The sequence below is a fragment of the Desmodus rotundus genome, chromosome 9, assembly GCF_022682495.2.
Source record: "Desmodus rotundus isolate HL8 chromosome 9, HLdesRot8A.1, whole genome shotgun sequence".
In the NCBI taxonomy this organism is placed as follows: domain Eukaryota; kingdom Metazoa; phylum Chordata; class Mammalia; order Chiroptera; family Phyllostomidae; genus Desmodus; species Desmodus rotundus.
Window position 1 is genome coordinate 87,283,050 of NC_071395.1, and position 142,646 is coordinate 87,425,695.

At 49.3% G+C, this 142,646-nt stretch overlaps 1 protein-coding gene and 3 long non-coding RNA genes across 8 annotated transcripts; 2 read left to right on the top strand and 2 right to left on the bottom strand.

The window, feature by feature from the left end:
* The first annotated feature begins 10,911 nt into the window (after window positions 1-10,911).
* Window positions 10,912-16,269, top strand: LOC123477945 (uncharacterized). 2 transcript variants are annotated; one of them, XR_008425192.1, is made up of 5 exons: window positions 10,912-11,156; window positions 11,462-11,612; window positions 13,151-13,261; window positions 14,762-14,888; window positions 15,155-16,269. It is a non-coding gene; the product is annotated as an uncharacterized lncRNA (long non-coding RNA). The 2 variants fall into 2 exon arrangements; XR_006653001.2 differs by having other exon boundaries at window positions 14,762-16,269.
* Window positions 16,270-29,062: 12,793 nt separating this feature from the next.
* On the top strand, window positions 29,063-81,983 carry RGS9 (regulator of G protein signaling 9). 4 transcript variants are annotated; one of them, XM_024573204.4, is made up of 19 exons: window positions 29,063-29,288; window positions 37,480-37,576; window positions 41,162-41,212; window positions 42,546-42,652; window positions 42,855-42,906; window positions 43,166-43,224; window positions 44,204-44,280; window positions 47,493-47,574; window positions 53,667-53,738; window positions 61,872-61,901; window positions 62,538-62,599; window positions 63,372-63,485; window positions 63,873-63,988; window positions 67,250-67,337; window positions 69,106-69,244; window positions 71,654-71,739; window positions 74,897-75,014; window positions 80,678-81,162; window positions 81,438-81,980. In XM_024573204.4, exons 1-19 carry the CDS (start codon window positions 29,232-29,234, stop codon window positions 81,571-81,573), a joined length of 2,028 nt encoding a protein of 675 aa, XP_024428972.1. In that variant the 5' UTR covers window positions 29,063-29,231; the 3' UTR covers window positions 81,574-81,980. The 4 variants fall into 4 exon arrangements, with proteins under 4 accessions (XP_024428972.1, XP_024428974.1, XP_053767351.1 ...); XM_024573206.4 differs by having other exon boundaries at window positions 53,667-53,729; XM_045182326.3 differs by lacking the exon at window positions 29,063-29,288 and adding an exon at window positions 30,251-30,426 and having other exon boundaries at window positions 81,438-81,983.
* On the bottom strand, window positions 78,900-89,534 carry LOC123477944 (uncharacterized). Its single transcript, XR_006653000.2, has 4 exons — window positions 89,418-89,534; window positions 83,809-84,016; window positions 83,220-83,431; window positions 78,900-79,083 (listed from the first exon to the last, which is right to left on the bottom strand). It is a non-coding gene; the product is annotated as an uncharacterized lncRNA (long non-coding RNA).
* A 9,056-nt stretch (window positions 89,535-98,590) lies between these two features.
* On the bottom strand, window positions 98,591-107,862 carry LOC123477964 (uncharacterized). The gene is made up of 3 exons (XR_006653041.2): window positions 107,777-107,862; window positions 101,833-102,060; window positions 98,591-98,687 (listed from the first exon to the last, which is right to left on the bottom strand). It is a non-coding gene; the product is annotated as an uncharacterized lncRNA (long non-coding RNA).
* Window positions 107,863-142,646: the final 34,784 nt, after the last annotated feature.

Sequence of the window (142,646 nt, forward strand, 5' to 3'; positions counted from 1 at the left end):
AAGCAGACCCTAGTCGAGCCCCAGGCATCAGCTAGTCTGCAACCTTTTGAGAAATCCTGAGCTAGAACCATGCAGTTGTAAGTTGCTGCCAAATTCCTGACCCACAAAAAGTATATGAGACAATAAATGTTTATTGTTGGATTAAGCTGCTAAATTTTGAGGTAATTTAATACACAGCAATAGATAACTAATTCAGAACTTAAAAATAAAATGGTAATGGTAATAGTTAATATTACGGACTGCTCGGTAAGTACCAGGCACTGCTTAGCGCTTTGTGCGTTCTATCTCACTTAACAGCATAGCCAGCACTAATAATAACGACAGCCATTAACACTGACAACGTGCCAGAAACTGTTCCAAGTGCTTCACGCATAGTCCATTCAACCCTCAGAAGTGGCCTTACGCAGTAGGTACTATGATTAGTACATTTAAGGAAACTGAGACAGGAAGAAGAAGTTGTGTAACCTCTTCAGTCCAGGGCACACAGCTTAGATGGGGCAGAGCGGGATTGGAACCCAGCCCGGCTCTCAAGCCTGAGCCCCTGGCCCCCCTTTTTGATGCTGTGCTGTTCTGTGTGACTCCTGGCTCCCCAACAGAGGCAGACTCTCCTTCTCTAGTGACTGGGTCTCTGCCTCTGATTCTCCACCACGATGCACACGTACTAAAGGGCCCCATAAATGCTGGCAGGTCTGCGGCATTCCTCAGCTCAGCACCTCATCGTTCAACCAATTGATTGTGGCACTGATCATGTGTAAATACAGTAAAGCTTTTCCAGGCACAAGCGTGTCCTCCAGAGCCACCAAGACAACGGCACTGCCTGAAGGAATGCATTCTTTCTGATAGACCCATGAAGAGTCTCACTCAACTGGTTTATCCAAACAGGCTGCTGGAAATGTGAGATTGGAATTGTGCCTCGGGATTTGACCTGTGGGCACTCATGTTCCTTGATCCTCCAGGCTCCTAGTCTGCCCATTCTGGGGTACTTAGCTCCCACCACAGACCCTGGGGACATTGAAAGTTCTTTCCGTTTATCAATCAGACACTCAGAGGAACCTCTGGTATCTATTTCACTTGAAAGCACAGTCATTCAAATTCCACCTAAACACCAGTCTGCTTTGGCTCCTGGCTACTGGTCTAGGAATCGGGGCTGTGAGCGCCAGGGAGGAAAGAGGGTGTGGACTCGGCAGACCCGTGGAGTGCTGGTTTAAGAGGGTCACTGGCAGCGGGTGCTACTAGGAACCCGATAGAACGGGTGGCTGACAAACCTCCGCTGAGTTAGGTTCCTCTGTGTCACTTTGCTTCAGCATTGACCTGACGACTCAAGAACTGCTTTAAAAATTCATTTTATTGAACATTTGTTGAGCTCCTACTAGGAGCTGAGCCCCAGTCTATAAAGAGTATTAATATGTCAGGGGTCGCGTCTAGTGGGGAAGACTGATGAAAGTGGAAGGTGATATTCAGACCACTTGAAAGGCCTGGATGGGGGAGGGGGAGGGCACTTGCTGGGCTCCAGGCTTCAAATGGGAAAATTGTGGTCACAGCCACTTAAATGTTATATGATGGCCTGCTCATTCTCTTGCAGCTGGAAGCAGATGCTAGGTTGGATGGAAAGAGCTGCTTTTGCATTCTGTTCCCAGGGCTTCCTGGAAAGGCAGCAGAAAGAATGAGAGAGCCTTACTTCTCTCTGCAGAGCTGTGAGTCACCCTTGGGAAACTGTCAGCAGACGCCACCGGAGCATCTCGGAACTTTACTTGGTTGTCTTGACCATGGTGTGAGATTGACTGTGTCCCAGGGACTGACCTGTGTGAATGGGCACTAAAGCTATTCTAGGCTTGGAGACGCTTCTGGAAACCCCAAACTCTCCCTGGACTTCTGCGACCTTAGGTGACCAGACTCACTGACTCAGTCCATAGCACTGGAAGCCTGTAGGGTACCAGGCCCAGTGCCAGGAGCTGGGGACTTGAATGTACTTAGGATATGTCCGTGGGGTGCCTCGGGTTTACAGATTACCACATGTCCCAGACCTCTGGATTCACTTTTAAAGTAAATTCTATATTGGTGACTGCCAGAACATACTCAGTGTTCCCAGCAGAGGCCCAGGAGGAGTCCCCATCCAGCTGTCATTCCAGGATGCCAGCCTCACAGCGAGGAGGGGTCAGAGCTGCTCTCAGGGTCAGCCTCCCCAACTGTAGGCGTTTCCCAGGGCTGCCGTCACAAAGTGCCCCGACTTCAAACAACAGGAAGGCATTGTCTCAGTTCTGGATGCTACATGTCCTAAAACAGGGTGTAGGCGGGGCCATGCTCTCGGTGACAGCTGTAGGGAAGAATCCTTCTTGAATTCTCCAGGCAGACTCTTCCAGCTTCTGGTGTTTGCCAGTATTCCTTTGCCAGGGGCTTGTACCTCACAGGACCATCCTCCCGTCGTGTGTCTTCATATTGTCTTCCCTCTGTCCAAATTTTCCCTTTTTATAAGGACACTAATCATATCAGATTAGGGCGCGACTAACCTCATTTTTAACTTGATTTTCTCTGTACAGACCCTATTTCCAAATAAGGTCACATTCTGAAGTGCTAGGTGTCAAGACTTGGACATATCTTTTGGGGGATGCAATTCAATGCATGTCACTAGTCTCACCAGCCTATTTTTGGCAAGGCCTATATCAAAGGGAGAGAGAGGGAGAGGGAGAGGGAGAGGGAGAGAGAAGAGTAGCAGAATGGAAGAAGGTCAAGGAGGAGATAGTAGGAAACAGGAGCACACACAGCTGGAGGTGGTGGCCTTGAACAGGAGAAAGGACTCCTATCCTCTGACAGGAGTGAATAGGGATGAGCTGGAGGGGGAGGTAGGAGTCAAGGCCACTGACTGTTCCGCTGAGCAAATGCCCTGTCGCCTGCGGAGAATGAGAGGGGTGGAGGTTTGATGGGGACTTGAGAAGAAGGCCAATGTGTGGGAGAGCTGCAGAGGGAGCTGGTAGCCTTGGCATTGCACTGCTGGCCTTCTCTCATTCACTTGCATGTGGAATTGCCCCAGTGCCTGGGAGATCTGAGGGTGAGTCTGTGGGTGGGAGGGCCCAAAGAGGCTATTAAGAAATTAGCTGGACTGACTGACCTGCAGCCCAGGCTGAGTAGGGTGGGATGTGGGACTAGAGAGGGCCTGATGGCTGGAGGGTCTGAAGGGGTGGGCCCTGGCAGTGACAGGCATTGGAGGGGGGAGTGAGGGAGAAAGCTGGGGGTGCTAGAAGCCGCTCACAGGGCCAGGAGCTGAAATCCAGGTTTTGACGGTGGCATAGTTCTGGGTGAGGACAAGGTACAGGGTGTGGCTTTGGACTTGGGAGGGGTGGCTGAAGTGAAGGAGGAGCAGAGGTCCTTGGGGAGCTATGAGAACGGGAAGTCCATTGGGTAACCAAAGGGAGCCCTGAAGTCACCCAAGATGAGGACAAGAGACTGAATATAGGGAGAAAAGCTGGAGCCATGCCTGGATGGGTGAAAGGAGGCAAAGTCGGGTAGCATAGACCCCCAGAGGAGGCTGACTTTTAGCATCTGAGTTGGGGAGTGTCCAAGGAAGCAAAGAGAAGTCAGCTTACTGCTGGCTCCGGTGTGGGGGTGGGGCTGGGGGAGAGACTAGGGCTGCTGAGTTTCAGGGTGGGGTTCTGGGAGGACTGAGGGCAGTTTGCTCCGGAAGGGGGCTCCTGGGGCATGGCAGGTAAGATGGGAGGGGGTGGGTGGCAAAGCATGCAGTGCAGGGTGAGGGGTGTGAGGAGGTTAGCTGAGCCCCTGGCTGTGCCCTTGGGGATCCCTGCAGTCCAAAGGGGACACGGAGCCCCTGGGAGCTTGTCACAAGCAAGCACAGAACTAGGACCAACGAAGAGGAAGGAAGCTTGGCTCTGACTGGGGCCTAGGGTCCGGAAGGGGGCTTGGGCTGCAGCAACTGTCAACCACGTAGAGGAGGGGAATGGGACAGAGGGAGATGCCAGAGCCCTAAGCCGGTCCATGTGTCCAGGAAAAAGCAAGTTGCCTGAAATGACTACAGAAGTGGGTGTTGGGGGTGGGCAGTAGAGGAGAGGGGAGGGAGGCAGTATTTAGAACCACGTGGGAGCACAGAGATATACTAGTGACGGAGATGGAACCCACAACTGTCTAAATAAAGAAAGTGAAACGAGTGGATGTTAAATCCTTGCAGGTGCCTGTGTTTTCATTTCCTTTGCGTATCCTGGATCAGTCATCTTCCTGTACCCTTTAAGACATCTTCGTCAGCGTTCCCAGGAAAATCAGAGGCAGCAAGCAGCAGAGTGGGAACTTCGGAAAGTCCCTCGCTTTGGAAAGTCTCGGTTGGACAGATGCACACACTCCTGCTTCCCCATCTGCTCGTTAGGGAAGAAGGTGTCTGCTGGCAGCTGGAGGAGGGGCTCAGGTCTTGGACGGTGGCTGAGCCTGCCGCAGGAACCCCAGGGATGCCAAAACCCGGAGGGAGGTCGTGGTGGCTGGCGGCCCTCAGAGTCATCAGCTGGTGTCCACTTGTGTGAAAGCAGCCCGGGGCAGAGTGTGGACTCCATAGAACAGCCTGTCCGGGGTGGCACCCCAGCTCTGCCACTTACCATTCAAGGCTACATGATCTGGGGTGCTAATTTAAAGCCTATTTGACTCAGTTGCCCCATCTGTAAAGTGGGGATCATAAATGTAGCTTCTCCCTGGAGATGCTGTGAGGATTAAATGAGTTGAAAGGTGTAAGGACTCAGCATCCTATAGTCTCCCAGTAAAGGTGGCTTTTCTCCTTCAGCATCATCTGTGGTAGCGCAAGGAACTCTGACAAAGCAGAGGCTTCAAGGACAAGGTGGAGGTAGCTAGAGCAGGCCTGGGTTCCACTGTGTGGAATGAGGGCACCTTTGACCTCCCATCCCTGAGCGGAGCCCTCCGCTCTCACCACTCACGGGCAGGTGACGCAGGGGCAGTGTGTCAGCAGGGGTGGAGGCACCTGTCTCAGATGCCTGCCACTGGGAGTTCGGGTTGTGGTGCCTGAACTCAGAGGGGCCTCGAACTAGAAGCCACTCTTCTGCCAAGGCCACTCAGGATGCCCTTTAGACCCTACTGAGTGTGGGGTCTCTGGTGGGACATCCGATAGAGCCCCCTTCCTCTGCCTGAATTGCATAGATTGAGCATGGAAATAGCACTTTTTTTTTTTCTGATAAAGGATAAGTTGGAGACCTGCGCTTAGTCTGAGAGTCGCACGGGCCTGCGGAAGGTGGAACGGGGCAGGGTCTGGTCGATGCCCAGGTCTGCGGCCTGAGCAGGTGGGTGGGTGCTGCTACTTGCTGGGAGAGGGAGCAGTGAAGGAGGCCTTGTAGGAGCATGGGCTGTAGTCCCTCAGTTTTGGACGTCATGGAGTTGAGACCCCAGATGCCACGTGAGGTCACGGTGATGCTGCCTAGACAATGCTGGACTCACGGCTCCCGGGAAAGAGGTCTGTGTGAAGTGAGATGTGGCTGGACAGGCAGGCTGGACCGTGTTAAAGATACTAATAGTGGCCGACATTCGCCAAATCTTCAACAGTGAGAAATAGTACCACTGTCTCCACTTAGAGATGCGAGTACGGAGACAGGACAGGCTATGAAACTGCGGCTCAAGTAACCCACGAATGACAGACAGTGCTAGGAACACAAACGCAGGCAGTGAGCCCACAGCATCTGTCTGTCTGACTACCCCGCAACCTGGAGCCCTCGCTACAAGAGTGGGTGTGCCTGGCCCAACCTTTAACAAGTGAAAAAGGATAAATCACTCGCCCAAGGTCACGCCAGCTAGTTACAGCAAGCTCAGCTGGGGCCAGAATCCAAGCCCCCTGACTCCCAGCACTTCCCTTTGCCTCACCCACTTCAGGGGATGCAAGCTTCATTTCCCAGATTAGATATTATTAAATTTTTTAAAGTGCTTTTCTCTATTTCTAAATTTTTAGTAGTGAGCATGTGTATTTAGAATGGAGAAGAGAGATCTGTAAAGGTAAACACATCAATATCATTAAACAGAAACCACCTGACTCCCACTTAAGGGAGGCATATTGTGGTGTCTCTTGAGGTACAGAGGATGGGACATAGTGTCATGTTTGCCTTTGATAATTTCTAGCAGGTGTTTCTGGGAAACTTCTGGACTCCTTGCAGGAACTCCACTCCCTAGGATGGGAAGGATGGAGGGAAAACATTTCCCATTACAGGCTGACACACTGGGGGTGACTGGGAGCTCTTTCTTAGGTCAGATTGTGCTACATGGAATCCTTCAAGTCATGGCACCCATCTGCTTCCTCCCTCCCTCAGTTCCTCACTTACCCACCTCACCTGGAAATTAAGGCGGTGCAGGGGAGAGGGAGGAGATCTAGGCCTGCAGGATGAGACATCCGTTTACTTCTGAGCTGAACTGATCAATTTAGATGAACAGGCCTGCTCTAATCAATTGTTTTATAAGAAGAGTAAGAAGTTTATCAAACTTGAATATATTTTTACCAGACTGTTCTTTCTCTAATAGGCATCTTGGACTGAAATAAAACAGTACAGGGTCAACAAATCATTTGGATAAATATAGTTGTTTTTCTTGAAGACGGTTAAGATTGCTCGTTTCTTCCTTTCTTCCCCATCTTGTCCGATTCATCAAGCCATCTCCCACTCATCATTCAAATATAATTTATTTAATATATTTATGTCCCAAGTCATTCCAAAAATGAGTTGTTGTGGCTTACCAAAAGAAAGAAGCTCAGACAATAGAGACAATGATATGTGAAACTCGAATAGGAAAATAGATTAGAGAAGAAAATTAGAAATCAAGTGTTCACTTCCGATGTTCCAAGGGAGCCTACTGCCGCATATTTGAAGAGTTCTGCTGGGCAAGATGAAGAAGGAAACAAGAAGTGCACATCTCTCTTGATCGGGGAAACGGGCAGAGTGTGGGCTGTTACAGGGAGGACTAAGTTTTCCTTGGTACTAAACTTGGCAAGAAATTTCTCCTGTGGCAGATGGTAGAGAGATAGACTGGACAATATCTTGACAACAGTTTTGGCTCAAACCAGAATTTTTTCACAAAGAAATTCCCATGGCTCATTCCTGTAATAATTTTTGGTAACAGTTAGAAATCCTAACACCGCATTTTGGCCCAGAGATGCTGATTCAGGGTGGGCATGTGATCAGTGCTTCATCAAAGCGCACTGGATTAAGCTGTCACGGGCAAGAACTTTTGGATCCGAGTGCTGTTCCTAATGTATTAGCTATTCTTTTATTGTGTCTTCGTTTGAAAAATGTAAACACTGTGTCATCATCCAAATCTTATGATTTTAAACAGGACTCGACTTGGGGTGAATCCTGTGACGTGCAGCTAGAGACCTATCTCTATGCCCACACTGATGGTTAAGGAGGGTTTGGGGATGTGGTCATTCAGACACGATTCCAGTTAAATTAGTTCTCATCTGATCTATTTATTTACCTATACCATGCTTCTTTTTATAGTTCAGTCAGTGAGGCATACAGGAGATACAAAATATAAAATAGTGAAGTATAAATTAAATATCAGGACAAGGAAAACAAATTAAATACGGTGTCAAGGCCCAGGGTGGGTATAGGGTGAGGTTGGATGGAATGAAGATCTGATGACAATAAAGTTCAACTGTTGTTGCAAATTGCTGACTTGCTTTGGGCTTCCTGGAACACCACAATATCACGTTTCCATCATTCCCTAGTCTGTAGCCTATTACCTGCTGGGAAGACTAACTAAAGATGATACAATTTGCTCTTGTTACTTAACAATAGCCCCCGGTGGCCTTCACTTCCATTTGGAAGCGCTCCTGGTTATCTCTGCCTGGTTCTATATGGCTCTCCCATTCATGTTTCCACTCCAGGCTTCCACTGCCTGCTCAGAGCTTGTCTCTCTTACAACTTTAGCTCAGCTATGACTTTGCTTCATCATGGGTCTGATTCTACCTGGGGGCTGCTTTTTCAGATTTGGCCACCTCTACTAGCCAGCTCAAAGGACTATTTGCAAGAGTGACAATCTGGTTGGTCCAGGTCACCATTTTCTATCTGGCCATGTTACAGTTGGCCAGTCCATGGAGTGGTGGCCTGGGTCAGGTACTCCAATGTCCCTGGTCCAGTTGCTCGTGTGTCAAGTTACATGGTCCAAAATATGAGCCAGGGGTTGGAGTGGGGATGTGGAGGGAGCTGTGGGTGAAACCATTTTCTTTGCACAGAGGTTTAAGTGTGGCAAGCAATCAAAGATTTCATCTCTTCACCTGGGTGAGGGATTGAGCGTGGGTATGGAAAACCAGCTGCCTTTTTGCCTCTGTTGCATCAGTTGATAAAATAAAGACCTTTGTCCTTCTGGGAATCTTTTCTTCTTAGTTGCTCAAGTCATCCTCTGTGGAAGTATGCTTAGAGGGCACGGGAAGCCCTGCAGTAAGCACTCCCTTTTAAGTGTGTGAGGCATATGGATTTCTGAGTGTATTTCACTATAACCCTCTCCCCACTTTTTTTTTGGTTAAATGTCATATTGATTTATAGTCTGTGGAACAAGTCTTTGTAGACCTTTGCTACTCAGATTGAGGTCAGCCTGGGGCCACCTGGGAGCCTGCTGGAAATGCGGAATCTCAGCCACCCCTGGACCTCCAGAATCAGAACCTCTGTTGTAACAAGTTCTCCAGTGTGTGCATTAACGTTTGAGAAACACGACTTGTATTGCAAACTTTGGAAAGTGCTGAATGACTTTGGCCAGGGACTGAGTCTTCAAGAGGTGATGTGACTTGCCTGAATCCCCCAATGGGTCATTAATAGATCTGGAATCAGAATCCAGTGTCCTGAGTCCTGGTCATATTCTTTTCCCACCACCCCATGATGTCTCCCTCATCTAGGAAATGAGGAGGTCGATTAGACCATTGTTAGACCACGTGATCAGGGGATCATGATTTATCATCCATAGTCACTGTTGAGAGTGCAAGAGGGCACCGTGAATTACCTTAGGGCAATAGATGCAAAGTGCCGCAGGTGGCCACTCTATACACCTAAAGTATTTTTCTGTTTTACAGAGCCCTCTCACATCAGTTAGCTACTTTAAACAACATAAATATCCAATGACTAGATGATCTTAAAGTGTTAACTATGCAATAACATCTGGTTCTCAAGTTACACACACACACACACACACTCACACACAGTCACACTTTCTCATTTTAGTAGACAAATCACTATGTAACCTGACCAGGAAAAAAAGGTAGAAAGCCCAAAGCAAAAAAAATGTGAGAATGAGGAAATGATTGCAGGTACACACACATGTAAAATGATTCTGAGATTACTTTGCTTTAGCCCATCCACCAAGTCTGAAAACCGGGATGAAGCTAGCAGTTCCCCTGCGCCCCCATCACACGCCATTGCAGCGGCCCAGCTGGGGCTGGAAGCTACATGTCAAGTAAGCTTTCTGTCAAGTCATTTCCCTATGAGTCAGCCAGACTTCAGAGTTTGGTTTCTGAAATGGTTATTCCAGTGCTTTAACTCAAAGCTAAAATGTCTGGGTAGCCTGGCAGAAACTCGGCTCTTCCGTTGGGGTAGGAACCAGATTATGGGAAGAGTTGTTAGCTGATTATGGCAAATCAGCTCTTATGGCGAATGGCCACCCACTTCCTTCTGATATCCATTGTATCTGCCACCCTCCATTGCCCTGCTCTAGAAATGAAAAACAGGTGTGTCCCTGATCCTGAGAATGCTGAGTGTTAGACCTGAGAGGTCTCATTTTGTCAGAGATTGGTTAGTTCTAGTCCCTCTTTTACAGATGAAGAAATTGAGAATAAGAAGGAAGTAATCGTCAACTTGAGAATTTTCATTCCAAGTCGTGTGCTCTATTACACTATCTTTAATAATACTAACATTAATAATATTAACAGCTGATATCTATTGATTGGTTTACTCCATCACCTCTTCACAACCCTATGAGGAAGGCAGTCATTGCCCCATTTTACAGAAACTGAAGCACAGAAGGGTTAAGTAACTTGCCCCAAAACACACAGCTAGTTAGTAAGAAGCAGAGTTGAGATCCAACCCCAGGTAATATGCTTGCACGCAGAGCCTATACTCTCACCTCTATTCACTACTCCAACAATTCTCTTATGATTCTGACAGGACAGATCTCAGATTATCTATATAACAGAGCCAGTAGGCTTGGTGATCTCTAAGAAAGAGTCTCAAGACAAGAGAAACTATGGTTTACCTAACATTCAGTACATGTCAGTTACTGTTCTAAGTGTTTTTACAAGCATTAGCTCAGTAATCTCAAAACCAAAACCAGAACAATCACCCCCAAAACCCCAAAACAAATTGCACACGAAGAGGGCACAGTATCCTCATTGGTCAAATGGGAAAATGAAGGTCACAGAGTTTGCCTACCTCCCTTGAGTTCCTTGAGTTTGCCAAGTGGCAAATCTGGTGTTTAGAGCCAGCCCATCTGGCAGGTGAGCACCATTCTTCACCGCCAACTACACTCCACTACCAACTGACTCGGTTATTCACTTAGTCCTCACAGCACCTGACAGGCAGGTGTCATTTCCCACCCACTCATTTCCTTTCCTCTGTTTAGATGAGGAAACTGACCTGCTTGGAAAGTTTTAAGTAATTTGTTAACCGCCATCCAGTGACTTGGTGGCAGGCCAGCCAGGGATCCAAACCCCGTGGTAGACTGTTTTCACTTCTCCAGGCTTTAGTGGTGGGGGTCAAGGTTGGATCTCTGCAACAGATCCTCCCACTCGCGGGTCTCAGACACGCAGGTCTCACCTGACGCTCTGCTGGGTCCGGGCAGAGCCACACACGGCCCCCTGGCGGCAGGGGGGCGCAAGGGCAGCGGATGCTATTGAGCCCGCAACGTTGCTCGCTGATTGGCTGGCGCTGAATCCAGCTGCTTTCCCTGGGGCGTGAGCGCTGCAAGAATAAAGGGACGCCGCAGGCAGCTGCCGCCCCCACCCCGCGCCCTCCGGTCCCCCCATCTCCCCTTAGACTTAAGGGCATGTGGGAAGCACGCGGGCTCTTTCACTTGCGAGATTGTCCTCTTCTCTCCCTTTTGCGTTCTGGTTCTGAATTCATCCAGGATCCAGGACGACACTCCAACACCAAGGTCAGCAGTACAGGCCGAGGATGGCATTTCTCCCGAAGGTAAGCGTGGTCCGGCCACCTGGGCCCTAGGAGGTGGGCAGGGACCCAACTCTGGGAGGTGTCCACGGAGATGCTGGGAGGCTCGGAGCGTGTGGGCTGGAGTGGAGAGCACTTCTTGTGGTCTTAAATGACTCGTATGTAGTGGAATGACAACAGTATCTGTTTAGATTTCTGTGCTGGCCTGTTGATCCGGAAGAATCAGCACGGCTTGTGCGGAATGCTGGAGGGTGCAGAGCCTGTTACCAGGAACTTCCTCTCCTGTCGGGTGGGACTGTTCTGAAGGTGTTCTACACTGTTTCTCCCAGAGGCTCCACTCGCCCAGGACTCCGGTGGTCTACAGAATGAACCTGCATTGTCCTCCTTTCTTTCCCTGGCTCACTTCCCCAGACCTCTGCTGCCACTTCTCAGGATCAGTCCTTCCACCAACACTAGGAGATTATTATTCACATTTTACAGGTAAGGAAACTGAGGACCAACACCGGAGGGTTGTGAGACGGTGACACTGGTCTCACTACAATGGGAGAGATATAAAGTATGGTGGGCAGTGGGAAGGAGCTTCTACAATTCCCCGTGAAGAGTAGGGGGAGAGAACCTTGAAGCTGAGACGGAAGGATGACTGGCTTCTGCAGAGAAAGGGCAGAAGGAAGACCCAGGCAGCTGGGGGCAGAGGTGTGGGCCAGAGTGGAGGTGTGTGCCAGTCTGTTGTGTTTGAAGCAAGTTGTTCACTGTTGCGTAACAGAGGTGGATCATGAAGATCTCCTCAGACCTGTGCCTTTCAAAGGTTATCCAATTTTTCCCAGAGGAAGCCAATTCAAGACTTTGGAGCAGGTAAGTGATGTAGTCAGATTCAAGTTCAAAAGACCACTCTGATGTGAACAAGAGGAATGGCTGGGGTGTTTTCTTTTCCTTGAACTAAAAGAATTCACTCAGGGTCCTCCTGTGTCCACTATATTCCAGCTGCCTAAGAAATGAAGAGGTTGGGGAAGAGGTGCTGGGCCGAAGGGCCCTTCTTTCTCCTGAGGCTCCTATGCCACTGAAACACCGGGTAGACAGGCCCACCAGCCACACTGCCACTCCCTCTGAGTTGCAAGAATGACCAGCACCCCACCAGGGAGGGTTCCTGGGCTTAAGATGTGGTAGAAAGAGGCGGAGCACCCACAGCTCGGGAGCTTTGCCTGGCGGAGTTAGCTGACAATGCGCAGTGGACCTGAGAGCATGTCTAGGCAGCCGGCTGTGGCCTCTGTGGCCTCCACAGGGCTCTGTTCTGGCTGCTGCCTTTCACCTCCTATGTCCAGGCAGCTCTCTAAAATGCTTTCCTTTTCTCCCAGGGAAAGAGTAGGGCTTGGGCAAGGACGACAAGGAGCAGGGATCTAATGAGGCTTGAGTGGATTTAGCGTTCTTGTATCATGTATATATTCCTCCCTTTAACAAGCATGCATTGAGCACTTACTATGTGTCAGACATTGATAGACGCTGGGATAACAAAGACATTTGAGACATGGCCCCTGTCTTCAAGGGGCTTCTAGTCCAGTCGTGGGACAGCCACATACACTAACCCAATGGCACATCACAGGTGCCGCAATAGAAACCTGGAGGGTAGAGGAAGTGTCCAAGTGTAGGCATTCAATGTCTCCTGGGTGGAATATCACAAAAGGATTCTGGAAGATTTGGTGGTGATTTAGTTGCACCTTGAAAGATGTGAGAAGGTTTTTAAGGCCATGGGGTGCTAGAAGAGGGCATGGACACAGGAGGCGTGCGTTCAGCTGTGGATCTGTTGTGCTGATCAGAGCCAGAGAATGATGGCCAATGGGCAATTCTGTTTCCAGAAGGAGGTTCTGGAAGAATGATTCTCAGTGGTTATTGAGAATGTAACAAAAATGAGGATTAACAGCATACGGCACTTGGGCATTTGGACTTTGAATGGCAGCGCTGCAGTTGGGCCAGGAGCCCCTACTAGGAAAGATGGTGCAGTGTGTTTTATTTTACATTTCCAGTACATCTTTGCACAGCAAGGACACGATTCCCATTGTCCCTCGGGAACTAGAACACTCCACGCCCTGAGATCTCTTACGGAGAGTGACAGCCACTTTATGTGAAACGTAACTGTGAGTACGGATAGATAGCATATCAAAGCCATCAATTTCTGATACTTTTAGTGACTGTCTGGATTCTTTGATATGCCTGATGTCATACCTCACTCACATGCAATCTGAGAGGGGAAAAGCTAGGCCTGTGGTGGGTCAGACAGGCCAGCGATGGCCTTTTTCTTGCAGGATTTGTCTGTGACCTTAGGAAATAGTGGTAGAGGTGTCCGGATTCTTGAGAGCCCAGGAGCTGGCTACCGCGTGCGTGTCGGGGGAGGGGCAGTGACAGTCTGGGGAAGGGCTGGGGGTCTTCACTGTGTCTGAGGAGAGGAGGTAGCTCAGGAGAGATGCACACAGAACGCAGAGATGAGGGCAACCTGGAGCAAGGCCACAGCAGTACCTTTTCTGGCAAGCTTTAAAATCAAGGTAATTTTCTGTCGTTGGTGGGCAGGGTTTCTGTTGGCCGAGATCAGACCCTAGGACTCAGTCATATTTTTTGCACTTTAGATTTATTATAATTTTTAAAAAGATGTTATTTACTTATTTTTAGAGGGGAAGGGAGAGAGAAAGAGAGGGAGGGAAACATCAATGTGTGGTTGCCTCTCGCACACCCCTCACCGGGGACCCGGCCTATAAGCCAGGCATGTGCCCTGACCAGGAATTGAACTGGCGACCTTTTGCTTTGCAGGCCAGCATTCAATTCACTGAGCCACACCAGCCAGGGCTATAACTCTTTTTAAGGGAACCACTTAAGTGAATTTACATGGGAAAAGGTCAGAGGAAAATTATCCTATACCCTAATGGGAAGACTCCTGTCTTAGTCAGTCTGGGTGGCTATAAGCAAAATAACAGAGACTGGGTGGCTTATAAACAACAGAAATTTATTGTTCACAGTTCTGGAGGCTGAGATCAGAGTGCCCGCACGGCTGGGTGCTGATGCAAACTGTCTTCCCAGTCACAGACCTCTGGTTGTGTTCTCATGTGGTAGAAGGGACAAGGGGTCTCTTGGGGTCTCTTTTATCAGGACACTAATCCCATTCACGAGGGCTCCACCCTCCTGACCTCCCAACGGCCCCACCCCCTAATGCCATCACTGTGGGGGTTAGGTCTCGGCATATGAATTTGGGGGGAGATACAAACATTCAGGCTGTAGCAACTCCCTAAAAACACACATGGAACATACGTGTTTCACTTTTCCCAGCAAAAGCTTACTTCGTACACAGTGGGACTTCCCTGCTGTAAAGAAACCTGCTTCTCTTTATTGTGACTTTAAAACTAGTTCTTGGGATGGAAGTGGCCTAATATATGGTGACGCAAGATGGTGTGACTTTGGGTGGTGGGTATACGGTGCAATATACAGATCTTGTACCTAGAAATGTACACTTTAAACCTATACGATCCTGTTGACCAATGCCACCCCAATAAACTTAATAAAAATTAAAAAAATAAAAAGTTCTTATTGGTCTCTTTGAAGATTAGTTTAAAATTCCTTATAGATTAATACTTTCTTTTTTAACACAGAGGGAAAGGAATGAAGCTGCTGATATTTTTATCAGAGAAGTTTCCATTTCAAACTAGCAGAGCAGGTGAAACTGCTCCATCCACTGATCAGCTCCCTGACTCCCTAAGAAGATGGTCATTTCACCCAGTGAGTAACAGTATTTTCAGTACAAAGTTATTATAACCCGAAAAGTTATGAGTGAAAGGAAGAGACAGTTTTAAGCCCTGTTGTTAGAAACTAAAATAACAGTGTGTGAGTCGGGGAAGAAGAGACAGCTGGCTGCTACCAAAAGGAGTGACTCCTGCAGCCCATGGCTCCTTGGTCCCCTGGCCATGTCCAGGAGGAGTGGGGTCACCTCCCAGCAACCCCCACACCATGTTGGGGGCACCTCTTTGCTCCCCTCGCTGCCGCAGGCCGCTCTGATAACCCAGTGGGACACTGCCAGGCCTTAACATTGTGAAGACCAAGGTCTGCAGCTCTGCATGGAGCTGTGATGAAGTTTCCATTCCAGAACGATTCTGTGAGCCAAGAAAGTGTCCGTGCAGATGACGCCAGCCTACAGTCAGTCTTGCTTGCTGGCACAGTGCTCGCGCTGTGCCCTGAGTGACCTTGACCATGCTCCTGATGGTGGCTGTTTCTTGAGATGGTGATTCAGCTGCAAACTCTGGTTCAGCAACAGATTGAAAGAGGAACTCCCTGCTCTCAGGGTGACTCAGGACATTGTCCCACACTCCTTCCCTCCTTGGGGAGGTGGGAGCCTTCCAGCTTCAGGAGCTGGCTGGCTGAGGGGGAGGTGGCAGGAAGAATTTTAACAACTTAGGGCTCCCCTGCATGGTTCTTTCCCTCCAATGCAGCCAGTCTCTCAACCTGGTCACATCATGGGTTCTCGTCAAAGTCCACTTCCTCCAGGAAGCATTCCTTGACCATCTCAATGATCCTGCACTTGGGGCACAACTTATCCTGTGCTGGGTGTTCATCCTTATCTATTTGTCACCCCAACCCCTAAAGGACAGAGATTATGCTTTTTGTAACAATCATAAAATTGGATCCATAAGAAGCATTCAATTAACTTAAATCTGTGTTCCCAGAAAGAGAGGGAGACAGCACATTTTCTAGCCTCTTCTCATAAGCACGGATCCTCTCAGACCAAGTCTCCATCCTTATGACCTCATGTAACCTTAACAACTTCCTAACGGCCCCACCACCAAATATAGTCACATAGGGGTCAGGGCTTCAGCATATGGACTTGGGGGCAGGGGTGACACAAACATTCAGTCTGTAACACATATAAAACCTTTAAGAAGGTGATTAAGCTAAAATTAGGCTATTAGGGTGGATACTAATCCAATTTGACTGTGTCCTTGTAAGAAAAGGTGATTAAGACAGAGAGGCACAAGGGGCGTGTGCCCAGAGAGACGACCGCCTGCAAGGCAAGCAGAGAGGCCTGGGAAGAAACCAACCTGCTGGCGCCGAGATCTCAGACTTTCTGGCCCCCAGAACTGTGTGAAAATAAATTTCTGACGTTTAAGTTTCCCAGTCTGTGGAATTTTGTTATGACAGCGTGAACAAACTAATATGCCTATGAAATGACGTCCCAGGCTTGCTGGGTCCTAGATCTGTTTGTTCTTCCCATTGCCCGTCGTGCATTTTCATTCTTTCCTGTCTTTGCACCTGCTAGCTCCTCATCCCGGAATGCCCCTTTTCTCAGCGCCCAAGGCAGTAAATCCTCATCACCAAAGAGCCCATGTGCTGTCTTAGTGAGAACCACTGGGCCATGAACAGAAGTGATGAGTGTGGCTTCCAGGCTGAAAGCATTTAAGGGCAGCTGCGAATTCTCCGCATTTTTGTCCCTTCCCCTGCTTGGTGATAGTGAAAGCATGTGACGGAATGAGGGCCCACAGGTGGTAGCAGCCTGGCTCGCTGAGTCATGACATTGAGGGAGTGCCCTGGACATTGCCAACTTGAATTAGCATTTGGGTGAGAAAGCAGCCTTTGTTATATTAAACCTTGGGTACTGCGGTATAACCCAGCCTGTCCTGACTCACACACTCTCATTTTCTGTCAGTTCAAATCCTCATCTTCTAAGTACCAGTTTAAATGCTTTCTTTAAGAGCCTTCCAGAATCAACCTACCCCCACCTCCACCCCCGTCAGAATTAATCTCTTTCCTTTGTGCTTTCATAGCACATGTACCTTATGTCTATTGGGTGCTAAATGCTTAGTACTATGGTTAGGTACACATAGACTTAGTGATGCAGAATGAGTAGGAGTACAAATTCTGGAACCAGCCTGACTGGGTTCAAATCTCAGGGCTGCCATTTATCAACAGTGGGACCGTTGATGAGCTACTTAATCTTCGAGGACCTTGGTTTCTCTCTGTTTCTCTAGTACCTGCCAGAGCATTTGGTACAATAATTAATTGCTTAATAGTACATGCTTGCAGCCTCTTTCTGTTTGCCTCACAGATGGAAGCATCAGAAGACAGACAGAAGCAGAGATGGGGATCAAAATGCAAAGCCTGAGGGTCCTGTTATCAGGGCCTTTGCGACATAACAGGCCTGGCCTGTAGCTCAGGCCAGGTCTGGAACACACTCTAGTTTTTTCCTACAAATTAGTTCAAATTGGACAGAGAGAATTTAGTGGGAGGAAGGAAAGATGAATTTGATGTTACTTCTCAAAGCCTCTTTCCCTGAGGTCATCATTTTTATGCATCTATCGTGATTTTGTTTTTTCTGCTAATGACTTACCTCGATGGATTTTTAAATATTGAGTCACCCTTGCATTTTGGGATAAACCCTGACCCTGGCCCTGCCCCTGGCCAGGTGGCTCAGTTGGTTGGAGTGTCGTCCTGTACACCAAAAGGTTGTGGGTTCAATTGTGGGTTCCTGATCAGAGCACAGACCTGGGCTGCAGGTTCAATCCTTTGTCAGGGTGCGTATGGGAGGCAACCGGTTGATGTTTTTCTCTCGTCCGATGTTTCTCTCTCTCTCCCCACCCACTTGCTCTCTAAACATATTCTTGGGTGAAAATTTTTAAGAAAGCTGTGGTACATTTATACAATGGAATACTACTTGGCCATAAAAAAGAAGGGAAGCTTACCTTTTTGAGACAGCATGGATGGACCTGGAGAGTATTATGCTAAGTGAAATGAGCCAGTCAGAGAAAGACAAATACCATATGATCTCACTTATATGTAGAATCTAATGAACAAAAATAAACTAACAAAATAGAAACTCATAGATACAGAGAACAGAGTGACAGTTGTCAGAGGGGAGGAGAGCTGGGGGGGTTGGGTAGAAAAGTGAAGGGATTAAGAAAAAAACTCATAGACACAGACAACAGTATGGTGATTACCAGAGAGAAAGGGGGGCAGGGGGATGCAGAATAGTGTAAAAGGGGATAAATGGTGATGGAAGGTGACTTGGGATGGTGAATACACAAAACAATATACAGATGATGTATTACAGAATTGTACACTTGAAACCTATATAATTAACCAACATCACCCCAAAAAATTCAATGACATTTTAAAAAATCAGTTAAAAATGAGACAAATTAGCCTCATCCAGCACCCTGACTATTCTGCCTCATTCTCCTTCGTAAATCCAATCCCTTAATCACCAGGCCCTCAGGACAATGAGGCCCCGGTCAGCACTAAACAATCCTGGGAACAAAGCCTCAGGTCCGCTGACCGCAGAGAGAGTTTCAGTCAAACTAAAGATAACATCTAGGCTGCAGTTGTGTTTCAGTTTCAGACCCAGAAAAGTGAACCAGTTCCACTGACCACATCCTTGCAAAACCAGATGAAGTGACTCCACCGCTGACGTTAGGACCAGATGCACTGATCAACTCCCCCTCCCCTGGCACCCATCAGTCAGTAGAGACCACGATCCAACCTGCCTTAGTCACCATGACTAAGGAGTTTCCCTCTACATAACCCATTCCTGGAAGCCATCACAGAGCCAGGCTTTGGGCATGGGCTCACCTGTGACTCTGGGCCTGGCGCCATTTCCTTGAAAATAAACCTTTACTTTCTTGGCCACAAACTCCTGTCTGCGTTGATTGGGCTTTGATGTGTGCGGGCACACAAATCCCTTTCGTTTAGTAGCACTGCCCACAATCTGGAGTGGACTGCTTTTTTCTTCAGTCTCTCCTTGCCCACCATGTATGGGGGCCACTTTCAGATTTCACCCAGGATGCTCCCAAGGGTTTGAAACAATGGGGCCACAGACACTTAAATTTTAGAAAGAGAACAAATATATACAATGAAATCAGTCATCACTAGAAAGGACCTGAGACTCTTTATGAAGACCCCAAATCCAAACTTGGTGACTTCGGTGCAGCTTCAGGGAGGCACAGCTAGACAGGGGCTATACACAGAAAAGCTTAAACCAAGTCAATCACATTGTACGCTAGCTCGACAAAGACCATGGGGAGGGCATCTCTGCAAGGGATGAACAGAGGCTTTGCCCCTGAAAATGAATACCTGGCCAATCTGACAGGTCTATCTGTGAAGACACCTGATGCCATTAAACTTGGATATCAGTCTCATTGCTTTGATTCTCCGCTGTGTCTCCAGTATAGTATGCTGTAGTATAAAGAATCTGGACTCCCAAGTAGCTCCTCCTTCAGGATGGAACACACTGTTGGCAAATAAAAGTATCCAGCTGACTGGTAACTGTTTTTCACTAGAAAGGAATAAACTCACACTCTCACTTTATACATCAGTCCCATTTGCATTTGGCTTGCAGTAGTGTATCTTCTGAAAGCTGCTTACCTCTGTGAACTACTGAAGCTGTTTCTGGCCCTACAGGTAGAGGACCAGTCGATGGAATATGGGCACTCAAACGTATTGTTACCTGTCATCCTTAGGCAGGACTTGCTTGAAATCGCAAGTTTAGCAACATACTTTTAAGTCACTTCAAAGTTCTCCTGGACATTTGTGTCAAACGTGTCATACTACCTCATTGAGAACTTCTATTGTTACTTCAGTAACTGAGTGACTTTAAATGAAGTTCAGGACTTTTGTACTAAATTTTATTCTATATTATTAGGGCAAATTTACAGTGAACGTGACATAATGCACACATACAACATACATCAATGGTTTTAAATTACATTCTATTTGTAGGAGGAAAAGAATGAATTTCCTAAGAAATTTGTTTATGAAACCCTCAATTGTAGAATTTCCGCTTGGAACAATTTATTTTTTCAAATAACTACTCCCCCTGTTTTGTTAGTAATTATGTTGCTAATATTTGTCCAGTGATACTGAGACGCTGTCTACTGTGCGTGATGCATGTAGGACGGAGGGCAGGAAGGGTTCACTTCCGTTCCCAAATGTTACGGGGCTTGTAGTACTTCATTAATTATGGGCCATTTTCTGCCACGTTTGTAACTTGGAAACTACCCTTGCTGAAATCCAGTCAGATGACTTTCACAAAGTAGTTTTGAAATGCCTTTTGAGAAGCGAGAGTGTCTTCTGAGCAGATCCGAGCCAACCTCAGGTAAAGGATTTCTTTGTGTCAGCATGTCCCACAATAAGCTCTGGGGAAAATCACTTGGGAGATATATTAATAGGGTGTTACTCAAATTCTTATAGACGAAATACTTGAGAAAACACCAGGCTAATCAAAGATGAGTTCAGGTACTGCAGGACTGCTCAGAACAAATTCTATTATTAACTGGGCTCAGACCCCATAGTTCAAATGCCAAACTTATTTGTCTGTCTTTTCTTTTTCCCTCAGGAACACATTATGGCAAAATCTTCCTTATATAAAATACTCCCCAACACAATCTTTTTAAAAATTTTTATTTATTTATTTTTAGAGAGGGAGATGGAGAGAGAAACATCTATGAATTGCATGCCCCCAACCCAGACATGTGCCCTGACTGGGACTTGAACCAGCGACCTTTCCGTTCGCAGGCCTGCACTCAATCCACTGAACCACATCAGCTTGGGCCCCAACACGATCTTCAAAATAGTGTCAGAGAAAGTAAATCCGTTTCACAAACGAACAGACACCACTGCACAATCACACACACTAGGATGGAATGGCAGACACCCTCATTTCATTCCTGGGAAAACTGCAGTTCAGAAAGTCTAGGCAGTTGGCGCCTGGGGCAAGCGGCTGCCCTGGAAGAGAAGTAACCCAGGCCAGGATTCCGCAAGTCGTCTAAAACCGCGCGAGCCCCGTTTCTCCCGGATTCTGAGCCTCCACCCTCCCCTCCCGCAGCGAGGGCAGCCCGAGCCTCCGCCCCGCCCCGTATGTCCCGCCTCCCTCCAGACCGCACTCCACGCGTCCCCTCGTCCCGCTTCTCCTCCCAGGGCCACAGTTCCCCATCCTTTAACCTAACCCCTCTCTCCCTTATCTGCCCACAATTCAACACTAAGGTACATTTTTTAGTTACCTGACTTTTTAAAATGGGCAAGTGGGTCGTTCTCTCAGGTACACCAAAACAGACCCCAAAACCGCCTATTTTCAAAGTGGGGAATCATCATTATGTTCTATGAGCCAGTTGGCCTCGCGCAGTTATAAAAAGGAAACAAGTCCACGGCTCTGGGTGTTCGAGGGGCCGACTCCGGGGCACCACGGTTTCAAGGTGGCCTCGCCATGACCCCTTCCTCCCCGCCCCCCAAACCCGCGGCAGGTGGGTCCGCGGAGCAGGCACCTCCCAGGACTCCAGGCCCGACCTCGGGGGTCCCCGCCCCGCGACATCCAGGAGCCCAGAGCGTGTGCGCAGAGAGAACCGGCAGACCCGCTTGCCCTTACCTGTGAAATTAAAGAACAGGGGCGCGCGGGGCGGAGCCGGAAGTGGGCCACCGGCGGAAGTCGGCCCCCAGGGAGCCTGCGTTTCCTCTCTAGGAGTTTGGAGGGATCCGCACCTCGATGTTCTAGACCTCCCCTGACCCCACGGCGGGAGGAAAAGGAGGCTGTTGGGCCTGTAGGGTTGAGCGCGTATAAATGTCCTGGGGACACTTTCTTACCCTTCCATACCTCCGTGCACGTAGCAGCGTCACTAACGGAGAGTCAGAAACTGACCTTATGAAGATTAAAAAAAAATGAAGATACAAGAACGCGATAGGGCACCCCAAAACCCCTCAGCAGTTTTCTAGCAGTTTTTTGTTAGTGATGTGCACATGCATTTTTTTAACGGACATGAGGTCTAACTTGTATGCAGTAACACTGCTCAAGTGGCTCTCAATTTAAAAACAGGTTTTACACTTGAAGTATCTTTTGAACTTGAACCCCAGCCTGGGGTTGGCCCTGCCGCTCTTGTGTCTTCACACCCAGTTCTGCAATGATGACTGGGCACACTTGTCCTCCCTCTCACCTGCAGGGCCCCAAGTCGCTCATCTGTTAATTCAGAGGTTCAGGTTAACCATGATATACTCTTATTGTGATCTTCCACTCTAAAAAGAAAAAGAAAATTATGCAAATATAAATACAGAATCTAGTAAAATTAGAATTGTTTAGGCTTAAAAAAACATAACAGCATCCAACACAGATAAGGGTGTGGAGAAGTTAGTTCATTCTGGGCAAATGCATGTAAATATGCAATGCTGTTGAAAAACTACTTGACGTTGTACATCAAAAACCACTGAATATGTTTAGGCTCTGACCCATGAGAAACCGTCTGTGGAAAATGTGTCCCAAGCAAATAATCCAAGAGAAAGGACAAGCTGCGTTTCTGAAATGATGGTACAATGGACAACGGTTAAATTTCCAACATTCAGTTTTCTTTTTCTTCTGATTTGTAACACTAAGAGTTTTCTGTAGGAAGCCAGCTAGCTCTCACATGACATGGCCTGGCCCATCAGAATATCCCAGCACAGCCAGGAAGTAAGGTATGCAGCCTGGTCCCAGCCCTGGCTCTGCTGCTTCACAAATGCATGAACTTCAGCTTGCTATTTATCCTTTCTGAGTCTCTATGTACTCATTTGTCGAATGGGTATATTAATAACAGACATCTACCTCATAGGGTTATAGTGAGAACTAAATGAACGGAACAGGAATATAATGCCTGATAGGTATGTGTTACCATTTCCTCCCCCCTTGCTTCTGAGCAGGATCTTAACACCTTTCCTTTCTTCACTTTCCCGGTTGCCTTCCACACACTCCAGTATCATCACCTACATTAATCCCAGAAATATATTTTATATCTTTTTTCCTTCCTGGAAATGCCCTCATAGCTGAAGCCCTGACTTTTTTTCTTCTTTTAGTAATGCAACTGCCCTACTTAAGCTTTGATTGCCAAAGCATCCGCTTCGAAGACAGCTATCCCAATAAACACTTTGTCAGCCAGGCCATCCATCCAGAAAGGGCCAGGCAGCCTCCAGCACTGAGCTCCTTTGTTTGAGAGATCTTGGTTAATTTCAATAACTGACCAATTGGGCTACTTGTTTGTTTTCTCTTCCTGTCCTTTAAATTCTGGCCCTTATGTTTTAAATTCACCAAAAAAGAGTGATTCCTAGGAAACCCTAGGCCCCACAACCCTCGACACCAGTGAAAACAGAACCCCAGACCCCTCTCTCCCTTCTCCTGCTCACCCCCCAAACCTTGCTGTGTAGCCCCAGTTGTACTGTGTAATTTCCAGGTCCTGTAAGTAATAAGCCTGCACATTTTCAGGGTTCTGATGGTTATTGCTGAAGGGCATCTTGCAATAAGACCCACAAGGGCTGGTCCAGCACAACATTGGCCCTTAATAGGCTGAGACCAGTTCAACACATGCCTACAGGCACCTTTGTTTCATGGTTGCTTCCTTTAGTTTCCACCCCAGAAACGGTGCTTGATAAAGGCTTATTGAACAAAACTCAATACTTTCTAACACATAGCAGAGAAAGCTGGGACAGTGAATGAAAATGTAATAGATCCTAGAGGCTAAACAAAAAGGAAATAGAAGCTAGAACAATTTTCTTACCAGATCACCGCATGATTCCCACTGCATGAATGGGGATTACAGCCTCCATTTCTTCCCAGCCCTGGACTTGCTCTCAATACTCTGGGCAGTTGAGTTCCAGCAACAGAATAGTACCTAAGGCAACTTTCTGAATTACTGCTTCCTTTTTCTTCATTAGAACCCATCTCTTCCCTTGGGGATCGGCAGGAGAAATGACTGACTATTGCCTTCAGAGTGACTGGGGGCCACTGAAGATGTTTGAGAAAGGGAGGGGGATTATAACAGCCATACCTTGGAAAAATTAATTCTCTGAGTTTGCACTCAGAAAACTTAAGATATAATTCACATGTCACAAAATTCACCCTTTTATAGTGTACAATTCAGTGGTTTTAATATATCCACCAGGTTGCGCAGCCACCACCACGATCTAATTTCAGATCATTTTCATTGCCTCAGGAAGAAATTCCATTCTCTTTAGCAGTCACTCCACATTCCTCCTTCCCTAAAGGTGTGTGCTTTTTACACAACACTACATTTGGTATCTGTAAAGTGGCTTGAACTTTGGACTCAGAAGGGATGTCTTCCAAAGATAAAGAGAGAAAGGAAGGGGCAGAACGAGCAGATCAGCGGTTGGTTGGCTGGGACAGCAGGGGAAGGGATCACAAAGGACAAAGGAAGCTTTTGGGGGAAATGGATACGCTCCCTGTCTTGGCCACGAGTGTAGTTTCACAAGTGCATACATATAGCAGACCTCACCAAATTGCACACATTAAATACATGCTGTTGAGTGTATGTCAAGGACACCTCAATAAAGCTGTTTTCAAAAGCCACACAACCAATCAGAGACAGGGCAGGGACTAGAACATACATCTTGTGCCTTGAGGCGTTCGCACTTCCCCTTAACCCCAGCGCTGTCTTAAAACCTAAGCCTATTTGAAGTTGTCCTGGCCGGTTTGACTCAGGGGGTGGAGCAGGCCCTGCAAAACAGAAGGTCACCTTTTCAATTCTTGGTCAGGTCACATGCCCGGGTTGCAGGCCAGGTCTCAGGTTAGGGGCTTGCAAGAGGCAGCCAATCTGCAATGTTTCTCTTCCTCCCTTTCTCCCTCTCTCCTCCTCTCTCTAAAAAAATAAATAAAATCTGTCCTGGCTGGTGTGACTCAGTGGATTGAGTGCTGGTCTGCAAAGCAAAGGGTTGCTGGTTCAATTCCCAGTCAGGGCGTATGCCTGGGTTGCAGGCCAGGTAGGTACCCAGTACGGGGTGTGCAAGAGGCAACCACACATTGATGTTTCTCTCCCTCTCTTTCTCCCTTCCTCTCTCTTTAAGAATAATTAAATAAAATCTTTAATAAATAAATAAATTCTTAAATAAAACAGCAAGTACCAAACTATATTCAAGTTGTGGAAATGCCTAATGTCATTTTAAAAAACTGCACTATTCAAAATTTTCTATAATGAAAAATAAGAACATTCTTGACAAAAGACTGGCAGATACAGGTGGAGAGAGGTGAACCCCACTGAGGTGGGGCGGAGGAACAGAGTGGTGTTTATCTCTGACAACGCTTGCAAAACGCATCTCTGCATGGAGAGTAAAAAAAGATAAGGATGAGGTTTTTATAAGACTATACTTTGTGATGCAGTTGGTGGCCCCCATGGGGTAAAATAGTCTTTGAACAATTCCTGGACGAGGAAGAGGCAGAAAACCTCCCAGAAAATTTCCACCTATTCTTTTTTTTTTTTTTTTTTCCCTCTCTCTCCCTGATCACACAGGCAGGCCACGAGGTGTGGCCAGCTTCCAGAGGTGTAAAATAGCTTCTTTGTGGAGGTAAAAGTACAAGGTCAAGGGCAGCTGTGCTCCACCCCTACTTGCTTTGCTGCTCCTCTGGGGCCGACCAGCACGTGCACAGGCGCATGCTGTCCAGCTGGCCCTGTGTGCTCCCTGGGTAGCAAATAGGGCCTCTGGTTTTCCTACCAGAATATGTTTTTATAAGATATTGCCTCACTAGCAGGAGCGAGGGAGCAACATGCATGCATCTAAGGTGTTATTTTTCTTTTATATGATTTTTTTTTTAGAAATGCAAATGTAACACACAAATGTAACAAATTCAAACAAGACAGAGTTATGTCAAATGCAAACAGGGTAGAGAAGGGGCAGTTGGCTCCGGGAGACAGATGATTCAACGCGATTTCTGTCCCAGTCTGGGAGACATCATGCAAGGGCAGGAGGAGCAGTTACCGAGGTGCCCAAAGTGCTTGGGACACAGGGTCCACTCTGAGAACTCTCCTCCAGGCATCTAGCCTATCAAAGACATTTAACCCACTGTACTGTTTCTGCACAGTTCCTACGCCCTCCCCGCCACCGCGTCCCTCTCACTCAGAATCCTTTGCCCTCCTCTGCCCTGCTCTGTGTTCCAGGGAGCTGACCCTAACAGACTGCGTCGCCCAGCTGCACTGCCCGCTGGCTTCGGGTCAGGACTGAACAATGGGAGGCAGCGGGAGAAGAGAGAGTTAGGGTGTTTATCCCCCTCTCCCATGTCTTTTTAAGCTTTATCTCCTCAGCACTTAGCACAGCGAACGGAACTAAATTGCTGAGTTCACCGGGGATGTTAAGACATTTTCCTGTGGAGGTGACTTTAGACGTGGGTTTTAAAGGGCACTGCTGTGTGGATGAGCACATAATTGTGCCTGGATGACGTTTATCCTACAAGTGACAAGGTCCATGTAGATCACATTATATAGTGTCCAGGGCAGCATGGACCCAATTTAGGCCCTGGATCATACCCTTCTGTTGGTGAGGAGGACACTGGTGACTAGAGTGACAATGGTAATGATGAGGGAATGTCCACTTACCTGACTGAGTCACAAGAGGGTTTCATTCTAGTACTATGCCCCTCTGTCATATTGCAAGATAATACTGCTTTTTGGGTCAGTCTTTTTGGGGGGTATAGTTCACCTGCAATGTTTTAAGAATACAATGAGTTTTGACAAACGTACACACTTACCTCTGTAACTAACACTCCCATCAAAATATAGAATGTTTGTCACTTCAGACGGTTCTCTGTGCCCCTTCAATTTAATCCCTGACCCAACTCCACATCCTCCACTCCTACCAAAGCCAAAGTCACTGTTTGACCCCTGTCCACCTATCTCTCCCCAACTTCATGGGAAGTTGTGTCTAATGAATTCCTTGTCACCACCCTAAAAGCATGCTGATCCTTGTCTCCAGGTCCATTTTTGCACTGTTCTCTGTGATGTACCTGCATTTATCCCTTTTCACCTCATTAACCTGCTTTCTTCCTTTAAGACTCCTCCTCCAGGAAGTCTTCCTGATGGTCTCTTCTATGGAGCAGGGATAAGGTGTCCTGCTATAAAGTCCAGTAGTGTGTTGACTGGATCACCGTTTCAAATAGATTTCATCTTATAACTTTTTTTGTTAAAGTATTCTTCTCCCCATTAACCTATGAGCTTCTTGAGACAGGGACTGGGTCATAGTCTGCTTTGAATTCCTGACTCCAGCACAATGCCTGACATGCAATATGTTAGCTGTTTAAATGAATAGGCAAATTAAATCCTTTTTTTTCAAGACATGGTCACTAAACTTTTACCCTTTTACATGTTTGACCCTTTTGGTTGCGAGAAGCAAAGACTCAAAATATGTAGGAGGCTTTGTAAAGAGCATGTGGCCTTGGAAAGGCACAGAGCCAGGGGAGACCCAGGGATCTCTCTGTAGCCCATGGCCACACTGCTGCTGCTGGCCGCTTCATTTGCTTCTCTTTTCTGCTTGGCTTCTACTCACCTTTCATTTCTGCTTCCTCTTAACTGTAGCTTGTATTTGGCCTCCACTTCCTCTGGCCCCGACTTTTCCTATGTCTGGCTCAAGTTGACCTCTATGAAGGTAATAATCTAACAGGTTCGTCTAAGCATTTCAGATCCACATCATGGCCACATCATTAGCTGGGGACAGGCCATTGAGTCCCACATCCTGCATCTCTAGTCCAGTGAACCAAAGGGTGGGTGTCACACAATGTGGTTGCTTAGAGAGCAGGGTCTGATAGAAGAGAAAGTGGTAGGCATTCTGAGGCCTCTCCTATCCTATTGCAGAAGGAAGTCCCTGGTATTTTTGCCCCTTGTTGCTCCTGAGTAGTTTTAGTCTTCTCATCCTTGATGTCAGGAAAGCCAGTTATCTGCTCTCTACTTAGGGTTTACAGAGTAAGGAATGTTGAAGCTGGAAGGAACCTCACAGTTCATCTCCTCCAGCACATTCTAATGTGTGTCCTACATAACACTAGGCCCCAAAGATGCTAAATAAAACAAACAAATGAACAAACAAACAAAACCAAAACAAAACATTCAGGATATTCCAGCACTTTCCTTGGGTCTCAGCTCACACCAGGAACATAGTTCTCAGTGATGGACCCCTGTAGAGTCCAGGATCCTTTAGAAGTAGGTGGTCTGCTCTGAATCAGAAGTCCATGGAAAGCTCCAAAGGAAACCAGCCATAAATCCCTTAAACATGTTTGCAAACCTGAGTCAGTGATGCGTGAGTATGCATGTACATGCACACACGGCCATGGTTCCTGAGAGAGTGTTCGTGGCTTTCGTCAGATTCTTACAGGTATGTACCTCCAACACTATAGATAGGAGCCGCTGCTTAAAAGGACACAGGGTGACTGTGCCTTCCTGAGGCAAATCCCTCTTTCTTCTCTTTCAGCTTAAACATTTTATCTGCTTCAATCAACAACCTTCCAACTTGTATACATAGGAAAAGGTGCCTTATATGATAAAACATGAAGAGTTCTGATGATTGCTCAGGAGGGTCACCCTTTCATTTTCTAGATATAAAGACACTAAGGACCAGAGAAATAAAATAGAATGTGCCTAGATCAGACTACAATTGGTTTCTTTCTTCTTCTTCACTCTTTCTTTTACTAAGTAACATCTCACCAATTCCACTTTATCACTTTTCCTTCTAAACATTTCAAAACACTTGTTGAGGGCCATGCACCGTATCACACATTTCCTCATTCAATAATATAGCAATCCTTCTACTGCATATTATCTCACTTTTTTACTTTTCAGATAAGGAAATTGAGACCTAGGGACTTTAAGGAACTTGCCTAAGGTTGTCCAGCTGGCTAGTAGCAGAGTTGGGAGAAGTGTTTTCAACCGTGCTTGTTAGTGAGGCTGCCTTGTCTCATTTCTGAACATAACTAGGTCCCAGGTTTAAAGGCTCGTTCTCTGCGACAGATCCTCCCGCTCGCAGATCTCACCTGAGGCTCTTGCGGGGTCCCGGTGGGGGGGGTCACACACCGCCCCCTAGTGGCAGGTAGGCTCAAGCACAGCGCATGCTAATGAGTCTGCGGCACCGCTCGCTGATTGGCTGGCGCGGATTCCAGCTGCTTTCCCAGGGGCGTGAGCTGAGCGCTAGTAAAGGGGAGCTGCAGGCAGCTGCCGCCCCCACCCCGCGCCCTCCGGTCCCCCCATCTCCCCTTAGACTTAAAGGCGTGTAGGAAGCACGCCGGCTCTTTCGCTTGCGGGATTGTCCTTTTCTCTCCCTTTTGCGTTCTGGTTCTGAATTCATCCAGTATCGAGGATGACAATCCGACACCAAGGCCAGCAGTACAGGCCGAGGATGGCATTTCTCCCGAAGGTAAGCGTGGTCCGGTCACCTGGGCCCTGGGAGGTGGGCAGGGACCCAACTCTGGGAAGTGTCCGCGGAGATGCTGGGAGGCTCGGAGCGTGTGGGCAAGAGTGGAGAGCATCCCTTGCGGTCCGTCAGTGCTGCTGCTGGTGCTATTTAATGACTTATTTGCAGTATGTGTGTTTTTTAAAGATTATAATAATTAGATTTTCATGTCACCTGTTTATAGTGGAAAATCGAAGCCAGGGGCGATGGTCTGCTGGAGGCTCAAAACAACCTGTTACTCGGGAGAGGGGGTGGCAGAAAGCAGTTCTGCGGAGCCTGTCAGATAGGAGACTGCCTCCTGATATTGTTATAAGGCACTCAATGTTAAAATAACGGTTTTTGTTATTCCTCAGATCCCAAACTGCTATATTTTAAATTTGTGTGTTGTGTGTGTGTGTGTGTGTGTGTGTGTGTGTGTGGTGAGCGTGTACACATCGATCATGAAAATAATGTGATTTGTAGGATGAAGGGAGCACCACACTCCAGCACCTTCATATCACTCATTGGAGAGCGTAAGGCTGCTCATCAGGTCTCTCTGTGCTGCTGTCTTCTCTCTTCCCTCACAAAGACTTTCTCAGACCAAGTGGCCGGGCACAAGGTGCTCTGTGGTCACGGGGGAGGTAAAATGCATCTTGTGGGGTAATGTGTTTGGGAACAAAGAGGCTCATTTTGTTCTGAACTCTTAAGATAATCAGTGTCTGGAGAGATCGTCAGAGGATTAGGTCCCAGGTCACTTGTCCTCCCTTCCTTCCCGCCACAGCCACTTCTCCTGGTGCGAGTCCACCATCTTAGGCTTATCTTGTTGAGCAGAATTAGCTGAATGCTTTGTGACAAGCAGAGAGCCCTGCCCCAAGCCCCTGGAGCTCAGCACATTGGAGCAGCCAGTGCAACAGCCCTGATTTGCCCAGGACCTTCAGTGCTGAAACTGGGACAGGGCCGGGCACCCTGGGACGGTTGGTCATCCTCGTTCCCCTACTTCAAGAAGCCTGCGCTCATGTCCAGGTAGTAGAGGTGTGATGCTCATCCATAAAACAGAGGCAGGTACTGCAGACACCGCTTCCTTAACGCAGCAGAAACCACCTAAACCTGATATCCGAAAGCTGTAAGTCATCTTCCAGGATCTCCCCAAGTCTGCCTTCTTCTTTTTCCCAGACAGGGCAGGCGTGGAGGATCAGACAGTAATGGTCTGGAGACATTCTGTTTGTTTTCTGAATCTCAGACATGCTTTCCATCATGACTGTTAGGTAGAAGAGTTTCCTCTCTTTACCTTGGCCTTCTGACCGGAATCTTGGTCGCCAGCCTCCCCTCCTCCACCCCAGCCACCCTCCCACCCAGCCTCCCCTCCTCCACCCCAGCCACCTTCCCACCCAGCCTCCCCTCCTCCACCCCAGCCTCTCTCCTCCACAATACCCTTCATAAACACACGGTTTTCTTTGACAAATCAACATTGATTTCCTCGACCTGAAACGCCCCTCTGACTCCCCTTGTTCACAGGATAAAGTCCAGACTTCTCAGCCTGGACAGTCGGGATCCCACTCTGACCCATCTCTCTAGCTTTACCCGCCACCTGCCTTCCACGCTTGCTCTCCAGGGAAACAAAATGAAGCAGCCATGAGCACTCAGTGGGGCTCTCACCTCGAGGCCTTGCTCACCTTTCTAGAAAGCCCAGCCGTTTCATGCCTCAGCTTTATCTACTGGGAAGGCCTTTCTCCCTTCTCACGAGCCAAATTGCCATTCCTCCCCTTTCAGGCCCAGCTCGATATCCTCTCCTCTGGGAAGATGGGTTCTCTGGACCCACCTGAGCAAAGACTTCCTTCTCTGCTCCACAGGGTCTTGCCCACACCTCCAGTACTGCCCTTTCCCTTTGTCTTGAAGGGAGGGACCTCATTACTGAGGTCTTCGCCAGGTCACACAGCTCCTTGGAGCAGGGGGTTGGAGAGAATAAATGTGCGCAGAGTGGGTCTCAAGAGCCCATGCCAGGGGACCCTTAATGACGAACCTGCTGAACTAGATGTCCAGCTTTCTGAAGAAGGACCCAGACTGAAGGAACGTGGACCTGATGTAACTGTCATTCACCACTCAATGAATATTCAGTGAAATATTCAGTGAAGATTTATGAAGTCTGTTGTATTTTCCAGTGGAGGCCTTACACGCATCATTTCGTTTATTCCATAAGACAGTGGTTATAATCACCATTTTACAGAGAAGAAACTGAAGCTCAGAGAGGTTGAGTGGCTTACTCTAGTAATATAACCACTAAGTCATGGAACCAGGAAAAATACAGGACTGACCACCTTTTGTTGCCAAATTGATATAATGCCATGCGTATGTAATACTATGTCGGCCGTCATGCAACGTAGGGCAGAGTGGAGGCAGGGGGAAGGCCTGGCTAAATGCTTTCAGGAGACATGGAGCTGAGAACTGGAGGGCAAATGGAGGTTCTAGGCAGGAAGAAAGAGAAGGATGTTCCAGGCAGAAGGAACAGCATGTGCTAAGGTGGAGAGACATAGAAAATTTGGATATGTTGTTCAGTATGGATGGAATTTGAAGTATTGGGAAAATGGGGTCCTGGAGAGGTAGGCCAGGGAAGGGGGCCACCATTGGCCTTTTAAAAAAATGTATTTATTGATTTTAGAGAGAGAAGAAAGGGGGAGAGAGAGAGAGAGACATCAATTTGTTGTTCCACTTATTTATGCATTCATCTGTTGATTCTTATTTGTGCCTTGACCAGGGATTGAACCCACAACCTTGGCATATTGGGACGATGCTCTAACCAACTGAGCTGCCTGGCCATGGCCATCATGGGCCTTTTGAACCGTTTGAAGGTGCTTTGATTTTATCCCATAGGGAGCCATTGAGGAATTTGGAGTAGGCAAGTAACATGGGCAGGTTTGCAAATTAAAAAGCCCACTGATGTGAGTGAGAGGAATAGGTGGATATCTTCTTTTCCCTGAGTTCAGAGGGTTCACTTGGGATCCTCATGTGCCCCCTACAACTCCAGCTGTAGGGGGCACATGAAGTGGTGGGCTTGTCACAGGGCCAGGGAGAGAGGTGCTGGATCGGGGACCCTTCTTTTCCCTGTGGTTTCTGTGGCCCTCATACCTAGTACTCTGCCTCAGGCAGATGCAGCCCCCAAACAGAGATGCCCACCAGCCGAGCTGATGTGAACCTTTGATTCCTGGCTTTGCTATGATGTGAAGGAAAGCAGTGGAGAGCCCACCCATCCAAAGCTTTGTTAGCCAATGACACGCAGAGAACTGCCTCCTGTGGCCTCAGCGCTGGCCCAGCCCCCGCTGTGATTCCAGGTCGTCATCCTAGCCAGTTCAGGTGCCACCGCCCATGCGATGCACCACGGGTTGACTTTCTTGGTGCGATGTAGAGAAGTCCTGTTAACACTGCATTGCTTTTCTGTGTGGCTTCTGGCCCCCGCTTTTGCATGGGAAGGGAGTGCAGAAACAGGAGACCTGGCAGAGTATGGTATTTTTGGCTGGTATCATTCCTTCATCCAACATGCATAAAAAATGGTGCACTGGTGCTAGGCAAGTGCCAGCCGATGGGGACACCATAGGGGTTAAGACGTGTCTCCTGTCCTCCCGGCGCTTAGAGTCCGACAGAGGAAGACAGATGTATAAGTGAGAACGGTGTTCCCTAGGTTCTGGCACGCACGGTTAGAGGGAATATGTCTATATCTGTAGCCACATCCGTATCTGGCTCTATCTACATTCCTCCCTCCCTATCACAAATGAATCAGGGAATGGTCAGTTCTCTGTGGATGCGGGAATCAGGGCAGGCTTCACAAGAAGGTTTATTACTGACTTGAGGTATGAAAAATAAGTAGTTTTTTTTAATGCCAGCAGGATGGGAAGCCGAGTGACATTTTAGGCAAGTATAAACCGTGGACGCGTGACACAGCTCGGTGGTTTCGGAGACTCCCCAGGGGCTGGGATGGCTGGCCCAGGGTGGGCAGCAGGTTGGTAGACAGAAAGGGGGGCCCAGAGCTGGGGGCTTCGTATGTTGTGCTGGAGAATTGGATGCTTTTTGTGTTCAATGAGAAGCTATTTGATGTTTTAAAAACAGAGAGGAATAAAATGAGTTGGTTAACAGGTTAGAAAGATGATTCCGATGAGAGAATGTGAGTTCTTCTCCACTCTAGCTGCACTTTAAGAAATATTGCTATCAAGGTACCATCCTTAGAGTTTCTGATTTACTTAAGAGGTAAGTAAGTAAGTGGGGTGGAGCCGGAACATTAGTGCTTTTTTAAAATTGATTTTTGTTTTTAAGAGAGAGAGGAAAGGAAACAGAAACATGGATTTGTTGCTCCACTCATTTATGCATTTCATTGGCTGATTCTTGTATGTGCTCTGACTGGGGATCGAACCCACAACCTGGACGTATTAGGACGAAGTTCTAACCAACTGAGCTATCCAGCCAGGGCGAACATTGGTGTTTTAAATAAAGCTCCCCAAGTGATTTGAATGCACAACTAAGATGAAAGCCCTGGAGACATTTGGCAAACTCTGGAGACATTTTGGGTTGTCACAGCTGGGGAGGGGGATGCTATTGGCATCTAGTGGTTAAAAGTGGGAAGCTGCTAGACATCATAGAGTGCACAGGACAGCCAGCCCCACAAGCAAGAGTGATCTGGTCCCAAATGTCAACAGTGCCACGGCTGGAGGATGCATTGGAACCTAGAGATATGAAGCCAGCCCGCAGCTGCCAGGGGGGCAGAACCTGGAAGTACAGGGTGGGCATTAGATGTCCCACTGAGGCAGGATTTAGTGGCCAGAGAGGAGGCACATCAAAAACAAAAGTAGTGTCAACAGATGTTGACCACTATTGTCTGGGGTCATCTAGGTTGCTCCCGGGCTTTTGATCAGGGTGTAAAGAGCAGCCTTTGGGGAAAGACTATTAGCACTGATTAGGATATGGCACTTGTGAGGGTCTGCAAGACGTTGGGGTCAGGTGTCTGGGAGGTCAGCTGGCCTCCGTGTGGTCAGACATATTAGCAGGAGCCCCTTCTGCTTTGTTAGCAAAGGCCCATGCTTCTGGGTCACTTCTCCATCTTTGTACAGAAAAGTACTGATTATTATCACCCTCCTGGGAGCCTTCTCCTGCTTAAAGGAAAATTCCAGCCCCACAGATCTTCCACAGTGAGTGACAGCTCCTTAATGCGAGGAGCGGGTGTAGGCGTGGAGGGTGGGATGTGGAGGCCGTCAAAGCCATCATTTCTACCCCTTTGCAATGTGGGGGTTCCCTGTCACGCCCGCAGTCACATCGCTGCACGTTGACATCTGAGAGAAGAAACGTGAGGCTCACAGCCCGCCACCCCTGCCCCCAACACGGGGTCAGACAGGGTCCAGCACAGCCTGGATACGAGACATTTATTCGTTGTCTAGGAAGGAGGTGCGGCTCCTTGGAGCGCCTGGGAGCCGAGTCTGGTCAGGAGCGGGCATTGACATTTGGGGTGGGGATGGCTGTCCTCTCCCTCGCCTTCAGAGGGAGGCCCGCTGGATAGAAGTGTGTGGCAGTTTGCAGCAGAAAGGCACGGGCTTCTCGCTCCCTGGAGAACTTGGGGAACAATTCAGACTCTCTCCTGTCTACGATGGGCATAGGGGTTTTCTGATGGAGGCGAAGAACCCAGTGTCGACATTCATTTGCCTGGGCTGCCATGACAAAGGGCCTCAGGCTGGGTGGCTTAAACAACAGAAATGCATTTGCTTGCAGTTCTGGAGTCTGGGAAGGCTGAGATCACGGTGTTGGCAGCTCTGGTTTTGCCTGCAGCGTGGCCTCTCTCCTTGGCCTGCAGATGGCTGCTTTCTCCCTGTCCTCACGTGGTCTTCCCCCTGTGTGTGTCTGTGTCCTCACTTCCTCTTCTTAAAAGGACACTAGTCAGGTTGGATTAGGAGCCATGCTAATGGCCTCATTTTAACTTTATTACCTCTTGAAAGACCCTGTCTCCAACCATAGTCACCTTCTGAGGTCCGGGGGCATTAGGACTTCAACATATGAATTTGAAGGGGACACAGGTCAGCCCGTACGAGAGTTTCTCAGAGACAGCACCTCCAGCCAGCCCTGTCGTTTCCCTGTTGGGTGACTGGGGAGACCCCTCCAAGGAATTTATATGAGGAAAGTCCCAAGGAAAATTGATTGGCATCCTGATGGGCCCAACTCCCACAGAATGTTCTCGAGATCCATGTGATGTGCCCTCCTTTCTGGAAAGGACGATGCACCTGCTGGAAAGAAATCTGACTCCCTCATCGTGCTTTTAAAATAACTCTCATTATTCTTCCTCTGAAGGTTATTTTCAAACTCTTTATAACTAGATTATTTTTAATACAAAGAGAAAGGACCAGCCCCTGACTTTCCATCAGAGAAACCCAGGTTTCTAATTTGTAAGATGGCTTTCTATTCCTTCCCGAATCTCTGGGCTGTCTGTTTGCAGGAAGTGCTGCTGTTTCATCTAAAAAGTATTTTAAAATGAATATGGGATTTCATCTGTAGGTAATGTGGGAAAGTGGAGGCCTGGGCCCTCACGTCCGGAAATCAGGCACTTCTTGGAGTCACATATAAATCCACGGCTTGTGGTTAGTTGAGAACTCTGGAAGGAGTGACTCCGTAGCCCATGGCTCCTCGGTCCCCTGACCATGTCCAGGAAGAGTGGGGTCACCTCCCAGCACCCCCACCTCCCCGCTGAGGGCACCTCTCTGCTCCCCTCGCTGCTGCCAGCTGCTCTGCTGACCCAGTGGCCTGACACACTGCCAGGCCTTGAGGTCACGAAGACCAAGGTCTGAAGCTCCTCCTGGAGCTGAAGTGAATAGTTTCTGTTCCAGAACAAGTCTGTGAGCCAAGAAAGGGTCCGTGCAGATGAAGCCAGCCCACACGCAGTCTTGCACGAGGAGCCCCAGGCTCTGCCCCGTCAGTTGTCAGTCTTGCTGGCTGAGCTGCTGGCGCTGTGCCCAGAGGGACCTTGGAGAACTTGGGAAACCTGTTCGTGGTTGTTTCTTGAGATTGTGGTTCAACTGCAAACTCTGGTTCAGCAAACAATTGAAAGACGAATCTCCACACTCAGTGTCACCTCAGGACATTGTCCCACACTCCTTCCCTCCTTGGGGAGGTGGGAGCCTTCCCGCTTCAGGAGTGGGCTGGCTGAGGGGGAGGTAGCCTGTCTAATTTGCCCAACTCGGGGCTCCTGTTCTTTGGACCACAAGCACGTGCAAACTGTAAAAGGACTTTGTGGCTGTAAAGGGCGGTACAGCATTAGAGTGTTATTTTATTAAATAGCAGGAGAGTGATGATGATGTAACCGCGTTAGTTAAATGGAGGGGAAGCAGGCAGACCGGTGAGCCCTTGTAGTCTGGGGGTTGGACAGGCTGGTGTTCAGGTGTGACCCTCCCTGAGGACACGTCCAGCTGCCCGCAGCCGCCCTGACTTCCAGAGAGGGAAACTTTGCCGTTGACTCTGAGTGGAATGGCCTTTGCAGAGTTTTGAGTGGAGAGGTGACATGTTCTAGAATAATTAAAAGCCTCACTCTGCCTGCTCTGAGAACAGACCGAGCGGTCGACGTGGCAAGGGTTAAACCCCCACATTTCTTGCCCAGACCAGTGAATTTGAACGAATCTCCCCGCTTTCCTCTGCCGTAGCAACCTGCTTCATACTTCAGCATTCTTTCTCTGTACGAGACCACACTTCCAAAACGCAGGCCGGCGTATGCTGCTCTTTAGAAACAGCTGCTGGAACAACCCACATCTGGGAGTGGCACTCGAGGGCCGCTGTGATCTGGCCTCCACCTGTCCTTCCAGCTCTGTCTCCCACTGTCTTCTGTCCCTCTCACACCCTGGGCGCAGTCACCCTCCCATGCCTTTGCTCTCACTTTCTGTCCAGAAAAATCCTTTTTTGTCAAGTCCTGTCTTCTCTTGAAAGCCTCTGCAGGACCTCCAAGCCAGAATGACTCTCTCCGAGCACTCCCACTCAGGCAGGGCCTTTGTGCCTGTGGAGCACATGGTTCTGGTGGCATTGTAGTTGCTCAGGGCCACCTAGGTGGTGAGCTCCGTGCCTTCACCTTTGTGTCTTTGATCCCTCGGTGCTGTGTGAAAAGAGCCTTGCTCGGCCTTCCGAATGGCTCTGCTCAGCCAGCTGTGTTGCTTCTGCCTTGCAGATTGAAGCGTTAGTGAAGGACATGCAGGACCCAGAGACTGGGGTCAGAGTGCAGAACCAGAAGATCCTGGTCACCAGTGTCCCTCACGCCATGACAGGTAACGTCTCTGGTGATACAGCCTTGTCCTGGCGACCACGCACAGGGACTGGCAAACTAGAGCTTGTGGGCCAAATTCAGCCTGCAGCCTATATTTGTAAATAAAGTTTTATTGGAACACGTCCACGTCCACATGTATGTGTTGTCTCTGGCAGTGGAATAGCTGTGCAGAGACAGCGTCATGCCCACATAACCGAACACACTTACTCTCCGGCCCTGTACAGAATCAGTTTGCTGATTGCTGGACCGCAGCCTCCTCCCGAAGAAGGGGTCAGAAGGGCAGGAGCGAAAAATTCAACAGGTCACTTTTGTGAAGCTATTCTTCCCAGGAGGTCATTTGAAACACTTTTACTGTCATTTTTTTGTTCACTTGTTTTTGTGATTAATAAAATCAGGTAGCAGGAAGTAAAAACTATTTGGCAGAAAAAAAATTGGCCTTTGTCCCACCCTCCACCCTCCCCGCTTCTAATTCTTATTCAGACCATTCTTAACTACCCCATGGGGATGACACCCTGTGTCCTTTCTCCAGGTGGGGGATAAAGGGGTGCAGAGCATCCTTAGAGGATATGGGCAGGAAGGGCTGGACCCCGAAATAAGAACTTATTTTGCTAAACGTGTGGCACATTCTGTGATTCTGGGTTTGCAGTAAAGGGTATGTTTCCCTCTGAGGCACGTTGGCTACAGAAGCAGACAGCTCCTTGAAGCACCAGCTGGGGCCCTGCCCTGTGCTGAGCTCCTGGTGAGCCCTCACTCTCTGCCCCACCCACAGCCTGACCATTCCTTTTTCACCCAGGGTGCCCTCGTCTTTGCAGAGGCAAGCTGGCCACAGTCTCTTGATTCCCTCTCTGACTGCTTGGAAGAAGGGTTTCCCCACCAGCCATGTGTCACTCAGGGTCCCCTGAGTGCCAGCCACAGAAGACCAATTCCAGCGAGTTGGAACAAAAGAGGAATTGATTGGAATGCAGCAGGGTAGCTCCCACAAAACAAGGCAACCGATGAGCCAGACTTGGGAAAGGCTAGGAACCGGGTAGCCTGGGCACCCCAGAGCAGGGGCTGCGGGCAGGCTTTTCAGGATGCCTCTGCTCTCCCCCAGCATTTAAGATGCATCTGTGGCAATTCTTCCTGAAGGTATCCCTGCCCCCACCCCCTCTCTGACCCTGGTTGTCATTAATTCTGGCCTGAATTCTCCACTAGATTTGGAAGCCCTCAAGGGGAGAAATCTCTTGCTCATCTGGGTAACCCCAGGGTTTAGCATAGCTGTGGGCCGGGGTAGAGATTTAACAAAAGTTTACTAAATGTGTGAACCAGTCCTGGTCGAGCTGCGGACGTGGTGCCAGGCTCCCTGGGATTAACTCCTCCAGGTGCCTTTCTCTACTGTGTAGCCCTGACCCCAATGCTCTCATTTTAGACGCAGGAATAGCAATCCCTGTCTGACGCATGACTGCAGGAATTAAACGACAGAATACCGGGCACGCGGTCACACACAGCTGACACTCCAAGGGTGGCAACAGCTCACAGTTTCCCACACTGTCTCAGTTAATACCCGCACTAAAAGTTAGCCCCCCCCCCCCTTTTGCAGATGGGGCCATGGAGACACAAAGAGCTTCAGCGACTTGTTCTCATGCCACTAAACTCGTACATGACCGAGCTTGGACTGGAGCCCAGTTATGGGACTTCAGCGGCTATGCTCTTACTCCCAGTCAGTGTGCACAAACTGCTTTCCTTCCCCGCACACGGGGTGCCCTTGCTCCCCGGGCAAGGCTGCCCACCCTGCCGTGTGTTCCCTTGTTCCTCCCCCTGGGGAGTCCCAGCCTTGTCTTGCAGCTGCGGGCCAGCACTCATACAAACAAGCAGGTATTGGCATCCGTCTCCTCAGATGGCAGGTGACCCAGGACTTCAGGGCACGAAGGTGGCTGATGTAGGAGGCTGCATAGGCCACGTGGTACAGGTGCCCGAGGCCCCGTAATCTCATTTGACTGATTTCAGGAAGCAGTCAAGTAGATGGGAAAACCCTCGGCTCCTCGGGGGACAGCGCTAATCAGTCTACTGTCTGCCTGGGCCCCTCTCTCTCGGCCTGCACACCCTGTGTAGGAGTCAGTGAGACTGAGGCTGGAAAGTCTAAAACATCCCGCCCTGGGATTCTAGCTAGGATTTTAGATGAAGTTTGCTTTTGAACAGCCAACCAGGGGTGGATAAAGCTAAGAATAACAGAGGAGAACCCAGGGAAAGCATGAATGATGGGCACGTGGGCACTGACAGAGATAATGTCTGGACACTGTGCCCAGCGTGTGGACAGGAAGGGAAGGTTCCAGGTGCCCCCACAGCCATGCTGTGGGCAGGTAATGAAGCCCAGAGAGTGTGTGAGTGGACCATGAAGGCCCTTCCTGGAGGGCACTGAAGGACATGCCCCTTCACCATCTCTGAGGAGGGAATCCTCATTTGCGACAGTGCAGCCACAGGGACAGAGGCAGTAGGGCCTCAGGCCCTGATCGTCCTTCCTGGAGGATTTTGTGGGCTGGTTGCCACATGGGCAGGGGACCAGCATGGCCTTTGGAAAGCAGGCTGAAGTTGCTGGGAGGTCTTTGGCGTTTGCAGGATGGCGTCCACAGTGGGGTGCTTGGTAACCAGATGTCTTGTTGTTTTTCTGAGAGGATGCTGTCCTCCTCCTACGAGGAGCATGTTCCATGTATGGGGCCAGAGACTCCAGGCTGCGTAGGGGACACACAGCGTCCCTGCGGCCCTGCAGCACCTCTGGGCCTGTTGGTGGGACGTGGCTTGTCTCGGCCCTTAGATAAATCTGAATCCTTGGCAGGTAGGTGGGAGGGATACCCATTCTTTCCTGACCTCATCTCTCTCTGCCTCTCCTGATTTTCTCACACCAGCCTTCACTCTGCATGTTCCCAGGCGAGCCCGTAAGACTTGTAGGACTCGGGGCAAGAGTAACAATGGAGCCCACATTCTATGGTCCAAGGTTATAAATCATCCTGCAAAGAGTAACTAAAATATGTCCGATCCTCTTGCTTTGACAAAGGTACCTTCACGATGACCTGGAAGGCCAGATTTGAATTTTCTGGCTCTCTCAGAGTCTTCCCTGGGAACTTGGGGGTATAAGAGAACCAGCCCCCACTCTCAAACTACCCCCAGTTTTCTTCTCATCCCTGCCTCTGATTTATCCCAGGTGTCCAGGCTCCACCTAGAGCTTCAAAGACAGCTCGCCTTGGGTCTGTTCTTTTTTATTTTTTTTTCAGTGTTAAGACTTAGTCTATTTACTTTCTACTTGAGTCTGTGCACAAATTATTGTAAAGTAAGAAAATAAGTAGCACAAGAGAGGTAAAGTTGGAAATTTGATGTCAGAAATGGATGTCAGAGTCAGATCACGGATGGCCCTGAATTACGGGCTGCAGGGTCGGGACTGGACTTAGTGGGGCTGGTGGTGGAGGGCAGTACAGTCCCTGAACGTTTTGAGCAGACGAGGAACGAGATCACAGCTGAGCAGGGAAGAGGTCCATTGGGCAAAACACACGCAGCGTGGGGGTCAGCGGGTGTGTTAGGAGGCTCTGATGGTGGCCACACTTCTGTTTTGCAGGAAGTGATGTTCTGCAATGGATCGTCCAGCGGCTTTGGATCTCCAACCTGGGTGAGGGCGCCTCGGGCACTCAGTCAGCAAGGACCGCATGCGGGCAGCAGGCAGGCACCTCCAGCAGGCAGGCCCGAGAGGGAGGCTTAGGCGGGGCCTCTGGGAAATTGACATTTTAATGGAAGAGACAAGGCCTTCATGTGTAAAACAACCAGAGCATGTAAATAGTAGGAGTGGTTGGGGAGGAGCCAGTCAAGAAAGACTTCTTGGAGGGGGTGATGTGTGCCCATGCCTGGTCTTAAAAGAAGTGATGCTTGTGAATTGTGGGGGGAGCTTGGAGGGTCTGGCTTCCCAGAAGGGAAAACTAGCTAAGGCAATGGCAGAGAAGTGGGATGAACAAGGAGTGGACTGGTCCCGAGGGGAAATTGGATATGAGGGCAGTGGAGGGAGGGCAGTGCCTATTTGCAGACTCCACGTTTTATCTGGGAGCTAGGCAATAGGGAGCCATGGGGGAGTTTTGAGCATGGCAGTATGTATGAGAGTCCCATTCAAGCTAGGATGATTGGCAGGAATTTGAAGAGTGGAATGGAGCAGAAAGAATCTGGGGACCCAAATTCCCACTAGAAAAGGCTGGTGGTACCAGACATAAGAAATGAGGATGTGTGATGGAGGGAGGGTTGGGGAGAACCTCTTCCCAAGGCTTGGAGGCTGAGCTGTGGGTGGCACGTGGGTTGGGTTCTTGGGCGGGGCGGGCCTGGAGGACTGGAGAGCTCTCTCCATGATGGAAAGACACCTGCTTTCATTGGTGCCTCTAAGAAAGAGCCAGGATACTTCCCCTTCAATCGATGCAAATTCAGTAACAAGATTATGTTTCCAAGCAAACTGGAGGGGGTACGTGGGGAGGAGCTGGAGTGTCTGGACCTGGGATACAGGCAGAGGTGGGCTGGGGAGAGAAGTTGACAGTAAACGCAGCCCCCTTTCCCACGGAGTGAGGAAGTGCTGGTCAAATAGAAACATTCTCTCCCTTCTCCTGGGCACTTCGTCAGACCCAAAGAGCCCAGAGAAGCTTCTCTAGGATGTCTCCAACTGTCACCCCTAAACACCTGCAGTGCACCACCTGTGGTACCTGTTAACATTTGGGGTTCACTGGCTCCCCTCCAGCTACTGAGTCTTCATTCCCAGGGGGCTGCCTAGGGAATCCTCCTATTCCTATGCTCTCCAGCTGACACTTGTCCACAGCCAAGTTCAGAAACCACTGTCCTCACTCTCTATGGAAGTGCTGTTAGGGTGGGGACATCTCTTCTGGAGTTTGGGGTGCTGTGTGTGGGCTGGGTAATGAGCTTTGCCTTGGGCCCCTGCTCTTAACTTCCATGCTTCAACTGCTTCTCCCCAGAGGCCCAGAACTTGGGCAACTTTATTGTCAAGTATGGTTATATCTACCCCCTGCAAGACCCCAAGAATCTCATTCTCAAGCCCGATGGCAGCCTCTACCGATTTCAGGTGAGTCTTGACCTGGACTTTGGCTATTAATATGGGACCAATCTTATCTGAAAAGAGAGTTGTTTGGCTTTATATCCTCACAGATCAAGATTTTAGGAATAGTGGAGGGGGCTAAGGAAGTTTCATCTCTTAAGCCATGTGGCCAGGGGCTTATTGGGTCACAGCCTGCTGTCTAAGCAAGGTTTCTTGGTTTCTTTCCTAGACACCGTATTTCTGGCCGACCCAACAGTGGCCAGCTGAAGATACAGACTATGGTAACCACCCTCCCCCTCGTGCCTTTGGTAGTGCTTAACATGCTGCTTGTTTACTTACTGCATTTTGGTGGCATTTGTCTTGCCGTCATCGTGACCTTTCTGATAGTTCACATCTGTGTTGGGAGTGGTCCTGAGGGAAGAGAGCGGGTCTGCTGAGTGTTCTCTCCACCAGGCTGAGCGCAGCAGCCTCTCTCCCACAGAGGCTGCGGACGCAGTTTTGAAATATGATAATGGAAAATGTCGTTGTTTTCTTCTCTAGCCATCTATCTAACCAAGCGAAATATCAAGAAGAAAGGGATTTTAGAAGAACATGAAAAGGTACAGAGATGCTTTTAAGTAAAGGTTATTATAATTGAGTAGAATATAATCTTGAGCTTTTTCCCATGTTCCTCCACTGCTACATTGTGCATTCACATCCTCACTTATCCATTTATCCATCCATCCATCCATCCATCCGTCACTCATCCATTATCTGTCCATCATCCATCCATCCATCCATTTACCCATCATTCATCTACCATCCATCCATCATGCATGCATGCATACCAGCATCCTTCCATCTATCATCCACCTGTCTATCCATTTGTCCATCCATTATCCATCCATCCATCCATCTGGTATCCATCTGTCTATCCATCCATCTATCCATCCATCATCTGTCCATTATCCAACCATACATTCAGAAGCAGCTCCCTGCAGTAAATTCTTCCCGATGCTGAGCTTCAGTTTCTCCTGCTGTGATGTAAGCCCTTGCTGTCCCCAAACAATATGACTTAATTAATATATGTGATAATGTATATTATTTGGTGAACAGATTTGAATTTGAGCTTGTGATGGGAAAACAATAGTATGGACTTTTATTTTAGTCTAGATGAGTTAGATTTCTCAAAGGACACCCTGTGACGCTCAAAAGGCTAGATTTCTGGGCAGATGGCAACAATTCTGCTGGGTGTTATTCTTTACAAACCTGTTTTTAGAAGAGCCAGCATCACGGCCATGTTAGCTCTCATCTGTGTGGGTCTGTGAGGCTGTTGTTGAATATTGAGTTTCCACGTTCCTCCCCACACTATTCTCCTCCTCCTAGTCAGATGTGGGGCATGTGTATTTACCAAGGGCTTTTTGAGGGTTTGGTGCTCCCGCTTGAATATACCCCTTGGCACGGCTGGGGTGAAGGCCCTTCAGCGGGGCCTCCTCGCTGCAGAGCCAGGGTCATGCCCTCCTTGACTCAGGGCTTTCTGACCACAGCACATGGCCTACGTCATGGACTCAGTGTTCTCACTTTGTTTTCCTTCCCTAGGAAAATTACAATTTCTTGAACAAAAAAATTAACTACAAGTGGGACTTTGTCATTATGCAGGCCAAAGAGCAGTACAGGTGAGTAAAAGGTCATCTTCATCCTCCGGCTGTCCTCTTTCCCTCCCTCCCTTGTTTCTCTTTCCTCAAACAACCCTGTGTTGGGCATTTATGTGTCAAACACTGGGCTGGGCACAGGGCACATAGAGACCCAGTCCGGTAGTGAGATGAGAGCCACAGGCAGGCGCCTGCGGAAGCAGCTGTAGAAACGACATTGAACTTGGAGATTGCATAGGAGGTACCCAGGCGAAGGACCGTGATGGTGGGTGGGGCAGTGAGGTGGGAGAAACCGTGTTCTCAGGCAGAACTAGAGTCTGGAGGCTGGGGAGTGCCCCTTGAAGCAGTTTCTTGTAATAGCGGGAGTGGAGAATGCAAAGCTCGGAACTGGTGGAAGTGAGGCTGGAGATGCAGATCAGGAGAACGTTTTGTACTAAGGGCCGTGGGAGCCATAGAAAGGTGTTCAGCAGGGGAGGAATACAACCAGATTCACACGTTTGCACAACCCACTGCTGCTCTCGTTGCCCTGCTGTCCACATCAGAAATGGCGCTGACACCCTGGAGGGCTCTGTTTTGTCCAGGAGAGCCAGATGCTGGGGACGGTATGTTGTCAGTCAGGTTAGGCTCTCGTAACAAACAGCGTCCCCCTCTCAGCCGCAGGAAACCACAGCATTCACTTCTTACTTGTGTTACACGTCCACTGCGGGCCAGATGGGGCCAGACATGCTCTGTGCCCACTCCAGGGCGTGTGTTAAAGGCGCAGCACCCTCTGGGCTTTGCCTGTTTCCAGAGCAGTGGGGGAGGGAGTCTGTGTGGGTCACAGGTGGTGCCTGTCATTTCTGCTCACAATTCATTAGCCAAGCTGGTCATGTGGTTTGGCCTAACTTCAAAGGAGGATGGGTGGGATGTCCCATATGACTGTGTGCCTGAGATGTGGGAGAGTCAGCAGGAGCTGGGGACTGATACCACTGGTCAGCAACGTGGGTAGGCCCAGCTGGCACACTCCCGCACCCTGAACGGGCCAGATCCTTGTAGGTCTAGACCTGCTGGTGCGTGGCTGGGCTGGACGGTGGAGACCCCATTCTCACGAAGCAGCGTTGCAACCAGAGTGGTGGTGAATCAGTCAGGGTTCTCTAGGAAGAGAGAACCAATAGCATAAAAATGTAAATAGATTTGTTGTTAGGAATTAGATCACACAGGTATGCAGGGTTAAGTCCCACGAAGTGTAGGAGGCAGGCTGGAGATGGGGAGAGCCGGTGGTATACACGCCCATGTGAAAGCTGGCGGGCCGGAGGCCCAGGATGAGCTGGGCTGGGACACAGACATTCAGCCCACGGCAGCCCGTTTGGTTTGCTGGTGCACTCCCAGGGCTTGGAACATAGTGGGAGATCAATAAGTATACGAGTGAACAAATGAATGGATAATTGACCAAATGATACAATTGCTAAAAAAAATCATAATATGACAAACTAAATACTTCCTCATTTACTGACTCCCTTGGATTCCATTTATTACACCTCTCCTCCAATAGCATCCGTCAGGGAAGAGCAGAAGAGCAAAAGCCAGGAAGGACCACTGGAGTAAATTAGCGATCGATTCTATTTACTAGGCTGCCCGGCATTATGGAAACTCCGCAGTGCCGCAGGCTCCTGAGGACACGGGGTAGTTAACCTGGTGCAAAATCGAGTTAGGTTGGCAAGGGGAAGCTGGAAGGACAGTGTTTATATTTAATTTCCTGAGGAGGTTGGCACCACAGCCCGCTGGAATGGCCCTCCCCACCCATCTGGGTCTCTGGATGTCGTTATGTTACTCACAGGACATTAGCTGGCAAACAAATCCTCCGACTCTGACTTGTAGGGGGCATGTGCGTCATCCCATGTTGCCTGGGAAAACAAGCATCACGGAGTGTGAACACAGGTCGCCACGGAGATGGGGCTGAATGGGGCCCGGGCGCAATAATGAATGTCACCCAGCTCCTGTGGGAGCAAAGCACATGATCATTTCCTACCCAGAAGAGGGAAGGGGGAGGCTGAGAGATAAGAGGGAAAATAAATAGCCTTTTGTGGTAATAAGTTGGGTTCAGAGAAACCCTGACTTGGCACGAACTCCTTGAAGTGACAGAGTGGAACTGACAGGTGGGGAGGAACGAACACGCCCGGAGGCCAGCATTTTCCCTGTCAGGCGCTGGCATTGCCGGCTGCCTGCTCTTCCAGATGCTGGTTGTGTCGCTCTCGGAAGCAGGGAAAGTGCAGAAGGCAGGTGGTCAAGTGTCAGCCCGCAGTGTCACCCACATCCGCTCCAGTGGGGAAGGTGGTGGAGGTAATTGGCCTCTAGTGCTCCTCGTGGGCATGATTGCAGCCCAGCGCCGTGATCGCAGGCAGGGCTGGACTCTATCTGGGACCAGAATTCTGGTTCAAGTCCCACTCCTGCCACTGGCCGACAGTGTGACCCCGGGCAGGACATTCTACCTCTCTTTGCTTCAGTTCCCTGAACTGCGAAGTGAAAGGAGGCCGCTGAGAGCATCCAATGAGTTCAGACACGGGCAAGCGTTTAGCAGGGTGCTGGGCACACCAGGGTCCCACGAGGGTCTGCTGTTTTCGTTATCACTGTGGCAAATGCGGATGAGGTGGGCAGATGGGGAGCCTGGTGTGGGTCACCAGGAATGGGGTCCCTCACTGAGCAAAAGATGCCAGATCTTTCTGGCTTTAAACCTGGTTTTTGAAAGAACAAAATCTTACCATTCGCGACAGCTTGGATGGATGGACACAGAGAGTATTATGCCAAGTGGAGCAAGTCAGTCAGAGAAAGACAAATACCACGTGACTTTGTTTATACATGGAATCTAAGAACAGTATAAATGAACAAACAAAACAGAAACAGATTGATGGATACAGAGAGCAGACTGAGGGGTGCCAGAGGGGAGGCGGAATTGGGGGGCTGGGTGAAAAGGTGAAGGGACTGAGAAGCACAGACTGGTAGTTACGGAACAGTCACAGAGATGTAAAGCACAACATAAGCGATATAGTTGATAATACTGTCATAATGACGTATCATGCCAGGTGGGTACCAGAAATGTGAGGGGACACCCTGTGAAGCATGTGCTTCTGTAACCTCTACGCTGTACAGCTGACATTACTACTAAGTAATATTGAATGCAAACGGTAATTGAAAAAGTTAACTGTTAATAACCTGAAGAAAAAGACGACCAACAAAAAACACGGCTTTTGGCTTTTCAGGACTGGAAAGGAAAGGAATAAAGCAGACAGGTATGCTCTGGATTGCCAGGAGAAGGCGTACTGGCTGGTCCACCGATGCCCTGTGAGTATTCCTCCTGGTTTCCCAGCCCAGCCTATACTCGCCGCCCCTGTGGCCGGCTCATCCCCCTGCGGGGCTGGAACTGAGTCACTGGAGAAGCTGCCCAGTGCTGAGTTAGTGCCTCTTGGCTGGAAGAGGGAAGGCACTACCTGGATGGGCTCTGCTCGTGGCCTGTGTGGTGGTGTTAGGACTGCGTAACATTTCCGAAGCCAGAGACCTGCATGAGTTTGTCTTTTAAGAGGGGTAGGCTCCCTCGCTTTTTTTTTTGGCCAGGATACCTTGGAAAAGAAATAGAAGAAGAAAAACTAGAGCATAGGTTCCGAAGTATAAAAATAAAATGCTGCAGAGAACTGGCGCTCCGCACAGGCACTGCCTTGCCTGGTGTCTCTGGCTCCCCCACTGTCCCCTGGCGCCTGGGACTGGACGGGGCGAGGGGAGGAGTGTGTGCTGAGCCTCATTGCTTAGAGCACATGGCATCTGTGGTGGTGGGACTTTAAATGGCCCAGAGACACCAGCTGCACATAAGCGATGCCACTTGTCACTGTTCATCCCTGGGAAATGGTAGCCTCATCCCCTAGCACGAAGAAGCAGGCTGTCGCTGTCACTCTCACCCCCCGGGGTTAACTCTGCTGCCTCAGTTTACTCCTGTGTCAGGCCCATGGGCTGCCTGTGGATCACAGGAGCTGGAAGATGTGAAAGGCCTTCCGAAAAGTGAAGAGTTCAAAACGAGCGTTCTCGCTCCTCCTCCTCTAGTTGTCTTGCTTGCCAGGTGACCATATTCTCAGAGCCAGAGAGCAAACTGGGTCCATCATGACAAAGCCTCTGGATTTTTGAGTGCAGGCCTATCAGATTTTGGCCATTTTGCTTATTTTTTTTTTCTACACTCAAATGCCCCGTAGCTGTTCCATCATGGGGGCATTGGTTCAATGACTTGATGCTGAAGGTAAGGTCCTGGGGTTGCTCTCCAGGATGCTTGCTAGGCTTTGCTCTGTGTCGGTACTCTTCCTCTGGGTAAACCAATTGCCTGATGCCTAACATGGGTGCCTGAGGGCTGGTGAGCAAGTGGATGACTGAGCCCAGGGTCCTGGGGAAACAGAGCCAAGCACCTACCTCTGCGTTGGAGCTTGGGCGTGAGCTCTTTGTATGAGAAGGGAACCAAGCCTAGTTCAGCCCGTATTCAGACATCCCTTCCTAAAGGGGGCGCCTTGGTGAGGATTAGGGCAAATGGCAGAAAAGCCGCCAGTTTGGCAAGACGCCCTGGTGCCCGGTGGCACCGTGGCCGAGAGGATCCTGCTCCTTGCGGGGTGGAGCTTGGCTTCTGTGTTACGTGTGAGGCTCTGTGGTAAGGGAATGCCAGTCAGCTGTGCCCCGTGCAAAGTGACATTGGCTGGCTGTGCACATGATCTGCCCTGGGTCCCATGCCTCCCCTCTGCCCCTGAGCCCAGGAGGCCTCTGGGGAACAAAATGAAAACCAGATTCTCCAAGTTCTTCCCGGTTCTCTTGGGGTAAGCGCTTAGCCCCCACACCAGGCAAATGGCTGAGTGGTTCTTCACAGCATGATTCAGAAGTACCTAAATTTGACAGCGTGTCTCTGTAATGACTACTTTCATCATTACCTCACACACCTCCACCACCTCCCACATTGCCCCCACTTTCTCCACCTCCTTCACCACCATCGCCACCATCGACATCATTGCTATCATCATCATCATCACTGCGGACCTGAATCGAGAACTTTCAGTGTGCTGGGCACTGCCCTAAGCATCATTCTACAGCCACTATCTTATTTCGTCTTTGCAGCCCTGGGTGGGAGGCAATGTTATTAGTCTCATTTTGCTGACAAGGACGATGAGGCTCGGGGACGCTGCTAATTGGCCAACGTCACACAGCTACTGAGTATCAGAGGCTTGGAAACCCATAGGCCATTCAGCCTTTCCCTCTTAGTCCCTATATTCTTTTGCCTCCCACGACGATGTCTCGTGAGTCTCAGTGCATGGAAGACCTTTCTCTAACCTCCTTGGTCATTAGAGCGTTGTGTGAGTCGCTGCTGCTCTAACCACCATGCTGCCAGGGTTCAAAGGCACCTGGTTCCTCTTTGATAGCATTGGGGAGCCAAGTTCAGAATGAAGCTTTGATGTGCTCGGAGTGGTTGTAAAAAATTCCTCGGACACAAAACTCTTCACATCCAATCTCTCTCACTGCTGCTCCCCGAAGTCAAAACTGGACCAATTGTCAAAGATGAGGCCAGAGGGCAGCCGGGTCCTGCTCTCCTCCACTTTCTTAAAACATCCGCAGCCTCTGAAAGCACTGGGGTTGGGGACATGTTCCGTTTGAAGAGCATCTGGTTTGAAGTCTGTCTCAGCCTAGAAACTGAGCAAACCCAGGAAGCCTGGGCGCTTAGGGACTGTCAGGCTGTCTCCGAGAGACCCAAACAAACTCTCAGTTCACTGGGAAAGAAGCCAGCCAGGCAGACAGAGCACTGGGCTCTGTGGCGTGTAGAGAGCAGCCAGCGTGTGGGCTGACAGACCCACCGCTGTTGCAGGTGGAGCCCAGCCTGCAGGTCCCAAATCAGCTTGTTCCCCTGTTCGCTTGTCTGTCTGCCTATCCCTGCAGCCTTCCTGCGGCCCTGACTGTGCCAGCTAAGCAGTTAGGTGTGAGTGTAAAGTGGCAGTGTGAAGTCAGTGAGCGCCTACCACGGGCCTGTGTTAAGCTCTTGGCACGCAGATGGGCCTATTCACCTGAGGATGACGCTGTGAAGTTGGGAGCAGCACCATCCCCATCACCCACATGGGGAGAGCCAGGCTCACATAGGTTCAGTAGCTTTCACGGGTGAATGTGTGCCATACAGAAAGCCAGCCCAGCTGGCTGTGAGAGGCAGGGGTCTGGCATCAGACAGGGGATCTGGGAGCACCTCTTTGTGGAAGTGACATGCAAGCCAAGATCCGCCTGCAGCGGGCTTCTCGGGCCCTTCCATCCGAACTCGTCTCCCAGTTTCAGCCTACTCTCTAGCTCCTTCCTTTGTTTTATTTTGTTTATAAAACTATTTGGGATTTTCTTTATTAGTTTTCTGTCTCAGGCACCCAGAGGGTCTGAACTGATGTTAGGGAAGAGAGTGATGAGGAGAGGAGAGCGAGAGAAAGAACAGGAAGGACATAAGGGATTGTCAGCTGATGTCCAAGGGGAGTGGACATCAGCTCCCACCCTGGCCCTGCTCTGGAATGCCGATTCTGGGAATGTCACCTCCTCAGCATGGAGGTCCTTTCCTAACCTGAGTTATGAAGTACATCGCCTCTTTGGCTTATGCCCAAGGGGTATGGTCGCACCCTGGCGTTCATAGTTCCTCTGGTTGCAGGGGGAGGCTTGGCTACCTCAGGAGGGCTTCCTGAGTGTGGCTCCAGGGCTGCAGGTGCCTGCGTGTCTCCTTATCTGCTGGCAGCCTACCACGGGGGTGCCCACTGCCCTCATTTCCTGTGCGCTAACATTCAGCTCTGGGTTATCGCCGTTCAAGCATCTCCTTGCGTGCCAGGAACTATGTCAGCTGTGGCTCTGGTGACTATCACGGGGAACAGACTTCATGCAGCCTGATGACTACATGAATGAATGAACGAATGCATACATGCAGCCTGGGGGTTTCCCAAACCAGCTGAAGCCGAAAGGCCACCCCCTGGGGAGTTTTGAAGGCAGGGCACTGGGATGGGACCACGGCTCTATAGGAACAGCTGAGATTTACTCAAAGGCCAAGGGGAAGCAGGAACCTGGGAGGTGGGGCAGCCAGAGGAGCGAACCTGGCCCTTCGGTAGAGCTGGAGAGAGCCACGAGGGCTGGCACTGGCCAGGCTGGTAGAATCATCGAGCCCGGTGGTGGCTACAGCTCTGAGTCCCTGGCTGTCTGGTCTGGGCAGCTGAGGGCAGCCCTATGCTGATGATGGTCATGCAGGTGCATCACTGAGCACTGAGGCAGCCGAATTTATATCAAAGCATGGGTCAAGTTCAAGGGAGAGGGTTGGAGAACTAATGCAGGCCTCAGAGGACTGCACTGGTGCTCTGGAGGAGCAGCCAACCGGTGGCTGTTGGGGAACTGTGGACACGGGCTGGGAGTATGTGAGTGTGCCGTGTGTGCGTGCATGTGTGTGAGAGTGCAAGTGTGTGACTGTGAGAGTGACTGCATGCTTGTGTGAGTGTGTAAGTGTGAGGGTGTGTGCATGTGAGTATGTGAGTGGGTCTGAGTGAGAGAGTATGTGTGAGTATATACATGTGATTGTGTGAGAGTGAATGCGTGTGTGATGTGTGTAAGATGTGAAAGTTGTGAGTGTGCATGTGGGGGTGTGTGTTTAAGAAGTCTGTCTTCAGTTAAGCTGGGGGGTTTCTTGTACCAGATGGAGGGGGCAATTCCTAGAACCCTCTGTAGGCAAAGGCAGTGACTAATGATTCTGGATGACCGCACTCCCTACCTTGCCACTCCCACTCTGGGTTTGAACTCACTGAAGGCTGGCTTGGACTCCTGTATTGTCCCTTCATACCACTAGTCACACTGTGTGGTTAGATGCTGAGTGGCTGCCTCCTGCATGAGACCTGTGTCTGGAGTCAGGGGTCTCCGTCACAGTCACCATGGGCTCCCCAGGGCCACGCATGATGCCAGCCGTAGAAGTGCCCGATAGATTTGTTGCCTGAAGTCCACATGTATCAACTAGCGTGAGGACGGCCTTCCCCTCTCTCTGTCCCCCACCAACTTTCTATTTCTTTCTTTACCTCTCTTCCTTGACTAGGCTGTCTGCCCAATATTTGCCCTCATGGTAGTTTGCCGAGTGAAGTTGCCAGATTTAGCAAATAAAATATAGGATGCCCAGCTAAATTTGAATCTCAGATAAACAGCAAATGATGTATGTCCCAACATTTTGATACTTATTATATATTTATACTAAAAACATATGGAATATGTTTTTATGTAAAATTATATAATCAAAACATTTGTTGTTTATTCTGGAATTCCAACTGACCTGCATTCCATATTTTATTTGGCAACCATACTTCTGAGCTGAAAATGTGACTGAACGTATTGATGAGGCTGAATCTGCCGGGAAGAAAGCCCAGTTGCTTCCTGCCTCTGCTCCAGTTCGTCCACTGGGTTCATCACCCGAGAACTTGATGGGTGCCTGCTACCAAACCAGCCCATAGGGAAGTGCAAGACCAAACTGCTGGCCTCAGAGAATTGAGAGAGAGCAAGCTAGACTGGCCAGAGAGTTGGTGGCCTGATGGAGAAGGGGGCTGACAGAGTCTGAGACCCAGCTTTGGGCCAGGCCTCCACGTACACAGTCTTACAATGAACACAGTCCCTTGCTCAGTAATAGCTACCCTCTGTCGAGAACCTCACACTCCATCTTGTTAAGACCTCACAAGAACCTGTCAGGTAGGATCATCTCCATGTCTCAGAAGAGATAGCATGTGCAGAGAGAAGTAATTTCTAAGACCTTCCTCATAGCTGGGAAGCATCAGGACTAGGATTGAGTCCCAGAGGTGCCTGGCTGACACTTGGACTCTCCAAAGCCCTGCAGGGTTGGAAGGCAGCACAGGAGGAGTCCGGAGTCCCATGTGTTCATCCCAGTAAACTCTTACCGAATTTGAGTATTATTTATACATCAGTTCATCCATCTACCCACCTGCCTACCCATCCATTCATCCATCCACCCATCACCCACCTACCTATCCATTTATTCATTCATCCGTCTATGCAACCACTTACCCATCCATCAGAGCATCCATCCATCCACCCATCCATCCCTCACTCACCTACCTACCCAACCATCCCTGCGTTCATCCATGTACCCACCCACCTACCCGCCCATCCACTCATCCATCAGTGCATGCATGCACCCATCCATCCCACTGTGTTAGGTTCTGGGGATGCTGTGGTGGTGGAACAGCCCTGTGAAGCTCACCTGCCCACCCAGAGGATCTTACACACCCTCAGAGCACCTGTGGGCTAGGCCACAAGCCCTTCTCAGCTCAGTCTCACAATCGGCAGTTTGGCCAAGTTAATTAAAAACTGGAGACTCTCCCAGCAGGGGTGGTCCTTATGTTACTTTTTATCCCATTCAGCCAGGAATGAACAACGTGCTGGACTATGGCCTGGACCGAGTGACCAATCCGAATGAAGTTCAGGTAAACCAGGTAGGTCTCCGCTGCATCCTTTGTGCAGGGCCTAGGTCACGTTTTAGGCAGGGAAGATGTGCACCCATCTTTGGTGTAGCTGTGTCTGTTGGGGTAGTAGTATCTGCCCTTTGAGGTTGCTTCAGAGAGGAGGACCTGGGCTCTGTGATATCAGTGTTGGGGACAGGGAGGCCATGGCCAGGGCCCCGCGTAAAGACAGACAAGAGATCTGGGTGCAGGTCAAAGCAGGAGGAATCTAGATGGGTGGCTGCCAGACCTTTCTGAGTCACTTCCCCCTTCGAAAATCTGATGAAAGTTATGAAACATTCTCCCCAAAGATGCACAGACAGACAATTCGCATACAATCCGAGCCAGTTCCCTGGCTCCCTGAAGCCAGTGGGCCCCCAGGCTTAAAACCCTCCAGTGAACTTGGGGTTAAACCTGCCTCCGTGGGACAGGGCCACGCTTTCTTTTACATCCCACTAGGGTAGGAATCTTTGCAAAGATTCTCCTAGGCTTTTGTTTTAAAAGGACTGTGTCCCCAAATATAACCACTGTTTATGATGGGTGGCCAGTTTCCTGTGATGGTTTCCTTTTTAAAGCAATGCAGCTCATAAGCTGTTGGAACAGTGAGCATTCCGGTTAGGGTCTCTCATCCCGGGCAGTATTGTCTTGAGCTTTCCTGCACACCGCAGGATGTGTGGCAGCACCTTGGTCTCTACCCACTGGGTGCCAGTAACATCGTGCCTTTCCCTGCCCACCTCCCAGTTCTCACGATAAAAAATGTCTCCAGACTTTGTCCCATGTACCCTGGGCCACAAAATTGCCCTGGTTGAGAACCACTGATCCCAGTAAACCAGCCTAAGCCCCATTTCAGCTAGTCTTAGACGGTTTCATTGATTTCTGCCTAACACTGACTTTGGGCAGCAAGGGGTCAGTGATCTCTTTAGCCTAGTGTGGCATCCGAAGCTTTGGCAATGCCTTAAGGCCTGGGTGGGAGCCAGGAGGGATGCATCCGGGAAGGAGGGAGAAGGAAATCAATGGGGAAGAGAAAAAAGCAGGAAAAAGGTGGCCGTGAGGCAGCTCTGTGACACGTATACTTTTGCCCTCTGGGACCCAGACTTCGCAAAGTCTGTGGGGACCCCCCACCAGTGCGTGAGACAGATGCCCAGGTTTAGTGATGGGGTCCATCTGAAGAGAGACTTTGCATCCCCAGAGGATGTCAGCTGGGGGTGGGGGCATTGCTACGTCCCTTGCCCACAACTCCAAGTGACTCTTCCTTTGATACACATACGGCACTGTCAGCCTTCAGCAGCCTTTTCCATGTTTCCCCCGTCAGATGACAGATAATTGCTGAGGCTTTGTTGCTTGGTTGCCATGGAAACAGTCATCAAGGCAAATAACTGAACCTGGCTGAAAGATTTTTTTTTTTAAATGGGTAACTGACAGCTCTGGAAACCTCCGCCATGTGCAGGAGGGGAGGGCAGGGGTGGAACGCACAGCACTGGCCGGCCCTGAGGAGAGGGAGCCCTCTGGCCTTCACACCCATTTCTTGCCGGATGGGGGCAATTCCATAGGTCCAGAGCCGGAGTGTGTGGGCCCGAGGGCTGTGTCCACCGTGCTGCTGATTGGCACAGGCCTGCTCTTACCTTTGCTCACCATCGCCTTCTCTGTCTCTGTCTCTCTCTTCCACCAGCTCCCCTTCTCCTGTCTGCGCTCTGGCTGCTGTGCAGTATTAAGAAGAATTAAGAACCGTAATTCTCATGCAAGCGGGACCTTCCCATCTGTCCCCTCAGCCAGCCCCAGCGAGTGTTAGGGAAATAGAGGCTGCCTGTTTGCAACATTTCCCCAGTCTGACTCAGTGTCCCCTGTTTTTCCGGGTTTGTCTGCCCTGAGGGGAGGGAGTGCCAGGACTGGGAAGTGCCCTCATGAGGCCCTGGGAGAGCAGAGGTTTCAGATTTTTGTTTCCTTTCAAAGAACTTGTGGTGCTGGTTTGAAGAGAGAGGCTGTTGCAGAACATTAGTCAATTCTTGCAAACATACTCATTTTCCTTAAATGGAGGCAAATAACCCCAAAGAGATAAACACCATCAAGTGTAAGAGAGGAGGCAGCTGGGTTGGCAGGTGTCTAGGGGTGACCCACCTCTTCAGGCTGATGGCCGCTGGTTGGCATGGCTGCCCAGCCTTGGGAGGAACTGGCCAAGGGCCAGGGCCACAGCCAGAGAGGGCGCCCTCTCTCAGGCCTGATATCTTGAGGCTTCCTGGGGTGCCAAGCATGTGCAGCCCTCAGTTTCCCTTATTTCAGAGAGAATTTGGCTCTGCATGGAGAGACTGAGTGGCAACCGGGCAGGGGTGTGCCCCAGGCTGGCCCTTCCTCCCCCGACCCCTCCCGGGTTACCGTGGTCACTTAGTAATGAGGTCACTCAGTGACCAGGGCCAATGCAGTGTGCTGAAGGTAGCTTTGACATTGGGAATGAGCCCCACCCAGCTCTGCCAGCCCCTGGCTATGCGATCTTGGACTTGCTCCCATGCCATTCAAAGCCTCAGTTTCCTCATCTATAAAACGGGAATAACAATAGCTCTTTCTGCAGAGGATTACATGAGACATTTACGTTGAAGTGTCTAGGAGGGTATCCAACACGCCGAGACACCCCACAAACATCAGCTACAGCGTTGCTGTAAGATCACCACGCTGCGAGAGAGACAATTTATGGAGTCCTGTAGGCCCCAGGCCCTGTTTTGCGGGACTGTCTCCTCCCCTGTCCTTACACCTTCTCATACTTCTGCCCCCACTGGAGGCGGAACGGGGAAGGGACACACAAATTTCAACCTCCTTCCCTCGTCTGATAAACAGCTGCCTGGAACGGCAGTTTACCAGGACGTGTGCAGTGGTGTTTGGGTAAAAGACACGGCTCTGACTCCACAGTATTAATACTGTGTTCTGCAGAACCCTCGCCCTGGAGCCCTCCGTGAGGAACAGCCCCCACACACTCCCACCAGCTGGGCACAGACAGCTTTCTTCCTGTGGCTGCTGTGGGACTGGTGCTGGCTGAGAAGGGACAGCTCTTAGGGCTGACATTTGCTGACAGCTTCTTGCATGCCAGGGGCATGGGGCGAAGTGCCTCACACTTAGTCACAGCCCCCTTAAGGCTCACGACTACCTACAAGGTTACGAGTTTTATTAGCGTGCCTGCTTCATTGTTGAGGAGACAGAGAGAGTAAGCAACTCGGCCAGGACACACGGCTCGGAAATGGGGAAGCTGGGATTTGAACCTTGGCTCATGGGCACCTAAGCCCAGTCCATATCCTGCCTGATGTGTTCTACTGTCCATCACGTGGCTTCTAGGAGCTTTGCTGGATTTCACAAAATTTGCATGCAAGACAGAAACAGAGAAGTTGAGCAGTTTGCCCAAGCTGGCTCAGCTAGGACTCGAATTTAGGTCTTCCCAGTTCTATAGCTCTTGCTGTTCCCCCTCTGCATATCCCTCCCTCTGCAACCACGGCCTTGGGTCCTGCATTCAGGGCCAGCCTCCATGCAGGTGACTTGTTCTCGGTCCACAGCTCCACACTCATGGGCCCCACACGGGGTTTAATGTTCAGCTCTCACTGTCTTAAAATTCTTAATACTATTTTTGAACAAGAGGCCCTGCATTTTTATTTTGCACCATACCCTGCAAGTTGTGCAGTCTCCCCTGCCTCAGCCTGATCAGGGAGGATGAGGCAGGCCAGGTATTTCAGAGGATCACAACCTTGAACTCTTGCCTCCTTGCACTTCTTGCCGCCTGCTCCCATCTCATCTCTCCTGCATTGCATTAACTACGTCAGCTCTGAATTTCCAGGTTTCTTTTGCTGTTGTTAATTTTTATTTATTGATTTTTTTTAAGAGAGAGAGAGAGGGTGGCGGGGGGAGAGAGAGACATCGATTTGTTGTTTCACTTATTTATGCATTCACTGACTGTTTCTTGCATGGGTCCTGACCAGGGATCAAACCTGCAACCTTGGCGTATAGGATGACACACTAATCAACTGAGCTACCTGGCCAGGGCCCCTGAATTTCCTGGTTTCTGACTTCTGATTCTCTCTCTGCTTTCAATGCTTGGGACCCCGATTCCCCAGGCTTCTTCCCATCTTGTGTTTTGCTCCGTGGCTTGCCCATCCCTCACCTCTTGTCTCTGCAGATTCCTGCCGGCTGCCTGCTCCCAGAGTCCTTGCTTCCCTCAGTTCTGGGCTCTGTACTCCTGTCGGCAGGGACTCAGGGCCTCTCAGGTCATGGCCCTGACCCCTCCCGCCCTGTGATTATTGTCTGCAGCCTGCATCCGGCTCTCAAGGCCAGCAAGTGGGCCACAGAGCTGTGTAAACACGTTCTAGACGTGTCCCTATTTGGGCAAATCTGCAAGTGAAAAATAAGCTAGAATCCCAAGAATGCAGAGCATTTGAAGATTCCTCAGACTGAGGGGCTTACTGTACAAAGTGTCACCCAGAGGAGGACCAAAGAAGTGACCACTCCAGGAGGGCCAGCTCTGAGAAAGCAGGGGGTTTGTGCATGAATTCCAGGGCGAAAGAGATGTTTATTTCTTATTTTATCATCAGGTGGTTTTCTTTGAATTGCTTAGAAGCGTGCGTGTGTTTTAACAACTTCAATTTATTTTTAAATTAATGTTTCTTATGGCCTCTGGCTAAGTAATAATTTTGGTAGGTTTATGAGATTTGGCAAACAAAAATGCAGGGTGCCCAGTTACATTTGAATTTCAGAGAAACAACAAATAAACTTCTTAGTATAAGTGTATCCCAAACGTGGCACGGGCCTCCTGTATTTTGTCTTGTGTGTAGGGCCCAAACCCTACCAGGCGCAGCCTCAGCAGCAGCGTGCAAACCCTCGGTCACTGGCTACTGCCTGTGGAGTCTCTGCTTTATGCCAGTCACCGGTCTGTTGTCTCAGTCAATCCCTTGTTTTTCTACCCACGTTTACAGATGAGAAAACAGAGGCTTTGAAATGCTAAAAAAACTCATCCACAGTCACATAGCCAGTAAGTGACAGCCAGGATTTCGGCCTTGGTCTGATCCCCAAACCCACACCCTTTCTTCCACCCCACCTGCCCAGCAGCTTTTCCCTCGGTCTTTCAGAGAAGTCAGAACCCCCGTGCCCACTGCCCCGCACGCCCACAGAGTGGGTGCCCTGTGTGTCAGCCTACAGGAAGCTGGTCCCTATGCACAGCTACTTTTAAAGCTAGAAATGAATGCTGGAGTCCACGCGGACACTCCAAGGTGGAGCTGAGGAAGCCTCAGATTTGGCTGAGTCCTATTATTAGAGAGCTCACGGCAGCCTGATTCCCAGAAGATAGCTGGTAATTCTGGGAATCCGAAACCCAGCAGCAAACCCCCCCACCCCGTGCAGGGGCCTAAAAAGGTAGTAAACGCCAGTGAAGTGCATTAAAATATGAAAAATTTTAAACCCTGAAGATTGAGGTAATGGCCCCGGAAACAAACATTTTTAGGCCAAAGTCAGACCACGCTAGGTAGGCCAGAAATGACTTGCAGGGACAGCTCCCCACGGAGCCTGGAGAACATCAGGGCAAAGCTGGCTCATTCGTGTGTGCACGTCCACTCAGGAGCTCCGAGGCCTCGGAACAGGAAGGCAGACCTCGGGTCCCAGGCACTTTGAAGGGGGGTGTTCGGAACGGCGGCTGCCGAGCGCAGGCCTAGCACATTTGCTGCCTTACTTTACCATCACGACTGCCTCCCCCATTCCCAGCTCGACCAAGATGATACTGACATGTGACGTATGTAAGTTTAAGGTGTACAAAGTGATGATTAGATACAAGTATACATTGCAAAGTGATTACCACAGTAAGGTTAGTTAACACCGCCATCCCCTAGCATAATTGTGACTTTGTGTGTGTGTTGATAACACTGAAGATCTACTCGTAACAACTTGTAAGTCAGGAATGCAGTGTTGCTAAGTATCATCACCATGCTGTGCCTTAGATCCCCAGATCTTATTCATCTTAAAGCTGGGAGTTTGTTTCATCCTCACTAGTGTTAATTACAGTTTCCTGTGTTCCTGTTGCATCTTGGGATTGGGGCTCCAGCTCTCTTTGCTTTAACTTTACTGGAAACGGCTGGACAGAGTCATTCTATGTTGCATGGTTCTCAGCTTCAGGACAAAGAGGAAACTGGTGACATGAACAGGCTATTTTCTGTTTCTCATGGACCCCTCCTCAGCTTCGCAAGGGGCAGATCTAGGTTTGAATCTTGGCTCAACCACTTACTGATTGGGATATGTTGAAAAAGTTGCCCATTAACCTATTACAGTTTCAGAGCTGAAGATCAGAATAATAAAACCTCTCGCTGACACTTTGTAAGAGCTCCAAGAGGCGTAAATTGCTTTGTACTAATTGCTAAGTGGTTATTGTTTTGCAACAGTGCAGCTTCCCCTTCTAGCAGAGGGCAGAGACCAGTAGATGCTATTTTTAATCCATTTCAGCAGACTCTAACAGAAGAATCTGATTATATTAGGTTTGCATGCAAATCTACTGTAGCCTCAGGGTCCTTTTCTACCTGAAATATGTGTCTTCTAAAACAGTGCCTTATGTTGAGACAGAATGAGAACAAATAATCAGTGTGGTTGCCAAAATATTTGAATTGTTTGGGTAGTGTCTTCAACTTTTTAAGTGGAAAAATATTCTACTAAGCTTCGAATACAACTACTTTTTTTGTTGTTGTTTTGGCTTCTGAGCACACAGAAGTCCTTATCTATTTAATATTTATTGAGCATCTACTCTGCACCAGATATTATGTTAGGGAAGATTCAGTGGATTGTCCTGCTCTTAACGGTGCCTGGTTGGTGATTTGTTTATCAAACAAAGGGTCACACACAGAGAGATATAATTACCATAGTGATAAAAGCCGTGAAGAGGAAGTCAGGGTGTGTGTGTGAGTTGAAAACAAGAGACATACCTGCGCTTTACCTTTCGGAGATAATTGTCTTCACCTCCCACCCAGGAAAAGGAGTTCCTGTGAAAAGCAATGACATATAAGCAATTTAGTGAAACAAAGTAAAAACCCTGCATAGGTTAGAGAGACAAGTAAGTGTCATTCTAGATCAGACCCTCCCGGCCCATACGCCCTTGTCCATGGGCTATGGGCCTGTAGTTATTTTGCTACCTGGCTAAGGAAAATAGTGTCCTCCTTGGTCTTTGACTCTGTTCCAAGTAAAGACCTGGTTGTGCAGCAGCAGGGAGGTTAGCAGCCAGGAACTAAGGTGATCGACTTGGAGTATGAGAGTCAGCACCCAGCAGCCCCTGGGCACAACCAAACCTCGGAGAACTGAGGCTGGAATCACCAATGGCACCCAACCTCCAAGAGCTGAAGGGAGCAGAAAAGTGACACCCCTGGAGCATGTCAGATTGTAGATGTTAGTAAGGGACAGGTCTGAACGGTTTCCAGGAGCTTCTAAGAATCCAGACGTGGAGTCCCTTTGGGAGCCACCCCTTCTCTGCCATAACCAAAAACATCCAGCGAGCAGTTGCCCTGCGACCTATCCCTGGCGTGAACTCGCTCCAGCAGCTTCACTGAGAGCATGGGGCCTGAGCTGATCTTCATGCTATGGTTCAGTTCTGGGACTCAGTGTTCAGTGGGTGCTGGTGCAGAGTAGTTGTAGTTGTGTGCTTTGTCTTTGGCGATGTGACTTCTTTGTCCCACGGTGATGCCGGCCAGGTTGTTATGAATGCCCGGAGCATGCGTCTCACCACTCACTGACTTCTCTCCTGTGGGACGGGACGTGAGCTCTCAAGCTCCACACTGGTTCCCCATCATCATCTCCCATTCCATCGCAGCTGGAACTGTAGGCATGGAGGTAGACAGGGGCCAGTCCCAAACTTAGCCTTTCATTCACCTTGGCTTTGGGGAGAGCAGGGTAGAGTTATCACAGTGGTGAGTCATAGCCTTCCCTTCACCAGGTCGCGTGGTTCATCTGATTCTCCAATAGTTGTGTAGAAGAGGGTGGAGGTGGTGGTGATGGGGAAATTCTACCGTTTACGTAGGAAAAGATGGGCAGTTTTCTCACGGGGGCTGCATTTTTATTTTTCAGACGAGTCTTTGAACTGCCATGATTTAATGACATCTGTTTAATGGTATTGGCTTCTTTGTTTTGCAGAAACAAACAATCACGGCTGTCAAAAAAGAGGTAATTAAGTCTCCAGTTCTAGGGGAGCTGGATTTTAAACCCTCTAACAAATTATGTGTACTTTGGCTTTACACTCTGCACTCGGTAATGAAATGAAAGCCGTGTGTAAAGTTCGAGCGACTGTTCGCAAACCGATGAACAGCGGGGACTGGTGCACCATCTTCACGAGGTTTGAACGGGGCTGGTGTGGAGACCCTGGCTGTAGCCCCTCAGAAGGCACAGCTCTGTGCGGTGGGCGAGCACAGGCTGTGGTGTCTGCATCCCCACCCTGGCCCCTGCTCCTGCGGTGACAGGGCTGTTCAGAGGCTGCCCAGGGTGGCACATTATCCACTTTGGCAGATCTTGTATCCAGGGCCCCGGACAGAGCCCTGGTGACCGTTGGCTCTCAGGTTAGATCTGCTTGGCTAAAGATCAGTCCCCATTTGTTGGTTTCATGCTCCTTAGAACCGTTTGGGGTCACCCATCGACTGTGGGCCTGAACCCTGTGGGTACAGAGGTGCCTGCCTTGAGGGAACAGAAGGGGGTGCCGTGATGGACGGACGGCTTCTAGTTCTGGAGGTCACATGGAAATGTCAGCGTCAGTGACACTGAAGGGTGGGCAAGTGGGACATCTTCTAATGACTGTGTCTCTTCCAGATCATGTATTACCAGCAGGCCCTACTGAGGTCCACGGTGAAGTCTTCGGTGTCCCTTGGAGGGTACGGTCTTCACTTGTTGTCTGAATAGCAGATAGGCAAGAAGAGAGCTTTTGCTTTAAGGCAAACTAAAGACCCTAATGGACTCTGAGGGACAGGGTGGTGTCTTGGGGTTTAAGTTACCAGCTGCTCACTCAGTGCAAGTCTCCAGGTCTCGTTCTGGGCGAGGCCAAGTCAGGGGTGGGCGAGGTTCTGGACAAGCCTGTTGTCTGTCTTGGAATCCACTGCTGTGTGGGTAGGGGGGAGGGGAGAGTTCGCGGTCTGGACCCTACAGGGACCCCTGAGAGCCCGTGTCCCCAGCATCACCCATTCAAATTAATTAGGGGTATGTGGGTTATGTTACTGATTCAATTACTATTTTAATATCCATGATTTCATTTAAGATCCAGTCAGGATAAACTGGCAATATAGGTTTGGTTTGTTGAATGTTCAGGCTACCTTGACCCAGTCTCCCGAGGACATTATTTAAGAGACACTGAAGTGTTCAGGGTCACGATGCAATGCCACGAGCCTGCATTTTTGGTGAAATAGGTACAGAGAAATCAAAAAGGGACTGGGTTGGGAGATGACATTTCAGTTCACAAGTACAACGGGGACAGGTTTTTGTCCCATACCTGCCAATCTGAGCACTATTAGAGCGTTTTCTGAGAAGACAGCGGTCAGCAGGTAACTAAATCGGTAGGAAAAGGAGGGCAGGCGGGTCAGTCCGCCAGAGCGCTGATTCAGTCTCTGGGGGGCCGAACGCCTAGGAAACCGCTTTCCCTTTGCTTTTCAGGATCGTCAAATACAGCGAGCAGTTCTCGTCCAACGACGCCCTCATGTCAGGCTGCCTCCCCAGCAATCCCTGGGTCACAGACGACACCCAGTTCTGGGATTTAAATGCCAAGTTGTATGTATCCGATATATTGGTTTTTATAAAATAGCTTTTTGAGTTATTCCCATGCCATACAATTCACACCCTTAAAGTGTACAAGTCAATTTTTTTTTACTATATTCGTAGATCCTAGCACAGTCACCACAAGCAGGCCCTCCCCACCGCTGGGGCGGCCAGCTCCTAGTACCAGGCCCAGGGGACTTGTCTGAGGATGCATTTTCCTAACGAGTGATTGCTTGCATTGTACATTTGCACAGAAATGACGGTGGGGGAGGGCTGGGTGGAGCTCTGGGCTGTGGGCCTCAGGGAGGCGAGCAGGGAGCTACAGCCCCTCACCCTGTCCAGGCCACCACCTGGCACAGCCCGGGTCTCGGGTGCTTTTATGAATTGTCGTCCCCGCAGGGTGGAAATCCCAACCAAGATGCGAGTGGAACGGTGGGCCATCAACTTCAGCGAATTGATCCGAGACCCCAAGGGTCGACAAAGCTTCCAGTACTTCCTCAAGAAAGAATTCAGTGGTGGGTCTTTGATTTTTCTTAAAAAAGAATTTACTTTTAGAGAAGAGATTTTACTTCTAGGGCTCCCAAGGGGGCCTCACAGTTGAGGGGAAAATTTCATTCGCTCACATTAATGTTACTCACCTTTCCAAGTACTCCATCCTCTCGGGCACCCCCACTTCCTCACCCCGATCCTGGGGTCCCCAGCCCAAGAGCTCCCGTGGCCACTGCCGCTGATGCAGCTCCTTGGGAAAACCGGACAAGAAGGGGGGCTGCAAAGCAGGCTTCCTCTTTTTATTTCACAGCCTGCCGTTCCTCAGCTCAGTGCCTCTCTACCCTGGCTGCACGTTCGACTCACCTGGGGATATTTTAAAACACGCTTGCCTGGGTCCCATCCCCAGAAGTTCCTTTTTAATTCATTTGGGGTGGAATTTCCCAAGGTTCGAAAACTCCTCAGGTGATTCTAATGCGTGGCCGTAATTAAGAACTGCCCTCCCGGTCTGCTTCCGTCTGGGTCCTTGGGGGTGCGATTTTAATGGAATGGGTGGGGCCACATTTTAGATAGGCCCCGCCTCTGGCAGGGCTCTTGCATGGCAGGCACTTGCAACTTCTTAAATATACAACACTGAGAAAATCTGGGAAAACCAAAGGCCAGACCAGGACCAATTACATTAGGCTGATCGTTCCATCGGCTTCCACACTTATATTGAACCGTTTACTTTATGGGGTTCATTCACTTCTTACCAAGTCCCCAGCTCTGGGGAGCATCCCATCTGAGCCTCAGCACTCAGCTGCTTGTTCCCTGAGACCCATTTGCCTGTGTGGGGTTGTTTCTGAAACTAACCCCAGGGGACATGCCATTAACTGGTGTGACCTCCTGATGCAACACATTATAATACTATATGGATTTTTGATGATCCTTCTCTCTAAGCACGCCTAATTGCCGTGATGTAACAAAACCCAGCTATAGGTGGATGGGGAAGGGGAGTGCTTTCTGCACAGGACCCGAGCTACTAGCGAATGAGTGGATAGGGTGCCATCTAGTGGCAAAGTCACAAAGCACACCCTGAGTTTATCCCACCCAGGCATCACTTAGTAAAAATCTGGGGGGAAGGTTCCCCTGCATTATTGAAATGGCACACTTGGTGATCATCTCACGACGCTCCTGAGGCCTCAGGTATGAGCAGGGCAGGTGAGTAATCAGTTTGCTCATTTAATTAAAAACATTTTAAAATTGAGATATGATGTATATACCATAAATCCCCATACCAAATAATTCACAGGCCATAGTCCACATACCCTTTTAAAGCGTACAGTTCAGTGGCTTTAGTTTATTCACAAAGTGGTACAACCATTCCCATTGTGAAATCCTAGGACACTTTCGCCACCTCCAAGAGAAGCCCTTCGCCCACGAGAGGTCATTTTCTGTACTTCTCCTTTCCTCTCTTCCCCACTTCCTCCCTACCCCCAGCCCTAGGCAACCACTAATCTACTTTTGATTTTCATAGATTCACCTCTTTTGGACATTTCATATTCACGGGATCATAAAACACGTGTTCTCTGGTCGTCTCTTACTTAGCACAGTGTTTTCAAGGTTCATCCGTGTCGCAGCATGTGACGAGGCTCATTCCTTTCCACTTTCCACGGCAGAACGGCATTCCATGGTGTGGACAGGCCGCGTTGTGCTTCTGCCCTCAGCAGCTGCTGGACATCTTTCGGGCTGTTATGAATAACCCTGCCGTAAACATTCATGTACACATTTTGTACATCATGTACGCATGCTCACTTAATTTTTTGTCGTGGTAAAGTGTTCATAACATATGATTTACCATTTTAACCACTGGTAGTGCACAGTTCTGTGGCGTTAAGTACACTCACATTGTTGGGCAACCGTCCCTAGCCTCTGTCCCCAGAACCTTTCATTGTTCCCCCTGAACCTCTGTCCCCATAAACACTAAGTTCTCATTTGCCCCTCCCACCGGTTCCCAGCAGCCACGGCTCTACCTTCTGTGTCTACAACTTCATATTTCTAGGTGCCTCATGTAAGTGGAATCACACGGGACTTGAGTCTGGCTCATTTCATTTAACGTAGTGTCTTCAAGGTTCATCCAAGTTGTACTCGGTGCCAGAATTGTGTTCCCTTTTAAGGCTGGGTAATATTCCACTGTGGGTACACCCCACATTTTGTTTATCCATTCCTCCATGGATGGGCATTTGGTTTGTTCCCACCTTTTGGCTGGTGTGACTAATTGCTCACTTAATTTTAGCCTTAAGCAGTGAGCTGCCTTTTGCCATGGGCAGGGTGGCCCACGTTGCACGTGGTGGAAGATGGATCGTGCGCCCCTGTTTACTCGCGCCTGTGATCTCAAGGACGACCTGATGTTTGGGCTGAAGAGCACGGATCTTTTCATCTGGAGATCCAGATCTCTACAGAGTTCTGGAAAGACGTCAGTCAGCTTAGAACTGTGCGCCCTTTTTCAATCCAAAACACCTGGGGGCTTTCTGAAAAATACTGTGGAAGGAGTGGAAGGGTCTTCTCTTGTCCACTTCCCCACACAGGGCCGTTCTGTGATTCACACACACGCATGCACACAAGGCACACCTACGCACATACACACGCACACCCATGTACACAAGTGCACCCACCTCTGGCTCAGGTGACTGACCCTCGGTTAAGTCCCCCTAGTGGCCAGGCCTTCCGGATCTGAGAGCCAGTCTCTCAGCATCGCTGCCTGAGCAGCCTCTCTGTTAGGACCTTGAGCTGCAGTATGCTCTGTGAGGGGCTCTCAAGGACGGGGTCTCTACGCACAAAGGAGGCAGAGGTCACCCGCAGTCACTGAACACAGCGAAGGAAACGGGGCCCTTCATGAAGAACACCTATTGCATAGTAATGCTTGTTTACAAGCCCAGTCACATGGGAACCTGTTCAAGCTATCTGTTTGCGGCTGACTTCTGGGACAAAGGACACAACAGCCTCCCGGGGGCTGATGTGCACCCCCCCGTAAACATGGCTGTGTGGGTGTGGCTCATCCCACAGAGCACGTGTACAGCAATCCCCAGGAGAGCCGCGCTCTCCCGGGCTCTAGGAGTAAGTGTGGCTGCTCGCTGCTTTGGCTGGCCCCTCAGTGTGCCGTGGCTTGCTTTGTAGAAGGAGATGTTCACCACGCCAGGGAACTGACTCTATCCCAGCTAACCCATTTCTTTTCTTTTCTTTTCTCTTTTCCTCTCCCCACTTGTTTCCTGTCTGGCTTTCATCTGTGTGGACCCCTCCTCCCTGGGCAGGGGAGAATCTGGGGTTCTGGGAAGCCTGTGAGGATCTGAAGTACGGAGATCAGTCCAAGGTCAAGGAGAAAGCCGAGGAGATTTACAAGTGAGGATTAGCCACTTTGCCGGAGGCCCCCCACCCGCCCCACACCTGCCATGCTATAAATGGCTCGCTGCTGCTGCTGTGGAAGGAAGGATCCCCCTGATCCTGCGGGAATGTGCTCAGGAGTTAAAAAAGCCAGCAGCCCTGAATTACAATGCTGTGTCTTTGACTAAACCCCCTTAGGTCTCTTGAGAGGTAGGGGTGTGTGTGTGTGTGTGTGTGTGTGTGTGTGTGAGAGAGAGAGAGAGAGAGAGAGAGAATGAATAGGTGAGGAGGGAAAACCTATTACTCCTATGAGGGGAAGGGAGGTTCCCCCTGTGTCCAGGACTGTGGGCCCAGCGTGGGGTACAAATGTGGGCACCACTCTTATCTTGCAGTCGCTGGCTCTAGCCCTTACTTGCTTGGCGGAGTGAGGAGTCTGTCCCTCTCCAGGACTGCCTCTCCTCCAAATTTCCCTGCCACTTATGCAAGAGCCTCAGGTGTCCGTTCAGAGGGGCCAGTCCTGCTTCTGCTGGACAGTGGGGAGGGGAGGGGAGCCGAGGTGCATGGCTGCTGACGTCTGCACCCCCACCTCCCCCCCGGCCTGGAGGGTGCCCCAGCCTTGCTGTGGTCACATCCCAGCTGGCCCTCTCTGCACTGGCCGTAATGGGCACCGTTCGGGGGCTCTGCGGGCCCAGTGCACTTAGTTCACTCACCCGTGGTTTGCAAAGCCCTGGGATCCAGCCACCACGTGGGCTGGGACCAGCTGGACGTGGGCCCTAGCCTCTGAGCGCTTCCGCCTTTGGGACCCCGGTCCCCTCCTTCAAAACGACTCAGAATGGACCGTCCCAGTTTTCAGAGAGGTGCTAACAAGATTGAAGAGACAGCCTGAGGTCTCAGACTTAGAGGCTCCTCTACTTTCTCAAACGTTCACCCACCCCTTCCCACAGGGGGAAGGTCTGCACCCCAAGAGAAGTGGGGGTGCAGGGCGGTTGTCGGTCCAGGAAGGTCCCGTGACACCCTTCCCCAGGAGGGTGGTGTTGACTGCCTGGTACCCAGCGGCCCACGCACAACTCCTAGTTCCAAAAGTCTGCTGCCAGGAAACCCGCTGCCTCCACCTTTGCGTCAGCTTCCTTCCTCCCCAGACCCCCCACTTAGGTAGCCTTAGTCCGAGTTCCAAAGTTTTCCTGTGCAGCTTAGGAGTGTGGCGCAATACCCGCATGAGTACTCTAACCCTCAGCGAGTCACAGTGGGAAACCCCGGAGAGCTCCCGAAATCCCAGGTGGAGCCGCAGGGCTCAGGCATTGTGGCCGAGTTGGGTTCCCACTGGCACCATTGGCAAGGAGGCCCAAGTCGTCAGACCCCTGGGTGCTGGTGTCACGGGCTGCCTCCCAGCTCAACCCCTCAGGTCCATCTCCAAACGCATCTAGACGGGGCTAAGGGAGAGCAGCCGCCCTGGAGCTCCTGTGTGGAGGGGCCTCAGCCCAGATCCCGGTGAAGAATGGGGCAGAGATGGTATATTGGAGCTGGGTTCCTCCATCCATTTTTGCTGTCTCCTAGGTGTCGGGGACGGCAGTTAAACAGGCACGTTCCCAACACGGGTGTGGCTGTTTTCTTGCTTCTAAGAACTGTTGCTTGACAACCTGTTGCAATTCTCACTGTCCCCTAGAAAGGGACCACTTTCAACGGGGCGACCTGAGTCATGCCAACCCCTGCTTCTCCAGCAGCTGCGCAATGTTTATTAACCGACTGGGTTTAGCTACTCTTGCTAACATTTCCCTCCCCACCCCAGGCTATTCCTGGCCCCAGGGGCGAGGCGGTGGATCAACATAGATGGCAAAACCATGGACATCACGGTCAAGGGCCTGAGGCACCCCCACCGCTACGTGCTGGACGCTGCGCAAACCCACATTTACATGCTCATGAAGAAGGTAGGTGGGGGGGCGTCTTTGCTGATGATCCTCCGGGGCAAGGGAGCCCTTTCCTCCCCGGGGACCTGGAAAATTCTTCGGAGGTGGGGAAAAGGGAGATGACGTGGCTATGGCTTTGCTGGTGTAGGCATGCAGAACAGCCAGCTCTCTCTTCCATCTGTCCCCCGGGCTGGAACCTGCTCGAGCCCCGAGCTCGCTGTCTGGTGACGCCAGGCTGTGGGTGCTGTGTGTGTTGCAATGGGCCTCTCATGCTGCTGTAGCGTCACAGGCGGAGATGACATTGGTAATGACAGTGTAGCTCCAGGAACTCTTACTTACTGAGCGGGCTTACAAGCTGCAGTCGCTGGGCCCAGCACGGGCATGAATCAAAGACAATCTGGGAGGTAGGAATTGCTTCTCCAGAGTCTAGAGGTTTGCTCAGGGTCTCCCCAGGGGGGTCTGCCTGAGTCCAAAGGCTGAGCTCTTCATCTCTGCTGTAGAACGGTGGCAGCTCTGGTGGCCCTGGCCCCGAGCACACATAACACATTCAGGAGGTCAGTGTGCGTGGTTACCGTACAACCCTGCGAGAATTCAGACAGCCTCCCGGAATGTTAATAAAAAGTGAAAACGGTGGAAATTTTCGGGACATTGTTTAAACAAAAAAGGGAACCTGAGAGAAAATTAATCACTTAATTTTTTTTTTTACTTTCTTTGAGATGAAAGTTACAGAGTATCTACACTGTTTTATTTTTAATTTTAAAAGATTATTTCTTTAATTTTATATTTCAATTACAGTTCACATTCAGTAGTATTTTGAATTAGCTTCAGGTGAACAGCATAGGGGTCAGACAATCATATACTTTACAAAGCGTTCCCCCCAACATTTCCAGTACCCACCTGCCACCATACACAGTGATCACATGGTATTTCCATCACTTATTTAATAGTTAGAATTTGGGGCTCGGAGAAGTCGTCTAGTGTGGGGGCTACTTGGTCCACGCCCGATGAGACTTTCTTCGGCAGCTTCAACTTCTCACGCGGCAATTATTCCTTTGAGGGCGAAGTATCTCCAGAAACTTTGTTATATGGTGCGGGTTTGTGTGGACGGCATTTCTATTAGTTTCCCTTATTATAGTTCTTCTGCTTAGGCTTTTAAGTGTGTTGTATTATAAAGAAATAGTTTTACTTTGCTTTGAAAATATGTAACAAGTTAAATTTTTCACCAAGCCACGTTAGCCATTTATTCCTCTTCAGTGGGTTTTTCTGTTGTTTACCTTATAAGAAGATTTACCGCAGGATTTCTTTAACAACGGTCTTCCTTGTGTATTTGAAAATACCTTTTGCTTCTTAAAAATGTGGTTTCCGTACAACCTTTTAGGGAGACAGCCACGGGGTTCGGCTACGAGCCAGAACAAAACAGGATCATGGGGAGCTTAACAATGACGTCTGCAGGACAGGGGTGGGCAAAGGTGGGTTCACAGCGGAGAGAACACGAAGCAGTTCGCAGAGCGATTGTGATCATCACAACCCGATGTCTTGTCCATGCGAACAACCGTAGGCCTGCTTCTGCCACCCCTGCTTGCTCACTGGGCTCTGCGTCTCTGCAAGGTGTTTCCTGCTCTAAAACACTTGGCACAACCCGATGGTTTCCGAGTCCCTATGCCCAGACCCTCTCCTAGCTCTCCTAACGTTTACACCTACCCCTCTGTCCTTCAAACGGTCCTCCTTTCGTAAATAAAAATATTCCCGACCCCTGGTTCTTGCTGTGGGCTTTGTCCCCTGCGTGTTGTGACAAGAGCTGCTTTGAGTGTGCTTGGAAGCAGCAAGCATTGATGAGGCGGCTGCTGTCAGCCTGTCCAGGGCCCCAGGACAAACCCACGCAGGAGGAGTGTGAGCCCGGGTCTTGGTTTCATTTTCTCTGCTGTCATACCCCAGTTCTGGGCAGAAAGGGAGGTTAGCGGGCTCCAAGCGGGCTCCATGCTCATGGCTGCGTCATTGTCCTTGGACGAAGGTATTGGGTGGGACAGGTGGCTGCCGGTGTCCTTTTGTCTCATGCTCGCTTCACGAAAGAGCCCCCAACATGGGTTTTAGGGTGGGGGGCTCTAGATGGCGATGATCTAACCTAACGAGCAGTGGGATCACCTGGAGGCTTGTTCAGACCCAGGTCATCCCAGCTGCAGAGTTTCTGGCCCAGTAGGACTGGGCGGATCGGAGGATGTGCATTTCTAGCGCGTTGCCAGGTGAAACCGGTGCTGCTGGCCTGGGGACCACACTTGAGATCCTTTGCTTTGGATACACACCGAAATGCCTTTCACACAAATTCTTTTAACCTTCATCTAATTGCTGAGGGAGGGCTTGAAAAAGGCAAGCATGTTCATTTCATTCCACACTTTCCCTCTCAAATTGCGGTTTTTCTCTTGCTCCCACCAGGATTCTTATGCGCGCTACTTGAAATCTCCAATCTATAAGGAAATGTTGGCCAAAGCTATTGAACCCCAGGGAACCACCAAGAGAAGGCAAGTGGAAGGGGCTGTAACTGCTGGCTGCCTGATGCTTTGTTTCCAGAGAAGTAGGGGTCTCTTGCTGCCCAGTGGCCGTGGTTGAGAGGTTTGTTCGATGAAAATACTGGGGACTGGGAAGTATTTCTCAGGGTATGGTTGCCGCATTGGCTTCATGATGCCCTGAAGTCACCCTAGCAAGAATTCCTCAGTCATTACTGCCAGTAAGTCTTGTGTCCATTGTCCTGGTTAGAAAGAGTCTTTTTTTAAAAAAAAGATTTTATTTATTTATTTTTAGAGAGAGGGGAAGGGAGGGAGAAAGAGAGAGAGAGAGAAACATCAGTGTGTGGTTGCCTCTTGTGCACCCCTACTGGGGACCTGGCCTGCAACCCAGGCATGTGCCCTGGCTGGGAATTGAACTGGTGACCCTTCAGTTTGCAGGCTGGCGCTCAATCCACTGAGCCACACCAGCCAGACCTGTATAAGGTCTTACCAGACTCATAATTACACTTACCACAAATTTTTTTAAATTAAAAACATTTAATTTTTTTGCAACTCATCATTTTTTAATTGCTACACTTCTCCACATCCAGACCGATTATGAGGACTCGTTTAGCCACATCCTTGTACCCTTGCAACGGCCCAAGGCCTTATAGAGAATAGCAGCTTGTACTGCAAGAAAAATGGTAGATTGCCGAGGGGGAGCGAACAGAGGCATTCTAAGAATTCTCGGTGACTCCTCTCAGTGCCTGTTAGCTGACTCCTCCATTCTCACCTTCCTCATTGGAGAAGCAGATGGTCCCACCCGGCAGAGCCCTGGGCAAAGGATGCAATAATGTTCTGAGGGGGCAGTTTGAACTCTTTTTCAGGGAAAAAAGAAATTCTGTCCCAGCAATTTTCAACCTTTTTCATCTCATGGCGCACATAAACTCATTACTAAAATTCTGTGACACACACACAATATATTTTTTTGCTGATCTGACAAAAAATTGGTACAATTTTGATTGATTTACAAATAATAACAATAGTAATCACCTACACTTTTTGCTCCAAAGCGACTTTTGGAAAAGTCAGGTGCCTATAATTGTATATAAGGATTTCTGGCCCTGGCTGGTGTGGCTCAGTGGATTGAGTGCTGGCCTGAGAACCAAAGGGTCGCAGGTCCAATTGCCAGTCAGGGCACATGCCTGGGTTGCAGGCCAGATCCCCAGTAGGGGGCGTATGAGAGACAACCACACATTGATGTTTCCTTTTCTTTCTCTCTTCCTTCCCCACTCTTAAAATAAACAAATAAAACCTTTAAAAAAAAAAGGATTTCTGATACCAAGAATTAACCAATCAGACACAACTTTATTATGTGACATGACCAATAAGATGCAACTCGATTATAGGACCTACATACTTATGGCTCAAAACAGGGCATTCACACTGGACAGCTATCATTGTGTTGGGTGTTATCATTTTTTTTTATTTGACAACCCAAGGGAAAAGAGGTCAGTGCCCCTGACTAAACAGTCAGGTGTTGCGTGTTTTACAAATTCTTGCGGCACAGGGGTTGAAAATCACTGCTCTATGCGGATTGAAGATTCCAAACAGTAACCAAACGGCAGCTTGAACAAAGACGTGGGACTTTGGCGGAGGTTTTCCTGGCGCCAACGCGAGCCGGGTCCCCGCGTCGTTAGTAAACGTTCCCCTTTGCCGGCTCAGCCCACGCTGGGCTCTTATCCAGTATCTCCAGTCAATTCAAAAGTGGGGGTGGGTGGTTGGACCAGAGCCTTTATCAAAGGAGCTTAAAAAAACCCCAACTTGGTTTCATTCTTGAGGATAATGGTGCTGTTATGAAAAGGAGAGAAAGGAGGTCTTTGTGGTGCTATTCTTCCAGGTTTACCTGGGAAGGACGGGAGTTCAGGGTCCCTGGGGATTTGAAAGCGTCTCCTTTAAGCCACAAGAAAGGGCCATAATCGCTCCACACGTTCTGCCTGAAAGTAGTGGGGCAGGAAGGGGAGTCTCACACTGCTCTCTGCGGATATTTTTGTGAGCTGAGACAGACCTGAGAAATCAGCTGGGATCTTCTCTCGGGCACCCCCGCATATTGAGGGCTGCGACCACCTTAGACCAGGGGTGCGCTCTGGGCGTTGGTGTGGGGTGGAGCGGTGCTGCTGCCGCAGCTGCCACTGTGCGTGGGAATACCCGTGGGGGCGCTTTTGTAATGCGTGAGGCTGGGTTTGTAATCGTGTGGGGACTGGGTGAGTGCAAGTTCTTTCCATGATGTGCAAGTGTAAGACAATGTATAAAACTTAATTTTTCCAGAACGAGTTAAATCGAGCTCCAAGCCTTCCCTTGGCAGGGCTGGTGGGAGACCCAACATCAGGCACGTCCTACTGTTAGGGAGCGCTCTCCCTCCCCAGGGTAGACAAGGAGTTCTACTGGCTTACATAGTGCAGAGACGCGGGGAGGTCCTCGGTTTTAAGTCTACCATTGCTGCTAAAATGCTTGTTTTCCAAGCCTCTGGGTTGTTTACCTGCTCGCTCTCCCCCGTATCAGTCAGACACCTGGAGCTTTGTCCTGGCTTTCAAGGCCATGGTCGAGAGAGTTTGGTCCCAGGAGTCCATGTCTAACTTCTGTAGAAGTTCTGACTCATTTGGTGCATGTGCCCAGAGCCAGCAGCTCCCCAACCCTCTTTCGGCCCCTTTCCCTTTTCTCTGCCCGTCGACTCCAGACCTCTTAAACAGCCCAGCTCTTTCCCTCCTTCCTAGAACCTTAGCTTTGGAAAACAAACGCTCCCACTCTCCCGTGAGGCAGGAACCCTTGGGCTTCCAGTATCCAAGCCCCGCCTTGCTCCTTCTTTCAGGAAGAGCCCACAGGAAGTTAAGATGACAAATTGATTTCTAAAGATTGTAGGCGTGTCCAATCATCACCATCCAGGCAGTCTTCCTTGTGCCTAGCCTAAAATCTGGTGGCAGTTGGGACTCACTCTGATCCCATGCTCCAAGGGCAGAGAAAAGAACTAAGGTGGGACCCACCTCTGAGAGCCCCACCTGAGGTTCCCCAGGAGAACGAGGGAACAGGTCCAGACTCTGGCCTTTCAGCCCTGCCTCCGGAACAGGCAGTATGGGGTCATTGCTGGGCAAGCCTGTGGCTTTCTGCTGACCGCCAATCCTGTGCCCCCTTCCAGCTCCAGCCTCCCATTTATGCGGCGTCACCTGCGTTCTAGCCCGAGCCCCGTCATCCTGAGGCAGCTGGAGGAGGAAGCCAAGGCTCGAGAGGCAGCCAACACGGTGGACATCACCCAGGTCATGAGCAAGCTGGACCGTAGGAGCCAACTCAAAAGGGAGCTGCCTCCTAAATAAGTCTACACTTCCTGGGGGTGGCAGGGACATGCCCTTGGGAGAGGAAAACAATGTCCGGGTCAGAGCCTAGAAGAGTCCATTCCCCAGCAGTGGGGCCCTGGGGTAGACAGGTTCATCCCCAATCCCTCTGACCTCCATCATGGTGGGCTTCTCAATACCACAGCAACTCGCGCTGGTTCTCTCACTCCTACAGCCCTGGGGCAGGACCGGCAGTGGTGGAGGCAGGGCACCTGACTCAGCTGCTGTGTGACCACCCATCGTACCATAGGGGGTTCTTGTAGTGAGAACCACAGAGAAAACAGGCTGATTTGCGTTCTACCACTTACTTTAGAAAATTAAAGAGAAGGCCTTCCCGTGCCCCCCTCCACTCCCAGGCGTAGTTCTTTCAGGCACATTTGTTTCAAATAGCTTAGTGAAGCGGCCCCTCCCATCCTCACCTCTCCAGTTTAGACTCGGCTTCTAAAGCAGTTGCAGATGCTGCCAAGGGACGAGTCGCAGGGCTTCCCTATAGACGCGTGTCACTGGATGCCCCCAGAGTGGTCAAGGTGAAATGGCCTTCAGAGGAGCATGTTTTTGGATAAAGAATGAAGGGGCTGATGTCTTCATCCATGGGAGGAGGGATGGTAGATATCTGTGCCATTCTCAAGAGTGGTCAAGTTCAAAGATAATACTCTCTCAGATCTTGCCTAGATATTAGTGCTTCTCTCCTCTGTAGCTATAGACTAGGCCAGCCCTGTGGTTGGGGTGGAGGGGAGGGCAGTTCAGACCCTAACTCTGGGAGGCCTACAAGGTAATTTGTGAAGGAAGGCTGACCCCACATACCTGTGTAAGGCAGCAAAGGAGATAAAACTGGTCGCTGAGCCACCTTGCCCAGCAAGAAGACACACTCATTGAGCATGTTCACTGAGTTACTATGTGCCAGGCATTGGAGAATACAATAGACATAGTCCCTATCTCATGGAGCTTATAGTCTGGGACTGACAAAAATAATGAAGCCAACTATATCAGGTAGCTGTTGCTGTGTAACAACCAACCACAAAGCTGGAGTGGCATGTGATTGTAAGTGTTTATTGCTCACGCGTATAGATAGGGTCATCTGTGCGGCTCTGCAGGCCTTGGTGGCATTCACTCCCCTGCTGGGGGCTGATCTGTGGTGGCCTAGGCTGGGATGAGTGGAATGCTTCTTCTCTGCTTCACACGTCTCACCCTTCAACACTAGCCTAGGCATGTGGCTGTGGGGATGGCAAGGGACTGAGTGGAAACACATAAGGTTCTTGAGGGGTAGGCTAGGAACTGGCACATTGTCTCTTCCCGCCATTTGGTTGGCCAGAGCAAGAACCAGAGCCCGCTTAGAATCAACGGGTGGGAAAATAGACTCTATCTCTTCAGTGAGAACAATTTCGGTCTCATGGCAGAAGTCATGGGGACAGGGAGGGATAAAGAGTTGGGGCTGTGATTGCAATCAACGACACATACACACACACACACACACGTGGCGAAACTCGTAGAAGGTGTTATTAAGGAAATGGATGTGACAGTTTGTTAGCAAGGTGAGGGGTGCGTAGGCCTCTTCCAGGTGGGCAGATGAGCAGCTGATGGAAAGAGCTGGCCATACAATGAACATGGGCTAGGCACAGGACCTTTCCAGGCCGAGGTGGCTGCGTGGACAGAGGCCCAGCAGTGGGAAATGGCTCGCAGTGAACTGGAACATGGGGTGTGGAGGGAGGTGGAGCCTGGTGGACAAGGGGGAAATGGAACAAGATGAGGTGAGAGAGCTGGGCAGGGCCAGGTCACCGATGACTTTTTAGGCCGTTGTGAGGAGTTTTTGGCTCTTGGTTTCATATAAGCAAAATGATTTTTCTTCATGGGACCCACTGTGCTCATTTGCTTTCGGGGATGGTGAGGGAAGGGTGAGTGAGAAGGGGCTGGAGGGGTGCCTGCACACTGCATGCTGCACCTGAGTGCAGCCTCTCCCTGCCCGCCTTCTCCCAGGGAGTTGGGATTCAGGTGGCCACAAGGCCTCACTCGACTTCTCACTCAGTTTCTGGACAGACAACGAATTGCATCTCTTTGTGCCATCTGCTCTGCCTTTCATTAAATCCTGTGACTGTGCCCTCATGTCAATGTTCTCGCTCCATTTCATGCTCCTCCCCCCACCTCTGTCGGCTCCCCTGCATAATAAATCAACAGCGCAGCACAAAACGAAGCAAACCAGGCTCTCCTTCACTGTGTCTCTGGTGTGTCCCATTTCTTTGCCATGTTCCTTGCATTCCACGGCTTTGCTGCTTCACACCCATGGTGGGTGTGGCATCGGCTGGAAGGGGTGGGTCACCAAGTGCGAGCCCCAGGCCTCTGTAAGAGCGGCCATGGTCACAGTGGGCCGGGGTGGAAAAGGCATCCTGCTTAGAGTGTCAGGGCCAGTTGGGCGGATTTGCTCAGAAGGAAGGACCTTCTCAGGCCAGGTAAGTGAAGCAGGACAGTGGCCACCTTCCTTATCTGTACTGTCATTCATCCTGGGAAAGAGAAGGATGTGGGGTGGGGGTGGGGGGTGAACGGCTGGGGAAAAGGGCAAAGAGTCAGGTGAGTGTGATCTTGGTCACGCTGCACCATCGCCATGAACCTCAGCTGCTTTTTAAATCTGTAAAGTGGGGATTATAACCAGAGTTTGTCACAAATTCTGTGCAAGTACAGTGGGGTGTTCTCCGTCTCTTAGTTCATGGAGGAGCAGTTGGACGTGTCTTTATCTCTCATAACAAAGCTTATTTCATAGTTCTGGTGTTTAGGCCTACTCTCCAGGACCCCAAGTCCTACCCCAACCCCACAGGCAATGGGATGGCAATATGGATCAGTAGAAAAAGCAAGGGTGTTGGGGTTACACAGAACGGGGATCGAATTCTCATTCAGTCACAGGATTAGTTATCTATTGCCACCCAACAAATTCGCAGAAACAGCCACCTGCCACTTCCCAGCTCGTGGCTGGCCGGTGAGACTTGGCGGGGCTCTGCTCAGGACTTCGTGCTCAGGTGGCACCCGGCCGTGTTCTTCTCTGGAAGCTGTTGGGAAGAACCTGCTTCCAAGCCCATTCACATCATTGGTAGGCCTCAGTTTCTCGCTGTAGGATGGAAGCCTCCAGTTTTTTATTGGCTGTCAGTGGGGGGCCGCTCTCAGCTTCTACAAGCTGTCTGAACTCCTTGCCACGCAGACCCCCTCCACCTGAGAGCCAAGAGTAGAGAGATTTTCCCTCATTGGATTCCTGTCATGTCTCAGGCCTGTCTTTTATCTCTGGCCTCTAGACTCAGCTCTGAAGGGCCCATGTGCAGAGGTGAGGCTCACCCCAATAATCCTTCCCTAAATTCACCTGTCATGTAGCCTGGCCGTGGGAGTGCCTACCGATAGCATTCACCGTGTACGCCCACACCAAAGATGGGAGCAGGGTTCTTGGGGGCCACCTTGGAATTCTATTGGACACACCACACTCACTGATGGGCTGTGAGAACCTGGGGAGGGTGATGAACCCCTTTGGTCCTCAATACTCTCTTCTCTAAAATAAGGTGTCTATAGGTTTGTAGCGTGCCTACTACACAGGAGACGCTTAACGCATTATAGGGCCCTCTTCTTCCACCTAGTGGTTGTCTCCCAGCCCTTATTCAGGGCCCAGCTCCTCCCCCCACCCATTGTTCTTCTTTGCAGACTGTCCTATGTGGAAACTGTGTCCCCACAGAAGGGAGGCATTAGAAGCATAGCTCAGCTCCTCAAACTTACTGGGCACAATGATGCCCTTGGGTGTCAGTTAGAAGATGCTTTGCATGAATCACCTACCTGAGAGTCTCCATTGGTGGGTCTTGGGTGGGGCTAGGAGGTGCCTTTGTAGTTGGCACCCGGGGTGATTCTGATGAGACACCCAGCTAGCAGTCCCATGTGCAAACTAAGGAGTCAGTGAGCCTGGTTCAAAGCCTGCCCCACCATTCCCAGCAGCGTGTCCCAGGGCATCTTGAAGTGTGGGCTTCCTCATCTGTAAGATGGGCATAGTAATAGTTAGCTCCCTCCCTGAGTGGCTCTGGGAGGTAAATGCAATAATCCACATAAAGTGCTCAGCCCAGAACCTCACATTTGCTAAGTTCTCACTGCTTATTAACAATAATAACCATTCAGATTAGTGTAACAACCCAATGGCCCCAGATCTAGTCTGTTGACCTGTGGGTATCAGAGCAATCAAGCAGAATCAGTGACTCCAAGTTGCTGTTTCCCTGGAGAATCTTGCTTGACCTTGAACTTCAGGAGGCAGTAGGGAGAGAATGGAGACTCCACCCCCATCCCACAGCAAAGCACACTGTGGCCTCCTGGGCTTTCTTTCCCTCCAAAAGCTGTTCTTGGATGTGCCTGCCCTTTCTTCTTTAGGTTGGGGCTGGCACACTCGCTTGACCTGGAAACTAGGCCCCAGGCCACAGAAGCAGGCAGCCACCTCTTGGGGCCCACAGTGCCCAGGTCCTGGGGTGGGGCAGGTGGGTCCCTCTAGGCAGGACCTTGGGGTGGCTGTGGTGTGTTCTTCACTGAAATCATTGCCAATTCTCTCTTGGAGGCGGTGTTGGTCCAACTATCCCAGGGGTCCCCTCTCCCTGCCAGGGCCAGCATGTCCTTAGGTCCATTCACTCTGGGCTTTGGTGTGGCACGTGGCCCCAGGAGGCCTTCAGGGCAGGACCAATAAGCTCCAGCCTGTGGACCTGTGCACTCTGGGAAGGGAAGAGAGGTGACAGCAGAGAACCTCCCCCAAAATTCCAATTTTCACTTTCCAGCTCAGCCCAAGCTCTCTTGGGCTCCTCAGGCTGAAAACATGCCTGACCCAGCCCTCCTGCCCCAGAGCTCCCCGACCCCGGGGCCAGGGTGGCCCCAGAAGGCTGAGACACTCCTCCTCCAATAAGTAACTTCATTGCCCCATATTTCCCCTTCCTTCTCCTGGCTTGTCCAGGCTCCATATCCAGTCTTTCTTCCCAGCCACCCTGCTCTGCTCATGGGAGGCTCGGGGAGGAGCTGGGTCTGGGCCAGCCCCCAGCTCTGGTTGGTGTGGACACACGTGTGGGTTCAGGTCAAGGTGGGTGGTCTCAGGCGTGGAAGAGTCAGCCAGGGACAAGCTGGGGCTTCTTCTGCCATCTCTATCACCCTATTAAAAATGCTCTAAATGCCTCCAGTCCTCAGGTTGGGAACCAAGAATAGAGAAAGGATGATGGCACAAGGCAGGCACCAAACACTGCTCACTGTGGGGCTGGAATTGGGGGGTGATTGGGAATTCAGCCTGGCCACACCCCAGCATCTCAGGCCTGGAGGACGCCAGTCTATGCCCTGGGATGCAAGTGCCAAAGTCTGGGGACCATGGCCCGGGCTTGGGGACAGGTAGGCCCCTTTACAGGAGGCCTCTGAGTGGCTGTGCCATTGTCATAGGTGGCTTTGGGCACCCTTTCTGACTTCCCAGGAGATAGCCATACCAGGGGATAGCCATACCAGCCCTGTGCTTTGGGTACTGCAGGGGCTGAGTCAGCAGAGGGTGGCCCCGGGCCCACTGACTGGTCAGTCACCCATCTCACTCTGAGCTCTCTCTTTCTTCCCTGCAGCCAGGCCAGCACACCGCTCCCAGCCCCCACCTGGCTGTGTACACAGGGACCTGCGTACCCCCCTCTCCTTCCAGCCCCTTCTCCCCTTCCTGCCGCTCCCCTAGGAAGCCCTTTCCCTCGCCAGGCCGTTTCATCCGGAGACCCAGCAACACCGTCTGCCCCTCACCCATTAGGGTGGGCTTGGAGAGTTCTTTGGGCTCTGAGCAGAAGGGGGAGGCCTGTGGATCCAGTGCCCACCAAGGACCCTCCACCACTGACACCAGCGAGTCCTCCGCTGACTACCCTGGGCCCCAGCTGCTGCCCATGGCCCCTCCCAAGGCCCGCATGGCTCTGTCCTTCAGCAGTTTCCTGAGACGAGGCTGTTTAGCCTCTCCGATCTTTGCCAGGATCTCGCCCAAGTGCCCCGCTGTGTCCCATGGGAAGGTACAGCCCCTAGGGGACGTGGGTCAGCAGCTGCCACGGCTCAAATCCAGGAGGGTGACAAAGTAAGAACCAGAGGGAATTGTGCGGTGCATGTGTGCACGTATGTCCGCGGGCATGTTCACGCGTGCACCTATGCACGTGTGTCTGTGGGTGTGGACATGCATGCTTATGTGCTCACGTGTCTGTGGGTGTATGCATGTATGTATACATGCACACACATTTGTGCGTGTGAGCATGTGCATGTGCACTTATGTCTGTGGGTGTGCATGTCTATTGATTCTTCCCAGTTGGCATTCCCCCTGCACCCCCCACACTTGCTTTCCTCTTGCGTCTGAAGCTTTTTCCAGATCAAAATGGATGTGCGTATGGAGAATGGAACCTGCCTGATGGACTCAGAGGACACAGGGATGGGAGAATCGGGTGACCGGGCCATCAGGAAGGAGGTCATCTGCCCCTGGGAGAGCCTGGCCTAGGGGAAAGCTGGCTGAGCCGGGGCCCTTGGACCGGGCAGGTGCTCCCGGAAGACTCTGTTGGTTTGGGCCACAGGACACACTCTCAAACCAAAGTGCATAAGATCATACTTGGGGGCCGAGAGCCAAGACGGGGTAGATTTTGAGGAAGAGTGCTTTGTCTGGACTCCCAGGGGCCAACTCCCTCCCTGCCCCCTGACCTTCTCTTCTTTGGGCAGAAGAAAAGCATGTAGATCAGATGACTTTACTTGCTGCCTTAAAACCGATAAAAGGTTAACTTGAAAGAATCTCTTGGATTGAAATATTAGTGTGTGTCTGGTTTTCTTAGTTACTTATGAGCTATTATTAATGAGTTAAAGTCATGTGTTCTTTGTTTGGGTTTTTGGGTTTTTTCTTTTTTTCTTTCTTTCTTTTTTTTTTTTGACAAAGAACTTGATTCCTGCCTAAATTGGTTTCTGTGTGATGCTTTGTACAACAGTGCTTGCCAGAGTAGGACATCCTAGGGTGTGGCATTGCCCAGGAAGGGGGCCAGGGAAAGGCACCTTTCTAGGATGCCAGGAGTGTTGTTCAGACCCACTGAGAAGCAGATGCCAAGATGGGGTTATGTGGGCAAGGGATTCATTGGGGAAACACCTGTGGAGAATGGAGAGCAGGAGCTGGAGAAGGGCCAAGGCCCTCGGGCCATGATGCAGGGCTGACCTCTGGGGAAGGGGGAGTGAGCAGGGAGGGGAATCTTTGGCCAAACTGTTGGGGGGTCCCTCAGCCAAAGTCACTGGTGGAGGGGTCCTGTGTCTTGCGGGAATCGTCTGCATGAGTACCCCCGGGGGGCATGGTCATCGGCTGGGAGCACCTGTGAGAAGCCTGGCCCTCGCATAGACATGCTGGTGGCCACGGGGCCACTTGGCCCTGCAGCAGGAGACCTGAGCACACATTGCCATGACTGGTGCACCAACCCAGCAGGCACCTCTGCAGGTTAGGGCCTCGGTGCTCCAAACTCTTCTCCAGCTATTCACTCAGCAAGTCTTTATCGGGCCCCTACTACGTGGCAAGCACTGTGGTAGGCCCCAGGGATGCAGCTGTGACTCCTTGCTTCATGGAATCCATCTAGAGCAGTGGTTCTCAACCAGGGACAGCTTTGCCCCCAGGGGACACTGAGCAGTGCGTCTGGAGACAATTTTTGTTGTCAAGACTGGCTGGGAAAGCTACTGGCATCTAGTGGGGAGAGGCCAGGGATGCTGCTAAACCTCCTACAATGCCTTATCCTTCCGCAACAAGAGTACCTGGTCTGGTATCAGTGCCACTGCTGAGAAACCTGGAACTGAATGATAGGCTGTGCCATGTGACGCTGGGCATGTGCCCCTTGTCATTGGTTTCAGCCCCAAGCCCTGTAGCTTTGCCCTGAAGGGTCCTGCTGGGATCATATCTGGGCTGATCACAGGTGGGGTGGGGAATCACAGGTTACATGGTGAATAAAACATTTCTTAAAAGATGCGTGGAAAGTCATCCCAAGGAAAAAGATTCAAGTAATTTGTTTGACCACTCATCATGCCTCTTCCTTAGAATTAAAGACAGAATTTAATCCTCAGCTTTCTCCAAATTCAATTAGTAGGCAAGAGCCCCATATTTGATTTTAACCTCTGACAACTTACCTTACTTGGCCCACAAATATGGGGGCCACTGAGTCATCTCTCGGCATTCTCCTAAAGACGAATGGTGGGTAGGTGTGTGGCCAAGACCTGGACTTGCTGACCCCACAGGAAAACAGGCTTCCATATGGAAAAGAGCATCGCATTTCTGATTCTACGGAATCCACTCCAATGGGCTCACAAAAGAGTCACTGATCTGGGGCTCAGGAACCTTCCTGTAAGAGAGTAAGTAAAATAGGCCAGGTCTGTCTTGGAAGGTGAGTGGGCCAATTAATTTCATGCCTTTATTTACACAACTGGTCTAAAATGATATTGAAGGCACAGCCATCGGTACCCTCGGTCTTCCAGCAGCCAGTGTATCCAGAAATAAGGAGAGTCTCAACCTTGAACTTGCAGACTAGTGTTATGGGGCACCACTCCTAAGCCCCCAGAATCTTAAAGAGAAACCAAGCCCCCATGGATCTCGTGTACCTATGGCCAAAGCCTGCAGGATTCACTGGTTGGGAAAACTAAGGTCCAGGCTAAAGTTTAGTGACAAAGAGACCCCAGAAGGAGGGAAGTTCAGACACAAGGGAGTTTCTACCTCTGTTACCTAATTGTCCAAGGGCAAGACGCATCCCGGGTGAGCGGAGTCCAGGGAAGGGAGGAAACCAGGGCAGATTTTTTAAATCTTCTTTCTCCACTCGTCCCCTAGCCACTGGTAGGATGATTCTTCATCTTGTCTGGACAGTGGAATCCTCTGGGGAGCCTTGAGAGCTCCCAGTGCCCAGGACACACCCAGTCCAGTCGTGTCAGAAGCTCTGGAGAGAGAGGACCAGGATTTTAATTAATTTATTTTTTTACAGCCTGGGTTGCCCCGGCCCATGTGTTCAGCACCTCATGTGAACCCCGCCAAGTGCTTGGTGCCTACAGCTGTATGCTCAGCCTTTAGGAGCACAGCAGACACGGAGACAGAAAACACCCTATTTTAATATCCCAACACATTTGTCAAAATTTCAGGAATGTGCTTACTTCCCTTCTGTTGAACATCTACAAGCAGAACAATTTCTCCAGGAGTCCTAAAGTGGTTGTCTCTTTGCCCTGTGGGGAGGGGACCCTTGGTGGCCCCTGGAGGCTGTGAATTCATTGAGCCTGAGAGGAGACAGTGTGACCCTGCTCATTTGTTAGGAAAGAAGAGAAGAAGGATTTTTAAGGAGTCTGTAATGGCAAAATACTCTGAGGTCCCTGAGCGCCCAGAAGGTGAGCTGGGGACAGTGAGGGGACATGGAACATCTGTTCCCCTTGGCCTCAGAGACCCAGCCCTCTGCTCTGGACACAGTCTCCTCCTCACACTTCACCAGAAGAGGGAGTCCGAGGCTCATGGATCCCCAAAGGGAGGTGGCTGGATTTCCCCTTAAAAACTCAGAGACCTGTGTTAGAGGAAAAGGAAGAGGGAACTTCGAGGCAGGCTCCTTCCTGAGTTGGGGGTGGTGGTGGGGAGGACCTGGTGACAGCAGGAGGGACTGGGTCTCCCCTGTGCGCTTCGTCCTCCTGTGGTCAGCCCTAGATCCCCCGAAGCTGGCCGAGGTGCTGACACCTTGATCTCAGGCGTTTGGCCTCTAGTACTAGAGAGAAAAAATTTCTGTTGTTTTAAGCCACTTAGTTTGTGGCACGTTGTTACAGCAGGCACAGAAAACTAGTACATTATGCTTGTATCTTGGCTTGAATACCAAATTGTTTCCCATTTTTCGTGAAAACAGTGTTGTATGGAACATCCTGGTGTGTTCTTCTCTGTGCACTTCAAGTACCTCCCCAGGAAGAAACAAAAAAGGGGGGGGTCGCTGGGTTAAAAAGCACACGTATTTTAAAGATGAATCCACCACGCCACATTGCCTGGCTCGAAGTCCATATACATTTAGATTTCTGCCAACATGAAGGGATGAGGGCAGTGTTTCCTTATACACGCCTAGAACTGATGGTGACGATAGTGCGTTGCTTGTGCTAACCCTTACTCAGCAGCGCGACCACCTGGAGCCAAGCACATTCTTCTGGAGCAGGCAGGGCACGAGGCCAAGTATGCCAGAGCTCCTGTCCCTTTGCACAGTCCTAAGCCTAGGAGGACAGGACAGTGGGGACAGTCACGGAGACTGTGGGCCTGTGCCTCCCTCCCTGTGTCCTGTGGGGCACCCCAGCTTTGCTGGGGCTTTGGGTGTTTGTTTGGTGCCGCCGTCAGCAGGGGTCCCCATTTAGAGCTTAACAGGAAGTGTGGGAATCTTTACTATGACCGCAGTTATGTTACATTACAATACAATACAATACAATACAATACGATACAATACGATACAATACGAAATTTGTGTTTGTGACTTATCTCCTCAAGAGAAGGTGGCATCCCTGGGATTGGGCACTATGTCAGTCATCTTTGTGCAAAGTGTGGAGAAGAGCCTGGGCCCTGGAGGGGAGACAAGTGAGGAGCTGCTTGCAGCTTCTTCATTGGATTCTGCCCTCAAGGCTGCTGGCACCCCCATGTCCCCCCCCGAAATGCATTCTACCTCTAGAAACATAGTGTGACCCACTCTTCCCTTCCCATGATCAGGCCTCAGGGTGTCAGCTACAGGGTGACCCCAGAAAATGACTCAGGTCCCTCGGGCACATCCTGGGTCCTCATTGTGGGGTGTCCTGCCCTGGAGAGGCTGGCTCCAGGGTTGTGGAAACAGAAGAGGCAGGATCTGCCGATGGCTGCTTAAAATTCACGTTGCCATAGCAGCGTGGCATGAGGCCACCGGTGATCCGGCTGCACAGAGCTTTCATCTCAGGGAAGTCAGGGTTTCTTTTGCTCTTGAGCTGGTTCTGAGGGGACACTGCCTTGGGGTCAAGCTTTGGCTTTGTTCCTAGGCCTCGGGATTGTGCCAGAGGTGGGAAGTTGAGGGCAAGAAGACAGAGAAGGAGGCCCTCAGAAGTTGGCTGAGGCCTGAGACTGAGATTTGAATGTGGAGGAGTTCGCTGGACACCCGCGGGGCGAGAGATCTGGGTCTGAAGTGGGAACCACCAGGTGGGTCTGTAAGGAGGGGTGCAGGTGCTCTGCTTGACCTGAGAGGGAAGTGCAGGTGATTTCTGTAGCAGAGCCACGGAAGAGAGTGGCTGATCAACAGAGGTGGCCTGGCTCAGCGAGTCTCAGCCACGTTAATAAGGTAATGATTCTTTCAACCCCAGTTAGGAGGACTTACTGTGTGGTTGGTGCTGGGGACACAGGAGTGGCTCACAGGGCTTCTGCCCTGAAGGACTTTCTGAGTTTTCAGGGCTCAAAAACATGCAGGAAAATGATACAAAGTAGAATGGGACCAAAAGAATAGAGTTTCAGAGGGAGAAGAATCACCCCATTGGTGCCATCGGGGTTTCGTAGATGAGCTTAGGTTGAACCTCAGGTGACTGAGAGGAAACGGGGAGCGTTCCAGTTAGAGTAAACCACAAGGACCACGGACTGAGATAGAAGACAGACAGGAAAGAGAGGGGAAGCATCCACGAACCTCAAGGAGTCCAGTTTATTAAAGGGATAGTAGGAAATAATGTCCTAAACAGGTCGGCCCAGAGCTGAGCTGAGGAGAATATTTAATTTGATAGCTAATGGGGAGCCATGGAGGGTTTTGAGCCTGACAATAGGTCATCAAAGCCAGACTTTAGGAAATAAATCTGGGCGCAGGGTTTGGGACGGGCTGAGAAGTGAAGCAACAGTAAGTGTGTGAAGCCTTCGCAGGACCAAAGAGGTAAGGGGACTGTGCTAAGGTGGCAGTAATGAGGCTGTTAAAGACGGTTCCCCTGTGATGGGACCCGAGACCAGGAGGGGGGAGTGGCTCAGAGGAGCTAAATGCAGGATGCTGGGTTGGAAAATGCTGATCTAGAAGAGGAGACAGAACAGGCCATGTAGCTTCTTCTGTGGACACCCTCACAGACATAATCAAAATAGCGAAGGCCTGGGAACAGATGAAGGCGTTGAGGGACAGAGCAGAGTGTAAGAAGAGAGAAGATAGGAAAGCAGGATCCGGAGGAGAGTGACAAGGACCAGAGGATACAGAGCGTTGCCCAGCAGCGTGGAGGACCCACTAGTGGTTTGAGAGCCTGAGATTCCGTTGAGGACACCAGGGCAGTTGTGAGTTGTCTATCACAAGCGTTTTCACAGGGAAATGCCTCAGCCCCACTCCTAACTTAGGTGTCTAAATATATGTCCTTCTGTCCATTCTCCCTATAGGCTGACTACATATCTGACCTCATAAATCACATTTTGGGTGACTTTCAACTCACTCTCCTTTCTTTCCAAGACAGAGTTGAAATCCCCTGGTAATATCACTCCTATGTTGTAGGCAGAAAAATATGTTTTATCCTTAAACTACTTTTTCTTCCACTTCTCTACCTCCTATACCCATCGCGTGTGATCAGGGCATACACATACTATTATTTTTCCTTCCCTCTTACATATCTATGATCACACGTTTCATCTGCATCTCAGTGGTTCCTAAACTTTGTACCACTAAAGACTTTTTATTATTTCACTCTGCCCATGTATTCCAGGTTTAAAAGGAATTAAGGAAGGGAGTTTATTTACTAGTCATATGTTTTCACATTTTGTTAATTAAAAATTAAGTAACTCATAATCAGTGTTTTTGACCCTTAGCTCTTCTGATATTTTGGGGATGCTGCAAGACACTCACCAGACACTGGTGAGAGGGGAGGAAAGACTAGGGATAAAAGTAGAGGGGTAAGCCAGGTAATGAGTGCCGCTCTAAATACGAGATTTGTCTTTGCAGACAGCAGAAAGCCATCGCAAGATTTCAAATTAGGAAGGAGATAATATCATTTGTATGGTTAAAATTTCTCTCTAGCAGCAATGTGGAAAATGGGTTAGTTGAATGCACGAGGTGGCAATGAAGAAGGAAAGGAACTGAGAGATTTGAGAAATGTATAGGCAGTAAAATCAACAGGACTTGGGTAACCATCTGAGTACAAGAGGGTCAAGGATTAAAAAAACAGTGTTTGGTCAGGAATGTAACAAAGTAAGGTGGGGGGAGGGGGCGAGAGAGAAGTATTTGGGGAGCAGACATAAAAGAATATACATTTTCAAGGAAATTTATTAGCCAGGGCATAAATCCATTCATTTAGTGCCATAAACATTGATTGAACACTAGATATATAAGAAAGGGTCTCCTTCCTCGAAAAACGGACTCTCTTCTTAGGAAGACAGACATGTAAATAAATAAATGTCAATACATCTAGTATATACAAAGTATATTTTAGTATATTTCCCTCAAGTGTTGCATACATAACACTTTCTCAAACATTTTACCAGATCTTTCTGCTGTCTCTGTACCAATGCCATGATGTTTTACATTTATTATAACTATTTTTTATTATCATCTTTATAATTTTATTGTTTCTTTAACAATGCAGCAAGAGTTGAGACAGGAATTGGAAAAGGAGGATAAAAATATTATTTGTAGCTAATAGGATTGTAAATATGAAAAGCTCAAAAGAGTCACCTAAAATTATTTAAATTAATTGAGAATTTAGTAAGAGGGTTAGATAAAAGACAATAACCCAAATTCAGTAACTTTTCTTACATGGTGCCTTATTTATAGTACCCACCTTGTCCCTGTTGGCCTTTTCTTGGGCTATCCCTGATTACACACTGAACTTAATATTTGGATTTTAGCAAATAAAATCAAGAGCATCAGAGAACTCTTTCCCTCAACCACATTACTTTGGCTCTTTGCCTTCAGCTTATGGAATTTGCCTCTAGGATCATTGCAGGAAGTTTGTGAGGGGGTGGTTTTCTAGAATCCACAGGACAGATTTTCCTCTGCATTCAATGCCAGAAAATACCCCTGCTTGTCTCCAGCCATAATTGGTTTCCAATCCCACGGATGCCATGAGGCCAATCATGGCTCTCTCAGCACTGACTTCTGGGGAGCGCAGAGCCAACCATTTCATAAAGTACTGTGTGTGAGAGTCACACAACGTTTGTTGTACATATAGAAAAAAGAATGAAAGGAGATACGCTAAAACAGCAACAGCAACACGGTAGGAGGATCTCCTAAAAGCAGACCCTGAGATGAGGATTCACGTGCAAGCGATTGATTAGGAAAGTGCTTCCAGGAGAAGCCAGTCAAGGACTGGGCGGAAGCAGGTCAGGGAAAGGGATAGGGCCAAGGAGGGATGCGATCTCAGTACCTTGGAGGGGAACTCCAGCACGGGAACTCAGTCCTGCCTCACAGTGTCTCGTACTCCTTCGCGTAGGATCTGCCCAGCCACTTCCGCCTGCCTGCACGTTTGAGCAAGAGAGCTCCAGTAGCCTGAGGATAGGCCTCCCGCTGGGGGCCAGCAGCCAAACCACACGGAGCCCAGAGGAGGACCTGCAGACGCACGCGGAGGAACAGCTCCAGGTACTGCAGTGTGGGGGCCGGAGCGCCTTCGAAGAAGGGGCCGTTTCTGAGAAGCAAGATTTGGTGTTATTATGGGCTTTAGACACTTGTATAACGTTCAGGTTTTCTACATAATCAGAATGTATTATTTTGTAACCAGGACACAGATGGAAATAAAATGTTAAGCCATCCCTTGACACTATTTTCCTCTAGCCTCTAGTCTTTCTTCTTTCCCTCTTTGCTAAGCTTGTCTTAAAGAATATTTAGGATGCATTTAAGATGAGTTAAGATAAATTCTATTTATTTTTATGACAAAAGCAATACATATTCACTGTAGAAAAGTAGAAAATACAGATAAGTAAAAATTAGAAGATAAGAGCTCCCTGATCCCCCCACAGAGAGAGAACCGCTGTGATTCCCTTCAGGTACATCCTTCCAGGTGTGTGCGGCAAACAGAAATTTGATAGGACTGTGCATACTTGCTTTTTGTGATATTCAGATAAACTTTTTTTAAAATTTGAGAATAGTTTTAGATTTATAGACAAGTTTCCAACATAGCACAAAGAGTTCCCATATACCCCTCATCCAGTTTAATTCCTGCTTTTTTCCCCACTGAATTGGTTGTGAAAACTTTCCCATAACATTAAATATTTGACATCATGGTAAATAATGTAAATTCCATTCAATTGTAGAGATATAGCATAATTTATTCCCGTTTTTGTTGGCTAGATGGGATATTGCTAATTTTTCACTTTTATAGGTGCCTCTTACAAAAAGTTCCTAAAACTAGGAGTGCTTAGTCATGTGGGGGGCAAGTTTTAAGGCCCTTGGTTCCTGTTGATCATTTACCTTTCAGGAGACTACTCTCAGCAGAGCATGTAAGCACCTGTTTCACCTACCGTGTATTACGATTTAAAAAGTCCGTGTTCTTTAACCCCACTGCCATGCCTTTGTCTAAATCCTGGTCATCTCTGGTCAGCCCCTACCGCCTCCTCTCTGGCCATGTGGATATCCTTGGTCCATGTGCAGGGCATCCTGTAAGTACCAGGGAGCTAATAAGTGCCAGGTAAGCCCCCGACCAAGGGAGGATGGGTATTTGTGGACCGACCTTCCCGCTCCCTCACGGCTGGTGGAGCAGTTCTGAGGTCTGTTCTACAGGGTCTCTCAGAATGTCCCCAGAGGGGCTGAGCTGCAGGGGCCATAGTTGCAACCCAGATATTAACACACACTCCATTGGCTTTCTCCTCCCTTCCTGTCTCGTGTACCCCACTACCTCACAGTACTTTTTGGAATTACCCCTTAGATAAGCTACTTGCCCCCAAATCCTTGTCTCAGGGTCTCCTTTGGGGCAAGGGTGTGGTGAAAATATATGGCAGCTCAGTGCACTGAAATCTGAAACAAAACTTTCAAGAAAGAATACTTACTCATCAAATGCATTCTGACATTCTCTTTTCTACCCTGTTCTGCTGGACGTGATCCACAAAACTGATTTCATGACCCGCTCACGGGTCTCAGCCTGCAGTTTGAAAATCACCATCCTGGAAAGTGGGCGTGCGAAGGAGAATGGGCTCTGGATCACAAGGGCAGTCAGATAGCGAGCTCTTCCTGGGGAGGGACAGAGAGCAGCTGAGGTCAGCCGGGAGGGTTTCGGACAGCCTGCGGACGCCTCTGTTTCATCGGATTTCAGACCAACACTTCTTGTCAAGGGACTACTTCATTGGCCTCTGCTGACCACCCTGGCCCGAAGCCAAATAGAAACAATGCCCCCCTTTTCTCTGAATAGTCCTTGGGGTCACCTCAGAGAAGACCAGGGCTGGGAGGGAGGGTGGGGAGAGCAATTAGGAAGGAGGAGGGGGAGGAAGACTGGATGTAGATTTTCAAAGGTCAGCTGGAGTATGATGAGCGAGGGCTTGGAGATTTATTCCAAGTGCCTTTCCTGGAATAACTGGAAAAACACAATAAAAGAAAAAAAACACACCCAGGCCCACAAGTGGGGTAGAAGTTGAAGAACACTTTAATTCATAAGGAAAAGGGCTTGAATAATTGATGCTGCCGCCATGCCAAAGATAATTTCAGCTGTCTCTCTATCTCACAAAGACATTTAGCATTGATTGAGATCAAAGTCTCCAGGCCCCTGCTGCTAGGCTGAAAGGCAAAACTCGCAGCGCCCTTTCTCCGCTCTGATAATGTCGTCTTTATGTAGTTAATAAACTGCACACTTCAGTCAAACTATATCATTACAGAAGACTTAGGGAGCTAATAATTTAAAAGCAAAGAATCGCTTCTGTTCTTCACTTTGAACTAAACAACATTCTGTTGAATGAGGAGGACATCAAAGTCTTGTCACTATTACCAGTGTGGATTGAGCAGAAGGCCTCACAGAGTGGGTACTTCAGTCATCGAGAGAGAGAGACAGAGAGACAGAGAGAGAGAGAGAGAGACAAACAGAGAGAGAGACAGAGAGAGAAAGAGAGAAAAGGATTAAAGATACTGGCTTGTCAACCCAAAGGCAGTGCCAGGTGGGGTATTATTATTTTTCCCACTATGCAAGCATCCTTGTTAAGCGGGTACGCGTGCGCTGGGTCAGACTGTTCACCTTTCCCCTTGACCCTGTTCTGAACATTGCCTCAACCACCTTTGTGTTCTCCTCCCGCCTGCCCACCCCTCTCACCACTCCTGGTCCCCAGTTCTGGTTCTCTTTTCCAGCTTCCCCGGCCCGTCTTTGTGAAAGACAGCAAAGCTGTGCATCTCCCTCTCCAGCACCGGCTTGCGTGTCACCTCATGGCTTATCTGCTCCTACTAGGCCTCTGAGACTCTGCTGGCTTCCCTGGTGGAGGGCACCCTGTACACATGTCCGGGGAGATGTGACCATTTGGAGCAGGGAGGTTCCGGGGTTGGGGCTGAGAACACCATTCCGCCAGCACATACACCCATCCTACCAAGCACTGTGGTCGGGGAGTTGTAAAGAGTCATGTGACATGAAGCACCTACGACCTCCCTCTTGTCCACTCCCAACACAACTGTTGGGAGCAAGTCCTAGGAGGGATGTGATAGAAGGGATTCTCCTGCAAGTGATTTGTTTATTGAGGGAGGCTCTTCGGAGAAAAGACTTTGAGGAAGTGAAGGAAGGTACAGGAGGAAGTCCTGCAAAGACATGGCTCAGCCCAAGCCTGGTCTCAGCCCAATCCCAGGGGGAGGCAGGGAAGTGAGTGGCACTGCTGGTGGTCCCACCTTGAGGTCAGGGGGCTGGCCTTTGTACCCTCTGCCAGTCTGCCATTGGCTGTGCGCTGCCCTCAGGGATGAGCTAACATTCCAGGCACTTCCCAGGTGTTGTCCAGGATGGCGGTACACCTGAGAGCCCTTTGCAGTCAATATGCACAACAGGTGAGAGCGAGATGTGCCAGCCTGGGAAGGGGCTCAGGCAGGGAGTGTGCAGGGTAAATCGAATTATTTCTCAGCAGACTTTAGAAAGCGCACGTACCATGGAGCCCAGCGGTTTTGTTTTCAGGTGTTTATTGTGAGGAGAACCTGGATTTGTAAGAAGTCACGTGGTCATTATCACCAGTAAAACCATCTTTATCATCCTTTCTTGAACAGGTATTTGCTGAGCACTTTAGAAGTATTATCTCATTTAATTCTTTCAGTGAGTCTGGGAGGTATTGCCAATGTTTTACAAACCCAGGGAATGAGGCTTAGAGAGGTTTTTGCCCTTGCCTTTGAACCCACGGCTAGAGAGTGGCATGCCTGCGGGATGTTCATTGCAGTATTATTTACAGTAATAAGGACTTAGAAATAACCTATTTCTCCAACACCGGGTGCGGTGAGGTCAGTGGCGGCTCCTCAGTGCAATGACAGAGTATGTGGCCAATAAGAACGCCGTGCTGATAAAGCAGGGGCCCATGGTACATGTCTAAGTGGAAAAATTAGGTCACAGAGCTGTATCGTATTCATTGGTGAGTGCGTGTGCAGACAGTATCTTTAAAATATCAAGGGATATTTTTGTATCTGCCATTTCCTTTTAGCCTTTACTGAACCTCGTCCTGACCCGGGAGCCTCTGTATTAAAGTTCTGCCCTTTGGAGCTTATTGCCTCAGGGCAGGGATGCGCCACGGAGAGAGCAGTGGGAAAGAAAAGGCGGCAGGGTGAAGGGCTTGAAACACAGAAAGGTCTCAGGGCTGATGCGTAAAGTTTTCCCCAGCCCCACCCCAGAAAAAGACCCTCTGGGGTTGACAGGGAGGGGGAGGGATGGTTCAGGGGTGGGAGGAAGGATGGTAATGTGTTGGAAAAGTGGGGAGGGAGAAAGCTAAGAGCTTAGACGCTGGCTGGAGCATTCCTGAGAAAATATCCTGAGCCTTGTCTCTCTGGACTAAGCCTGCCCAGGACTGTGTGGACAGGGAGGATGCAGTAGCCTCTAAAGTTTAGAGGCTCCAAGAACCCAGGGATCTGAGGCCAATTTCTGAGGGGTCTTTGACCCCAGAGAGGGGATGCTGTGTGGGGAGGATCCTGAGATGGGTCCTCCAGCAAGCCCCTCACTTGCTCCCACGCTCTAGGGGACCCACAAGGCAGAGACACTGAACCCACAGAGCCTGCAGATGGGAGTGAGGTAATGGGCAGCAAACCATTGAGATGGATGCCTGGGTCCATGGCCCAGGTCCCCTTGTCTCCTTCTCCTCCCCCATCATCCTCCTCTTCCTCCTCTCTCATCCTTCCTCCCTCTCCTCCTCCTCTTTCCTTCTTCCCCCCGTTCCTCCTCCCTCCCTTCCTCCTGCTCTTCCTTTTCCTCCTTCTCCCCTATTCTCCCTTCCTCCCTCCCTTCCTCCCTCTCCTCCTCCTCCTGTCTCCCCCCACCCCCCATTTTGGTCACAACTGCAAGGAAAGGAGGGGGACTGAACTGCTGAGATTGAGTGTCTGCCTGCAGTGGAGGGTGGGCTCACAACAGAAATCCAAATGAGCTAGAAGAATAAAGATCCTTTTCCTGCCCACCTGAAACTGTGGACCTTTATTGCTGAGTGATTTTTATTCCCTTCTGGATGATTTCCTGCACTTTCCAAGGTTTTTTTTTTTTTTTGCATTTGAACACTAATTAATTTTGCAATTAAAAAAGTTATTGATTTCCTTCTCCAACAACAACGATAGCTTATGTTTACTTACTAAGGAAGTTCAGTATGCCAGACAGGGCTGGCCGCTTCGCAGGACCCCGTTCATTCCTCACCACTGCCCTAAGGGGTAGGTACTATGATGATTCCATTTTACAGATAAGAAACTTGAGGCTCAGAGAAGCGAAGCAACTGAGCTCACGTGGCAAAAATGTGCTGATAGTCCCGGTCTATTTCCCTCCACGTCCCGTGCTCTTTCCACTCGCTTGCTGTCCGTCGAGGGAACTTTTCCTGCTAAACACAAAATGAGCCAGAGCCTCTGGAAGGGGTGGGTCTGAGATGCGCAGGAGCACAGGTGCTGAGCAGAGCTGGCTCTGCCAATCAACAGAAGAGTCCCTGCAAAGGGCTGGCCAGCAGGGGGCTCGGAGACACAGCTGTCCGTGCAGGGCGGAGGGGAAAAGTGCCACCACAAATTACACTGATGGGACACTGAAGGAATCATTGTTGAAAGAACTGAGCTGTTAACGAGAAGACAAAGGCCCGTGGATCCCGTCCACGTTGATCTCCGCGGTGTAATTTCTGAACTAGGCTGTTTTTTAAGTTTTTAAGGTACATTTTTGTTGAAGTTTGACAGATACAGATAAGCTCCCACAGCAAACCAGGGTGCAGCTTGATGAATTTTCTCAGAGCGAGCACACCCATGTCACCTGCTCCCAAGTGAAGACACAGGCATTTCAAGGACCCCAGACGCCCCTTCTAGTGTCTTGTCCCTTTATAAAAGCACAACGACCACCCTGACTTCTACCACCCGAGATGAGTTTTCCTGGTTTTGAACGTCATGTGGATGGAACTGTCTGAACGTTCTATCAATGGATCATACAGTATATGTAGGAGGTTCATCCATGATGTTTATATAAGTTTCGATCGTGCTCATCAATCTACAGCATCCACAGAGTGACCGTGTTTATCATCAGTATGCACTGCTGATGGGCATTTGAGTGTTTCTGTTTTTATCCATGTTGTTTGTTAAACATATGTATGCATTTCTTTGGGGCGTACACCGAGGCGTGGACTCGCTCAGTCATAGGGTATCCGTATGCTCTGCTTTGGTAGGTTCCATCAGACCATTTTCCAAAGTGGTCGCACCAAGTTACAGCCCCACTGAGAGTGTGTAAGAGTTTCCAGGTGCTCTCCTTCTTTGCCGGTGCTTGGTGTTTTCTGCTTTGCAGGGTGTGTGGTGGGTCTCGATTTGAGAGATCCTGGGCAGCTCTGAGCACCTCAGATCAGGGGCCCAAGGACTTTGCTCTCAGACTCCCACTCTGCCCCCATCTCTGCTCCTCCCTCCCTTGGGGGCAGCTCCTCTCTTTTGGGCAGACAGCATGGCTGTCGGCAGCTCAGGGTCTCTGTCCTTACCACAGATGGGCTTCTGTGATTAGACTGTTTTGTCGGCAACCAGGGAACTGGGGTCTTTCACAGGAACTTGCAGGGAGGGAAGAATGCTGAGAAAACAGAAACTACTGTTACTCAGATGCCTCCAAGGTGCTCCCCTAAGTAGCCAGGAAGAAGTAAGAAGAACTGGACTCATGAGGGGGTTTTGTGGGGGGTGGGGGGACATGGGAGGACTCTGTGGGGGAGGGGAAAACTCCTCCCTTCCCCTCTTGATTCTTATGGCTGGTCAAATAATGAAAATGACATAACATAAGACAGACAGGGGAATCACATCAGCATGAGCCTTCCGAAGACAGTGAGGCACAATGAGTTATATATGGACTAAGGAGGAGAAGATGGCAGGCACCTGGGACTTCAAAGGGAAGAAAGATAATTCACTGGGAGATGAGAAGAGCTAAGGTTTAGTAAACAAATGTTTGCTGGGCCCTCCAGTGGGTCACAGAGATACTTTTATCAAAGCACTTTGTTGGTCACACCTAGTTCATATTACACTGTGGTCACTGTGGGGGTAGTTCTTCCCGGAGCAGGCCTTCTCTCTTAAATTCTTTTGGGCAGTCTCAGGGGAGCCTTTTGTTTCTTAAAAATAAAAGCATCCTCATGCCAGAGAGACACCTCTTGGGGTGGCAAATTTGCTTCCCTAAATGAATTCCAACATGACTAAGTTCTCCAGAATTCCTAAAGACTCCAAAATGAATTTGGTCTTTACTCAGGCGCTATCTACTGAGTTTCTTCAAAGCGTCAGGTTCTGGATGTGGTGCTGTGAATGCAGGGATAATAAAATATCGTTCTTCTCCTTGAGAACTCAGCCCAGCTGAGAAGATAGTAATATATATAAAACTAGCAATTATATTCTGTAATAAGAGGAAAAAAAACGCAACTTGTTGACTTACCCAATGATGATTTTCCATTATTCATGTGTTTATAGAGCCCTAAGATTTTTCAGGTGACCCAATTCTTAGGACAGGTGGTCCCTTCCCAGTCCCAAGAGATAAACCATGATTGGACCATGTCAAATGTAATCCTCACTTCTAGGGATTGCTGAGGGGTGGGCATGTAACCAGATCTGGCCAATGAGGTACTAGGAGAAGCCCTCTGGAGGTGGATCTGGCACCTCCTCCCTGACTTGAGAGTGGCTGTGTACAGATATGGCATTTGGAGTGCAGGCAGTTATACTGAGACAAGACCAAGGTTAAAAAGTCAAATGCTGAGTTTCACAATATGGAAAAAAAAAAGTCAGATACCTAGAGGGCTTTGATGAACTGCTATCTCAGAGCCACCTACCCTTGGACTTCTTGCGAGGCGAGAGAGTCAGAACACTTTAGCCGCCGTTGGGGACTCTAAACCTGGGAGCAGCTCTCATCTCAATGATATGCACACGTGGGGGCTGAGTAGCATGGTAGAGGCAGATGGATGTTGCAAGCAGAAAGGATCATGGGAGGTGTCCTGGGGAAGAAAATTTTTAAGGTGAATCACGCAAGATAAACAGACATGTTAGAAGAGTGGAGAGGGGAGAGAGGGAATTCCACTCAGGAAAGGGTCTGAGAAGAATCATGAGTGCATTTGAGTGACGTGTGAAATCTGGGGAATCCAGAGCCCAGGGGGCATTAGGGACAGAACGGAGCCTGGAAATCCAGGCAGGGGTCAGGCTGGGTAAGGGTCTTAAACACAGTTTTGCCTGGAGGTGAACTCACTGTCCGAGCCAAATTTCATTTTGGCAGGAGAAGCTCGGGGTTTCTTCAAGCTTTGATTTTAATGCTGACTAGATTGAAATGTACCGATTAAACACCTTCGAGCAGGACGTTTGTCACTACATGGCAAGCTCATGCCCTGAGTTAAGTTTCCTCTGCAAGGCAGGTTGTAGGCCCTGAAACAGTTTAACTGCCTGAGCAGCACCTGAGTCAGAATGCACGTCCTGTCTGTGGAGAAGCTTCTCTACAGAAAGCTCTGCAGGCCGTATGAGATTTACATTTGCAATATGGTACGACCTGGGACTCCTATTGGCACATTTGGAGGCACTCGGGAGGTCTAGCCATGTGACATATCTTTTATGGAGCCACACAGCTAGTTCTCAAAACAGATGGAATAACTTCCACATCCTTTGGTTCCTCCACACCAAGTGATGGCTAATTTATCACCCACCCAAAGGGCTGGAAGAGGCATTGGAAATGGTGGATACACTGTGAGCTCAGGCTTGCAGTCTCCATCCCTGTTAAAAGCCTTCTATTGGTCAACTAGTGCTGTGGATCAAACCATGAGTCAGTGCCTTAAAGCAATGGAACCATCTGCTTTGCTCATGTGTCTGCAGTTTGGGCAGGGCTTGGTGGGAGAGCTCATCTGTTTCACACGGCCTCAGCTGGGGTGACTCAACTCGGGGCTGAAGGGCTCCCTATCAAAATGGCTCACCGACATGGCTGTTGTCTGGGTGCTCAGTCTCAGTTGAATCTGTGGGTCTCCGTTTCTGTCCCTGAGGGCCTCTCCACGGGCTGCTCGGGCTTCCTCGCAGTATGGTGGTCGCAGTCTAAGAGTGAGCATCCCTACAAAACACGGCAGAAATGCATGGCATTGTTATGACTTAAACACAGATGTCCTAGAGGGTCACTTCTGATATACACTATTGGACAGGCAGCCATCAGGCCCACCCAGGTTCAAACGGAGGGGGAGTGCCAAGTTTCTAGAGGATCATGTGGGAAAGAAAATATTATTACAGCAATCTTTGGAAAATGCAGTCTGTCACAGCCTTTTACCATGGTCCCAGAACTGCTTCACAAGTCCAAAAGCTCTGATGAAGATAAATGTGTCCTAAGGAGAAAAACAGAGCTGCGGCCTGAGGCAGTATGGTTAAGTCAGTGTCATGGCCAGGTGGCATTTTTTTTGTGTCCTTCATTTCTCTCCTTCTGAATATACAACAGAACCCTCCCTTTTCATTTTGCTCACTCTCAGTCAACCACCACTATAATCCTGGCTTGACCAATCAGAATATTTATTCCATTTTTTTTTCTGGTCACAGTGATTGGTTCAGGAATAGTCACCTGACCTAAGCTAGGCCTATCAGAGTTAGTCTTGGCACCTTAGAACTACTCATTTCACTGCGATCCCTAGCTCTAAGGACCTAGGAAGCTTGGAGCTACTTGGTGTGTAGCATCTTTTTAAGGCTCCACATCTAAGAGCTTGCCTAAGAGTGAAGCCCAAACTGAGGAAAACAAAGCTGAGAAATGAAGAGAGGAAAAGATTTCCGACCCCATTGTTTACAGACCTGGTTTCAGCTACACACAAAGGCAAATCCACCTCTGGAGGTTTTGTTTATAGACACTGATACATTTCCTTTGGGGCTTAAGCCAGGTTGAATTGAGTTTCTGGCATTTGCAACCAAAAATGTCCTGATTAACCTAGTGAGCTTCCTACATAAATATTAACATAGAGAAATTGAATCAGAAGTTTTCAATTCTCTCCTTAGAGAAAAGATTCAAGGTTCCAAGGACGTGAAGTCACCATGTAAAATACCTTCTCCTTCACCAAAATGGATACATTAGAGGCAGGTGTGGCCCTGAGAGAAATGACAATGGCTGAGGCTGGAAGGACGGGGCCCACAGGGTTGGCTCTGCTGTGTCTCTGACACCTGCTACTGCTGTGATTCTTACTGCGATAGCGAACCCTGGGAGGATAGAAAACATTCGTTCATCTGATAGTTTTCATCCATTCATTCATCTACTCACCCACCCGTCTCCACATTTTCCCACTAATTAAACAAACATTGACTGAGTTTAAATAACTGGCACAAGGCCTTTGGAGAACAAGGGCTTGAAACACTAGGTCAAGGTCAAATCAGCAAGATACCTCCATGCCTGGAGGCTGAGGGTCAGCCAGAGGTCTTATTTTTCATCAGAAAAATGAGAAAATCAAACTTAGATACTTGCTCTCTAAGTGCTATTACTCGATGATTCCAACAATTTTTGAAATGGATGATAACTTAGAGGGTGTGATCTGGTCCAATGTTCTCATGTGTGCGGTAAGAAAACCCAAACTTGGGGAGCCTTGGGGGTTTATGCCAAGACCCGACACCCACCTCGCTCCCCTGTGGCTCCCTCACTTGGTGATGGCTGACTGGTGAGAAGAGAAGAAAGGCTGTGGGCAGATCATGCAGGTTACAGGGCGGCAGGAAAGCCAGTTAGGAACCAGGGGCAGCTGGGGTGGTGATGGGCACAGCGGGTAGGACCCACACAGCCACAGAAAGTGGAGAAAGACCTGGGAGCCACAGAAAAGCTGCCTCTGTGACCTCTCCCTCCCCAACAGCTGAAACGCAGAGTGTATCTGCAGAGAGCCAGGAAGGAAACAGACCCAGCTGCCTTGCAGAATGGGATTTCTACGCGGTGGCCCCGGGAACATGTGACATGCCTGCTCTGGGCAAGCTCACGGAGGGCGCCAGTCTGCTCGGCCCAATGGCTTTCTCTGAATTCTCTCCTCTAAAAAGGAAATTGCAGGATTGTTACTGCTTTTGCTCAGGACCTGGGATTATGGAGCTTAAACTCTCTCCTTCGAGCCATGTTCAAGTTTTTGACTTAAAAGGGAAATGTTCCATTTTAGGCCAAATGCATCCCCCTCTTTCCCCCCTCCTGGACGGAGAACAAAGCAATTCAAATCAGAAAACAGAGGGAACTCCATGCGTACTGTCCACAGGGACCTGGCTCCCAACTGGGTCCCAGGGAATGTGATTGACGTACAACTGAACCCCTTTGCGTTTGTTCAAATGTCATTTAAATAGAAATGTTTCAAATCTCTGCCAAGGCACTGCCCAGGGGGTGGCGTGGAATGGAGTCGGGCCCTCGATGCTCTGCAGGCTGCTGGGGCCACCAACCACAGGGATGGGCCCAGGCAAGGCTGACTCAACCTGGCTCAAAGGAGGAAAACGGAGTAGGAAAGGGGGCATGGGGAAGAGGAAGGAAGGAAGGGGATCAGAGGCAGACTTTCTGGGTAGTTTTTATACCAAAGATACAAGTTACAAACAAGACACAAGATGCCTGCATTTTATCATTTGATCTTTACCTTTTAAAAAATGATATAGACAAATTCAAAACCTGGAAGGACTCACGATAGGAGGCTTCCAGTTTTGGCCAGTCACCCCTTTGGCATCAGGACGATTCCAGTGAGTGCACTACGCAGGCGCTGTTTTTCGGTCACCAGTTTGGAAAGAGGTCAGCATGTCTGGCTTGCCTGGGCATTGTCAAGGCAATATAGGATAAGGTCTGGTTTGAGGGTGGGGGTCTTGCTTGCCTTACGCCACATGGTAAAGGTGGCCGCGAGGTCAGGGCCTGGATGCTGTTGGTACCCAGTGCTGGCAGTCTACAGGCATAGCCGCGGTGGACCATGTCCAACATGGAGGAGTCTGGTACCCTATCCTACCCGCAGCTGTAATGGCTAGTCTTTTATGTGTTTTATATTTTGAGGTTCTGGGTGAGATTTTGTGGCCAGAAATCTGGCACTACCAGTCACTGTTTGAGAACCACAGATGCAGACATTTCAAAGGGCCCTTGGTTGTGACATTCTATGAGATCAGAATTGGGAAGAGATTGGAGTGGGGTCATCTTCTTATCTCAAGTCATCATCATCATTATCATTATTATTCCTCTGGGATGGGGTTCATTTACTGCATTAGGACCTCCCTTTTCAAGACAATAAGCTTACCTGGTTGTTGGAAAACCATGTCAGCGCCAGGATGTAATATGAGCCATTCATTCAGTGTGTGGATTCATGTCGAATCACTGTGACATAGTTATGTCTGATATCTTGGTTTGCCCATCAGCCTTTGCTCATGAGGGGGCTGTAAAGCAGGGGCTCCCACTTTTCTGAAGATGAAGACATCTTTTAAATATCTTGCAGATCCGCATAGAGCGGTAATCAGTCCTTTCTTATCTATGGACAGAAAACATGTATGATGAAAGAAGTCCACTCTGAATTAAATAATTTTTTGAAATAAACTTGCATTTTATTAGTATATATATTTGTATCTGAAAAATCATTGTGCATATACCTATGTGTGAGACATTATTCATTCCAGAAATAATGTGTAGTATAAAGACAATTTGAGAGTCTTTCCAGTTACTTCAGAGTTCACAGATTGGTGAACATATACATATATGTTATATGTTGATGAGGGATGGCAAATATATAGAATGTATGCCTCTGGGCCCTCTCCTGGACATACTCCGTCATGCCACCATTTTTCCTGCTGAGCCTGAAACTCAGCCTCAGAATTCTCAACACAATGCGCTAATAAATCACTGCTAATCGATGGGAGTTGGCACATGAGGTCCCACATAAACTCATTTTCTTCCTCTGATATAAACTGCAAGTTTCTAGTGGGTCAGGGCCCGAGGATGCTTGCTCGGTATTGTTCTGAGCCCAAAGTCAATAATGAAATACTTCTAGAGCTTGGGAAGGCGTTCCATGAGCCTGGTTCAATCAGCGGAACCCTGAGAAAGCTCCATATTGGTGATCCTACAAGATGAGCTTCCCCTTGAGTTGAAATATTACCCTGAAGACGTATGAGAAGAACAGTCCAAGAGTCACTAGAATGAATTCTCCCCTCTCTAACAGACATTTGCTCTCTCATCTCAGAGAACCTCACATAGCAGCAGGATGTGTTCAAACAGGGCACACCCCCTTTCATCACTGTGCTCAGTCCCTTACAGGGAGGGTCACCGTGGAAGTGGCGGCTCATGCACTGAGGAAGGACTGGAGATAGGAAGGGGCTGCTCACGGTAACCCCACTAATGACTGAAATTATACAACTTTAGAGCTGATAAGAGACCCACGAATCATCTCTGTTCACAGACGAGAACACAGGTCCACATCACTGAGTATTCACATATAATTAATTGCTGCTTTAAGTAATTAATAGTGATCTAGTTTGGCTCAAACTCCCATAACCTTGGTCAAGTTTCAGTGACCTTGGTTAAAAAATCATGGAATACATACCATTTAACTTGAAGGTGGTGTGAGAAACCCCAAATCTAACTCGTTGTGCATTTTGCCAATCTTTGTGACAGATTGAATTGGATGGAACTCGGTTCATTTCTTTGCAAGTGGCCATGGAATAATGAATAGGCAAATGTAAACTCCTTCCCCGTTGGGGTGGGCTTGGATGGAAATGCTGTGTCTTTTAGCTGTTGGTAGAGAGTCCCGGCCGTATCAGCTTTTGTGAGCCTGTGTGAGACCGCTAGTCTGGACGACAGACCCTTTGGGGAAAGAAACAGAAGGGTGGTCAGGGAACATGTATAAAGGATGCATTGTCAGTGTGTGAAGAAAGTTCCTTTACCTACCCACAGCTTTTCTTCCTTGCCCTTTTCAGAGATAAAAGGCCATGGGATCGAAATTACATCTGGCCTTTTTGCAGGAATTGACATATGAAAATGCAATTCCTAAAGTTCATACGAAAGTTCAAGGGACCCAGAAGAGCCAAAACAATCGTGAAAAAAAAGAACACAGTTGGAGGGCTCACACTTTCTTGACTTCAAATTGTGTGCAGAGCAGTAGTGATCAGGACTGCATGACCCTGGCGTAAGGATAAACCTGTGGGCCCACTGGATAGAATCAAGGTCCAGAAATAAATCCATGCACTTAATTGATGTGCTTAATTATTGATTTTAAACAAATGCACCAAGGCAAGTCAATGGGGAGAGAATAGTCTTGTTAACAAATGGCACTGGGGTAACTGGATATCCACATGGAAAAGAATGGATACTCCTACATTATACCGTATGCAAATATTACCTCAAAATGGTCAAAGACCTAAATGTAAGAGCTAAAGCTTGTAGAAGAAAATATGGGTGTAAATATTCATGACTTTGGATTAGGCAATGGTTTCCTGGATAGGACACCAAAGGCACAAGCAACCCCCCAAAAAATTGATAGATTGAACTTGATCAAAATTAAGTGCTTCAAAAGAAACCATCAAGAGAGTAAAAATATAATCCACAGAATGGGGGGAAATATTTGCAAATCGTGCATCTAATAAGAGTCTAGTATCCACAGCCCTGGCAATTGAGAAATAAAGACAAGTATCACAATTAAAAAATGGGCAAAGGATTTGAATAAATATTTCTCCAAAGACACCATTCCAACGGCCAATAACCACACAGTGCTCAACACCATTAGTCATTAGAGAAATGCAAGTAAAAGTCACAATGAGATATGACTTCACACACCCTGGGATAGCTACAGTAAAAAAGATGGACAATAACAAGTGCTGGTAAAGATATGGAGAAACTGGAGTTTTGTACATTGCTGGTGGGAATGTAAATGGGGCCGCCATTTTGGAAAATAGTTTGGTGGTTCCCCAAAGTTAAATATAGAGTTTTTATAAGACTCAGCAATTCCACTTTTGGGTACGTACCCAAGAGAACTGAAAACAAATGTTTACACAAAACTTGTGCATGAACGCTCAGAGCGAGACTATTCATTATGGCCCAGAGACAGACACATCGCATGTTTCCATCAACTGATGAATGAATACAAGTTGTTCCTGCAAGGGAGTGTTTTTCACCCATGAAAAAGAGTGAATAACTTATCCAACTCTGACGTGGATGAACTTTGAAAACATTATGCTGAAGTGAAAGAGGTCAGACATACCAGGCCACATATTATATGATTTCATTTACATAAAATGTTCAGAATGGGCAAATCCACAGAAATAAAAAGTAGACGAGTGGTTTCCAAGAGCTCAGGGTTAGCGATGGGGTAGGAAGAGACTGCTAATGGGTACAGAATTTCTTTTAGGGGTGACGAAATAATCTGGAATTATATAGTGATATAGTTACACAACTTGGTGAATATACTCAAAACAACTTTTAATGAGTGAATTTAATGGCATGTAAATTATATCTTAATGTTTTCAAAGGGCAAGTGAGACCTTAGGAGGCATCAAGACATTTACCTTAGCCATGTTAGGATTTTCCTTAATCACAAAATGTAAGTGAGCCATGAAAGCAGTCCCCTGTCCATAGTGGAAGTGGCCCAAACCAGGTCACTGGGACATGCGTGTTTCAGTTTCATTTCTTCTGAGTGACTTTAATCTGGCTATTGGACATCTCTTTATCTTCTCTTATACATGTTGGTGACTCGGTACAGAAGAAAGGACAAGAACTTCAGAGCCAAACAGAGTCATGTTAAATCTCGATTCTGCCCTTTACTCATTCATTGGGGGACTTTGGGCAGGTTACTTGGCCCCACCTCAACCTGACTTTCTTCATCTCCAACAAGGTGTGATGGGAAGACTCAGTGTCAAGTCCAGGCCCCTGGTACATATCTAATCAATGTTAATGCCTTGCCTTTTCCTTCTCCTGGTCTTCCCAGGGTGGTGTGAGCTCAGTGTTCATACCCGAGAGAGCATGGGTAGACTAAGGCTGGGTGAAGAGGCTGATTTCACCCCCATGAGCCCTTACCCAAACTCTAACATGAAGGGATTCTGATCACAGCCAAATCCCTCAGGTCTAGATTTCGCCTGAGGGCAGCTTCCTATGAAAGCCCTTCAAAAATTCAGCTGGACCATGAGGCTCAGGGCTGGATGAATTCCCCAAACTAGAAAGCCACTGGAAAACAGGTAAGTATGATAAGTTTCCAGGAACCCAAACCTCTATGGCTTCCTCTTCTCCTCTGGAAAAATTCAGATTGCTTGCCAAGTTCCTAGGTACCTGTACCATTGCCATGGACTTCCTCTGCAAACCCCCGGCCCCCCGCCCTCCCGATCCCTTAACATCAGAGAGAGCCCTCAGCAGAGGCAGAAACTGGGTTAGATGATTCCTTCCAGAGCCATCCCCTGTCTTCGCCCTCCCTCCACACACTCTGACCTGCAAGCTGGTTTTCATTCTCCTTCTCTCTCAAGCTGTGAAGAGTATCTCTTCCTAACACTTGTCAAAAATTAAAGCAAGACCCGCTTTCAAATGTTCTGTCTGTACTTGCCGGCCAGGAAGGCAAGTCTGTCTCTAAAGAATTTGCATTTGCAATTCCAAATATGCACTTGTGCTAAGACGAAAGAATGCCTTCTCGCCTTCAAGCTGAGTTTGGCGTGACCCCTAGGTTTTAATATTTTCAACAAAGTGTCATTTGATGATTCAACCGCATCAGAAAGAGAACAGTGGATGTCCTTTCATACTCGTCCTGACTTGATTGAGAATCAGATGAGAAGACTTAACCCAGAGCCATGGACTTCATTTCATCTTTTGCTTTTACCCTTTATTAATTTTAAAAATCCCTGAAGAAACACTGTTGTTTTCATTTCTAGGTCTCGGCTTCTGTTTCCATTAAGAAGGTCAGCATGACCAAGAAGACCAGGGTGTCTGCATTTCCTATCACAAAGGCATCAGGCAAGTCAATTTTCCTGGCTCCCTCTACCTCTGACATCCAACCCAGTGCCCCCCATGCACCCTGTCCCTAGCTCCAAAGGAAGGAAATCTGATTGCAGCCAAATCCCCCCAGGTCTAGATTCTGTCTGAGGGCAACATCCCCAGAGCCCTACAAGAATTTGGCTGACCGTGCTCTTTCTAGGGCTGCTCCCACACAGTAGGGAGTGCCCCTTTCCAAACACCATTTCAGAGTGATCAGCTCTGGGCCACCCCCAGACAGGGAGCCCTGGAGTAGCTGTGACAGGCACAGTTCCATGTGGGGCCACAAAGAGGGTGTCTTCTGTTTCAGAAGTCCTGTTTATGGGTCACAGTCTCCCCTGGTTCTTTAGCTCTGTTATTTCTTCTCACCTTTGAGCACAGAAAGCTCCATCTTGACAAGTGTGTGGCTGTCACTCCACAAATCAGCCTGCACATCAGCTTGTCACAATAATCAGTGCTGCCCCAGGCTGCGCCCACCCGGCTCTGTTACTTAGAAGTCAGCCGAACAGTGGGATTTCTCTCGACAGCTTCATTCAGCACTCGGACAGGGCTGTGGGCACAGGATGGAGCGGGCTGAACACAGATGCTGGCCTCTCTGGCACCCCGAGCAGGTGCTTAATAGCCTCACCCAGACCACCCTCACAGTAAAGACCCCCCTACCATGTGAGGTATATGTGAGCAGTCTTTGGAGAAGAATTGGAGGATCCTTCTCCTGCCTAGAGCCCTCAGTTGGCTGAGACATGAGGATTTGAGCTCACACTGCAAGACCGTGAGCTAGAGTCTAGCACCTAACTCTAACCCTAACCCTTCCCTGATGCATCATGGCCCCCCCTCCAGGTATTAGTAGCCCATTTACACACCAGGCAACAAGTTCAGATCCATGGAGTGCTTTGCCAAAGGTCACACAGACAGTAGGGCTCAGAGCCAGCCTGATTGGACCACTGCTTTCCTGTAAAACCAGATATGACTCCTTGGAGGCCAAGGACATGCCCAACCATCACTGTGTGCTTTCAAGTTGTAAGAGCGTTTTCACATCCACTTCCATTATCTTGTTTGCTTCTACCAGGGGATTTCTGCCGGTGTGGTGGGGTGGATGCCAGACCTGGCACTGCTCTCACCTCCCTGCTGCCCCACCAGCTGCAGGTGGGGGCGGCCTGCTCCCATGAATGTGTGGGCGACCATCCTCTCCTGAGAAGCCTGCCTGGGCCTCATGGCCCCCATTTGCACTGGGAGCCCTTGTGACTCACCTGTAGCAAAGATGAATGCGGTGGAGCGACTTCCTCAGTGTCCCTCAGCGCCAGGTGCTTCTCCGCAGCCTCCACCTAAGAGTCCTGAACAGCAGAGTGGGGAGGCATCTGAAAATTCTTTGAAGTGTTACATTTCATCTTGAAAAAAAAGCCCATGGAAAATCACATTCTACTTGGTCACATATCTGGTTCTTTGTTTTCTTTCTTCTTAAAAATTGTAGTAAAATACACCTAATATAAAATGGACCAACTTTATCATTTTTAAGTGTACAGTTCTGTGGCATTAAACGCAGTTGCATTGTAGTGCGACCACCCACCCATCTTCAGAACCTTTCATCCTCCCAGACTGAAATCCTGTCCTCACTGCGCTCTCCACTCCCCTCCCCCAGCCTGGCAGCCACCTTCTCCTCCTGTCTCTGTGGATGTGACCACTCGGGGGGCTTCCAAGAAGTGGAGTCACACAGCACTGTCCTTCTGTGACTGGCTTTTTCACTGAGCACAGTGTCCTCAAGGTCCATCTGTCACCTGTGTCAGAACATCCTTTCAAGGCTGAATAATATACATATATTATTTATATTTATATGGGATATATATACACCCCATTATATATATTTAATGAAATATATATGTATATTGTTTATCCATCCATCTATATCTGTTTCTTTTAAACAAAATGCCTTAAATTACTTCTAGTTAAACAGATCATTCACACCACAATAAGGCCTGACACATAGGACCAGGAGTTGGCCACCTTTTCCATAACAGGCCAGACAGTACACCTTTCAGGCTGTTCAGGTCATATGGTCTCTGTCATAATCACACAACTGTGCAACTCGGCTCTTAGTAGTAGGGTTGCCATGGACCAAACATAAATAAATGGTGGTGTCTGTATTCCAATAAAACTTTATTGATAGAAATGGGCAGTGGGTCAGATTTGGTTTGTGGTTGGAGGTTTGCAGAACCCTGGTCTGGGGGTTGGCACGGTACATCATTAAGAGCACAGGCTTCGATGTTAATGGGATGATTCAGTTCACATAAAAAAACACACAAACTGAATTCCTCCCCGGGTCTCACATATGCAGCCGCTCCAAGACCCAGCTGCCACGCTCTGCCCAGAACTACCCCCAGCCATGATCTTCAGGTCCTGTCACTGAGTCTGGCACCTCTGGCCAAACTCCTTCCAACATGACTGATTCTCTCTTGAATAAATGGGGTCTGTGCCAGCACCACCACCCAATGTTTGCCAAATGTTGCATGTCCATGAGTGACTACATGACTGTGTACAAGAAGCTTTCCCCAGGAGGTCCTCAGCCCCTCTGAAGACCTGGAAGGAGGTAGACAAGTTGGAGAGATGCCACGAGCACCTGAAGGCAAGCACTGGCCCAAACAAGAATTCAATGTCACTCTGCCCAGTGAAATCTTTGTAGTTGCTTACTGGGTACTCATGTTCGTTTTCCCTTCTTAGAAGGGATTTTACCTGGGACACCTGGCACTTACCTTGGGTTCTTCCAGATGCTCTCTCCAAACCAGAAAGTTGAGCTGTGCATCAGATGCCTTCAGCCAATATCTCAGGGTTAGCAGAGCACATGAACCTGGGCACTAGGCAAATTATGCAACTATGAAACAATATTTCTAATTGGAGACTTTCTCCTCTGCCTTCTGTAGAACCTTAAGATATTTTTTAAAAAAGCTTTACTAAGGTATACTTGGCATGTAATAAGCTGAGTGTAAGATGCATAATTTGACAGGTTTTGTTATAATGTATACATCCACGAACCCATCACTATCCACAACCAGGAGAGGGAACATTTATCTCTCTCCTCCTAAAGTTTTCTCATGTTTCTTGTTAGTCACTCCCCTGCTCTCCTCCCCACACCCTTCTCCCCAAGGAACCGTTGATCTGCTTTCTTTCTTTATGGATTAGCTTGCATTTTCTAGAGTTTTGTGTACATGGATTCTTATAGCATGTACTCCTTTTTGGTCCACTTCTTTTACTAAGCACAATTGTTTTGAGATTTGTCCATGTTGGTGAGTGATTCATCTTTTTTTCTTGCAAATGGTATGCATATACAAACCACAATTTGTTTATTCATCCGCTGTTGATGGGCATTTGGGTTATTACCACTTAATTGGGTCAAGTTGATTGCTAGTGTTGTCCAAGTCTACTATCTCTTTGCTAATTTTCTGTCTATATGATTTATTAATTATAGAGAGAAGAGTATTGGGATCTCCAGCTATCACTATAATTTGTCTATTGGTTCACTTGTAAGTTTCTCTTTGCTCTTCTTTCAGATTTTGCTTTATGTATTTTGAAGCTCTGTTATTAGGAGCATTAATGTTCAGGGTTGTTATGTCCTCTTGATTAATTGATCCTTTTATCATCAGAAAATGATATTGTTTATCTCTGGTTCATGATCCAGAAGGCAACATTTTGGTTACTTAAGTTTGCTTTTTCAATTAAGACTGAAGACTGGGGGGAGTCCAATCCACTGAGGGAGGCTAAATCATTCTGCTGCCTGGCCCACTGTGATGGGCTATGCAATGCACCATCTCTAGTTCCCTTCCCATGTGACGGGCTTCACAGAGGCCAGGTCCAGGTGGGATAGGGTTAGGGTTGTGGGTGCAGGATTTGAAATATCTTGGTTCATCACCGGGCCACCATGGTGACATATGAAGACCCACAGGTGGTAAGGAGGTCATGTTATCCTTGTCTAGACTCTAAATTTATTTTAAGAGACAATTTTGTTGGAATCAGGGCCCAGACAGTGCAGTGTGTTGTGAAATGGTGCTAAAAGGACCTACTGTACAGGGGCAGTGCCCTAGGTTTACAGTTTCCTGACTAATTCCACCATAAACTTAATTGCCTTTCCTTTGGCTTTGAAGCCCTAAGACTCCCCTTGGCACAGGGCTCCCTCCCACACACACAACCAGACTCCTGGCAGGAAGTAATGACTGAGTATCCAAGTGCCAGGGCTCCTTGACTCATTCTCCAAATGGTTACTTCTGCCTGGCCCAGGAGCTGGACTGTTCAGGAGGTGATGTCAGGGAGAAGCCACTTTGCCAACAACACTTTGGAGGATTTGGAAGCAAGTGCCCAGAAGCTGCTGCTTCTAAGCCCTGCTTTGAGTGCTATACTGAGCACTAGGATAGCAGCTCATCACCTTGCCCACGAAGCCCACCCCTCTATGATGTGGGACCTCTGCCAGCTCTACCAAAGGCTTTGCCTGCATTGTTTCAGATCTCATTTATTGTCACAATACTCCTGGAAGCCAGGTTACAGTGTACCCATTCGACAGAGGAAGAAACTGAGGCTTGCGTGAAAGCATAGGAGTTATGAAAGGTTACACGCCTAGGAGGTGAAGAGTTAGAACTCAGATTCAGGTCGTCTGATTGATTCCAACACAGGGCTCATTCCATTACTCTACACAAACCTCTATTAGTTTCCTAGGGCTGCCATAACAAATTACCAGGAACTTGGTAGCTTATAAAAAAGAACAGAAATTTACTCTTTCTCTGGCTCTGGAGGCCAGAAGTCCAAAAGCAAGGTATTGGTAGTGCTGGAGGGAAAATCTATTCCATGTGTCTCTCCCAGCCTCTGGCAGTTGCTGGCAATTCTTGGCGTTCATTGGCTTATAGATGCATCTCTTCAATCTGGGCCTCTGTCTTTCCATGGAACTTTATGTGACCCTGTGATAACAACGAAATAAGCTGAGAGTTGTAGGCGCCATGGGAAAGGTCACCCAAGATGAAAGGTGGATTGAGAGTCAGGGACTTCTAGGCTGAATTCTGGGCAGTCAACTCAAGCTTTGCACTCCTGAATTTACTCATCTGTAAAGTGGGGATCATGAGGGTGCACATCTTATGAGGTTCTTAGAGGACTGAATGTATGCACAGTGCTCAGCTCCATGCCTGGCATGATTAAGAGCCCAGTCATATCAGCTGTGAAAAAATATGGTTGACAAGATGGCCGCCATCTCACCGTGAATAAAACCCAGAGTCTGGCTGTGGATGGTAGGACCTTCGTGGTATGGGCCCTGTTCTTTTTCATCTCACCTGTGACCCCTCGCCCTCTGCTCTCTGCATTTCAGCTGTGTCTTGGCTGTTGTCTGCGTGTCCACCAGGGCCTTTGCATTTATAGTTCTCTCTGCCTGCCTGGATCCTGGTCTCTCTTTAAAGGCTATCTGATTTGAGACCTTCCCTGATGTCCCTATTAAAATGTCACCCCCTTTAAAATCACACCCTGGTCCTCTCATTTGTCCCCCTTTCTAGCACTTCTAGCCTCTTACCATTTACCATGAATTGGTATATATTTATTTATCTGATTATTTATTTCTGTCCCCCTCCACCAGGGCAAAGCTCCCCAGGACTTCATTTTGCCCATTACTGAATCTCTGACAGTGACCAGCAGATAGTAGTTCTCAGTAACTATTTGTGGTACACATGGAGTGAATGAATGAATGAATGAATGGAAGAAATCTGACTAGACAGCCCCAGTTGATAGTGCAGTCCATGTATATGATCCTGTCCCATCAGCCATTTTTGAAGAGGGAAATGACAGCAAGCATCTACCATATACACCAGGCACTCTACATAGGGCATCAATTCATTGTATTCCTACTTTTATTGGTGAAGAAACAGGCTCAGAGAAGGTAAGTCAGTTGCCTAAGATCACACAGTTCAAAAGAAGGGAGATGGAATTCAAATCCGTGTCTGCCTGTCTCAGCGTCTGCCTATTTTCCATCACCCCAAGCTGGGGTTTCCCTCAACTTCGGATTCTCAAGGAACGAAATATGGGTAAAGATGGAATTTGCCCTCATCAGGGAATGCCATGGGAAACTCTCCTCAGCTCCCAGAAGAGCATCCTGGCCTCTGGAATTCTTGGCAGGAGGCATGAGACCCTCCTGTCACTAACGCTGAAGAAGTGTCTTCAGAGACTTGTAATCTAAAATCGCCTGCAGCTTCCAGCCAGCCACATCTTAAATAGTGTCAGCAGGACCCTCTCATAGTTGCCATTCTTTCCCGGGGTCCCTGACCTCAGCCTTCTCCAGCCCAGCTCTCTGCTGCTTCCCCACCTCTGTGGTTAGTGGTGCGGTGATGGAGGGTGGGAAGGACCAGAAGACCTCAGCCACTCCACCGAGGACAGGAAGCAGCAGCTTTGTCTCAGAACCCATCTCTAGGAAAGGCTCCAGATGTCTGGAGTCAGGGGCCACAGGACTGTGGCACAGAGTGTGCTAGTCTAAGTTCAGAGGCTACTGGTTCACTATATGGACCAGCAGAATCATCTTACCACCGCCAGGGGGTCTGTGCTCAGACAATGGGGCCCCCACACCCTGGATCTCTGAGTCCACCCTGCATCGTTCCCTACTTCACCATGGCACCTCCATTAAGATCAAGTTGAAAGTGTTTGCAAAGCCAATGTACAACTTGTTCCTGGCTCCACCCTTTATGTCCACCTGGAATGTCCATCTCACCTTCCCTGAAATTCCCTTGCCTGGTCCAGACCTAGCTCAGATCTCAAATCCACCCTGAAGCCTTCCCAGGTTAACCCATCAACTCAGACCCCTCCAAACTGCACTCCACTCAGGGGGGCTGAGGGTCTCTCTAGGGCGCAATTCTGATGAGAACACTTAGTCCCCCACTCAGGACGAGCCTGTGGCTTTTGAAGCTCTTGGGGTCCAGCCTTGCAGTGTCTCCAGCCTCCTCTTCACTGCTCCTTACACCAAGAGCCACTGCAGTCACTCCAGCAGCTCCAGCCACCTTTCTGGCCTGTCTTTCTCTTTCTTCTTCCAGGACTTTGCCCTTGCTGTTCCCCCTGCTGAATGGTTTTCCCCCGAAATTCATATCCTTCCCAGACCTGAGCTGAGACCTCATTTGGATATAGGGTTGTTGTAGATTGATTTTTTAATATGAGGTCATACTTGAGTAGGACAGGCCCTTGATCTAATGTGACTAGTGTCCTTCTAAGAAGAGACCCAGAAGAAACCCACAGGGGAGAAGGCCACGTGAAGACAGAGGCAGAGTTTGGAGTGATGCAGCTATAAGGCAAGAAACACCAAGGACCTTCTCAACCCTGAGAAGCTAGGAGAAGGCAAGCTAGAGCACAGCCCTGCCGACACCTTGGTTTTGGACTTCTGGCCTCCAGAATTGTTAGAGAATAAATTTCTGTTGTTTTAAGAGAACACGAGTTTATGGTAGTTTGCTACGGTGGCCCTAGGGACCTAGTGCCCCCAGCATGGGCACCAGCTCTCTACTCCCCAGTCCCATGTACACTCCGCCTTTTGTTGACCACCCACCTCCTACTGACCCTCCAGCCTCTCCACATCTGACATTGCTTTCTGACCTCACCGCATTCCACTGGGTTCTCCCAAAACACATCACATTTTTTCCCCATTGTAGCCATTTTCTGTTTACTCCCCACTACCTCCAAACTTCCCATTCCCCCTCCCCCAGCTGCAGGTTCCTTTGGGGCAAGGATTTGGGACCTAGCTCTTTGAGCCATTGCAGGCAGATCTGAGCTCACTTCCCAGGGCATCAAATATACCAAGAGAAGGTTTCCCCTAAACGGGTTCCAAGGCAGTACTTGCCGTGAACCCATATATGCCTTCTGAGATCCCCTTGACAGCCCCTTCTGGGGTGGTGTCCCACCTTTGCTGGGACACTCCCCTTTTAGACTTAGGCGGACACTCATGCCACCAGGTATGGAATCTGCAGTGGCTGCCAAACGCCCAGATGACGCAATTGGTGAAATCAGACCTTCTTGGGGTAAGTTGGACCAATGGGACCTGGGAGGGAGCTGGGCAGATAAATTCTCCCTCTTTCTCTCTTTGAGCGGCATCTCTTCCTTTGTAGCCATTCTGGGGAAATCCTGTGTGCGCAGCAAGGCCCCCTGCTGAGCAACCTCATAGTAGAGTAGTGGCCCGTGAAGTGTGGCCGCTGCGCATTGCTTCACCCTTCTCCCCACCTCCTCTCCCCTTCCTTCCTCCTCACTGCCCTGGGCTTGTACCCGGCAAAGAAGGAGTCAGCACTTTCATCTTTGTCTCCAGCTTTGCTTGTTAGGCGGCTCAGTCAAAAACAGTGGGCAAAGAAGATTAGGAAGTAATCTTTACCTGTTCCCCTTTTCAAGAGTCACAGAGCCCACAAGCATGTCAAACACTGAGCAGTCTGCAGTTTAAAAAGAATCTGTTTCCCTTACCAGCTGACAGTTATTGAACACTGACTCTATGGCAAACACGATTCTAAGCACTTTACGTATATTAACTTGTTAAAATTCCCACTGCAGCCCTCTGGGGTAGTTATTGTTATTACTCCGTTTGACACATGGGGAGACTGAGGCACAGAGCACTCAAGTAACTTGTCTAAGGTGACACGGTTAGCAACTAAGGAAGCCTGGCTCCTAATCCAGGCAGCCTGGCTCCAGAGTGGGTTCTCATAATCATAATGCTACATATACTCTTTCTTTAACTCAGAATTGCCTGTATTTTTTGATGATGGATTAAAAAAAAACAACAACCCATATCACCTGTTCCATTGAAAACAGTTTGCTCTAAGTTTATCTTGATTTCCTGGTTCTACTGAAAACAGTTTGCTCTAAGTTTATCTTGATTTCCTGCAGAGATACAGTGCAACTAGCTGTGATCCTTCTGCCCTTATCTGCCCAAGACCTAGTCCAACACCCATAGGGACTTTGCAACACAGTAAATATTTGTAGGAAGGGAAGGAAGGAATAAAGGGGGGAAAGGCTATCCTTATAAAAAGACCAGAGACCCTGACTCAAGAGCAGGAACCTTGGACGGAAGTCCAGCGCCACTTTTAATTCCTGGTTATGACCCCCATGTTGAAAGAGTCTTCTCTATTACAGGGATAATCACCAATAGCTCTACTTCTCTGTAACTTCTACACATGGGAACGGCCAAAAAGAAAACCAGGAGAGGCTGCTGTGATGATGAGACACGGTCCCTTGGCTTCTGGGAGCGAGGCTGCCAGGTGCAGTTGCACAGGCCGCGCACTGCAGAATCAAATGGGTTGCTGTGTGAGTGACAGTCCATTGCGCAGCTGCCCCGAGCGGGGACCGCACTACACAGCAACCACAGTGCCGAGGTTTGCGTGGGGTGGAGTGAGGGTAATTGCAGGACTATAACCATTGCAAACAGAATCTGGCTTATCTGAGTGGCTCCGGGTGTGGTCCACGCCTATCACAAAGCACCAGGAAGTCCTGACACTGGCGCCTGGCAGCCCGCCCTGTCTGAGGCGAGGCCCGAGTTCCAGCAGGAGTGTCTGCAGTGGCATCTCGTTGACAACCTGGCATCAGGTCTCCCTCTCCTCTGGGCATCATGTGCAGCTCTGACTTGCTTCTCCCCCCACGTTGGGCTGGATGGTTCTTTGCTGCGGGGGTACTGTCTTGTACATTATAGACTGTTCAGCAGCATCCCGGTCTCTACCTCCAGTTATAACAACGCAGATTGTCCCCAGACATTACCAAATGTCCCTGGGGGACAAAACCACCCTCAGTTGAGAAGCAATTATCTAGAGCTTAGCACAGTGTTACCTAGCGCAGCTGGCCACGTGTGGCTCTGGATCACGCACGGGAACTGTGTGACTGCTCCAAACGGGGACGCGCTCTCGGTGTAGCTGCACCCCGACTTCCAAGAGCTCATACACAAACAACAAAGCCAAACAAGGAAAAATACCTCAAACGTAAGTTTAAAACTTTAATTATATGTTTGAATGATAACATCCTAGATATATGGGGCCAATTAAAATATAACACTAACTTCACCTGTTTCTTTTAACCTTTTTTTTCAGTGTGACTCCTTGGAAACTTAAAATTACATATGCATCTTGAATGGCATTTCTTCCATCTGGCAGCCCGGGTTAGCCTGTCCCGGCTTGCCGTCAGCCCTTCAGGCAGCATGGTGACACCGGCTTCCTGGGCCTCTGTCTCACCCTGGCCCCACTCTGCCCCATTCCTGGGGACCTTCTGCTGTGTCTGAGTACCCACAGCACCCTGGGCCCTTTAAAATGCGCTGTGCTGGAAACTGCACCCGATCCGAAGGACCCACAAGCCTGCTCGTCTAAGCCAGATGATCACAGAGGGTCTCCTCGCCCCACGGACACCTGCATGTTTGCATCAAGAAGTCGTGTGAGCCTACTGATTTTGACAGGACCTTTCCATCGGTTTCTGAACCCTTGTTTCTGACTCTCGTCTCTTCCTTCTGCAATCTCCTGGACACGTTGCTCTGACCCTGTGGACCCCCATTTAGGAACCTTTCATGACAGCGTCATGACCCCTGGACAGGGCCGGCTCCTCGGCTGGTCTTCAAAGCCTGTGGCAAGCTGGCACAGGCCACTGTGGGGGGTCTTGTTGTCAGGGGCTTTTCTCCCTGCTCCAACCAAGTCTTCCCTTGCATGGCCTCTGACCTTGGCATTCTCCCCTCCTTATCTCGTTCTCTAAGACCCCTTTCAATCCCTCCTCCTCCGAGGAGCCTTCAGAGTTCACACTAACCATGGTGATTGGGAGCAATTGTTTGGTCATCTTGAGGAAACCAGCTACTCTCAGTTGACTGGCTCGCTCCTGAGCTGGCTGTGTGTTTAGATATTTACCTACAGAGTTTGGCAATTCCTCAGTCTTACCTTGTATGAATATACTCACCAGAACAGTTGGACATGGTATTTAAAAGTAAGGGATCTCCCTCTGACATTGAAGATAGGTGGTGATGATATCTAAGCTCCTTGCTGTTCCTAAAACCCCAGCACTGCACAAAGCACATCTGGGTATCCACAGGTGTTTGTTACCTGGACTGATGGAGAATGAGGCTCTATTCAGAAGAACAAATCAAATAGTGTGGGGGTGGGGGCATCAGGCAGGACAAAACCTTGGAGATACTTGGGGTTCACCTTGGAAATAACTATCCCCCATACCTATGTGTAATCTGCCCAGCTCTGATGTCCTTCTTGGAGCGGGGAGAGGGTGAGGAGGGTGTTGCTGGCAGTGGCGTCTCTTTCCCTGGCAGAGTGTCTGAGGATGTTCGTTTAGATTAATGATTTCCTGGGAAGCGGCTATCCTCTCTTCTCCGGCCACCTTATAGGTCAATATTTGAACTGGCAAATTATGGCAATTACCCACTATGGTGAGCCCCATTTCTGTGCATCACATGGTGCCGGGCAGGGGTGAGGGGTCGTAAACCCTGACTCAACAGGAAGACAGCCTGCCAAGGAGGGATCCTTTCTAAAAAACACACTCCACATCCAATCAGCCTGTGCAGGGTGCGGGTGGGAGGTGCGTGTGTGGGGAGGGGGCTGTTCCTTTTCCCTCCATTTGCACAGAAAAGCCACCCTCTGTTTATTTGCCTATAAATGGCTCTGCCTCCACCTTGCTGGCAACCAAGCCAAGCTGGGAGCCCCCACACGACAGGGCTGTTACTTTGTAATAAAGTTGTCCCTTCCCTTTGGCTTTTGTCCTCAGAGCAGCAGGGAGAGAAAGTGACAAGAGTCTGTCGGGGCCCTCTCAGAAAGCAGTCCCACCTGGCCTGAGGAGGAAGAACTGAGAGGAAACCCTGCCAAATGCTGTGGCCACCTGGCCCTCCCAGGGAGACCAGGTTCCAGGGTTTTCTGGGGCCTTGTGCTTGGAGCAGCCAGCAGGTGTCTCTGTTACACGCTGCTCACAGCCCCCTTGGTTCTTGCAGGCTGGCAGGCAGGAGAAAGGAGGCCTCCCCACCTCGCTGCCCAAGTTGCGTCACCTACCTGGCCCAGGGAGGGAGGCTCTGACTTCTTGGGAGGAGGCAGGAGGGGCATTTTTGGGACTGAGAGCAGTGTGGGAAAGCAGGAGAAAGTGTGAAGGGAGGAGAGACTGGAGAGGGAGCGCAGGTGTGTGCAGAGTGGAGGAGGAGCTATAGGAGGCATCCTGTCCCTCAGTACAAGGTGTGTGGGAAAAGAGGACAGGGGAGGGGCCTGGAGGGAAAGGGAGGCAGTATTCCAAGGGAGTTTAGTACACAGCCCCGGAAGCAGCGTAGGTTCTGGGTTTGCATCCCAGCTCTGACTCTTACAAGCTGTGTGGCTTTAGGCAAATGACTCACCCTCTCTCTGTTTCCATGGTTTCATCTGTACATTGAAGATATCACACCTTGCAGGGTTGTTGGGATGAGCGCCCCCGTGAACCAGCTAGTAAGCACTGCCACATGGTAAGCACTCAATAAAACGTAGCTGTTTCTTACTAAGTAGACTAGGCAGGCAGGGCAGGCTGCTGCCGACTTGCACGGCCCCTCCATCACTTACCTACCCCCCACTTCATTAAAGGCAGGAAGAGGAAGCCAGTAAAACAGGGTGGGGGGAGGGCAGAAATGCTCGCTTCCCTTCCAGATCTAATGCCACCAGAGGATTAGATGAAGAAAGGTTCACCTGGATGAGGGAAGAAGCAGTTGGAGAACTTGGAAGCCAGGTCCGTTCAAACCCGTGGGACCTGTGGAGAGGCACCTGCAGGCTCCCTGAGAGAGTGGTCCACGTCAGGCGGAACTGTGAGTGTAGTGGCAGCACAGAGGACAAGGCAGGCCTGGGGATGGGGCTGGTGAATGACCGCTCGCTTCTGCAGAAGTGAAAAAGAACGCATGAGCCCTGTGGACCGGGGACCAGTAGCCGAACCTTTCCTGGGAAGATGCTAGAACTGATCCCCATCTGGGGGAACACAGGGGTGGTACACCTTAGTGAGGAAGAGCAGGGGCCCTAGAGTCCACAAGCTAATTCTCTCACTGGCTATGTGGCTGTAGGACAAATGATTTTAACCCCTTCAGTTCCTGCTACCCACCAGAAGGATGTTATAAGGGTCCAATGAGTTAACCTGTGCAACATGCTAAATATATGATGGCTATCACTGTGAGACAGGAGGGCATGGCCAAATAATGTCATAGAGAAAACACATCCCACACTGATTGGATTTTCATTCATCTTCACTTTAAGGGAAAAACAAGGCAGGTTGGGGTTATAAGGGGAACCTACTCGTCTTGCTAAACCAAGGCTCAGACAAAAGTAACTTATCCAAGGTCTTAAACTCATTAAAGGTGAGGGAGTCTGACCTCCTGACTTTAAGTGAAGTGCTTTTAAAAATTACTATTCTCTTTATCCTGATGATAAGATTTAATCTATAAGAGTATTTCTACAAATGTTTCTCAGAGGAATAGTGATAGGTGCTTCTAGAAACAGGTTCTTATAGATCATTAAATTTGGGGAATGTTAGAAAAAATTACATAGGATTTTTTTTTTTAACCATAGGACTTCTCAGAGCCTTCAGTACGTTGCGTGAAGATCATTTCTCAGGAAGAGTGAACAGTGCTGCCCTTGTTTTCTCGGACCATCTCACGGAGCTAGTGTTTGTGAAAGAGAGTTTGGGTTGCGGTGTGTGTGCGTGTACACATTATATACAAAGGCTTTTGATTTGGGAGTGTCTGTGTGGTAACGGAGTGTGATCGAGAACACCAATCCGCACATCATCGTGCAGTGTGTCACTTAGCCCACGTTGATGAGTGTGTATACACACACACATATATTTCACAAGAAGAATCCACACCAAATGACAGCACTTACGTTGACATGGTGGGATAATGAGTTATTTTTGGTCTCTTCTCATGCTTATCTGCACTTTGTAAATGTTCTACGGTGAACACAGGGTTCTATGGCCAACCAGAGAAGACATTCTTTATCAGGTAGCGATGCCACGGTGTGCCCTTGAAAGACCACGGCTCCTCTGGGATTAATCACCGGGCTGATCTTCATTAATGACTTCAACAAAAGGGTGGAGGTTGTGCTCATGGAATCCTCCCACGATTCTAAATTTGGTGGGGTGGCTCACACTCAGAAAGCCAGGAATAAAACTCCAAACAACCGTGACAAATTGAAAACACGGCCTTACAAAAACCGGATGAAATTCAATAGTACAATTATAAGGTGATATATTTAGGGCTAAAAGCAGCCACCATATGTTTAGGATGAAGACAGGACCAGCTTCCAATTGGTCACCAGCTACCAGGTGAGCCCCTACTAAGTAGGCACTTGACCCCGAGCCAAGGTCTGGGGCCAGACACAGGTTTAGGAGGAAAAGACCCAGTGGTGATTGCTGTCCACAGGCTGAGCACAAACGGGCGAGACTGCCCGCGTGACCATATTTTCTGCATACAGAACCCTAATGGAGCAGTCTGGCATGAGGTACAACTTCTGGTTCACAAAGGGAAGGCTGTGTGAAATCAGGACAACCCACCCTTCTCTAGGACTGCCATCCTATGACCTCACCACATCAGGATGTCATCTGTCCCCTGCCGGGCTCGGGGAATATTTTAGTGTCATCCATGTGTAAGAGGCGCTCCGGGGGGCGACAGTGGGGAAACAGAAAAGTTAGAACTGCTGGGACATTTTTCCTGGTTTATAGGGACAAGCAGAAAGAAGATTTGAAATCTGAACCATCTCTAAAAATCCTGTCCTGGAAAGTCCAGGGCATCTGGTCATAGTCAACAGAGCGCCTTGCCATCTTCAAAGCCAACTGGATTCCACACACATAAAAGGCCTGTGACATGTCCCGGCCCCCAAGTCATCCCCCACCCCGTCCCGCATTAGTCAGCTCCTCTAATTAGACTGCTGAGTCGAGTCTGTGTCACTCCTCCTGAAAGGGCTTGGAGAGGCTGGAGGGTGTCCAGGCAGGAGCCACAGAAATGATCAAAGCCATGGAAACTAGGCTTCTGTGAAGCAAGGTCAAAGGAATTGGAACTATTTTGCCCAGAGGAAGCGGGGGAGAGTCTGAAAAGCCCAACTCCAGAAATGAACCACACAAACCCACGTGAGCCCTGCCTTTGCTCCCGTCCACACTTTCGTCTGAGAGGACCACCGGAAGTACTACCATTAGCCTGAATGGAAGGTGCACTTATTATGCTTCAGCGTTTCTGTTAAGAGCTTTGCATGGCTATCCCATCTCATCATCACTCTGGTTCTGTGATGGTCCATGCCTTTGGGTGAGGCCCAGCAGAGAAGTCACATAACTTGCCTGAGTTCATTGCACCAGTGAGTGTTGGGCATGGGATTGAACTCAGGCAGCCAGTCCAATGCCATTTCAGACTGTTTTCCAACAGCAACTGTTCTTTCCAGTTCCCTACACAAGAGCACCCCCATCTCACATTGCACAGCATGAAACTTGTGGGTGATTGACTGAAGGTACTGAGCTGTCACCAGGCGAGATGTCAACAATGCGTCTCATTCAGTGCAACACAACCGCCTCCCCCATGTTATATCTGGGGTTAGAGACTGAATTGTGTCCCCTCCAAATTCATATGTTGAAGCTCTAACCCCCAGGACTTCAGGTTGTGACTGTATTTGGACACAGGATCTTTAAAAAAAAAAGATAGTGAAGATAAAATGAGGTCATTCGGGTGGGCCCGAATCCAACATGCCTGGTGCCATTATAAGAAGGAGGAGATTATGATACAGGCACTTGCAGAAGGAAACCATGTGTGGACACAGGGAGATGACCATCCTCAAGCCAAGGAGAGAGGCCTCAGGAAAAACCAACCCTGCCATCCCCTCCATCTTGGACTTCTAGCCTCCAGAACTTTGAGCACATAAATCTCTGATGTTCATACCACTCTGTCATGGCAGCCCGAGCAGACCAACACATCAGGAAATTCTTCAACAGCCCCCTTTTAGAAGAGGAAACTGAGTCTTGGCAGGTTCCAGTAACTCACTCACTGTCCCATCTTGCAGGGAGCTAGTGGCAGAAGTAGATGCAAGCCCCTTTCTTTGACCTGACATTCTATATTCCTTTCAACACCCTACAGGAACACAGCGGAGAGAAAGAAAACCAATAGCGATAACACTCATCTGGGATGCCAGACCTTGACTGATATGAACTGTTTCAATTCCATATTTCAGCAAGCAGAGGTCTTTCCGCCCCTATTATGAATTCATAAAGAGGTTTAATAGCCAAGTTAAACGTGGGGCAGGATGGCCCTGTTGACTGCAAACAGACAGGGGCAGGATGGCCGGGCGAGGGGCTCTTAAAATGCAAGTCTGAAAAAGCTCACCCGGCTCCTCAAGGGCATTGTGAATGCATTGGAGTGTGGGAACACAAATCCGGCCCATCTCGAACTTGAGGGAAGTTCTTGCAGATCAGGGAAGAGCGTCCTGGCTATTGTCCTGCCAGGGAAAGTGTGGAACTAGCCCTTTGTAATTGAACCTCCAGGTGAGTGCAGGGGAACCAGTACTGAGTAAATAGAAATAGAGGGTTGAGTTCCATGGGCCCCAGCTCAGGCTTCCCAGGCCCCTGTAGGAGATGGGGCTTGCAGGAGAGAGCAGCCCAGGGTGCTGGGGGCTCCCAGGGGTCCCCAAAGACAGTCAGGATCTGTCTTTCCGGGGATCTGGTGAGGGCCTGCTTCCTGCTTCACAGACAGCTGTCTTCTCTCTACGTCCTCACATCGGGGGGGCCAGAGACAGGGGAAGAGTCAGCTCATGACCTGGAAGGTGTGCACCTCATGAGGTCACAGCAGGAAGCCGTGGAGACTGAGAGGAAGAAGGGAGAGTCGCTGAGTACCTGCAAAAAATGGAAGCCAGCTGCTGCCCTGTGCCAGCCATGGGTGATGGCGGCTCCCTCTGCTGCAGACTTTGCACCTGACAGGTGGGCACAAGGGCAGAGGACCTAAACAAGGTTGGCAGGACCAGGGCTCAGTGTCACACCAGTGAGGTGCCCACAAGCCCCCTGAGTGACTTGGGCTGCAGACTCCCCAGGGGCCTTCCACCTACGGGCTGCTGCCCTGAGGGAGGGGCCAGCCCCAGGCCACCTGCCCTCAGAAAGTGCACTTAGTGAGGGGAATGAGCGCTAAGGGTCTCCTGCTCCCGTGCAGTTGCCCCATCTGTGTTCAGCCTTTTATCTTCTCAGTGATCCTCTGTAAGGTCCCTTCCACGGTGACATATGATTCCATGACTCTGAAGGAATCTAGGGAGGCTTGAAGCCCATCCGCCAGGAAGCCGAACGTTCTGGCTCCATTGGAGAGAGGAAACCACACGGCCTCCCTTCCTTTCTCTAAAGCAGGAGCCCCATCCTGGCGGGTCCACCGCCCTACGGCAGTCAGTTTGGAATATTCCATTCATGGGCCTCTAATGGGATCAAGACCAGGCTATTTATATTTACAGATGGGGCAAACTTTAGTGGAACATCAAATGTGCCACATGTTGTTAGGACAGAGGAAAATCAGTAAACGTGGCTGATGGAAACCAGAGGGCCCCCTGGAGGAGGTGTTTTGGGCCCAAGATGCACAGGACTCTGAATGGGCAGAGGACAAGAAACACGGGGCTGGGGAGACCCGCCTGGCTTAGTGCAGCCTCTGCGGCCCAGCGAGGAGAGTGTGTCCCAGCTTGTTTCCTGGGGGAGAATGCAGTCGCCGTCTGTCCCCATTGTTCCTTCAGTGACTATGCGGGGGACCCTGAGCAGCAGGCGTTTCGTCTCCAATTATTTTCAGCCAAGAGAAAAAAACAGATGGTAAATAGCACTGAAAATTTTTTTAAGAATTAATATTAATAAAAGATGTGTTGAAGCCTCTGACTGAATCCCAAGGAACAGGAACCCACCTTGTGTGCAGAGTCGGGGAAGGGAGGTGGAGGTGCAAGGAGGCTGGGTCGAGGACAGGTGTCCACAGATGGACAGCAGGCATGTGGGGCCAAGCCAGCTGCTCCCCAAGTGACTCCTAAGGTGCCAGAGGGTGGTGTGGGTGGCAGCGCACCCTTAGGAGCCCAGCATGTGGTGGGGGCTGGAGGCCTAATGCCACGTGGCGCCTGTGGAGGCTCTGAGCTCCGTGGGGGAGGAGGGTGATGGGGGCCAGGCAGAGGACTGCCCAGCGCTGCTTCACATGGAACACTGGCGCCACCAGCCCCTCTTCCCGCCGCGTGAGTGCAGCCCAGATGGCTCTTCTATGCAGCTGCAGCATGCAGAGGAGGAGGGCGGGTGTCCTCACCTCCCTGGCCAACGCCAGTCTCCATCCCAGGCCCAGCTCGGCCTGTCCCATCTGTCAGCAAGCACTATCGAGTGTCCACCAGCTGCCCAGCTGTCCTTGGAGAGTTTGGATTCCGTGTTCAAGCAGAGAAACTCTTCAGAATGTGTGGAGTTCCCAGGAGAGAAAAGAGTGACAGGCAAAGGGGTGTGTGTGGAGGGGAAATGCAGGGCCTGTGGACACACGTCTATTCAACAAAAGCTTTTGAGCCCATCCAAGGTGCTTGGGGTTGCTCTAGGCCTCAGAGAAACACCGAGGAACAGAACTGTTGAGGTCCCTGCCCTCCGGAAGCTTCCACTTCAGCAGGAGAGAAGCCATCATCCGATGCACACACAGTGTGCGTGAACTACTGTTAATTTCATGAGCTCGTGTAAAAATGGCAGATGGTGACAGTGCATGAAAGAAAGAACTAGAGTGCCGCAAGAGCCTGCGTAATGGTTCTTTACCACAGTGTCCGAGGTTTCTCCCATCTCCTACCTCCCTTCACCCAGGGCTTAGGGTGGCATGCGCTTGGAGAAGAAGCTGGCTAGAGGGTATGTACCACATTCGTGAACCGTGGACATTAATGTTAAAAAATAGCAAGGCATGCCACCTTAGAAGGCAGAAACCCCTCCTCCTCCACTCCAGGGCTGCCCTGCTCTGTGTCTATCTGGTCTTGTTCCCTTCTTTGTTTTGGCCACTAGAAGCCTCAAGGCCAGAGCATGGCTGACCTCCAGCAACACTTGTGAAGGACTTTGTGGTATGTCCCTCACGAAGCAACCTCGCCCCCGGCGTTAGATGCCTTCTCTTCTCTCCTATTCCCTCTGTTTCGTTCTTTTCACCTGGCGTTTTAAATTTGTATTTCACCTTATTAAATATCTGTGTCTTTCCTCTATGCTGCTTGAAATCCTTTCTGAAATCAAGTGGGGAATATATACGCAAAGCAGCGTGAATGTTGATGGGGTTCAATTAAGACCTAAAAACCATCGTTGCTTTTGATGGTTCTAGGTGGATCGTGAACCAGCAGGAGAAAAGGACATTGCTGCAAAGGACATTATTGGGATAATTGATGGAATTGGAATAGGAGGGTTAGGTAGGAGCATTGTCTTAATGGAAATTTCCTAAATTTGATACTTTACTGTGGTTATGTAAGAGAATGTCCTTGTTCCCAGGAAACACATGCTAAAAGGAATAGAGTTATCACATCTGCAACCTACTCTCAAATGGTCCAGAAATAGGGAGAAAAAAGCTGTGTATACATTTATATATGTATATATGTGACAGAGAACAGGAAGAGAGAAAAGATTACAATCTCAAGCTTGAAAAGTTAAAGCACTTGGATGTCCAAGCAAATCTGCCTCACAGTTTTAATGACAATAGATGCCCTTTTCAAAGGAATCAAAAAATGCTTTCTTTCTGCCTTCAACGCTCCCTTTTCTTGCTGCCTGTCTTCAGCATTCTCTCAACAAAACTCCACTCCCACTGGAATGCTAAAGGATGACTGAATTTTAGACGGATTCTGAAGAGAACTGTTTTTGGATAATGAGGCATTGTCTGCACTTACCTCTGACTTTGGTGTAGGTATAAAAATCCCATCTGAGTCATCAGCAAGATTTTAAGCTTCTAAGCATTTTCTTTTGGAGGCTTTTTATGAATCCACTGGAGAAACCCCTCAACATTTCTCTCCCGGCCCTGACTTCCGGTCATTGGCAAGCCAGCCACCATGGACTTCTGCAGAGAGAGAGCACTGCCAGCAGGAGCAATCACAGACTTTCCAGAATAGGAAGTAAGCACTTCCCACTGCACCCTCCGCAGCCCCCGCTTGGCCAGAAATCACCTCCCGTCCACCATCTCTCTCTCTCTCGTCTTAGTCTCACCCAGAGACTGGTGAGCGCCAACCTGTAACTATTTTCAAGAAAACTCAATAGCCCTGGCTGGGTAGCTCGGCTGGTTAGACCATCATCCCCAAATGCCAAGGTTGTGGGTTCAAGCCCTGGTCGGGGCACATGCGAGAATCAACCAATAAATGCATGAGTAAGTGAAACAACAAACAGATGTTTCTGTCTCTCTTTCTCTCCCCACTCCAAAAGTAAAAACCTCAAGCAGGGTGCTACAGACTTCCCCTCTACTCTTCGCTGATATTCCTGAGGCATCAAGACTACAAGACAAGGAAACAAGCCTCTAAGAATAGTTGTTAGCTCTGGCCTCGTTCTCACTCTTCTCTCCTGAGCAGCCACTGGGGTGTTTAGCTCCTGTGTTCAGACCACAAGCTAAACACCCCAGTGCCTTCCGAGCTGGTTCAAGCCCAGTTGAAAGGCTTAGGGCCCAGTCTGCCCAGGGGAACTGACCATACCTGCCTTTCTCCTTAGCAAAGTCTCAGCAGCAGTCTTATTTATCTGCTTTCCTCTTACTACAAATCCTCCCACTCTTCCACTGGTGTCCTGTTCATCTACACTTGCCGAGTGAACAGTGGGGGGATTCTCTGCTTGTCCCCAAGTTACAGAAAAGGCTATTGAACTGGCCTTGTTTAGTCCCATGCGATTGGGGTCCATGGAGGAGTCCCACCATTCAATCTGTATGTCTGCAGGGGAGGGGGATGTAGAGAAAACGTGGTCATTGCAGAAAGGCCTCTGCTGAATTAATGGGTGAGGTGAGTTCAGAGAAGTGACTTTCCTCATAGCACCCAGAAGTGGCACTTTATCCCCACAGGCCATTACTTTGCTTTTTCCCACCTCCTTTCTTGGAACCCTCTCATCCACACAGTTCAAAGTGGTTTTCAAACTTAGCTCTTTAATCCTGGCAATCACCGCATGAGGCAGCAGATGATGACAGTGATTAGCCTGGGAGCCGGGAAGCCAAGCCGCAGCAAAACAAGAGATTTAGCCTGTGACATGGGTTGACCCTCATGGCCCTGCAGGTGCTCCTGGGAAGCCAAGCTGGAGCAGGGCTTCTGGGGCAGGTGAAGGCCCTGGGAATGGGCCAGGTGGGCCAACCGGGGCTCCAGGGTCTCTCTAGGGTCTCTCTATTGCATGTGCAGCAATAGCCATGGGCCAAGGTCAAGACTGAAAAGTGGATGCCCTTCATCTTGAACTCTGCTCCACCTCTCAGCACAGCCTCTGGCTCTTCTCTCTCTGGTCCCACCCTGTCCCTGACCCCCGCATGCTGCTGTCCAACTGCCCAGGCCTTCCAGTAGGATACGCCTTGTTGTGGGCCAGACGCCCAGGTTCAAGTCCTGTCCTACCACCTGCCAACTGTGGGGACCTGGGCTTACATTGATGACTTTGGGGATGGGCATCAAGGTATCTGAACTTTGTAAGGTGGTCCCGCCATTAGCTGAATCATCTGCCCCTCTCTTATTCTCTAACAAGTCTGTGTGTACTTTCCCTGGAGCCCTTCTGTTTTCTGCCTACAAACAAACTTATATTAAAGTGGGTGTGAGCAAACAGGGGATGGTGATTCCCCTTTCAGGAAAACAGTTTTGTTTCATTTAGGCCTTGTGACAGTGTGTAGAAGGCTAAGGGAATGACCCTTGGCATTCGGTGGTGGGGGGTGGGGGGCGGTTTGGAGGGATGTATTGGGACCCCCATGAAAACAGCAGCAATAAGGGCCACCAGAGCAATGACCATTTACTGAGCATGTGCTCTAGGCCTGGTGCCACCCAACCTCCTGCCCAAACCATTTAAGACGGGCTGGTGTTGTTCCATCCTGTAAATGAAGGCTCTGAGGCCTGTTGCTGGAGAGTGGCAGAGTAGCACTCACAACCGCATGCCCCCAGGTCTGCCCAAACCCTCCATCCTGAGTCAATGGCCCTTCAAAGAGCCCCCACAAAGTAGTCCAGGGGCAGTGTCTGACCCGTCGATTACAACCTGTGTATGTACACGTGACATCTCCCGGGGCTTGCCCCGGGCACTGGGGAATGGGGTGTGTTACCAAGGAGGAGTTTACAGTGTGGATGAGGCCAGTACGGATAGTGCTAAATTTACAGAGAGAAGAATCCAGCAGGGAAGGGGCCCCTTTGGATCAGGTGATCTGGGAGGGCTACTCTGAGGAGGTGACATTTGGGCTGAGGTCTGAAGGGTCCAAAGCTGGGAGAAGAAGAATCCAGGTGTGGGATGCTGGCAGGGTAAAGGTCCAGGAGGCAGGACAAAGGCTGGAAAGTCAGAGGGCACAGAACTGGCCTGTTGTGGTTGGAAAGAAATGGGCTCAGGCCAGAGGCACATTCCGGGCCCTTTGTAGGTTGTGGAAGGTGTCGGGGTTGTGTTGTTTGTGGGGATTCTAGCAGGAGTGGAACGTTCTGATGTTCTGAATGCTCTACGTAGAGGGCTGTGACTGCCAGTGAGGGGCGGACTGCGGGGGTCGAGTGGAAGCTGGGAGACCCTTCCCGCCAGTTCATCTGATACCAGGGGGAAGATTCTGGAGCCACGAGCTTATGGGAGAATAAACAGTCAGACCCCAGCACAGGTGCTGATGCTTTGCCGGGATCAGAGGCAGCTGATGCAGAGGATGGACGGACCCTAGGAAGCTACCTAGGTCGGGCTCATCCTACCTGAATGTGGCGTGATAAGGCAATTACAGGCACATCCGCAGGGGTCAGCATGGATACTGGTGTCCACCCTGGAGTCACCCAGAAGCAGCCCCTCCACGAGCTCAAAGGCCCCTCTGGACAGACAAATTCCAAAAGGTGGCCCCTTCCTGCAGGAGCTCAGAGTAAGACACCCCCGATTCAGCCCTGACTTGGGCCCCTGAGCCAGTGTGGAAGGTAATTAAACCCTTACACAGGTGCACAACCCAAGGGGCAGAAAAATGTCAGCTAATAATTGTACAGAACTTACCATGTACTGGGCACTCTTCTGAGCTCTTCACATCGCTCCGGTCTCATCCTCAAACAACCCTAGGAGGTAGGTACTATTACACCCCCACTTTACATTGAGGGAACTTAGGTACACGTGCTAGGCAACTTCTCCCAGGTTGGAGAGAGAGAGAGAGAGAGAGAGGGAGAGAGAGAGAGAGAGAGAGAGGCAGGCCCAGTGAGCCTCCCAACTCATGCTGGCTGGCTTCCTGCTATTAAGTTAAACCCCAACCTGCCTCTCAGAAAGCTTCCCAAGGTGCTAGGAGCTCACAGATCCTCCAAGGTCTGAGCTCCCAGCAGCACTTGACCGCAGCCCAAGCCTTCTCTGAACGAGGAGACCATGGGGCAATTCATCCTCCAAAAATACATCGACCAGAAAAATGAAGCAAGTGAAAAGAGAAGGAAAGGCTGCGGATTCTGAGAAAGTAAAATGTGCAATACGGTCAGAGCAGTAGAATTCCGTGAGTGCTGGAAGCGCCATGCCCCTGCAGTGGGTGGGGCTGCTGCCTGGCTTCCCCGTGAAGGAGGACCGGGGCTCTGGCCCTCTGAGGGAACCCCCTGGTGCTTAGCGGCCGACTCCGAAAAAGCCAAGCTCTTCTGTGGGAAAATCAGGGATGGCAGCGATTGTTCCCCCCGCCACAACAAACCTATACTTAGACATGATTAAATACGCTCTCTGAGAAGGAAATACCCCATGGTTTAGCCAAACACGGGGGCACCCTCTCTCCCCCAAGGGCAGTTATGGTGGTTTGTGTGGTGGACTATGTTCTGAACCAGGACCGAGCCTATTAGGCCAAGTTCCAAACTGGTTTGTTTTGTTTTTTTCCTAGCAGCCTGGGCCTCATTTCTGCCAAGGAGAAGACCAGATATGAAGGCTTCATCCCTGAGCCATGCTCTCCGCTGGGAGTGCCAGTGCACAAACCCTGCACACGCCCAGGGGGGTTCATCTCCATGTGTCTCTAAGCTCCACACCCACTGACCTCCCTGCTGGCCTTTCTGTGTCTCGGAAATATTCGAGTCCCCTTTGCCAGGGAGAAGCATTGGGGAGAACAGAATCTTCCCAGGTAAAAAAAGAAAAGACGTCTGTCAGGCAGGCAAAGGAATTAGGGGTGACTTGGTAAAAACAATCCCCTGCCCCATTCCCCAACCCCAGCTCAACTCGGAAAGAGAGAGACTGGTTTCCAAAGTGATCCTCTTCCCTCTGCAGTGCAGTGGTGAAAAGACATTTCACTCTCTTAATTATACAAACACCCACTCCCATACTAAACACCCACCCATGAGGTGATCTGCGAGCGTGTGAGTGTTTGTTTGTACACCCTCACACATCTGCTTCCAGAATCCTGTAATTAGCACCCCGGAAAGGACGATTCTACGTTTTTGAAAACACCAGCCTAGATCCTGGGTGACTGACAAGCCAGAAAACTTAATTTCCCTCTTTGTAGGAGAGATCTTTTAAGCTACTTACTGTTTGATCGCCTCTGCAGATTAGGCTAGCTCTGAACTGCTTTGGAGAAATGTACTCCTTCGCCCCACACCCTCCCCCCTGACTCTCCCTCCCCACCCCTTAAGCGATAAGGCATCTGTAAACACTCTCTGAAACTCTTTCTCCAGCCTTCTTGGCTTTGCCACTTTGAAGTAGAACTGCAGGAAGACCTCCATATGAGATGAAAATGTCTAGCAAACTGATAAAGAAGCGCGGACCCAGCTAAAATCCACTGGGTAATAGGGATTAGTGAACCTGAGAAGGTTTATTTGGATGGAAGACGCGTGTTGAAAAATGTGAAGTTTGGATTCAATCAAAATGAACCCAAACACCATCCCTTACCCCCTTATCCCCATCCCACAGAAGGGGGTGCCCAGCCAGACACTGGGAGTGCACCCACCTTCAAATTCCAAAAGGCTTTCAAGCCCCTTGGGTTTTCCCTTTTCTCGGGGCCTTAGGTGCGTGGATCACCTGAAGAGCTTGTCAAATGCAGATTCTGGGGTTCTATTGCCACAAAGTCTTATTTGCATGGTTTGTGGTGGGATTCAGTGATCTGGATTTTTAATAAGACCCCAGGGTGATCACCTGCATTCTAATGCAGGTGATCAAAACCAGACTCTTAAGAACATTGTTGTAGAATCAGCTGATAATGGTGAAGACAATATTAACGGGGCTTCGGTCTGGGTCTGGTGGTTTGTACTAGTACTGGTGGTGAAAAATACTGAACTACTGGGGTGATGGGCTGATAAACAGCCATAGCCTCGAGTCCTCTGAGGAACATCTGCTGCCCCAATTGCCCACCCCTTTCCCAGGACCTCCTGGACTTTTTCACAATTCAGATGCCCAGGAGTTCACATCTGGCACAGCAGAGGGTCTCTGAGCCCCTGAACCTGTTGCTAAGGCCCATGTCTGCTCTGATTGGCCAGTCTTATTAGTTACTAAGTATCCTCACTGCCCCCCTACACGAGGCTTGTCTGGCAGGAGGTTACCCTGCTCTCGGTGCACGTTTCTCCTGGTTGGCCATGGCAGGGACATCTTTGACCACCCTCTCCTGCTTGCAAGCACCTTCTTTTGCCCCTATCCTGGTTTTCCTCCCAAATGCTCCATTTCCTTTGCTGCTTCCCCCCTTTGATCCACCATCTCTGTTGGTCCCCTTCTCTTGTCCAGCCCTAAATACCATCTAAATATCAATGCTTGCCACTGTGTAGTTACCTCTCTCTGGAACTCTAGACGTATTCCACTGTCAACTGCCATCACCACATGGATGCCCAAGGAGCTCCTCAAACTTCACAAAGACAAAACAGGTAACGCCCCAATGCCCTACACTCTCCCCAGCCTGCCGCTCTCCGGAGGTGGTCCTCTCTAAACTAACTGACTCAAGCCAAAGTCTAGAACTTATCCTGAGTTCCTCTCCTTTCCTCATCACTTTCATCTAAACCATCAGCAAGTTCTGCCAACCCATCTGGGACGCACCCACTTTCCTGCCCCTGTACCACCACCACCGGAGCCTACCGCCATTGCCCACCTGCCTTTCTGACTTCACTTCTCTCACACTTGTCCCCTGGCCACAATCAGGTCATGGTGCCCTCTTGCTTAAAGCTCTCCAATGGCATCCTTGTGTGTTTAGAATAAGGCCCAAATTCGTCTAGTGGCGTACGAAGCACCTACTGCTGATACTCTGACCTTACTTCACACCACTCTGCCTCCGGGCCAGCACAGTCCAGCCTCTCTGGCCTCCCTTTTCTCCCTTGGAAGGCCCCAAGCTCATTCCTGTTTCAGGGCCTTTGCACTAGATGTGCTGTGGGCCTGGAATGTTATTTCCCCGTGGCTGGTTTCTTCTTGTTCAGATCTCAGTTCAAATAGACCTTCCCTGACCTTGCAAACTAAAGTCACTACCCAGCCGCTCTCTGTCACCCTGTTACAACCCTCTGCAATAGTTCGCCCCTAGTGGATGTTGTAACAGTTTACTTGTCACTTAGTTGTTTGGTGTCTGTCCACCCAACTCCCCCTGATGGGGATGTTCGCCCCAGAGCACTGTGCTCAGGGAGTTTGTATCCGCTTTTTTTTTTTTTTTTAGTAGATCTCGTGACTCCTCCCTTTTTAATGAACATTGTCACTGTTTCCTAGAGTCAGAACTCCCATCTCCGGCTGCCACCCTCCTGTCAATACGTCCTGAGCTAGGAAAGCAGTAGGCAGCTAATTACAACTGTGTACAAAGTAAAAGTTAATAATTCTGAGCAAGACAGAGACTGCGTAAAAATAAAAAGACGCCTGTGGTTTAGTGTGATGATTCCCAGGAGCCCATCTGTGGATTAACTACATCAGAACTACTTGGGGGAACACCTGAGTGAGGCAGACTTCCACACTCCTGCCCTGGAGGACCTACTTCAGTAGGTGCGCAGTGCAGTTTGAGAATCTCTCTGTGTCCAAAGGCAGCCCAGGTGCGCTCACACTTCACCAGTTTCGGAACCGCTAGCTGAGCGTGTAGGCCGGAGGTGCCTGACACACACAGACCTGCAGGGGGAGACCTTTTCTGCCTCCGCCAGTGTGGGGTTTCTCAGCCCCCCCACGACTGACATTTTGGGTTATTCTTTGCTGTGAGAGGCTGGCCTATGCATCTGAAGACGTCTAGCAGCACTCTTGGCCTCTACCCTCTAGGTGCCGGAGCGCCTCTCTTCTAGCTGTGACAACGAAAAATGTCTCTAGATATTGCTCAGTTTCCCCAGGGGACACAAAGTCACCTCTGGTTGAGAATCAGTGCTCTAGGGTGTCAGCTATGGTCTGGACAGCCAATAGGAGACCTGCATAGAAAATGGCCTGGAACATTCAGTTGCCCCAAATATAGAACAACCTGTGTGGGCACTCCAACAACCGCCTCAAGCGTGAGTGCGTACGCGCTGGCTAATTGTGTCCATGGAAATCAGGAAGAGCTCTTCACTAATCAAAAAGAGATATCCCGGTCAAAGCGTGTTTGAAGACTGCCATGTTTTAAAACTCGACATGACTTAACACAGAACCCTATAAGTTCCTTTGCTAAAATACTTTCAGGATATATTAGGTATAACAATAGTTTGCTACATGAAAATGGCTTTGAAAATCTTTAAAGTGTTTTAAAAGAAAGGGGACTCTTTTTTTTTTTTTTTTTGCAAGGCATTAAATTGGATGTGAATATGACAGATTTCAAAGACTGTCAAAATAACGAATTTACATCATAAATGCATCGGCTTTCTTTTTCAAGGCTTTTCCACCACTCAGGAAGGCATTTAATGGTGAGCAGGTTCAAAATGTCGCCAACTCCCACTGGTACAAAAGGGAGGCAGATCTCCACTAGAGTCTCTGAGCTTCAGATAATGTCTCTGCCTCTTTTCAAGTTAATAAACTGCACTCCTGTCAAATTGCAGATAAATGAAAGAGACGGCGCCATTGTTTTCTCCCACATCTTGCTAAGAAAGATATCTCCCAATATTTCGGGAGGACCAGGATGCCAAAAAATAAACTTGAAATAAATCCACCCTGCCGTGACTTTACCGGATCAAAGACAATGGAATTTCCACAGAAGCAGTTTTCTGAAGTTTGCAGGGCTTTAGTTCAGATAGCGGCTCATTAAGAAGCTTCTAATGCATTTGATTGTTTCAAAGTTAGCCATCTAAATTTTTAATCATGTGTGAGTTCAAGATAGTCGTAGGGTTGTACCCAAACACCGCAAAGCCTTTGTATCCTAAAGAGTCATGTCAATATAATATTTTCCTGAATAATCAGCAGGTAGGCTTGGGGAGGGGGTGGCTTCAAACAGCTCGGCCCTTTGATGGAGGGGTAGACAGGTTTCTGAAGTTGCCTTTTGAAAGAGAAATAAGTCTGAGCGGTTTGAAATCTGGATTCCTTTCTTTTTTGACGGAGTGAGGGTGCAGCTCTCTTTTCTCTTCTCTCTTCTTTTCTTTCAGCAGAGATGAATAATAATAAATGGAAAAACAGGGCTTCGTTGGGAGCCCAGGCTCGCCAGCTGGGAAGTCTTGGACAAGAAGCCCGCTCACTGCTTCAGCGTGCTGGGGTTAGCTTTCTTCCAGGACTAACCACAGACCAAGGTTTGCTGTTTCCTCCTCTTCTGGGGATAGTCTGTCTCTCTCAAGAACCTATTGATTGGGAGTGTGGAAAGGCATGGGAGCTGGCAGCGCAGAGTTCTGCAGCACTCGTGTGGTCCCAGGGTGTGGCTCCTTCCTGCTGGTGGGGGTGGGAGTTCCACCCACAAGGGGCAAAAGAAGAGGTGGGGGGGGGGCTTGGGAAGACATTGCTGCAACTGTCTTGTAGAAGATAAGGCACAGCTCACCTGGGTTGGAAGGATCTTGGGAAGCCATGAAATCCATCCCTTGCCCTTGAGATAGCTCTTACTCCACCCCCTACTTATCCAGCATTTATCTGTGCCTCGTCTCTGTTCTAAGCACTTTACTTGGATCAGCGTGTTTAATCATCACAACAACCTGTATGGCAGGTTCTTTTGTCATCCCCATTTTACAGGTGAAGAAGCTGAGACACAGAGCTCCTGAGGCGAAGAGCCTCCCCTCTAGCAAACCCACTGGTGCCATCTGTCCACATCTGGGGCTGTTTCATGATGACACAGCCCATGTCTCTCTGCCCGGAGCAGGCTGAGGATGGTCGGAGTGTCCCCCATGGCTGGCTGCCGTGTGGGCCTGTGTGTATGTGTGGCTGGCATTGTCATCGACCTGGGGGGAAACCTGGCTGGAACCTCCTGGTGTCAGGAACCAAGGTAGATGGCATCCTTTCTGAACCCCTGTTACCCGGAAGCAGAACCAAAGCATATTAGGTAAGTGGTAACTTGAGAAACAAAGCCCAAACCGAATGTTTGGGGCTTTGTTAAGAAGGACGCCAATGAATCCACAGCGTGAATGTCTGGGAGGAGAAATTCACCAGACTGGAACAGTCCGAACTTTGGGGCCAAACCTCAAGGTGTGACTGCCACTCAGGAGGCCCTAGATGGGGAGTCCCCATTTACCACTGGCCTCCACCACCCTTAAGCAGAGAAGTCGGGGGTAGCACTACCCTATCAACCTACCACAGTACCAAGAACAAGATCTAGGTTCCCGCATTTCTTAACATGTTTAGTTTCTTTCTGACGCCAGGCCTGCAGCCTTGGACTGATTTTCACAAAGGAGCAGGGAGCATAAAAGCAAACTCGAGTAGGTACCACTCATTGTCACCGCAGTGCAAAGTGTGACCTGAGTCAGGACACCTGCACCCCAGCTCTCGTCTGCCTGTGACTGCAGGTGTGACCTCAGGCAGGCCATTTGACTCGATTTTCAAATGCGAATAAACATACATACATGTTCTCCCTGTCTTATGGGATTATTTTGAAGAGTGTCTGTCTCTCTTGTTCATCACTGCATCCCTTGTGACTTGTGTAGCACCTGGCGACAGGAAATTTGGGGGAAAGAGTCCATGGCGATTTGAAAATTGAAATTACTTGGCCAAGAGATGTCCAAGTCACTGTGTGGGAGCAGAGTGGGAACAACTCTCATTCAGCCCAGCCAGGGGGTCCCTAAGAGCAAAAAAACCAAAAAACAAACAACAAAAAAACCCCACGCAAGCAGAGAGCACCGTGAACGCTTCTGGGGGACGGAGGGGTCCAGAACACCCCTCACATCTTAAATTCTTTAGCACAAAAAGAGTACTCAACAAACACATTCTGAGTGACGGCATAAAGAAAAATATGAGTCAATAGCTATGAAAGTAGTTTCCAAAGGAGGATGAAACTTACACTTTGAGGCAGAGACTAGCAACTTCCTAATTCTTTACTCCCCGGGCCCACAGTTAGACATTAGACAGCATACCCCAGGCTCCTGCAGGTGTGGCAATACAGAAGAGGGAGAACCAAGCCTGGCCATAGAAACATCTGGGAAGCCAGGTGCTGAAAATGGCACAGCAATAAGATAGAAGAAGTTTGGGGCCCTGAATCAGAGGAATGCCTGTCCCCAGTTAGGCAAACCAGTGTTGCCTTTATGTAAGTGAGGAATACTCATCTATTTTGCTTGAGCCATTGTATGTCTTGGGGGTTATTTAGCATCTGGTACTATCTTAACTAATATACAGTGTCTGGTATAATTCATACCATTAATCTGAGAGGCTCCTAGGGGTCAGGTGATGTTGGGGAGAGAGCCCAGGTGCATGATTCTGGGGTCTCATATGCAATTCTGCAGCAGAGTCGGAAGCACATAAATAAAATGTAGTTCTTACAATGTAATTCCAAATGGTCCAATGAGGAAGCAAAGAGGGGTACACCTGAAGAGTCGGACGGCCAAGGGGCTGTCAAGAGAGCTGAGGTTCTAAAAGGGCACATATACAATAAAAGATGGAAAGATGTTTACAAGTACAAAGATACCCAAGTAGTCTAGAATTTGAATAATTCTGGCATAATTTCCACCAGCTGAGACTTCTGAAAAATACTTAGGATGACTGCACGAGGGAGGGCAAGGCTAGCCATTAAAACCAAGAAGTGCAACATTTCAGTGGTGTGACATGATTAAAGTGGATCAGTCATGGATCAGTTCACTGAGGTGCCCAGATCGGCAGGTGGCCTTTCATGCGGGGAGGAAGGGGTGCAAGGATTCACACTCTTTCCTCCTTGTGCCTCTACCCACTGCCAGGCTCTCAGGGCTCTCTGCCATCGGCATGTGGAGGCGGGGAAAGTGGGGTGAAGATGACCACTCACATCCTAAGCTTTTCATCCCCAAAATGATGCCCATCGCTTCTTCCACGTTCCACCGGAAAGCCCTAGTCACAGGGCACCCCCTTGATGCAAAGGGGACTGAAATGCAGTCCTTGGCAGGGCAGCCCTTGCCAGATATAACGCTCTACTATGAAAGGCAAAGCATATATTGTTGGTGGACATCTCGCTGTCACTGCTACTTTTTTAAAGTGATAGTTAAGACAAGATGATCAAAAAAGAGATAGACCTGGTTTTTTTTTTAAAGATTTAATTAATTTATTTTTAGAGAGGGGAAAGGGAGGGCCGGAAACATAGATATGTGAGAGATACATCAATCAGTTGCATCTTCCACATCCCCAACTGGGGGCCTGGCCCACAACCCAGGCATGTGCCCTGACTGGGAATTGAACTGGTGACCTTTTGGTTTGCAGACTGGCACTCAAACCACTGAGCAACACCGCCCAGGGCTAGACATGCTTTTTTGAATTGAATGGTATAGTACTTATGATAGAAAAAGGAAATGAAGGTCCTTATCTCCTCTCCCTTCTCTTTCTGGAGTTCCTCTGCCTGGGAAGAGACTAAGCCTACAGAATAAAGTAGAATGGATGTTGGTTAGCAGGAAGTGAAACCCTTCTTGGAACAGTTGCTGACTCCAGATAGACTGTCTCTCCTGGCCTGGATGGTTCTCCTTCAGAGATTACAGAGGGTTTTGAAAATGGTGCCAAACCAGACCTCACGGAGAGCAAAAAAATACCTGAAAACTAAAGATGGGGAAGTGTATTCCTAGTTGTTGTAAAAGAGAAAATGTCTTCTGCATGTTTGCTAGATGGACTGATGACTAATTCCAGGTTAAGTCCTGAAAAGTCCTAAAGTCAGTGTTTTAAAGGATAGTTTGTATGCTCTTAGAAAGGTAAATAGTGATGGTTCAGAGTCAGAATAGGTTTCCGAGACCAAGACAGGCCAAGCTGATCTCAATTTCATCTTCTACCGTCTTAATCTGGTAAATCTAGGAGATGCAGTGAACCCTAATAACAGTGTTTTATACAGCATCTGGCCAGATCTCCCTTAAAATCCAGGGGACACTATGTGACTTGGGTGAATTTATGACTGGTTGACAGATAATACTCAAAGTGTGCCAATAAATAGGGAGGAGGGGCTGCTAACTCAATGCCTTGGGGAGTGAGACAGGCATATCATCAATGAGTAGGAGTGGGCTGGGGGCTTGATACGAGGGAGTTGTGGGGACAGAGACAAAACAGAGAGTCTGTGTCTTGCCTAATGGCTGTGGTCACTCTACGCATCCAGGTGGGACGTGCAGCCCACATCCTACACACTGCACACAGCTGCTGTGGCCATACCAGCTGGCTATTGCCATGTTGGACAGTGAACCCAGGGCTGAGCTATCTTTAATCTCTTAGGAGAAGCTAGAAATCCAGATGCTGGCCACTGATTCAAAGTTATGTAAAAGAAAACACCATACAGGCCAAGCCAAACATACCTGCAGGCTACATTTGACAATATGTGACCTCTGACCCAAAGAAAGATTTCTAGTAGCCCAGGGCTCTGACATTGGTCTGATTCTATTCAACGTTTTTATCAATGACTTGGACTAAGCTCTAGAAAACATGCGGATCAAACTGGCTGTTGACCCAAAGCCAGAGGGACAGCTGGGTGACAAACTTGGGATTCTGAATAACCTCCACAAGACTAGGACAGGGCCTGAACTGCAAAGGAGGAGTTCTTGGGTAGACAAATGTAAGATCGTGTACTTGGGCTCAGAAACTCCACCATGCAAGCACAGAATGGCCGAACAAGAACACATTAAGAGGAAAATTGCTGTAGAGTTTCAGTGGCCTGCAAATCAATACAAGGCAACAGTGTGATGTGGTTGCCAAAAAGCAAAGGCAGTCTCAGACTGCATCTAAGGAAGCCGGTCCTGCACAGCGCAGGCCAGCTGATCACATCTGGAGCTCCACCTTCGGTTCTGGGAAATGCTTGAGAAGGGGTGTGGAGGAACTAGAGCACAATTGGAAGAAACCAACTGAGACAGTGAAAGGACTGGAAACTACTCAAATGAAGAATGGCTAAAGACATTAGGACTACTTGGCTTAGAGAAGGGAAGCCTAGGAGGTACATGAATGCTGGGTTCCAACATTTGGGAAGGAGTCAAGTGGTTGGGGAATTAGACTTGTTCCTCATGTCTAGACTAAAGCCAATGGGGAAATGGTTCAGAGAGCTAGAGTTCAGTTCCATAGTCAAATACCTTTCAAACCTATCTCTGGGGAAGGAAAGAACTACCCCGAAAGGCACTTAGCTCTCCACTCTACCCATAAAGATGGAAATGTGGGAGCTGAGGGAGGGAAGGAAACCTCTGGGAAGGAAGAAGGTAGGGCAGGGATGTCAAACTCATTTTCACTGGGGGAAACATTAGCCTCCTGGTTACCTTCAAAGGGCCAAATGTAATTTCAGGACTGTATAAATGTAACTACTCTTTAATAGTTAAACGAGAGCTCATCACTGCCACTGGGTAGAAACAAGGTGCCATGCACACAAAACAAGGTGGAGGGCGGGACTCGGCCTGTGGGCCTTGTGTTTGCCACCTGTGAGGTAGACAGATTCAACTGTTACGTGAGCGGCCATTACGACCGTGATGAGCGCACTAGGATGAATGCAGACAGAGACCAGGTGGAATTTGGGGTTTTCTCGGCTACTGCTGAAAATTAAGAGCCACCCAATACACTTCTGACCAAGAGAGCTGTCAGGGCCTAGCAAATAAACTTGTTGGGGTGGAGGCTGGGGAAGTCAATGACAGTAGGGATTTAGTAGAACTCGAAGTTTCAGAATCACTACAAGGCGTAATCTCATAACTCATGGCACATGGTACTGGCTGAGGGCATATCTGTCCTGCAGGGAGAGCTGGGCCAGGTCCCCTGACAAGCTGTTCCATGATCGTCAGTTTTGATGCTTCACAGAAAACTTGACCTCAGAATCACCTTTATCCTCAGAATCACCCCCACTTTGGTGGCCAAAAAAACTGTCTTGATAGTAATCATAATGGTATCCAGACATGGAGCCCTCAACAGCTGAAGAGACAGAATGGACACATCTATTCTGGTTCTTACATCCTTTTACCTCAGGTAGCTTGGTCCCAAGATTCACATTTTATCATATTCTTCCTATGTCATCATAGATCACTCCTATCTGTGGCTCCTATGACATCTTCTTGCCAAAATGCTGGTCTTTAGGGTCCCTGGGGAGGAAATGAAACCTTCTCAGTACATCCATAGAAGCCAGTTCCCAAATCACCTTCGTCTTCCTTCTCTGAAGTCCAGCTGGCATGACGAGGCGGGCACAGGCTACCAAGGCCTATCCCTCAGCCTGGGCCTGAACACAGTCCCTGTGTTCAGACACTGCCTGAGCTCTTTGCTGGGCCAATCCATCCCTTGAACTCCTTAGAAACACTGCTGAGCTCCCTACTGAGTGAGAGACATGGAGGGGACATCCTATGGGGATAGGCTTACTATCCTACGGTATATAGAGGTACCATCACAGCCAGCAATTCTCCTTTGTCTTCCTCCCAAGGCCCAAAAGGGTGATGGAGCAAAGCCCCACTGGAGAGTCCATACATCACCAGACCAAGATCCACTAGATAGGACCCTTCCCTTGGCATCTCGAGCTTTGGCTATTTTTCTGCTGAGGTGAGCCTTCCTAGGAGAGACCAGAAGTGGCATCCACAGGGTTCTCCTAGCACATCAGGGGAGATTTCATTTCCCTCCACTGCCTTTCCCCCCTCCCACTGCTGCTCAGGGATTTCACAAATCGGTAGTTGTGATTTTCCAAACACATTCTTAAGAAAGGAACTCTCTCCATTCCAAGTTCTGGAATATAAGCAACGCATTCCCTTCCAGAATAGGCTCAGTCTAGATTCTTTAGGTTTTGGGGGTTACAGGCAAGCCTAACTGAAAACACAAAGCATGGGGATCAACTACCTTCAGTGACTGGAGGAAGTGGGCATTGCATTGCTGCTGATGGAGGGAGAGAATCCCTGTAGTCCAGAACCATTCGCTACACTCCTGTGGACGTAAGGCTGCACTAGTAAGGATTACAAGCACCTCCCAGAGCAAGAAGTGAGACAGACCCTAGGTAGTCAGGGAACCTGAGATACAGACCAGCCTTCTGCCCCTCTGCTGGGTCATGTCACTTCATACCCACTGTCTCACGGTAGAACAAAATGGACCATCCATAAGGACTGACTTGGTATAGACCATGAGCCTGAAACTTGGCTCTACCCATCAGGGGCCACCTCAGTAAACAGTGTAGTGGTGAGCAAGGGTGTCTCCAGGCTGAGTTTAATCCCTTTTGGCCATATCTTTAAGGTGACCTTCAACGAGAGCTGGAGTGTCATCACAACTGAGTACACCACAGACATCTTCCTGGGTGCAAGACGTCTCATTTGATTTCTATTCTTAGCGCTTGGCCTGGCTCATCACTTTGTGGTTGCCAATCATCCTCACCTTCTGGTATTCATGGCCTCGTGCAGCTCCCTCCCGCACCAAGGACAGCCGGCCTGAATAGGGCTGCCCTATTGCAGAGATGACAGACAGTGTGACTACTCAGATTAACCCACAAAAGTTATTACTGCTTCTTCTTCTCTCTCTTAGATCACTTACTCTAGGTGACAGCAGCCACCATGCCGCAAGGACACTCAAGGAGCCCCATGGAGAGGTCCCCATGACAAGGAACCGAGGGCTTCTGCCCACAACTGAGTGAATGCCCCCTTAGAACCAGATCCTCCAGATCCCGTCAAGACTTTAGAGGTAGCCCCAGCT

Bases quoted from the DNA above. Each gene is read 5' to 3' on its own strand.
- RGS9 (XM_024573204.4), top strand. From the start codon at position 29,232: ATGACAATCCGACACCAAGGCCAGCAGTACAGGCCGAGGATGGCATTT. The intron at 62,600-63,371 runs GTACGGTCTTCA...TTTGCTTTTCAG, and splicing joins TCTTCGGTGTCCCTTGGAGG to GATCGTCAAATACAGCGAGC. The intron at 67,338-69,105 runs GTGAGGATTAGC...TCCCCACCCCAG, and splicing joins AAAGCCGAGGAGATTTACAA to GCTATTCCTGGCCCCAGGGG.